This window comes from Schistocerca cancellata, chromosome 9, assembly GCF_023864275.1.
Source record: "Schistocerca cancellata isolate TAMUIC-IGC-003103 chromosome 9, iqSchCanc2.1, whole genome shotgun sequence".
Lineage (NCBI taxonomy): Eukaryota > Metazoa > Arthropoda > Insecta > Orthoptera > Acrididae > Schistocerca > Schistocerca cancellata.
Genome location: NC_064634.1, coordinates 489018300 through 489162478, shown reverse-complemented (window position 1 = coordinate 489162478; position 144179 = coordinate 489018300). Strand labels below are relative to the sequence as shown.

The following is a 144179-nucleotide window of genomic DNA, read 5'->3' as shown; positions in this document are numbered from 1 at the left end:
CTGGTGCTTATAGTTTCCGGCTAGCCGGTGTGCGGCAGGCGGTCGGTTGGTATGTATCAGCCAGGAAATCTTCACGAGGCACTGTGGGCTGAGCCCGCTGGCGGTCTGTGTCGGAGTGTGTGGCAGCTGTTACGGTTGCTACGAGGTTCTTGGTGATTTAATTACCGAAGCCAGACTCCAGTGAGCTATAGCGAGTGTTTGAGTTGGCGAAAATTTGGGCACCATCCAGTGGAGTTTAAATGTATTTTGGTTATTTGAAGTCCAAGTGCACCAGCGGAATTTTCTGCCTTGTGGTCGTTAGCGTTCCGGTTACCTGCCCTGACCGCTGACGTAAAATTCAGGCAGTGTCCTTTCCTCACCGTGTTGTCGCTGTCCAACACGTGTGTGTAGTTTTGACAGCTTATGCGTACTTGGTTGTGGGCGGCTGCGCCTTTTACGTTTTGGCTTTGGAGTTCCTTGTGCAATGGTCGGGTGGAAAGCAAGTCGACTTGTCGGTGGGTCCGTTGACTGTCTCTTGGTTGGGCTGCCGGCGGATCGGATATAGTTGGGCCGACTACATGTCTCACCTAAGCGAACGTTAATATTTCAGGTGGAGACCGATCTCTGGAAACTACTGAGCGCCGCTGGCTGTACTGCCTTTTCTTATTGGTCTTCGATTGTGTATTTTAATGGCTGATAGCTGATGGTTTGAATTTGTATGCTTTTAGTTGGGTTTTAAATAATTGGCTTTCAGCCGTTTTAAAATTGAAAGTCCCTTACTTGTCAAGTATTGCATTGTTTGGGCCTTCAGCCTCATTTAAAATACTTTTTTTTTTTTTTGATAAAGCTTTGAGCCTTCTGCCTTTTGAAAATTTATTGTAGTTGTGTTGCAAACATTAGACACTTTCCAGTCCAGGCAAAATGAGCAAATGTGATTTTTTTTTCTATGAAGTGTGGTCGCTCTATGGTGCCTCTTAGGCAGCATATAAAAGTGACTGTTGATATACTTTCCGGGATTTGTGGTCCAAGAACTTTTCTGCTCCTTACGTTTCGTCCAGGACTGCGCTGGACTTCCTCAGAGGCGCTGCTCCGCTGAGTATTGCCGACTGACTGGTCGGGTGTCTGAGAGCGACTTATATATTGTGAGAAAGGGGGGCGTGGTTCAGGTGACACGTGATGAGCAGTGATAATCCATAGCAAAGATAAGGTTGACTATCGATTACCACCTTGTCAAAGATAAAAATTGTTTGCAATTTTGTAGAGCCACTGTCCATATATCGCTAAGTTTCATAGCCTCCTCTTTCCTATTAATATTATCGTGATGTTTATAAATTTCAATAACTTCTCTATATAGCCGTGGATAGTAATTTAACGTTGTAGATAAAACTTCGGTATCCGAAAACTTTACTTGGTGGTTGCCTGGTTGAAGAGCATGTTCCGCTACAGCTGACTTTTCTATTTTTCCAAGTCGACAAAGACTTTTATGCTCTTTCAGTCGCGTGTTTACGCTTATTTTGGTAGTACCAATGTAAACTTTACCACAGGTACATGGAATTTTATACACACCACATGTCAACAGGGGAGGGCGTTTATCCTTCACAGATCGTAGTACTTGGTTTTTCTTTGTTGGTTTAAAGATCGGTTTTATGTCATGTTTTCTTAAAATCTTACCGATCCGATCTGTTACTTTTTTAATAAAAGGGAGAACTACTGTATTTTTCAGTCGTTGTGGTTCATTCTTATCTTTTGGTTTTCTGTTCCTTGGACGCAAAATTCTATTTATCTCTTTTCTTGAGTAGCCGTTTTTTTCAAAAGTCTGCTTCAGATGTTTCACTTCAGCATCCAAATGTTCAGGTGTACATATCCGTTCCGCTCGATCGACAAGACTTTTTATGACATCCCTTTTTTGTTGAGGATGATGATTAGAATTTTTATGTAAATATCTGCCCGTATGTGTTGCCTTCCAAAAAACTTTATATTCCAAGCTTCTATCGGACCGTCTCATAACTAAGACATCCAAGAAAGATATTCTGCTATCCTTTTCTATTTCCATGGTAAACTGTATTTTTGGGTGAATTTTATTTAGATAATCAAAGAAATCGTCCAAGGCCTTTCTGCCATGGGACCAAACCACAAATGTGTCATCTACATATCGATACCAACGAGATGGTTTGTTATTAGCTTTGTCTAGGGCTGATTGTTCAAATTTCTCCATATAAATTGGCAATCGCAGGGCCTAATGGATTACCCATTGCTACTCCATCAATTGTTGGAATGGCCACATATATAATTACCGTTCGCAGCAAATCGTCGACATTTTTAGCTTATACTAAAATGATGTTCTGGTGGAAACTTGAAATACTTTTAGATTTCATTACCCGTTGATGGACTGGAATTCGAGAGTACGAAAAGGGAGAGAAGGAAACATAGTAGGTGAATATGGATTGGGGCTAAGAAATGAAAGAGGAAGCCGCCTGGTAGAGTTTTGCACAGAGCATAAGTTAAACATAGCTAACACTTGGTTCAAGAATCATGAAAGAAGGTTGTATACATGGAAGAATCCTGGAGATACTAGGAGGTATCAGATAGATTATATAATGGTAAGACAGGTTTAGGAACCAGGTTTTAAATTGTAAGACATTTCCAAGGGCAGATGTGGACTCTCACCACAATCTATTAGTTATGAACTGTAGATTAAAAATGAAGAAACTGCAAAAAGGTGTGAATTTAAGGAGATGAGACCTGGATAAACAGACTAAACCAGAGGTTGTACAGAGTTTCAGGGAGAGCATAAGGGAACAGTTGACAGGAATGGGGGAAAGAAGTACAGTAGAAGAAGAATAGGTAGCTCTGAGGGATGAAGTAGTGAAGGCAGCAGAGGATCAAGAAGGTAAAAAGACGAGGGCTAGTAACAGAAGAAATATTGAATTTAATTGATGAAAGGAGAAAATATAAAAATGCAGTAAATGAAACAGGCAGAAAGGAATACAAACGTCTCAAAAATGAGATCGACAGGAAGTGCGAAATGGCTAAGCAGGAATGACTAGAGGACAAATGTAAGGATGTAGAGGCTTATCTCACTAAGGGTAAGATCGATTCTGCCTACAGGAAAATTAAAGAGACCTTTGGAGAAAAGAGAACCACTTGTATGAATATCAAGAGCTCAGATGGAAACCCAGTTCTGAGCAAAGAAGGGAAAGCAGAAAGGTGGGAGTATATAGAGGGTCTATACAAGGGCGGTGTACTTGAGGAAAATATTTTGGAAATGGAAGAGGAGGTAGAAGAAGATGAAATGGGAGATATGATATTGCGTGAAGAATTTGACAGAGCACTGAAAGACCTGGGTCGAAACAAGGCCCCGGGAGTAGACAACATTCCATTAGAACTACTGACGGCTTTGGGAGAGACAGTCCTGACAAAACTCTACCATCTGGTGAGCAAGATGTATGAGACAGGCGAAATATCCTCAGACTTCAAGAAGAATAAATTAATTCCCATCCCAAAGAAAGCAGGTGTTGACAGATGTTAAAGTTACCGAACTATCAGTTTAATAAGTCACAGCTGCAAAATACTGACACGAATTCTTTACAGACGAATGGAAAAACTGGTAGAAACCGACCTCGGGGAAGATCAATTTGGATTCCGTAGTAATGTTGGAACACGTGAGGCAATACTGACCTTACGACTTTCGAAAAGAAAGATTAAGGAAAGGCAAACCTACGTTTCTAGCATTTGTAGACTTAGAGAAAGCTTTTGACAACGTTGATTGGAATACTCTCTTTCAAATTCTAAAGATGGCAGGGGTAAAATACAGGGAGCGAAAGGCTATTTACAATTTGTACAGAAACCAGATGGCAGTTATAAGACTCGAGGGACATGAAAGGGAAGCAGTGGTTGGGAAGGGAGTGGGACAGGGTCGTAGCCTCTCCCCGATGTTATTCAATCTGTATATGGAGCAAGCAGTAAAGTAAACAAAAGAAAAATTCGGAGTTGGTATTAAAATCCATGGAGAAGAAATAAAAACTTGGAGGTTCGCCGATGACATTGTAATTCTATCAGAGACAGCAAAGGACTTGGAAGTGCAGTTGAACTTAATGGATAGTGTCTTGGAGGGAGGATATAAGATGAACATCAACAAAAGCAAAACGAGGATAATGGAATGTAGTCGAATTAAGTCGGGTGATGCTGAGGGAATTAGATTAGGAAATGAGACACTTAAAGCAGTAAAGGAGTTTTGCTATTTGGTGAGCAAAATAACTGATGATGGTCGAAGTAGTGAGGATATAAATGTAGACTGGCAATGGCAAGGAAAGCGTTTCTGAAGATGAGAAATTAATTAACATCGAGTATAGATTTAAGTGTCAGGAAGTCGTTTCTGAAAGCTTTTGTATGGAGTGTAGCCATGTATGGAAGTGAAACATGGACGATAAATAGTTTGGACAAGAAGAGAATAGAAGCTTTCGAAATGTGGTGCTACAGAAGAATGCTGAAGATTAGATGGGTAGATCACATAACTAATGAGGAGGTATTGAATAGAATTTGGGGAGAAGAGGAGTTTGTGGCACAACTAGACAAAAAGAAGGGACCGGTTAGTAGGACATGTTCTGAGGCATCAAGGGATCACCATTGGAGGGCAGCGTGGAGGGTAAAAATCGTAGAGGGAGACCAAGAGATGAATACACTAAGCAGATTCAGAAGGCTGTAGGTTGCAGTAAGTACTGGGAGATGAAGAAGCTTGCACAGGATAAGGTAGCATGGAGAGCTGCATCAAACCAGTCTCAGGACTGAAGACCACAACAACAACCCTTTGCCGAGATGCAGGGATTGAAAGTTATCGTACCTATTCACGTAAAATAAGCACGCAATATGCGGTCGGAGACGTAAGTGTTGTAACTGAATACATGGTAAGCATTCTGGCGGTCATTTCAAGGCTTTTGAGTTCACAAGACTGTTTATATCAGCATTTTTTCAACCTATAAAAATGTTGTGCTGTCTGTGTCCAATGGGCACTTCATAGCTATACAAATATGCCCAAAGTGGTACCGTAGTGACAGAGAATGAGCTAGAATCAGTCCTTAAAATGGCTTAAGGAACTTAAAAATGACTGCCAAAAGCAATGTAAAATTGGAAAGCCTTCAAATTCAGTAAAATACGTCTTATAACATTTTTACTCTTTTAAGATACAAATCATAAGCTGGGGGGGCTGTTGATGAATTGCAGCTGATGAGTCTTTTAAGGAGTAACGTATTTGTGTTCCGACAGGAGCATTTTTCTGCTGGTGTAAAACAGAATTCTGGCGGAGCCTCTCTGATTTAGGTTCTTGGCGGTTATCTAGAGTCTAGACCATTCAATACAAAATACTTTGATGGTTTCCTCAAAAGCCGCAGCCTGTGCTTCCCCCCCTCTCCTCTGTCCTCACAAATGGACGATAACAAGATGATAAGGCCGAAAAAAAGCTGAGAGAACGCTGTGGACAAAGAAGTGGCTAATGCAAAGAAAGGAATTCGCCTACTCTCTGTTACTTAAGGACGTGAGAGCAGGTGAATGTAATAACTGTCTAAGAATGGATGAAACATGGATTTCGGAGCTGCTGATAATCATAAAACCAACTGAAACTTCTACGTTTTTCTACTAAAACTGCAAAATGTAACTGAACCTTCTTAAACTGCTAAGTGCAATTGAACCTACAGTCTCTTTGCTATTTTAACATTTCAACATTGACCTACAGAATTTTACCTGACAAATACAACTCAGATTTATTCATTTATATATGACCCACAATATACAAACGCAACGCAGCCTGACTGCAATTGATGAACACAAAAGAGTGGCCCTGACTCAGAAGATAACCTAACAATAACCTATACATTTCATAAGTCACACCTCGCAGAAAATCTTCATGACATGAACAACAACTACAGCAAACATACAACCAGCTAAATAAAAAGATTGTAACTACTCTAGGCTCTAACTACTAAAAGGCATATGGTTAGCAAAGTTTTCTCTGCCTCGTGAAGACTGGGTATTGTGTGATGTCCTTAGGTTAGTTGGGTTTAAGTAGTTCTAATTTCCAGGGGACTGATGACCATAGATGTTAAGTCCCATAGTGCTCAGCCATTTTTCTGGTTAGCAAAGGAAAGATTTTGTTGCAGAGCAAACAATGTATTTAGCTGATTTTACCTTAATCGTGTGACACCAATTTCAAAATTATATGATCATCAGTAATTTCAACATCCAAACATAAGCAGATACATCAATCGTCTTTTACAATCCATTTCCAACCAACACTAAATCTCCATGACAGACACACGTCCAAACCGTCCGCTCGAACTAACACTGCCGACCGCCAACACTGCTAACTATTAACATCCTATTAAGAGTCCGACCAGCCATAGAGTCTCTTACAGAGGGCGCACAGCGCTGTCAGTGATATTAATGCAGTCTATAGCGCTGTCAGGAGAGGGGCTGTAAGCTGCGAGGTGAGGCTGTTAGCTACGTTACGGTTTCTAGCCACTGGCAGAAGAGAAGCTCAAATTCAGTGCTGTTGTATCAAAATGATTCCTGCAACGTGATTTATAGTTGCCTGAGGAAATACACCATGGTAAAGCAAAGTAAATAAAACAAAAGATATTCATTTAAAATAATTTTATTTAACGTCTTTTTTTTTCCTTGGAGGTAAATGAAAGGCAGTTTGTTTTCTGCCATACGCGTTTCGCCTCTTTTATTTATGAAGCATCTTCGGTGGCCTGTAATACGTTTCTTTTTATATATATAATAAATGCATTATTTAGTAGTTACAAATATGTTACTATGTTATGTGCTCTCATACACTCCTGGAAATGGAAAAAAGAACACATTGACACCGGTGTGTCAGACCCACCATACTTGCTCCGGACACTGCGAGAGGGCTGTACAAGCAATGATCACACGCACGGCACAGCGGACACACCAGGAACCGCGGTGTTGGCCGTCGAATGGCGCTAGCTGCGCAGCATTTGTGCACCGCCGCCGTCAGTGTCAGCCACTTTGCCGTGGCATACGGAGCTCCATCGCAGCCAAGACCGTAGGATCCTACGCAGTGCCGTAGGGGACCGCACCGCCACTTCCCAGCAAATTAGGGACACTGTTGCTCCTGGGGTATCGGCGAGGACCATTCGCAACCGTCTCCATGAAGCTGGGCTACGGTCCCGCACACCGTTAGGCCGTCTTCCGCTCACGCCCCAACATCGTGCAGCCCGCCTCCAGTGGTGTCGCGACAGGCGTGAATGGAGGGATGAATGGAGACGTGTCGTCTTCAGCGATGAGAGTCGCTTCTGCCTCGGTGCCAATGATGGTCGTATGCGTGTTTGGCGCCGTGCAGGTGAGCGCCACAATCAGGACTGCATACGACCGAGGCACACAGGGCCAACACCCGGCATCATGGTGTGGGGAGCGATCTCCTACACTGGTCGTACACCACTGGTGATCGTCGAGGGGACACTGAATAGTGCACGGTACATCCAAACCGTCATCGAACCCATCGTTCTACCATTCCTAGACCGGCAAGGGAACTTGCTGTTCCAACAGGACAATGCACGTCCGCATGTATCCCGTGCCACCCAACGTGCTCTAGAAGGTGTAAGTCAACTACCCTGGCCAGCAAGATCTCCGGATCTGTCCCCCATTGAGCATGTTTGGGACTGGATGAAGCGTCGTCTCACGCGGTCTGCACGTCCAGCACGAACGCTGGCCCAACTGAGGCGCCAGGTGGAAATGGCATGGCAAGCCGTTCCACAGGACTACATTCAGCATCTCTACGATCGTCTCCATGGGAGAATAGCAGCCTGCATTGCTGCGAAAGGTGGATATACACTGTACTAGTGCCGACATTGTGCATGCTCTGTTGCCTGTGTCTATGTGCCTGTGGTTCTGTCAGTGTGATCATGTGATGTATCTGACCCCAGGAATGTGTCAATAAAGTTTCCCCTTCCTGGGACAATGAATTCACGGTGTTCTTATTTCAATTTCCAGGAGTGTATTTTTCTCTTCTCTTGCAGATTCGAAACAACTTTTATAGCATAAAGTTTCGTGAGGTTAAATTATCGTTTGATATTATTTACGATTTCCAAAGTCGCAACTCTCTCTCTCTCTCTCTCTCTGTGTGTATGTGTGTGTGTGTGTGTGTGTGTGTGTGTGTGTGTAGTCGTAGAGATGTGTTCATTCGGTACCCACACTCCAGATGCTTAATTTCTTATAGCCCCATTTATTACAGCACTTCACCTGCACGTATTGACCTCACAATAAAGTGCAAGTGAAGCGTTGTATTAATTGTGGATGAGAAAACGCCGGAAATCCCACATTTGTAATATAGGGAACGAATGAACACATCTCCTGGACCTCACCTAGCAACCAGCAACACTGAAAATAAGTAACACCAAACGAAAAATTAACCCCTCTATACACTGAAGCGCCGAAGAAGCTGGTATAGTCATGCGTATTCAAATACAGGGTTACATAAACGGCCAGAATACGCCTATATAAGCCAACAAGTGTGTGGCACAGTTGTTGGATCGGTCACTGCTGCTGTAATGGCAGGTTATCAAGATTTGAGTTTCGACGTGGTGGTGTAGTCGGTGCACGAGCGAAGGGACACAACATCTCCGAGGTAGTGATGAAGTGGGGATTTTCCCGTACGACCATTTCACGAGTGTACCATGAATATCAAGTATCCAGTAAAACATCAAATCTCCGACATAGCTGCGGCCGGAAAAAGATCTGTAAGAACAGGACCAACGACGACTGAAGAGAACCGTTCAACGTGACAGAAGTGCAACCCTTCCGCAGATTGGTGCAGATTTCAGTGCTGGGCCACCAAGTGTCAGCATGCGAATCATTCAACGAAACATCACGGATATGGGCTTTCGGAGCCCAAGACTCACTAGTGTACCTTTGATACGACAAAAAGCTTTACGCCTCGCCAGGGCTCGTCAACACCGACACTTGACTGTTGGTGATTGTAAACATGTTTCCTGGTCGGATGAGTTTCAAATCGAATCGAGCGGATGGACGTGTACGGGTATGGAGACAACCTCGTGAATGCATGGACCCTGCATGTCAGCAGGGAACTGTTCAAGCTGCTCGAGGATACGTAATGGTGTGAGACGTGTGTTGTTGGAGTGATATGAGACGGCAGATGCGTCTAGATACGACTCTGACAGGTGACACGCACATAAGCATTCTTTCTGATCACCTGGAAAATTCCACCAGGACAATGCGACACCCCACACGTCCAGAATTGCTTCAACGTAATTCCCGGAACACTATTTTGAGTTTAAACACTTCCACTTGCCACCAAACTCACCATATGTGGAATGCTTTGCAGTGTGCTACCCAGAAGAGATTTCCCTCCCCCCCCCCCCCCTCTCTCGTACTCTGACGGATTTATGGACAGCCGTGCAGTATTCATGGTGACAACTCCTTCCAGCAGTACTTCAGACATTAGTCGAGTCCATGCAGCGTCGTGTTGCGGCACTTCTGCGTGCTCGCGGGGGCCCTGCACGATATTAGGCAGGTGTACCAGTTTCTTTGGCTCTTCAATGTAGCTAATAAGCATGTATGCATTAATGGTGAAAACAGAAAGGATCAGGCTTGTTCTGAATCGTCAGTCCTAGCTTGTGAGAGAAATTACAATGGTAGGGATCATCCCGAGTGTCCCAATACATACTAGGTATTCGTGGGTGTTATAACTTTGATCGTATCAAGATCCCCGCCAAAATCCAGGACACAACAGAATTTGAGGTGCAGTCATGTTTGTGGCATGGAGAAGAACAGCAAGTCACATGAGCAGGACAATCATATTGTCATCGGTCCCCTCCATTTCTCAAAATCGAAGTTAGCTTCACGTTTCTACAGATAACGGTGGTGGTGCCACGTCTTCTCCTGTTGCGGTGGAACAACAGATGTACGCAGAGTTTACTGCTCCCGAATTTACGCCTTTACCCTCACAGCATGGCTCTGAAATTGTTATTGCCAGGTCGGCAGTATTCACAGTGCAACATGAGAGACGTCGCACGCAGGATGGTGAGTAGTGGCATATGTCTGCTCCTCACCCGCCCCTCCCTGAAGTAATTTTGTCTGTTTATGTATCTTGTAGTGCTGAGTCCTGCATTCCTGATGGAGTCCGTGGTGCGAGAGCTCAAGGATAAGGAATTCGTTGAGCCTTCAGGTGCTGCAACGATTCAACAGCAACAATCCGAGGTGCCCCCAAACGTACGTGTTCCCTTGATGTCAACTATTCATGTGACTTCGGAACGACTTACCGTTGTTACTGCCGTGGAGGTGATTGGTGGTCGGAAAGTCCTACCTGTCCATCCAGAAGTTGAGTTGCCTGACCCCCCTCTCGTGTCTCGATCTGAACTCCAAGAATCCCATCCTGCGGGATGGACCTCTGAGGTTCCTTGTTATACAAGAACCTCCCACGTCCCTGACAGCACGTACTGTATTGTCTCGTGCTCGCTATAAACAACGCATCCACCTTGAGCGTGCAGTGGCTCATAAAAAGAAGAAACGTAAAGATTCCAGAGGCGGGTTCGCAAGCCCACCGCGCTCTGACTCGCCACTGGTCTGAGCATTGAATCTTGTTACACACTGATGACATAATTAAGTTGGTCAGCTAATAGATTTTTTTTGTTAAAGTACACAGGCTTATCTGTTTCTTTCTTTAAATGTTAATTGGTTGGAATCGGACCTCCGGCTCGCTTCGCTGCGTCAGTGTATGATTTCTGTGCAGATGTCGTATTGCTAAAAGAAGTTCAAATTACTCGTTTTTCACTCCCTGGCTTTTGAAATGTGTTTAATGTGGCTCCTGAATGTTCCAGAGGGAGTGCCTTCTTTTTTAGAGACCTCACTCCCCTTGAAGACAACGACGTTCTTTATAATGGCGGAGGAATAGGATGTACTTTCCTTCACCTGAATTAAATTCTTCTTTATGCACCGTCCGGTATCGGATGCGCTTTCGACCATTTCCGATTTGTAAGAAAGAGGTGGTTTATTTGATATGGAAAAGTCTGCATAGTGTTTTATTTGGTGGTGATCTTAAATGGTGCTGTAGATCAGTCTCCCAGTTTTAATATTCGTCGGAAATTGCAAGATTTAGTTCGTTCCTTGAAACAGCAAAACATTTGGATCTGTAAATATCCGACTCTTATCAAATTTACTTATCTTACTGCTACTTCTATGAGAAGGCTTGACAGATTTTGTTTATGTGATTGGATGCGTGGCAGGGTATTGTCTATCGATGTTAACCCCGTCAGCTTCACGAACGATTGTGCATTGACTGTTACTTTAAATCACAGGAGACAGCCGACGAAATAGTTTCGATCGCCTAGGATGTTGACTGTGGCACACACTTGGAAGATACTTCCCTAGATGAGGTGATCCGGGAAGCGTGGGACCGTAGTCCCCGTTCAACTACGCGATGCGTGTCAACGTTTGCCGGGGCGCCGGCAATTACCTACTGACCCCACCATTCCAAAATGGAGGCGCATCGCGTAGTTGAACAGACAGTAGGCGAATTTCTTTATTTGCATTAGCCACTTCTTTGTCCACAGCGGTCTCTCAGCTTTGTTTCGGCCTTGCTACGTTCTTATCGTCCATGTGCGAGGGCAGAGGAGAGGTAGGAAATCTCAGAGTGTTATTTAAATTCATCTGCTCCCAGGTTCTTACGTAACAGAGCATAGGTGAATTTCTTTCTTTGCATTAGCCACTTCTTTGTCCACAGCGTTCTCAGCTTTTTTCGGCCTTATTATCTTGTTATCGTCCATATGCGAAGGCAGTGGAGAGGAAGGGAAGCTCAGAGTGCTGTTTTTGAGGAAACCATCCAAGTATTTTATGTTGAATGATCTAGACTGTAGATAACCGCCAAAAACCTAAATCAGAGAGGCTCCGCCAGAATTCTAACATGTTTTACACCAGCAGAAAAGCGCTCCTGTCGGAACACAAATACGTTACTCCCTAAAAGACTCATTAATTGCAATTCATCGACAACCCCCAGCTTATGATTTGTATCTTAAAAGAGTAAAAACGTTATAAGAAGTATTTAACTGAATTTGAAGTCTTTCCAATTTTACATTGTTCTTGGCAGTCATTTTTAAGTTCCTTTATCCATTTTAAAGACCCATTCTAGCTCATTCTCTGTCACGGCAGTACCACTTTGGGCATTTTTGTATAGCTATGAAGTGGCCATTGGACACAGACAGCACGACATTGTTATAGGTTGAAAAAATGCTGATAAAAACATAGTCTCGTGACCTCAAAAGCCTTGAAATGACCGCCAGAACGCTTACCACGTATTCACTACGTCAGTTAAAACGACACGCCTCCTATCGCATATTGCGTGCTTATTTTACGTGAGTAGGTACGATAACTTTCAATCCCTGCATCTCGGCAACGGGTAATGATATCAAAAAAAGTTTCAAGTTACTCCAGAACATCATTTTAGTATCAGGTATAAATTTCGAAGATTTGCTGCGAACGGTAATTATATACGTGGCCATTCCAACAATTGGTACACTGCATACGGAAAAATCATAGTTTTCGGGGTTTACTCAGGAACCACCGACGAACAAATGGTACTTTTATATGCTGCCTAAGAGGCAAGTGTCTGGAGAATGTGTCTAATGGCAGACATTTCATAATACCAATTTATTTTTCAGTACAATACTCGTGTACACTAATACACTTGCGGTCACCCTCAAATAACGTCTGAAAACCATTCAAATAAAAGATCTTCGATTTCGAGTCCAACCAAACTGTCACAGCGTCAAACTCTGCATCATCATTGTCAAATCGTCGTCCTTTGAGATCTCTTTTTCGGATAGGAAAAGAAAAAAGTCTGGTGGAGCCAAATCTGGAGAATATGGTTGATGACGTGCAAAAGAACTCCGCGTGCCAATTTTCCGCGTCTTTTTTTCTTTATCTCTTCTCTCAAACGGCGCACAAGGGTGCAGTAGTATGATGCATTGGTAGTTACGCCCTTTTGCAAGTAATCCACCATAATTACGCCTTCTGCATCCCAGAAGACCGATGCCATCACCTTACCGGCTGATTTTGCGCCTGGAATTTTTTTGGGATAGGGGATGAAGTATATTTCCATTGTTCTGACTGTTGTTTTGTCTCAGGACCAAAATGGTAAACCCACGTTTCGTCCATTGTCACATACCTTGCAAGAAAGCCATCTTCATCCGCTTCAAATTGGCGAACGATATCTTCACAAGACTGCACACGCTCCCGTCTCTCATCTGCATTAAAATCTTTCAGGACCCATCGAAATGAAACTTTCCGCATTCCCAAAATATCCGCAACAATCTCATGAGCACGCCCATGGGAGATTCCAAATGTGGTTTCGATGTGCTGCAACGTTCTTCGACGATCCTACAAAATCGTATGGTGAATTGCAGTCAGTGTTTCATCAGTGGCAACTGTGACATGCCCTCCGCTCCTTTGCGCAACTTCCACTTGAAGTCGGTCATCCAGTTTTTCACTGTTTCATAAGACGGAGCACTGTCCGTAAGTGTGTTCCGCATCTGCAATTTCCTTGGGCATCATTCCCTTCAAGTGAAGATATTCAATCACAGCACGGTTGTTGATTCTCTCGATATTCGTCATTTTGCTTACAATACAGAATGCAACGCATGCTGGCGACAAAACTAACGAAGCTGGAGACGCGAAATTTGACTTGCACATCCACAAAGGGTCACCATAAAAGCAGGTGGTTTGTTTTTGCGAGACAGTGATGATGATGTTCGGTTTGTGGGGCGCTCAACTGCGCGGTCATCATCCCCCGTACGAAGTCCCAATTTTTACACAGTCCAATTTTTTTTTCACAATCCGATATAGCCAGTGCCATGAATGATGATGATTATGATATGATGATTATGATATGATGATTATGATATGATGATTATGATATGATGATTATGATATGATGATGATGATATGATATGATGATGATATGATATGATGATGATATGATATGATGATGATATGATATGATGATGATATGATGATATGATGATGATATGATGATATGATGATGATATGATGATATGATGATGATGATGATATGATGATAACACAAACACCCAGTCCCTGGGCAGAGTAAATCCCCATCCCGTCCGGGACTCGAACTCGGGAACCCATGTTCCAGAGGCAGCAACGCTATCCACTACACCACAAGCTGCGGACATGTGCGAGACAGTATGGTAACTATCTCGGGCTAGAAACTTTTCGACCGCCCCACGTCCAAATGGTCGTTGGACCAAGTGCTACCCAAAACGGTCGACCCCTTATCTCTGTGGCGAATATAATCCGAGATATCAGCGCCTGGAAAATCGTACTTACACGCGCGGTATTTTGAAATATATTGGATAGAAAGGATATACACTGATGAGCCAAAACATTATGACCACCTACTTAAACGTGTGGTGGTCCGCTTGTGGAACGTACTTCAGCAGTGATTCAGCGTACAGTGGCTTTGACACGTTCTTGACAGGCTTCCACAGGTTTGTGGAACGAGATGACTACGCACATGTCACCGACTTCCAGTAATGTATGGCCGGTTGGTTTGTGGGCGCGGAGCTGGCGCCCGATAGCACCCCAATTGGGTTTCGTAGGATTCAGACAAGCAGCTGATTGCAATGGAGCGCAGACGAACTTCGCCCGCAGCTCGGGCCTCCCGCTATCCGGCTAGCTCAGCATGTTGGGCCGGTTATCGGTTACCGTCCAGAGCTCGGACAGCGGCGCGTCTTTGCTGCTTGTTGATGGTAATTGGGCGATAATGGGGCGGTGACCTCTTCGCGCCTCCGGACAGCTAATTTGCGTAAATTTGTCGCGACGTATCGGGGGGCGGGCATCGGCCGTGATGAGTTAATTTGTGTAATTAACCGAATAGCCGCCGGAATGCTGCGAGGGAACCTGGGAGGGGGCGGGGGGGGGGGGGGGGAAGAGGAGAGGGAGTGAAACCAGCCGGCCAGGTAGCGCCGGCAGGCCGACGCGCGGGTTCCCACAGGCTCCTCCAGCTGACGCAGACAGGGCCAGAAACACTGGACTCAAATCCAAATGGACGGCGATTCGAGCACCCCTTCAATCATCCACATTCAGGCTTCCCCCGATTTCCATGAAGCACATGGGATGAATGTTGGGATATGTTCTAGTAACTGCGCCGGTTAATATTTGATTTAATTTCTAAGGACGTGGGCGTATTATCAGAATTTTAATAATCACTGCTGGTTTGAGATCAAACTGTCTACAAGTGATGGCTGAAATTACAGACAGAAAAATTTAACACATAACAAACGCGCCACCATCAAATTATCCAAATGGGATGGAAATCTGTACATGTGGTGGGCATGTACAAACAAACAAATGATCACGATTTCAGGGAAATTGGATGATTTATGCAGGAGAAAGAGCTTCAAGAATTGAGGAAGTCAATAACGCGACCGAGCGAGGTAGCATGGTGGTTAGTACACTGGACTGGCATGCGGCAGGACGACAGTTCAAACCCGCATCTGGCCGTCCTGATTTAGGTTTTCCCTGATTTCCCGAAGTCGCTTCAGGCAAATGCCGGGATGATTCCTTTGAAAGGTCAGGGCCGACTTCCTTCCCCATCCTTCCCCAATCCAATGTAACCAATGACCTCAGGGTTTAGTCCCCCTCCCCCGAATCTGGCAAACAGCCAACCATCAATAACGGGTTGGTCCACCTGTGGCCCTTATGCAAGCAGTTATTCGGCTTGGCATTGATTGATAGAATTGTTCGATGTCCTCCTGAGGGATATCGTACCAAATTATGCCCAATTGGCGCGTTAGATGGGCAGAATCCTGAGATGGTTGGAGGGCCCTGTCCATATTTCTCCAAAAATTCTCTTTGGTGAGAGATCCGGCGACTTAGTAGATCAAGGCAGGGTTAAGCAAGCAGGAAGACAAGCAGTAGAGACTCTCACCATATGCGAATGGGCATTATCTTGCTGAAGTGTAAGCGCAGGAGGACAACAAAATGGGGCTTAGAATATTATCGACGTACCGCTATGCAGTAAGGGCGCAGCGGATGACAACCAAAGGTGTCCTGCTATGAAACGAAATGACCTTCAGAACATCAGTCCTGGTTGTCAGGCTGTATGGCTGGCGACAGTCAAGTTGGTATCCCATCGGTGTCCAGGGCGCCTGCACAGACGTCTATGCTGGTCATCGGCTGTCAGTTCCAAGCTGAAGTTATTACTGGAGATAATTTTACTCGAGTCAATGAGATTTCAGGCCTAAGAAGTATCTGGAGATGTCCCAGACAGCGGTGGGACACAGATCTCACTGCCATCCGCCATACCACACGACAACCGGGATTGATGGTTTAGGGTGTCATTTCATTTCATAGCAGGACACCTTTGGTTGTCAGCCGCGGCACCCTTACAGCATAGCGGTACGTCGACGATATTCTACGCCCCGTTTTGTTGCCCTCCATTTCAATCCATCCTGGGTTAACATTTCAGCAAGATAGTGCCCGCCCACACACCGTGAGAAATTCTACTGTGCTTGTCAGGCCCTACCTTGGTCGGATCTCACGCCAATTGAGAACGCTTGGAGCATTATGACAATGACCCTCCAACCCGCTCGGGATTTTGACGATCTAACGCTCCAATTGGACTGAATATTGACATTCCTGAGAAGGAATGAACTCTATCAGTCAAAGCCGAATAACTGCTTGCATAAGGGCTGGAGGTGAACCAACGCGCTATTGACTTGCTCGGGTTCTGAAGCTCTTTTTCTTGAATAAATCGTCTTGTTTTTGTATGTACATGCGCATCACATCTACCGATTCCCATCCCATTCGGATAATTCCTTCGTGGTGCATCGTATTTTTTTCTTATGGTCGAAGTAGAGAGGATATAAAATGTAGACTGGCAATGGCAAGGAAAGATTTTCTGAAGAAGAGAAATTTGTTAACATCGAGTATAGATTTAAGTGTCAGAAAGTCATTTCTCAAAGTATTTGTATGGAGTGTAGCCTTGTATGGAAGTGAAACATGGACGGTAAATAGTTTGGACAAGAAGAGAATAGAAGCTTTCGAAATGTGGTGCTACAGAAGAATGCTGAAGATTAGATGGGTAGATCACATAACTAATGAGGAAGTATTGAATAGGATTGGGGAGAAGAGAAGTTTGTGGCACAACTTGACCAGAAGAAGGGATCGGTTGGTAGGACATGTTCTGAGGCATGAAGGGATCACCAATTTAGTATTGGAGGGCAGCGTGGAGGGTAAAAATCGTAGGGGGAGACCAAGAGATGAATACACTAAGCAGATTCAGAAGGATGTAGGTTGCAGTAGGTACTGGGAGATGAAGAAACTTGCACAGGATAGAGTAGCATGGAGAGCTGCATCAAACCAGTCTCAGGACTGAAGACCACAACAACAACAACAACAGAGTGTATTTCTCTGCAGAAGGCTCTCACGTGTAAAAGTCACACCTTTTGTTACGCGGCTGGTCGAACTACAGCCGCTCGTCCTCTACAGCGTGCGCCATGACACTGAAGCTGCAATCTGCTGGCAGTCAAAAATACTTTTCCGGCTCGACTGAAGGAAACGAAATGCATTCTAATAACGTTATATGATCCTTCTTGTTGGGACTGTATCCATGCCAGAGCTATGCGCCAGCCCAGGCTCAAATGGATCTAAGCACTATGGGACTTATCAGAGGACATCAGTCCGCTAGACTTAGAAGTACTTAAACCTAAGAACATCACACACATCCATGCCCGAGGCAGGATTCGAACCTGCGACGGTAGTAGCAGCGCGATATCGGACTGATGCGCGAGCCCAGGGCTTATATTAAATTGTATTAATTGAACTCAAGCTTCGAGAAGATATTAGGGAACACAATGATTTCAAAATGTATGGACATTTCGCGAAAGTAGGGGGGAGACGGGGTGGGGAGGGGGAAGAAAAATATGGAAACACCGCGAGAACTGTATGCTTCAACGTAAGTACAGACGATAGTCATGTCCGTAGGTTGCGCTGTTGTATTTGACAACTAACGGCACCTGTTTGATGTCCTCAGTACATCAGCAAGTGTCAGTCGTGGGCAGAACAGCGTTCTGTGTAGTCGTGAGTGCGCTATGTAGGAAATAAGTGACTTCGAACGTGGGCAAATTGTTGGTGCTCCCATGGTGTCTGCTTTCTTAACCGAGAAAGCGGAAGTGTTTGGTGTTTCAAGAGGCGCCGTATACAAGATTTATACCGCATGCAGGGCAAGCGGAAAAACATCATCCCCTAAGTCACAACTCGGACGAAATTGTGCGTAGAGTGTCTGTCGCGGGCGGTCGTTGAAGACATCTGAATAAGAGGACGACACATGCAGAACTGAAAGTAGCACTCGCGAAGTCTGTTAGAACCAAAACAACATGAAGGGTGCTCCTGGGTGTCGAACCCACAAATCCTGGACTATAGAGCAATGGTAGAGTCATTTAACCAGACGAGTCTTGTCCCACACTGTTTACAATTTCTGGCCGCATTTACGCCCCAAGAGTGAGACATGGCGGAAGTTCGTGATGATTTGGGCAGCCATATCGTGGTGTTCGGTGGGCCCCATGGTTACCCTGCAAGGTCGCACTACTGCCAAGGTTATATGACTATTTCGGCCGATCAGTTCCATTCCATGGTACAATGTTCGTCACTCAATGACGATTCTGTGTTCCAAGATGACAGGAGCCCTGTTCACACAGCTCGCTTCATCCAGGGCTGGTTGTGAGCATGAGGATTATTGTCACATCTCTCCTGGGCACCAGTCACCAGATCTCAATATTATTGACCCTATTTGGTCTACTTTGGAGAGAAGGGTGAGTGTCGCTGTTCACCTTCACTATCGTCACCTGAACTTGCCACTATTTTTCAGGAAGAATGGTATAAGATTTCCTTGAAAACCACGCAGGACCTGTGTCGATCCATTCTGAGCCTATTGAAAGCTGTTCTGAATGCCAACGCCTTTTCTGCAACGTATTAGGCATGCTAACGTGTTGTGCCTTTGTTGTTTACACATTTTTGTCCACCCCCTCCCCAGCCTCCCTGTACTTGTGCTCCACTGACTTGTAGAATGGTGATTGGTGCAGTGTATGCCCTTTACTCCGCTTATTTAATGGAGTTTAATTTGGATTATTTCATTCAAAGTGGAGCAGATGTTACGTTGAAGTATGAGTTGTTTATTCCCTCGAAATCCCACAAGTTCCACGGGAGTTAAAATTTTAACACTCTTGCACGTTTGTGCTCTCCAAGTCCCGCGTAGTACAGGCGAATAGGTTCTCAGGGCTTACTAACCATTGGATATAGCACTGTCAGGGGACTCAATTTAGACCCCTTTTTTGACCATTTGCACCTGGGTCGATTTTAGAACTTCAGTGCATCCAGGTTCGGGAAGTTGAGAATGCGGTCTCTCGAACAATCTCCGAGTGCAATTCAAGATCTCCCGATAGACAAAACGCAACATCCTTTGAAATGGCACCACTGATCTCATTACTCACTCTTCCGCAATCCAAGATAGAGCACCGTCGTTAATGACCTCGCTGTAGACGGGATGTTAAGTCCCAAGCCGCCGTCCTTCCTTTAATTAACCCAACTACCATAATTACGAAGTGTACTCATGAAGCTTCAGCTACACAGGTCAACAATGAAAATGTGACAGAGCTGAAAACAGCTATTTCTTCTATACTTTGGACTGTGAAAAACGAATATGGCGTTTAAAACGCTTAGTTAGCTCTTATTTCGGGGTACGACACACAAGTGTGTTCTTAAAATAGGTAAGTGTGGGTCACTTTATTGCGTTCAAATACCAATTTACATCTTATTTAGTTCATTACATATAACTTGTTTCATTTCATTGTATGTTTACACGTTGCTTGTAGTGAAATTAACATGTCCTTTTGTTTTTCAGTTTGAATTCATGAGCAGACTCAGCTCAAACAGCCATAATGTCACGTAAATGTGTAAACAATCCTGACCATTTCTGTTACATCTGTGGAAATGGGACATTTGCTAGCCGGATGTGTCATATTACTTCACCACTTAAGATAACCTCCAACAATACTTTGGTGTGAAGTTACGTGGCAAAGACGAAGAGTAGAAACCTCATGTTCCCTGAAATTCCTGTTTGGCAAAGTTTCTTGCAGGAATCAATAAAACTGGGTGTTTGCCATCTGTATAATTTGGAGGGAGTCCCTTACGCATGTAGATAACTACTATTTCTGCCTGCAATTCACGAACCTGTGTCAAGAAAGAAGAAGTTGATCATCACATACTCCAGCGTCCCGCCCAGTTCCACATGGGAATCATCTCTGTCTGTACCAAATCCAACAGGTATTACAGTTTGGAGGCAGCTGTCATTGAAGCCAAAACGGAGCAATCATCTCATCCAACGCCTTTTACCTCAACATCACAGAATCCTGGTTTCGCAGGTGAAGCAATAAGTGAGCTTCACAGACTAACCCATAGTGATCTAAGTGATTAATTTAAGTCCTAGGTCTATCAGAAAACAAAACTGACCTTCATATTCTAGGCTGAAACAGTGTAGCCTTCTACGAACTACATACTAACAGTCAATATGCAGGACACAGGAGAAAGATTCCATTCAATGTTTCAAAATAAAGAAAAATGTAATTTCTACTGCGACACGAACTGTTTGATGGCGGCTTTGAATGTGGTGCAGTAATCAGAGGACTGAATGCTATTCATAGACCATCAAAGCTTCGTTTAAAAGCTTTGTTGTTACGTAGTGGGAATTGTATGCCTTCAGTTACTGTAGAGCATATGAAGGGAACATATTCCAACATTAAATTACTTCTTGAAGCAATTAAAAACAAGGACCACGACTGGCAGATCTGTACAGATTGCTGTATTGTAGAGCGTGCAGCTGAGATACAGAAAGTACTGCTGGGGTCCCTACATTTTTGTCTGCCTCCACGACAAATTTATCTCATTTGGACCTTGCGGTCGGTACTGTTCCGCTAGCTCGGCGCTTCGAATGGTTCGCCCTTGATGATACACACTCGAGTGACCACTTTCCATGTGTCCTTAGACTGCAGCCCCAACGGTCATATATGCGCCCGCGACGCTGGAAGTTTGCCCAAGCCGATTGGACACTTTTTTCGTCTCTAGCGACATTCGATGACCGTCACTTTCCCAGCGTTGACGATGAGGTCACACACGTTACCGACGTTATTCTTACAGCTGCGGAACGTTCAATACCTCGCACCTCCGAATTGCCCCGGCGCCTCCCAGTTCCTTGATGGAACGAGGCATGCCGTGTCGCAATACGTAAGCGGCGACGTGCTCTTCGCGTTTTCCGCCACCATCCTACTTTGGCCAACTGTATCCGCTATAAGCAGTTCCGTGCGCGATGCCGTCGTGTCATCCGCGATAGCAAGAAGGCCAGCTGGAAATTCTTTATTAGCTCATTTAACACCTTCACTCCTTCCTCGGAAGTTTGGAGTCGGCTTCGACGGTTCCCAGGCGCGCCTAGTTTCTCCCCGGTCTCTGGGCTCACTGTCGCGCATGATACATTAGTGGACCCCGTCGCAATTTCTAACTCATTGGGTCAGCACTTTGCTGAGATTTCGAGCTCTTCAAATTACCCGCCAGCGTTTCTCCCGGAGAAACGTGCAGCGAAAGTGCGACATCTTGCTTTCTCCTCTCAAAATCGCGAAAGCTACAATGCTGTTTTCTCCATGCGGGAACTCCAACATGCACTCTCTTCTTCTCGCTCCTCCGCCCCAGGACCGGATGGTATCCACGTCCAAATGTTGCTGCATTTATCAACACACAGTCTGCGTTACCTACTTCGCCTTTATAATCGAATTTGGACCGACAGTGCTTTTCCCAGACGATGGAGGGAAGCTATCGTCGTTCCTGTTCCGAAACCTGGAAAGGACAAACATCTCCCCTCTAGCTATCGCCCCATTTCTCTCACGAGTAGTGTCTGTAAGGTTTTGGAGCGTTTGGTGAATTACCGTTTAGCTTGGTGGCTGGAGTCCCGCAGTCTTTTAACACCTGCCCAATGCGGATTCCGAAAGCATCGTTCTGCAGTTGACCATCTTGTTGCTCTCTCCACTTACATCGTGAACAATTTTCTCCGGAAACGCCAAACAGTAGCAATATTTTTTGATCTGGAGAGAGCATACGATACCTGTTGGAGGACAGGCATCCTCCGCACACTATTCTCTTGGGGCTTTCGAGGTCGGCTGCCCCTTTTTCTTCGCGAATTTATGGCAGAGCGCATATTTAGGGTGCGGGTGAACACTACTCTCTCCCGTACTTTCTCCAAAGAAAACGGGGTACCCCAGGGCTCCGTGCTGAGTGTTGTACTGTTTGCCATTGCCATAAATCCAATTATGGATTGTCTCCTTCCTGATGTCTCGGGCTCCCTCTTTGTGGACGATTTTGCGATCTACTACAGCTCTCAACGGACCAGCCTTCTTGAACGACGTCTTCAAGGATGTCTCGATCGCCTCCACTCTTGGAGCATCGAAACCGGCTTCCGTTTTTCTCCCAGTAAGACCGTTTGTGTTAATTTTTGGCGACGTAAGGAGTTTCTTCCACCCTCCTTACATCTATGACCTGTCAACCTTCCGTTTTCGGACGTCGCTAAATTCTTGGGTCTTATGTTTGACAGAAAACTGCGCTGGTCCTCGCTGTCTGCGATCGCTCAACACCTTCCGTGTCCTGAATGGTACCTCCTGGGGAGCAGACCGAGTTGTCCTTCTCCGCCTCTATCGCGCCTTAGTGCGCTCTAAATTGGACTATGGAAGCATAGTCTACTCCTCTTCTCGGCCGTCTATTTTTCGGCGTCTCGACTCTATCCACCACCGTGGATTACGTTCAGTGACTGGAGCTTTTTACACCAGCCCTGTGGAAAGCCTTTATGCTGAGACTGCTGAACCTCCGCTGTCCAATCGGCGAGCAGTCCTTCTTAGTCGTTATGCTAGCCGTCTGTCTTCCATGCCTGCTAATCCAGCCCATGACATATTTTTCGACGCCTCCTTTGATGTGGGGTACGCAGGCCGCCCCTCCTCCCTACTACCACCGGGATTCCACTTCCGTCAACTGCTCCGTTCTCTTTCCTTCCGCTTTCCTAAAACCTTTTTGACAACTTGGGGTACAGCACCGCCTTGGCTCCGGCCCCGGATCTGCCTGCTCCGTGACATTTGTCGATTTCCGAAGGATGGTACCCCTTCACTTGCCTATCGTCGGGTATTTGCTGCTCTATGTGCACAAATGAAGGAAGCCACATTTATTTACACCGATGGCTCGAAAACATCGTTAGGTGTAGGGAGTGCCTATATTGTTGGCGACACCCCCAATCAATTTCGGTTTCCCGACCAGTGTTCGGTTTATACTGCGGAGCTTTACGCTGTTCTCCAGGCTGTCCACTACATCCGTTCTCCAGTACGTTATCTGCTCAGATTCTCTCAGCTCTCTGCTCAGTCTCCAAGCTCTTTACCCTGTGCACCCTCTGGTCCACCGGATTCAGGACTGTCTGCGCTTGCTCCACCTGGGGGGCGTCTCGGTGGCGTTCCTCTGGCTCCCGGGACACGTTGGTATCTGTGGCAATGAGGCGGCCGATATAGCAGCCAAGGCTGCAGTCTCTCTTCTTCGGCCAGCTATTCAATCGAGTCCCTTCGCCGATATACGAAGCGTTTTATGTCGTCGTGTTGTTCTTGTATGGCACGCACATTAGTCGACACTTCCCCATAATAAATTGCGGGACGTGAAAGCTCTTCCTTGTGCCTGGACCTCTTCCTCCCGAACGCGTCGTCGGGAGGAGGTAATTTTAACTAGACTCCGGATAGGGCACTGTCTTTTTAGCCATCGACATCTTTTAAGCGGCGATCCTCCCCCACTCTGTCCCCACTGCTCTCAGCTGTGGACGGTAAGACACCTTTTAATTGAGTGTCCCTATTTTAATCCGTTACGCTCCCGTCTACAGCTGTCGCCTGATATATCGTCGATTTTAGCAGATGACACGCGCTCAGCCGATCGCGTTCTCGAGTTTATTGGTGCCAGTGAAATGACGTCAGTCATTTGAAGCGTTTTTTGGGGACAACCAACCCCTTTCTGTAGAGGATTTTTAAGCCTTCCTTCTGTTTTTAGTTTATCCAATTTTATGACTTTCGTTCCCATTGCTGCTGGTTTCCATTTTCGGTTTTTTACTGTTTCTTAAGTCCCGAACCGGGCGCTAATGACCATAGCAGTTTAGCGCCCTAAAACCAAAACAAAAAAAGAAAGTACTGCTGTTTCCTATGTGTGTTTGGACAGCAGCAATAGATCCGCGCACTATAGAAGAAAACAGTCTCCAAGGGAAACACCGCGACCCCGATAGAAGAATGGCCGGCGCAATCCGCTGGCAGATAGAAATAAAATTATTTTCCTGCCTTCACATATCAAACGCGGCCTCGAGATAACTGAGAGACAAATTTCCTCGGCTGACTGAGTCGAAATTGAAAGTAGGAGTCTTCAACTTCGTGTTATTCCTCTGGGGCAATGAGGAACAAGCTTGGGAAGCCATTAAATATGTCGCACATGGCTTCTTTGGTAACAGAAGAGTTGCAAATTATGTTGAGCTGATGAACAATCTGTTGGACAAGTATCATCGCTTAGACTGCAACATGTCACTTAAAATGCACTTTCTCCTCTCGCACTTAGATTTTCTTCCGGAAAACTGCGGTGTAATGGAAGGTGAGTGTGGTGAACGATTCCACCAAGACATATCAACAATGGGACGAAGACATCACGTTCGGTGTAACTGTTCTACGGTTGCAGACTACTGTTGGAGATGTCTCAGAGTAGACAAGCAAAAAAAAAAAGCGCCCTCACCTGTAGAATCATACGTCTTTGATGTATTCTTTTGTATTCATCCATGTTTGTGTTGCTAAGTTAAATGTAGATTCAGTTACAATTCTTTTTCCGCCTTGAGCTTACTGCAATTTAATTAAAGAGAATTAGACCAGATGTGTTTCGCTTTTATTTATAAAACATCTTCCGTGGCTATTCTGCGAACTGGATACATACGTTTGCACATTTTTAGTTGTTTTCGGTTAAAAACAGCGTTTTATTTATAAAGTTGGTGTGGAAGTTACTTACGTTGTTTCCTTACATACAGTATTCTGTTTCTTCCCTCCTTGCTAGCAACTGTTGGAGTCGAACGACTTCGATTCACACATACACTCGGCAGTTTTTGCCATTCTGCAGTACTTCTTGCGCTGCATTATATACACTTCACTGTTGTAAACTGAACTGAAGTTACGTGTGTTTCTCACTCTGTACAATAACAGTGTTTATGCCTGTTCGTTTGTTTTCGTTCACGCTGAGAGTGTTGCCATCCTTGGAAACTATATACAGGGTGAGTCACCTAACATTACCGCTAGATATATTTCGTAAGCCACATCAAATACTGACGAATCGATTCCATAGACCGAACTTGAGGAGAGGGGCTAGTGTAATTGTTTAATACAAACCATAAAAAAATGCACGGAAGTATGTTTTTTAACAAACCTACGTATTTTTTAAATGGAACCCCGTTAGTTTTGTTAGCACATCTGAACATATAAACAAATACGTAATCAGTGCCGTCTGTTGCATTGTAAAATGTTAATTACATCCGGAGATATTGTAACCTAAAGTTGACGCTTGAGTACCACTCCTCCGCTGTTCGATCGTGTGTATCGGAGAGCACCGAATTACGTAGGGATCCATAGGGAACGGTGATGGACCTTAGGTACAGAAGAGACTGGAACAGCACATTACGTCCACATGCTAACACCTTTTTATTGGTCTTTTTCACTGACGCACATGTACATTACCATGAGCGGTGAGGTACACGTATACACGTGGTTTCCGTTTTCAATTACGGAGTGGAATAGTGTGTGTCCCGACATGTCAGGCCAATAGATGTTCAATGTGGTGGCCATCATTTGCTGCACACAATTGCAATCTCTGGCGTAATGAATGCCGTACACGCCGCAGTACATCTGGTGTAACGTCGCCGCAGGCTGCCACAATACGTTGTTTCATATCCTCTGGGGTTGTAGGCACATCACGGTACACATTCTCCTTTAACGTACCCCACAGAAAGAAGTCCAGAGGTGTAAGATCAGGAGAACGGGCTGGCCAATTTATGCGTCCTCCACGTCCTATGAAACGCCCGTCGAACATCCTGTCAAGGGTCAGCCTAGTGTTAATTGCCGAATGTGCAGGTGCACCATCATGCTGATACCACATACGTCGACGCGTTTCCAGTGGGACATTTTCGAGCAACGTTGGCAGATCATTCTGTAGAAACGCGATGTATGTTGCAGCTGTTTGGGCCCCTGCAATGAAGTGAGGACCAATGAGGTGGTCGCCAATGATTCCGCACCATACATTTACAGTCCACAGTCGCTGTCGCTCTACCTGTCTGAACCAGCGAGGATTGTCCACGGACCAGTAATGCACGTTCCGTAGATTCACTGTCCCGTGGTTTGTGAAACCCGCTTCATCGGTAAACAGGTAGAACTGCAACGCATTCTCTGTTAACGCCCATTGACAGAATTGCACTCGATGATTAAAGTCATCACCATGTAATTGCTGATGTAGCGACACATGAAACGGGTGAAAGCGGTGACGATGCAGTATGCGCATGACACTACTTTGACTCAGTCCACCGGCTCTCGCAATGTCCCGCGTACTCATGTGTGGGTTCATGGCAACAGAAGCTAACACACCAACTGCACCCGCTTCTCCTGTGACGGGCCTGTTACGGACCCGTTTGCGTGCTACGACCATACCTGTTGCATACAGTTGGCGGTAGATGTTTTGCAATGTGCGGCACGTTGGATGCTCTCTGTCCGGGTACCGTTCTGCATACACCCTGCAGGCTTCAGCTGCATTTCGTCGACACCCGCCATAGATGAGTATCATCTCCGCCTTTTCAGAGTTCGAATACACCATGGTCACAGTTCCTACAACACTACACTATCACAGACGTCTGGTAAGACGGTGTACTACAGTTGGTCTGCGTGCGGAGACGTATGCAGAATAACAATAGTAGCAAGTGCTACATGCGGACACTGCGACAGCTAGACCAAACCACAACAGTGCACTACAGCCACACTCGTAAACACGGTCGTCATCGTAAACATGTCCCTGCAGATGCTGCTCGCCGACCGTTGCCCGTGTTTGTTACAACACGCAACTGAACGTCGGAGGTTTCAAGCTTCAACTTTAGGATAGGATATCTCCGGGTGTAATTAACATTTTACAATGCAACAAACGGTACTGATTACGTATTTGTTTATATGTTCAGATGTGCTAACAAAACTAACGTGGTTCCATTTTTAAAAAAACATAGGTTTGTGTTAAAAAACGTACTTCCGTGCATTTTTGTATGGTTTGTATTAAACAATTACACCAGCCCCTCTCCTCACGTTCAGTCTGTGGAATCGGTTCGTCAGTATTTGATGTGGTTTACGAAATATATCCAACGGTAACGTTAGGTGACACCCTGTATATATATATATATATATATATATATATATATATATATATATATATATATATATATATATATATATATATATATGTATGAACGGTGATTATAGGACAGAATGTGGAAGGATATGGCAGTGGTAAATAGAGCCTGTGGTTATATGTGTATATTTGCTATATTAGGTGGTCAATCAGTTTAAAGAGTGTGTGGTTTGCCAAGTCAGTTGTATCGTTTATGAGTTGTTTCTTTTCTTTTATGATACTTTGGAAAGTAATAGTTTTCTAGTAAGGTGAGGAGGTGTTTCTTGTTGTTGTTGATCATTATGATTTCCATGTCCGTGTCTCTGGTGGTAATTTTATGTTGGTGTTGGAGTAAGTGTTCTGTAAAAGTTAAATGATTTGTTCTTTACGTCCATGTTCTTATATTGTTCTTTGTATCTGGTATCAAATGTAGAAGCATGGAAGTATAGAACAAGTAATTCAATTTTTGCGCAACGCCAACATGAAATTACCGCCAGAGACACAGACATGGAAATCATAAGGATAAACAACAACAAAAACACCTCCTCACCTTACTAGAAAACTATCACATTCAAAAAACCATCACATAAAAGAAACAACTCATAAATGATAGGACCAACTTGGCAACCCACGCACCGTTTAAACTGATTGACCACCTAATATAACACGAAATATTCAAACATAACCACAAGCTCCATTTACCACTACCATATCCTCCTAGATTCTGTCTTATAATCACCGTTCAGTCCCATCTTCCGACCCCCTCGAAAAAAAATCTTGCATTCCACCTCGCCATCTTTTCTCAGATCTCTACCTAACGTACAAGACATTTACAGTAACTAAAAAAAAAAGAAAAAATAGTTTCAGATGTTGGCAACACTCTCAACGTCAACAAAAACAAACTAACAGACACAAACACCGTTACTGTGCCGAGTGAGAAACACGCATAACTTCAGTTCAGTCTACACAAGTCAAATGTTTACAATGGAGCGCAAGAAATACTGAAAAATTGCAAGAACTGCCAAGTGCATATGTGAACCGAAGTCGTTCGACGCCAACCGCCGCTAGCGAGGAGCGACGAAACACGGTCAGTAACTTCCACACCAACATTATAAGCAAAACGCTGTTTTTAAGCTACAACAACTACAAATGCACAAACGTACCGGTATCTATCCAATTCGCAGAATAGCCACGGAAGATGCTTTATAAATATGAGGGTAATCCCAAAAGTAAGGTCTCCTATTTTTTTATAAGTACATAGACCTGTTTATTTCTACAGTTGTTTACATCAGTTTACAGCTTGAACATTTAGCTATACTTCAACATAATCAGCATTTCGGTCGATGCATTTTTGTAGGCGCTGTGGCAGTTTTTGTATGCCCATGTCACACCAGCTCGCCGCCATGCTGTTCAGAAAGTTATGAACCTCTTCTACATCTACATCTACATCTATACTCCGCAAGCCACCTGACAGTCCGTGGCGGAGGGTACCTTGATTACCTCTATCGGTTATCCATTCTATTACAGTCTCCTATTGTTCGTGGAAAGAAGGATTGTCGGTATGCCTCTGTGTGGACTCTAATCTCTCTGATTTTATCCTCATGGTCTCGTCGCGAGATATACGTAGGAGGGAGCAATATACTGCTTGACTCCTCGGTGAAGGTATGTTCTCGAAACTTCAACAAAAGCCCGTACCGAGCTACTGAGCGTCTCTCCTGCAGAGTCCTCCACTGAAGTTTATCTATCATCTCCGTAACGAATTCACGATTACTAAATGATCCTGTAACGAAGCGCGCTGCTCTCCGTTGGATCTTCTCTATCTCTTCTATCAACCCTATCTGGTACGGATCCCACACTGCTGAGCAGTATTCAAGCAGTGGGCGAACAAGCGTACTGTAACCTACTTCCTTTGTTTTCGGATTGCATTTGCTTAGGATTCTTCCAATGAATCTCACTCAGGCATCTGATTTACCGACGATCAACTTTACAGGATCATTCCATTTTAAATCACTCCTAATGCGTACTCCCAGATAATTTATGGAATTAACTGCTTCCAGTTGCTCAGCTGCTATATTGTAGCTAAATGATAAGGGATCTTTCTTTCTCTGTATTCGCAGCACATTACACTTGTCTACATTGAGATTCAATTGCCGTTCCCTGCACCATGCGTCAATTCGCTGCAGATCCTCCTGCATTTCAGTACAATTTTACATTGTTACAACCTCTCGATATACCACAGCATCATCCGCAAAAAGCCTCAGTGAACTTCCGATGTCATCCACAAGGTCATTTATGTATATTGTCAATAGCAACGGTCCTACGACACTCCCCTGCGGCACACCTGAAATCACTCTTACTTCGGAAGACTTCTCTCCATTGAAAATGACAAACTCTTCAAACCAATCACACAATTTGTCTGATAGTCCATTTGCTCTTACTTTGTTCATTAAACGACTGTGGGGAACTGTATCGAACGCCTTGCGGAAGTCAAGAAACACGACATCTACCTGGGAACCCGTGTCTGTGGCCCTCTGAGTCTCGTGGACGAATAGTGCGAGCTGGGTTTCACACGATCGTCTTTTTCGAAACTCATGCTGATTCCTACAGAGTAGATTTCTAGTCTCCAGAAAAGTCATTATACTCGAACATAATACGTGTTCCAAAATTCTACAACTGGTAGACGTTAGAGATAGAGGTCTATAGTTCTGCACATCTGTTCGACGTCCCTTCTTGAAAACGGGGATGACCTGTGCCCTTTTCCAATCCTTTGGAACGCTACGCTCTCCTAGAGACCTACGGTACACCGCTGCAAGAAGGGGGCAAGTTCCTTCGCGTACTCTGTGTAAAATCGAACTGGTATCCCATCAGGTCCAGCGGCCTTTCCTCTTTTGAGCGATTTTAATTGTTTCTCTATCCCTCTGTCGTCTATTTCGATATCTACCATTTTGTCATCTGTGCGACAATCTAGAGAAGGAACTACAGTGCAGTCTTCCTCTGTGAAACAGCTTTGGAAAAAGACATTTAGTATTTCGGCCTTTAGTCTGTCATCCTGTGTTTCAGTACCATTTTGGTCACAGAGTGTCTGGACATTTTGTTTTGATCCACCTACCGCTTTGACATAAGACCAAAATTTCTTAGGATTTTCTGCCAAGTCAGTACATAGAACTTTATTTTCGAATTCATTGAACGCCTCTCGCATTGCCCTCCTCACACTGCATTTCGCTTCGCGTAATTTTTGTTTGTCTGCAAGGCTTTGGCTATGTTTATGTTTGCTGTGAAGTTCACTTTACTTCCGCAGCAGTTTTCTAACTCGGTTGTTGTACCACGGTGGCCCTTTTCCATCTCTTACGATCTTGCTTGGCACATACTCATCTAACGCATATTGTACGATGGTTTTGAACTTTGTCCACTGATCCTCAACACTATCTGTACTTGAGACAAAACTTTTGTGTTGAGCCGTCAGATTCTCTGTAATCTGCTTTTTGTCACTTTTGCTAAACAGAAAAATCTTCCTACCTTTTTTAATATTTCTATTTACGGCTGAAGTCATCGATGCAGTAACCGCTTTATGATCGCTGATTCCCTGTTCTGCGTTAACTGTTTCAAATAGTTCGGGTCTGTTTGTCACCAGAAGGTCTAATATGTTATCGCCACGAGTCGGTTCTCTGTTTAACTGCTCAAGGTAGTTTTTAGATAAAGCACTTAAAAAAATTTCACTGGATTCTTTGTCCCTGCCACCGTTATGAACGTTTGAGTCTCCCAGTCTACATCCGGCAAATTAAAATCTCCATCCAGAACTATTAAATGGTGGGGAAATCTACTCGAAATATTTTCCAAATTATCCTTCAGGTGCTCAGCCACAACAGCTGCTGAGCCAGGGGGCCTATAGAGACATCCAATTACCATGTCTGAGCCTGCTTTAACCGTGACCTTCACCCAAATTATTTCACATTTCGGATCTCCGTCAATTTCCGTCGATACTATTTCACTTCTTATCGCTATAAACACGCCTCCCCCTTCACTGTCCAGCCTGTCTCTGCGGTATAAATTCCAATCTGAGTTTAGAATTTCCTTACTGTTTACATCTGGTTTCAGCCAACTTTCTGTCCCTAGTAATATGCGGGCATTGTGACCGTTTATTAATTAGAGCAGTTCTGGGACCTTTCTATAGACGCTCCTGCAGTTTACTATTAGCAGATTAATACTGTTATTCACTGTTGCATTTTGCCTACTCCTACCTTGCCGCGTCTCAGGAGGCGTCTTGTCGGGCCTAGGGAGGGAATTCTCTAACCTTCTTCTTTCACCTCGTCGTCGGAACTGAATCGCTGGGACCACAATTAACGCTGACAGGTACTGTGAGACAGTGAAAAAACTCAAACGGGCAATTCAGAACCGGAGAAGAGGAATGTTCAACAAGGGCGTACACATTCTCCATGACAACGCTCGCCCACACGTCGCTCGGCAAACCGTTACTCTCCTACAACAGTTTCAGTGGAACTCAATCACCCATCTAACCTATAGTCCTGACTTGGCGTCCAATGACTGTCACCTTTTCCCTAGGTTATAAGGACATCTGGCCCGAAAGCGATTCAGATTAGACGACGAGGTGAAAGAAGAGGTTCATAGCTTTTTGCACAGCATGGCGGCGAGCTGGTACGCCATGGGCATACGAAAACTGCTACAGAATCTACAAAAATGCATCGACAGAAATTGTGATTATGTCGAAAAAATAGCTAAATTTTCACGCTGTAAACAGGTGTAAACCATTGTAGAAATAAACAGGTCTATGTAGTTATAGAAAGAAATAGGAGACCTTACCTTTTGGGATTACTCTCGTAAAAGCGAAACGTGTCTGGTGTAATTCTCTTTAATTAAATTGCAATAAGCTCGAGAAGGAAAACCAATAATAAGTGATTTTAAAAGCTGCTGCGGGAGATGGCCATGCAAACGAACGTATTAAATCTAGTTTATGTAAGACGCATTTTCATATTAAGAAATTACATTCACTTTGTAATAGTTTCATATAATATTATTAAAGGTGGCGTTTCGCTGGTATTATCCGAGAGTTGAGACGGCCCGTCGCGTTACTTGGTCTGACACCATCTTCCACTGCTGGCGTATTCCCTCGTTAATACTGACTTAATAAGGACAGAAGCTCAAGTAATGAATTGAAGTTCGTGCTAAGGATGGGGCTTGAACCGGAGTCACCTGTTTACTGTGCAGATGCGTTAAACATTTTTTTGCGACGGAGAAATAACAATGTTGGTCACACAGTGGGCTTCAGGCTGGTTAGAGACAGTATGGGCAAGGATCGAATCTCGAGGCCCGACCACGACGCGTCTTCGTCCCCCCCGTCCCTCCCCCCCCCCCCCCCCCCGCCTCTCACTGTGCTGGCCCCTCACATAGCACTGGCCGTTTTTTTTTTTTTTTTTGAAACACTACAACTTACTACTGAAAAACGAGAGAAACGAAATAGAATTAACCCTACATGGCTTCCGGCAGTTAAAAAAGGGAAAAAAAATTCGTTTCCAGTCGTTGCCTGCAAGAATTTCTTGTTTATTTTTTTGTTAATTAAAAAAACTAGACAAATATGGCCAAAAAATGAAATAAACTGTGTAAGTATACACCTGAAATGGGACCATCACGAAAATGCCCTGAGTACCGGTTAGCTACCCATTTTTTTTGTCAGTTTTACCAAGGTAACAGGAATGAAACATTCGAACAGAAGTGGAATTCTACACATCATACAACTACTTTACGATTAAATACGAGATACAGCATATTCGCATAAAAAGGAAAAAGAAAACAGACGATAGCGTGGCATCATTTGCTACGTCCAATACGCTGTAAGCATATACTGGTAAAAGGGACAAGGGTTAGGGTCATACCAGCTCCCCAACAAGTAATGAACATAGTGCCTGACAAGCCACATACTTTTATTCTTCGTTCTGGGAAAGAAGGTTGAACCGGAACGCTGGAGAATATTACCAGAGATTGTCGCTTCCATCGTCCTGGAAAGAAAGGCCACGTGTCGACCGAACCAATACCAATGCCCGTGTTTGCAGGAGACCAACCGATGACATATCAGTTTCATGGTAAAGACTGCGTCGGTCTGTCTCACAAAGGCCAATACGAAAAAGTCGAACGTTGGTGGAGGCAAGGTTACGAACGACCGAGGACAACACTTCCATCGGAAGAATAGGTAAGCTGACATTCAGCCAAACAACTTCCCAATCCGTCTCTGGTGACAAGGACTCCACAGAGCAAACGCTATTAGGAAACGTCCGGTGACGTAATAGTATTGTTACAGAGAAATGCGACTGAGAAAGAACTTATTATTTATCCTACCAACGTCTATTGGGGGAGGGGAGGGGGAAGGAGGGGAGGCGGGTTAAGCTCACAGGTCGGAGACAGGCAGAAAGGAGAGCTGTAAATGACTGGGAGACGTGAACACACTACAAAATAGTGCGTCTAAGACATAAAGCAGAAGCCTGGGCCCCAACATCAGATAGGACCAAACGTCCCATTAGTCAGGGTCTCGCCATAACCCCATAGCACGCGCGAAAAATAGAGTTTTGCCAAATAAACTTGCCCAGTAATCGTTGTAACTTTCGGGACATCATCGCAGGAAGGGGAAAAACTTGTGCAACAAAATGTGCTTTACTCAAGAAATAATTTTCCAAGGTTCTAACCTCGTGTTCGAGGATCGCTCCTTGAATCTTATACCTGACGGACTTCCCATTTAAAGCATTCACCTTCATCGGACAACGATCAATGATAACGCCCAACGATGGAAGGCTGCAGCCCATGGAACCTGAACCGCTTCAAATCCCCGCAAACTGAGTATCCGACTCTTCTCGTCGTTAAACTGTGCTCCTGTAAGACGACAAAATGCATCCAAAACGTCCTTGAGTACCTGTATACCATCATGAGTACGAAGAAGTACCACAACACCTTTCTCCCAATAACGACCAGCCGCCCGATAGAGACCCAGTGGCCCTTGCAGCGCTGCAGGACACTACAGGGGGAGTCGGACAACGATTCAGGTCAATACCAGTAATTAGATAGGTGTACATCCAGTCGGCCGTTGTGGCCGAGCGGTTCTAGGCGCTTCAGTCCAGAACCGCGATGCTGCTACGGTCGCAGGTTCGAATCCTGCCTCGGGTATGGATGTGTGTGTTGTCCTTAGGTTAGTTAGGTTTAAGTAGCTCTAAGTCTAGGGGACTGATGACCTCAGATGTTAAGTCCCACAGTGCTCAGAGCCATTTGGACCACTTAGGTGTACATCCGTCGTTAAAATTAACACCCATCAACACTCGCAACAGAGAATCATGACTAGCTCGCTCAAACTAAAGTCCCTACACAGGTAGTATATCGAGAGGTTGTAACAATGGAAAATTGTACTTAAATGTAGGAGGATCTGCAACGAATTGACGCATGGTGCACGGAATGGCAATTGAATCTCAATGTAGACAAGTGTAATGTGCTGCAAATACATAGAAAGAAAGATCCTTTATCATTTAGCTACAATATAGCAGGTCAGCAACTGGAAGCAGTTAATTCCATAAATTATCTGGGAGTAGGCATTAGGAGTGATTTAAAATGGAATGATCCTGTAAAGTTGATCGTCGGTAAAGCAGATGCCAGACTGAGATTCATTGGAAGAATCCTAAGGAAATGCAGTCCGAAAACAAAGGAAGTAGTTTACAGTACAGTTGTTCGCCCACTGCTTGAATACTGCTGACCGGTGTGGGATCCGTACCAGATAGGGTTGATAGAAGAGATAGAGAAGATCCAACGGAGAGGATGATTTAGTAATCGCGAAAGCGTTGCGGAGATGATAGATAAACTCCAGTGGAAGACTCTGCAAGAGAGACGCTCAGTAGTTCGGTATGGGCTTTTGTTGAAGTTTCGAGAACATACCTTCACCGAGGAGTCAAGCAGTATATTGCTCCCTCCTACGTATATCTCGCGGGGAGACCATGAGGATAAAACCAGAGAGATTAGAGCCCGCACAGAGGCATGCCGACAATCTATCTTTCCACGAAAAATACGAGACTGGAATAGAAGAAAGAACCGATAAAGGTGTGGTGTCACCGCCAGACACCACACTTGCTAGGTGGTAGCCTTTAAATCGGCCGCGGTCCGTTAGTGTACGTCGGACCCGCGTGTCGCCACTATCAGTGGTTGCAGACCGAGTGCCGCCACACGGCAGGTCTAGAGAGACTTCCTAGCACTCGCCCCAGTTGTACAGCCGACTTTGCTAGCGATGGTTCACTAACAAAATACGCTCTCTTTTGCCGAGACGATAGTTTAGCATAGCATTCAGCTACGTCATTTGCTACGACCTAGTAAGGCGCCATTACCAGATACTATTTATGCTGTAAAACATGTACCGTCAAGAGCGATGTTCACCATTTATGGATTAAAGTTAAGTATTCCACAGCTACGTCCTTTTTTTTGCTAGTCTCATTTCCTTGACCTGTTCCAGACCTCACGCCAGCCTGCGTGAGCTAAAACGCGTGCCTTTCGGCTTCCTCTCATAGTGGGTTGGCTCTCTTGCCAATCCACAACAAAAGGTACTCAAAGTACCCTCCGCCACACACCGTCAGGTGGCTTGCGGAGAATGGTTGTAGATGTAGATGTAGATGTAGATGTAGATGTAGATGTAAGGAGCAATGGGAGCAGTTGAGATGAGAGCACGACATTCAGCTACGGGGGTCAGGGTAGTACGACACGGGAGACAACTCTGCGCGACGATGTCAGCAAGCAAAACCGACAAACGGCTATTTGTTCACCGCGCTAAGATTGTATAATCAAAATTGAGTAACGTCATCGATCGGACCTGATCCACAGACGTCCCGATTTTTTGGAAGTTGAAATATTTTTTTCCGTTCTTAAAGGAGGGCGGGATGTGTACGTTATTGTATCTCCTACCAGAGGCCAAAACCGAACATAAAATTCTTTGGAAGGCCGTCAAAACCCAGCGATTTAAGGGAAGGAGAGCGAACTACGTCAGATACCACATCACGGTAAAAATCTGCCAAAAAACTTGTCATAGAGAGCTGGAGTAACAACTTCACCAAGGAGGGAAGTAAAATCAGCAGACGGTATACCGTCTGGTTTCACTCCAGTGTAAATGCCGGGAAATATAACGCATTATATCAGGTTGGTATGACCACTCACTTCCATTTATAGAATGAAGGGTGGTGAGACACGTCCTTTTTTTTTTTTTAGATAGCATTGGAAGCCAAATTAGATGATACGGAGACGCCAACTCATCCTGGTGAATCGGACGTGGCTGGGAAACTAAACAAAGACCATCCAATTGCAGTCTTTTGAGTTGCAGGAGTTCCGCTTTCACGCACCGAACATCCATAACTCTCAAAGGGACATCTCCGTCACTATCATACAGATCACGAAGGACAGCATGGTAAAATTCTCAAGTCTTCCTTCTTTCAGCCGTTTTACCATAAAACGCATGAGTATTGTCCGAAGCTGAGGTTTGGCATTGGCAACCCACCATTCCATAAGTGAGGGATAACGCATTTTTATATCACGTTTCGGGAAACGATTCTATGCGTTTTTCGATGAGTGTGTTGGGTATAAATAATATGTCAGTCTATGTGATTTGTTGGTTAGTCTGAGGCCCATAGTAATTGCATTAACATATATCGTATGTAAGTATCTTAAACTATATTACCTAAACAATTTACCCAGCACGGATTACGAGCATTTTACAGATGAACTGTCGCATTTACTTCCTTACAAGTGAACGAAAAAAAAAGGTATAGTAGTATTATATATTCAGACTTTGCCTCTTGGCATCTTCAGACTATGAACTGGTCTTCGATATTAGCTGACTTGCGCGTCATCTTCAGTGACAATGTCGTAAACGGGACGTTTTCGGAGCTGTAACGATGTTTGGGAACCAGGAGAGAGGAGGAGGATTCGTGGTAAAATCTTAAGTCCTAAACTTTTCACTTGGTGATTATATTGTATCGAGCACAGTGGAAATGTATTCATAACTAAATAACGGATTTTGTTTCATACAGGACATCGACGCAACTTTGTTAATAAGACTGCAGCTCACAGATAAGCTCAACGACATGCATGTGACGTGTAATAAAAAAATTTTTGGGGCGCCTGCGTCCATTGGCTGTCTCGCATCTTGAGTAGATGACATACTATGCAGCCCATCTCATCAAACACTGGCTTTCTCCGAGAGATTATGGACGCCACCCTTGCGTGGGCCCTACTCAGATAGTTTTTCATTACTGGTCGCAGAAAGGCCTGTCTGCTCGGGACGTTGTGAAGGAGATTCACTGGCAGGGGGAAGAAATTTCTCGGCCATTAACGCAAGCGACACACACAAAGCGGGTATCCGTAGGAAGATTTCCCACAGTTACCTGGAGCCAATGAGCTGGTGGTATTCTCGAATGGGCTAGCTGCTGCAAATGTTCAAAGTACAGATGCTTGCGCTTCTCAGAGAGATGACTGCGTTCACTCGAGGCAGTCACAGGAACCGACAAGAAATGGTGGTGACTCGGCTGTTATCAGGTGTGCGCAAATCCAGCCGCCTTTGTGCGTGTCTTGTATGCACGTTATTTCCTGTTTGTGGTTGGTTAATTGTATTTAGGAGTGCGCGCGTTTGGAGAATCGACTCATCGACAGGTGATGCTCGATCTTTGTAGCTCCGTAAGGTCACTTTTTATTGTACAGCGAGAGGTGTCGTGACCTCCAGGGTCGATGACTTCGCATGCAGAAATAGTTTATTTTTGCTCTCTGTCGCCATTCCACAGCATCATTTGAATGGTGAGGGAGTGTACATCTGTATCTATTAAGAGTCTTAGGGTGAGGTCGCATAAGAGTACGCGCCGGGTGAGAGTTTGGAGTGACATTTGCTCTAAACTAGCAACGCTGGCCAACAACGGAAAACTACATCCTGTTGTTGATATTCTTCACGGGTTTGCAGCCACAACGACGGAAACCTTTATACACCAACGGACAGATCACAATTAAAATTATCTAAAAAGCGTTTCAAAGCATCATTTCCATGTGGTCAAACCATAAAAATGTCATCAATATAATAGACACTTTGGTTTAAGAAACGAAGCTTTGAGCGCCATGTCCTCAAAGTCTTCAATAAAACGGTTGGCGCTTTTTAGATCATTTTAATTGTCTACATCCGAGTATTCAATTTACTATGGAAATTGAAAGTGATGGTAAACTTCCATTTCTTGATGTTTTAGTTCAAAGAAAGGACGATGGGAGTTTTGCACATAGTGTGTATCGGAAGCCTACTCATACTGACCGCTATCTTCATGCTACCAGCTGTCATCCACCACACCAACGTAGTGGAGTTTTGCGGACTCTGGTGAAAAGAGCTTATGCCATTTCTGACGAGGAACATTTGAAACAAGAACTTGATCATTTGAAGATTGTTTTTAAACAGAATGGATATACGGAACAACAAATATGCCGTGCTTTTCAGTTTGGTCCGTCACGCGAGCCAATAGAGGATGCTTTTGAAGCAGTTGCTTATTTTCCTTTTGCGGGAAGTATATCATCCAAAATTTCAAGAATTTTAAGAAAATATAATATTAAAAGTGTTTTTGCGCCGGTGGCCAAGACAAGAGCCCTTCTTGGCTCAGTCAAAGATAATTGGGGCTTGAGGAAGCCCGGCGTTTGTGAAATTCCGTATCACTATGGAAAGAAATATATTGGTCAAACTATTCGAACTATTCAGGACCGGTGTGTGGAACATCATCGGCACACTCAGTTGTTCCAGCCTGAGAAGTCAGCAGTGGCGGAACACTACCTTAACGAAGGACACAGGATGATGTATGACAAGACACAATTGATCTCTCCTGCTTCTCGCTATTGGGAATGTGTTCTTAAAGAATCCATTGAAATTAGATTATCAAGTAATATTATTAGCAGAGATAAGGTGCTGTTGCGATTTATCGTTTCTGCCGTCTTCTCCCACCGGCGCGCTGCGTGTCTACTTGCCGCCAGGAGGCGCTGCCCACCATCTCGCGGAAGCGCGATGTTCTGTCCGTGGTGTATAGGGGATTCCGTCGTTGCGGCTGGAATTCAGTGCCGGCGAGGCAGGGCACGAGCATTAACTCACCTGAAGATGGTGACCAGCTGGTCCTCCGAAATATTGTGTCTGGACGACAACATGATCCGGCTGCAAACCCGTGAAGAATATCAGCAGTTATTACGCCGGGAAAATCTACGAAATCACATTCTGTTGTTGGTTCTCGAATCCTCGGTTGCTTCTATAACGACGCCATCACATGCATCACATGTAATACGAGATCTGCCAGATTTATAGGTTGTAGCAGGAAATATAAGTTTTTGTTTCAAATGATGTCATCTTTAAATCTTTAAGATATATGTCGTAAGCAATAAGCACTCTCTCTTGGTAAGCACTAGAAAATAAAATTATTTCCTAAAAGAATCACCTTCTGTGAGGAACAAATCATGGCACGACAAACTACAGTGGCTGCCATATGTGATGTCTTTTTGAACTGTGTGGTGCATCGCTTAAGAGTACGCAGTAAGATAGCGGTAAGGACTACGCGCATACTCTTAACCACCACCCCCTCCCTCTTTGTTTCCCGTGTGTTGCCTACGTACTTTTCTTTGCATCAAAACAACTTTTTTAGTGCGTCCGCGCGCACGCGCGCCCCTGTTTGTGTGTGTGTGTGTGTGTGTGTGTGTGACCGAAAAATGTGAGTTACTTACATTACGGAATTAAATAGAAAATACACTGAAGAGCCTAGGAAACTGGTATAGGTTCAAATGGTTCAAATGGCTCTAAGCGCTATGGGTCTTAACATCTGAGGTCATCAGCCCCCTAGAACTTAGAACTACTTCAACCTAACTAACCTAAGGACATCACACACAACCATGCCCGAGGCAGAAATCGAGCCGGCGACCGGAGCGGAGCAGCGCGGTTCCGGACTGAAGCGCCTAGCGCCACAGCGGCTCGCAAACTGGTATGTTGTTGTTGTTGTTGTGGTCTTTGATGCAGCTCTCCATGCTACCCTATCCTGTGCAAGCTTCTTCATCTCCCAGTACCTACAGCAACCTACATCCTCCTGAATCTGCTTAGTGTATTCATCTCTTGGTCTCCCTCTACGATATTTACCCTCCATGCTGTCCTCCAATACTAAATTTGTGATCCCTTGATGCCTCAGAACATGTCCTACCAACCGGTCCCTTCTTTTTGTCAAGTTGTGCCGCAAACTCCTCATCTCCCCTATTCTACTCAATACCTCCTTATTAGTTATGTGATCTACCCATCTAATCTTCAGCATTCTACTGTAACACCACATTTCGAAAGCTTCTATTCTCTTCTTGTCTAAACTACTTATCGTCCATGTTTCACTTCCATACATGGCAACACTCCATACAAATACTTTCAGAAACGACTTCCTCACACTTAAATCTATACTCGATGTTAACAAATTTCTCTTCTTCAGAAACGCTTTCCTTGCCATTGCCAGTCTACATTTTATATCCTCACTACATCGACCATCATCAGTTATTTTTCTCCACAAATAGCAAAACTCATTTACTACTTTAAGTGTCTCATTTCCTAATCTAATTCCCTCAGCATCAGCCGACTTAATTCGTCTACATTCCATTATCCTCGTTTTGCTTTTGTTGATGTTCAACTTATATCCCCCTTTCAAGACACTGTCCATTCCGTTTAACTGCTCTTCCCAGTCCTTTGCTGTCCCTGACAGAATTACGATGTCATCGGCGAACCTCAAAGTTTTTATTTCTTCTCCATGGATTTTAATACCAACTCCGAATTTTTCTTTTGCTTCCTTTACTGCTTGCTCAACATACAGATTGAATAACATCGGGGAGAGGCTACAACCCTGTCTCACTCCCTTCCCAACCACTGCTTCCCTTTCATGCCCCTCGACTCATATAACTGCCATCTGGTTTCTGTACAAATTGTAAATAGCCTTTCCCTCCTTGTATTTTACCCCTGCCACCTTCAGAATTTGAAAGACAGTATTCCAGTCAACATTGTCAAAAACTTTCTCTAAGTCTACGAATGCTAGAAACGTAGTTTTGCCTTTCCTTAATCTTTCTTCTAAAATAAGTTATGGTCAGTATTGCCTCACGTGTTCCAATATTTTTACGGAATCCAAACTGACCTTCCCCGAGGTCGGCTTCTACCAGTTTTTCCAATCGTCTGTAAAGAATTCGTGTTGGTATTTTGCAGCTGTGACTTATGAAACTGATAGTTCGGTAATTTTCACATCTGTCATCACCTGCTATCTTTGGGATTGGAATTATTATATTCTTCTTGAAGTCTGAGAGAATTTCGCCTGCCTCATACATCTTGCTCACCAGATGGTAGAGTTTTGTCAGGACTGGCTCTCCCAAGGCTGTCAGTAGTTCTAATGGAATGTTGTCTACTTCCGGGGCCTTGTTTCGACTCTGGTCTTTCAGTGGTCTGTCAAACTCTTCACGCAGTATCGTATCTCCCACTTCATCTTCATCTACATCCTCTTCCATTTCCATAATATTGTCCTCAAGTTCATCGCCCTTGTATAGACCCTCTATATACTCCTTCCACCTTTCTGCTTTCCCTTCTTTGCTTAGAACTGGGTTTCCATCTGAGCTCTTGGTATTCATACAAGTGGTTCTCTTTTCTCCAAAGGTCTCTTTAATTTTCCTGTAGGCAGTATCTATCTTACCCCTAGTGGGATAAGCCTCTACATCTTTACATTTGTCCTCTAGCCATCCGTGCTTAGTCATTTTGCACTTCCTGTCGATCTTGTTTTTGAGACGGTGGTATTCGTTTTTGCCTGCTTCATTTACTGCGTTTTTATATTTTCTCCTTTCATCAATTAAATTCAATATTTCTTCTGTTACCCAAGGATTTCTACTAGCCCTCGTCGTTTTACCTACTTGACCCTCTGCTGCCTTCACTACTTCATTCGTCAGATCTATCCATGCTTCTTCTACTGTATTTCTTTCCCCCATTCCTGTCAATTGTTCCCTTATGCTCTCCCTGAAACTCTGTACAACCTCTGGTTTAGTCAGTTTATCCAGGTCCCATCTCCTTAAATTCCCACTTTTTTGCAGTTTCTTCAGTTTTATTCTGCAGTTCATAACCAATAGATTGTGGTCAGAGTCCACATCTGCCCCTGGAAATGTCTTACAATTTAAAACCTGGTTCCTACATCTCTGTCTTACCGTTATATAATCTATCTGCAACCTTCTAGTATATCCAGGGTTCTTTCATGTATACAACCTTCTTTCATGATTCTTAAACCAAGTGTTAACTATGATTAAGTTATACTCTGTGCAAAACTCTACCAGGCGGCTTCCTCTTTCATTTCTTAGCCCCAATCCATATTCACCTACTATGTTTCCTTCTGTCCCTTTTCCTACACTCGAATTCCAGTCACCCATGACTATTAAATTTTCGTCTCCCTTCACTACCTGAATAATTTCTTTTATCTCATCATATATTTCATCAATTTCTTCGTCATCTGCAGAGCTAGTTGGCATATAAACTTGCACTACTGTAGTAGGCATGGGCTTCGTGTCTATCTTGGCCACAATAATAATGCGTTCACTATGCTGTTTGTAGTAGCTTACCCGCACTCCTATTTTTTTTATTCATTATTAAACCTACTCCTGTATTACCCCTATTTGATTTTGTATTTATAACCCTGTATTCACCTGATCAAAAGTCTTGTTCCTCCTGCCACCGAACTTCACTTATTTCCACTGTATCTAACTTTAACCTATCCATTTCCCTTTTTAAATTTTCTAACCTACCTGCCCGATTAAGGGATCTGACTTTCCATGCTCCGATCTGTAGAACGCCAGTTTTCTTTTCCCTGATAATGACGTCCTCTTGAGTAGTCCCCGCCCAGCGATCCGAATGGGGGACTATTTTACCTCCGGAATATTTTACCCAAGAGGACGCCATCATCATTTAATCATACAGTAAAGCTGCATGCCCTCGGAAAAAATTACGGCTGTAGTTTCCCCTTGCTTTCAGCCATTCGCAGTACCAACACAGCAAGGCCGTTTTGGTTAGTGTTACAAGGCCAGATCAATCATCCAGACTGTTGTCCCTGCAAATACTGAAAAGCCTGGTGCCCATCTTCAGGAACCACACATTTGTCTGGCCTCTCAACAGATAGCCCTCCTTTGTGGTTGCACCTATGGTACGGCCATCTGTATCGCTGAGGCACGCAAGCCTCTCCACCAACGGCAAGGTCCATGGTTCATGGGGAGCGGGTGGAGGGGGAGGGACAAACTGGCATGTGTAATCAAATACAGAGATACGTAAACACGTCGAATACGGCGCTACGGCTGGCAACGCCTGCATAAAACGACAAACGTCTGGCGCAGTTGTTAGATCGTTTACTGCTGCTCCACGGCAGGTTATCAAGATTTAACTGAATCTGAACGTGGTGTTGTCGAGCGATGGGGACACACCATCTCCGAGGTAGCGATGAAGTGATCATCTTCCCGTATGATCATTTCCCGAGTGTACCGTGAATATCTGAAATCCGGTAAAACATCAGATTTCCTACATCGCTCCAGACGGAAAAAAGATCCTGCAAGAGCGGGACCAGCGACGACTGAAGAGAATCGTTCAACGTGATAGAAGTGCAACCCTTCCCAAAATTCTGCAGATTTCAATGCTGGGCCATTAACAAGTGTCAGCTTGCGATCCATTCAACGAACCGTCATCGATATGCGCTTTCGGAGCCGAAGGTTCACTTACGTACTCTTGACGACTGCACGACAAAAAGCTTTACGCCTCGCCTGGGTCCTTCAACACCGACATTGGACTGTTGATAACTGGAAACATTTTGCCTGATCGGACGAGTGTCGCTGCTAATTGTACCGGGCGGATGGACGTGTATGGGTATAGAGACAACCTCATGAATCCATGTACCCTGCATGTCAGCAGGGAACTGTTCAAGCTGGTGGAGGCCCTCTAATGGTGTGGGGCGTGTGCAATTGGAGTGATATGGGATCCCTAATGCGCGTAGATAGAACTCTAACAGGTGACACGGACGTAAGCCGGCCGCGGTGGTCTAGCGGTTCCGGCGCTGCAGTCCGGAACCGCGGGACTGCTACGGTCGCAGGTTAGAATCCTGCCTCGGGCATGGGTGTGTGTGATGTCCTTAGGTTAGTTAGGTTTAAGTAGTTCTAAGTTCTAGGAGACTTATGACCTAAGATGTTGAGTCCCATAGTGCTCAGAGCCATTTGAACCATTTGAACACGGACGTAAACATCCTATCTAATTACCTGCATCTACTCATGTCCATTGTGCATTCCGACGGCAATTGTAGCAGGACAATACGACACCCCACTCGTCCAGAATTGCTAAAGAGTGCCTCCAGGAACACTCTTCTGAGTTTAAACACTCCCTAGACATGAACATTATTGAGCATACCTGAGATGCCTTGCAACGTACTGTTCGTACGCTTACGGATTTATGAACAGCCCTCCAGGATTCATGGTGTCAATTCCCTCCAGCACTACTTCAGACATTAGTCGAGTTCATGCCACGTCGTGTTGTGGCACTTCTGCGTGCTCACGGCGGCCCTATACGATATCAGGCAGGTGTACCAGTTTCTTTGGAATGTGAGTTATAGTACAGTTGCATATACTAATAATATTGCAGAGTTTATTTTGTTTAGATTTCGTAATTATAATTTTGTCTTTATTACACCTGGGAGTGATGCCTGGCCCAAAATGGTGTCATCCACGTACAAACACTAGTTTTAAAAGCATGGCGTTTGCAGGAGATCTGATTCTCATTGGTCCAGAGAGAGAAAGGAAGAGGGGAGGGAAGTGTTTAGCGGTTACCTGCAGTACAGTCCACATATTTCCGCCGACGTGCTGGGACCTGTTTGGCTCTTCCTGCTGTACCTGCTCTCGTAATAGTGATGTTTCTGTCAGCAACCGGGTCATTTGCATCGGAGACAATTATGCATACATTGTGGAAGTTTCTTGGTCATTGCTAGTTTGGAGGCACTGTGCTCACGATCATACTCCGAGCATTGGTGGTCGCGGTCGTGGCTGTACTCTACATGTCAATGTTAGAGGGCTGGACCACCCTGCGGGCGGTATACTTTTCTCCGTGGTGGCTCCAGCAGACACTGGTCAGTTCTCTCTCTAGTTGCGTATTTCGCAGTTCTGAGCTTCTTATACACACAGTATCTCTGGTTGGGAGCATCAAAATCTTGCTATGACGTCATTATTTTCAACAACATGCTCATTCTGAAACATAAACTACTACATCACACAATCTACTGATGTAGTGGTGGCTTAGCAGGGGTTTACCTATCGTGGTGTATAATTACTTATACATACAGTACCTCTGGTTGGAAAATGGAAAAGAAAATACATACAGTACCTTTGGTCAGTTATACATACAGTACCTTTGGTTATATAATGTGATGATGATGATGGTTTGTGGGACGCTCAACATCGTGGTCATCAGCACTCTTACAAGTTCCAAATTTTCCCATTTCCAGTCTCGGCACTTCCCGGATGATGATGATGAGATGATGAGGACAACACAAACACCCATTCCCCGGCTGGAGAAAATCCCAGACCTGACCGGGAATCAAACCCAAGACCCTGTGATCTAGAGGCAGTAAAATTAGTCACTAGACCACGAGCTTTGGACTATAGAAAGTGATATAACATCATTCATGTATCATGACGTCATTATTGCTACTAATTTGGGGACACGTTCATTTCACATACATACACTGTGGTGTCACACACACATCCTAGTCATGCAGTGGCAGTTTAGCAATGAGAAATAATTTGGGCACAACCTGATTGTGATTGGCTGAGAGCATAATGATGTCGACATGACATCGAGGGCAGTGGAATGGAACTCACGTGATTGGATACAATTTTGGAAAAAGAACGGAAAATTGTGCACACAAAAAATTGTGGAAAATATCGAAGAACCCATAAAGTGCGAGAATATATGGAAAAATATAAATTTTAAAAAATCTTTAAAATCGTGTTGTCTCTGCTAGTGCCTCAAATGACATGGCTGAAGGTAATTTATTATTTAAAAATGAACACAGAGTAAATCTGACCCACCCAAGTAACCCTGTTACAAAAGATGCAGGTGGCGAGGGGTGCTTCAGTCTCATTGGTTCAGGGGTGAGGGGAAGGGAGGGGGAGGAGGAGAGGGTGTTGGGGTTCTCTCAGATCACCTTCATCAATTATCGGTGGTTACAGACGATTGGCAAGTGACCTTGATTATAAGTCACCCAAGTGTGTAACCTGCCATCAGAAGACTATCAGTGACCTCGAGATGACATTATGTGAGCTTACACTGGCATAGACAAGCTACTTTAGGTACACACATATTGTGTGGAAAGAAGTACTGTAGGGTGTAAGAACCACCTACCACCCATTGGGTTGTGGGTGGGAATAAGAAACTGGTGACATAGAACAGAGAGAGGGGGAGGAGGAGGTGGATAGAGAGAGGGAGTAAAGTAGATGGAAATGAGGGAAAGGTGTAGAAGAAATTAACAGAGAGAGGGGGAGAAGGTAGATGGGCAGAGAGGGAGGAAGGGAATGACAGAGAAAGGTGAGGAGGGCCAGAGAGTGGGAGGAGGAGAAGCTGGATAGAGAGAGGATTAGGAAGACATGGGCTGACAGATGGGGAAGGAAGAGTTGGACAGATAGAGGTGGGAGGAGCAGATGGACAGATAGACAGAGGAGAGGGATAGAGTAGACAAAGAGAGGGGAAGGAGAAAATGGACAAAGAGAAGATGTGTAGGAGATGTACGAAGAGAACATGTGTAGGAGGTGGACAGAGAGTGGAGAGGGTGGCCAATGGACAGGGAGGAGGAGGAAAAATTGGAGAAAGAGAGAGGAGGAAAAAGAGCAGAAGTACAAAGGGAGATGGAAGGAAGAGAATAACAGACAGAGGGGGGTGGAGGAGATGGGTAGAGGTGAGAGAAGGAGATGGATGGGGAGAGAAATTGGAGGAAGAGAATGACAGAGAGAGGGGGATAGAGAGCATGGTTGAGAGGAAGAATAGGAAATAGACAGGAAGATGGAGGAGGAGGTGATTGACAGAAATTGCAGCCATAAGGATATGGACAGAAAGAGGGGAGGTGGAAACTGGCAGAGAGAGGGGGCAGGAGGATAGGAACAGGAAGAGGGGGGACAAGGAGAGGGACAGAGAGAAGAAATGGTGGAGGAGTTGGAGAGAGTGTAGGCAGCAGGAATGAAGAGACCAGGGGGAAGAATCTGATCTACAGAGAGAGAGTGAAGTAGATGGAGGACAGAGAGAGGGGAAGAGATGAAGGCGAACAAAATGTGTATGGAAAAAGATATGCACGGATGGAACGAAGAGATGGAATAATAGAGGAGGAGGAAGAGGAGGAGATGGACGAATAGGAAGAGAAAGAGAGGAAGAGAGGAAGAGGGACAAAAAGAGCAGGACAGGTGACATTATAACAGACTATCATCAAGGAAAAATTGATCAAATGAATTGTGCAAAGCCAGTTCTACACCACAAATCCAATTTTCAATCTTCGTAAATTTCATGTTTGTTTATGAAGTTCAACATCCTAACATAAAGTTATAGGACAACAGCCACCATATTAATTATACATTAAAACAATTAAAGGATTAATTAAAAAAACAGTTTTATAATGTTTCATTTCAAAGAGACCACGAGTAATAACAAATTTCCAGATCTATTTCATGATATATCCAGCAATATTTTATTATTCACTAGTTAACATTTGATTATCTGATTATAGAAACATGTCTAACTTTACTCGAAAGTTTGCCATATGCATCGAAAATGCAATTTTGTAAAACATAAACAACTTTTCTGATTCAAATAATTTGGACACTTTTAATGTAATTATTTAAACTTTTTACCATTAACAAGTATGATTTAAAGACTTTTAAAAACAAGTAGCACACTATGTTTATACTTTTGCACTGTTCATAATTATTTTATGTTAAATGTTTAAATTAATTTGATACCATTGTCCTAGTATGTTTTAGAATAGTTCAAAGTCAGAAACTGATGACACAGTTTTGCAGTGGCTAAGAATCCTGCCATTTAAACATTGCTTTAGAAGCAACAATAAATCTCTTCCAGGGATGATGATGATGATGATGTTTGGTTTGTGGGGCGCTCAACTGCGTGGTTATCAGCGCCCGTACAATTGCCCAACCTGTGCTCAGTCCAATTTCGCCACTTTCCTGGATGATGATGAAATGATGAGGACAACACAAACACCCAGTCATCTCGAGGCAGGCGAAAATCCCTGACCCCGCCGGGAATCGAACCCGGGACCCCGTGCTCAGGAAGCGAGAACGCTACCACGAGACCACGAGCGGCGGACAAATCTCTTCCAAATGTCATACACCTGAATACTGCTGTTTTACACCGTACAGAATGAACTCATACCATGTGTGATGTTTAGTATGGTCATACTGTTCATTTGAAATACCCTGCTACTGAACACAAGCTTTTACTTGTCCCTCAAGCAGAGGATTGAGGGGGGGGGGGGGGAAGCTTGCAGTTGCCTCATAGGACATTGGCTCCTAAGATAAGATAATCCCAGCCTCCTCCTCCCAAAGTGGCCAGCTTACAGCTCATAAAAGAAACAAATGCATAATAGGTTAATGCAACACAGAAGTAACATGGAAGTTTATGTTGAGTCGAGGAGGATCTAGTATCAAGTACAGCCTCTTTGCTAATTTTGCTTTCTAGTATTAATGATAAGTACAACCAACACTGCATATGGATCAACACTACACTCAGAATGGCTACTTATTGTTACCATACAGACTGCAGTTACGTAGCTAATGTTGGCAGCATCCATTAACATTTTGGACGTGGCCCAAAGTCAGCCGACTTCCACCGATGCAGAAGGCCCAAGTAAAAGCATACTTAAATCAAATTGTTTATCGATTGAAGTGTAAGCTTTTCTTTGTAGTTAATATATTGTAATATATCTATGTTGTGGGAACAAACTTCAAACTTCTAGAAATTTATGCAGACACAATTTGTCCTCATTATATAGCACTAATTATAAAAGAAATACTGTAATGCTCTCTCATAAAAACCTGGTGTCAATTTGCTATGGACATGGTTGGATGTAAACTCTATCTCGAGATTCATAGATATTACGTCCCATAGCAGTATAAAATAACTTCTATTCCTCTCTTTGCACTAAGCCTCTGACTGAGTGAACAAAGGTGTCAACTACCAGTGACAACTGGAGACACAATATCATCTACTGTTGAATGAATCATGTTGAAAGGAATTGTTTAATATACTCATACTACTGTACATACACATGTGTGCTTAGAGCATTTTTTATGGTATTGATTGTGTGTTTTAGATATGTAGTTGGTCATATTTTATGAACTATCACATTTGTTACCGAGATGAAGGTATTTATGAATAATTATTGTTTCTCAATGCACTGAAACCATCAAAACAGAACAGGAGTAGTAGAAAAATGTTTCATATGAAAGTTATGCATGGCACAATTATTCTTTAACAAACTGGCTCACTTGTGCCAATGTGAGTAAATGAATTGTCAGTTCTAAAAAGTTTTTATACTATCAATTGTTCAAGTCTACATAAACCTTGTGTTTAGGTGTCATTTTGTACAGACAATACAATGAAGAGAATTTTATATTGATATAGCATTATCTTTCAGATTTAGCACTTATGTACTTCTCTATTAAAATACCTTAGTTTCAGGTCAATAATTGTAAACACTGCTGTTTAATACGCAAAATCACCAGTGATGTCAGATTACACATATTTTCAAGAGTAGAGGAATGATATTGTAATATTATATAAACATATTCCTGCACAATTCCATATTTTTAACCCTTTACTATCCTCACTGATTCTTTAGTGAAACTTTAATTTCTCCAGAACAGTTTGTCAAACAGTAACATACTCTGTGTAGTAAACATTAACTGTTTTGTTAAAATGATTAAGCAGTTCTGAATCATTCTTTACATGTAACAATTACTCAGCAATTTATTAAATAGTTCATGTGTTTCCCATCCTAAACAACTATGTAACTAAACTCATAGAAATTTCAAGTAAGATATTTGTTCAATCATACCCAACATTTCAAGTATTGTATTGCTTTCAGTTGGTGAGTAAACATAAGTTGATGTAAGTTCCCTCACATGTGTTATCCTGAATTCACCTCTAACTTTATACTATGGGAACAGACAAAATGTTTTAGGTATTCAGTACCAATAAAGACAGTAGTTGGGTTTTTTGACTGTGTATATGCATCTTTCATATACTATAGTGAAAAGTAGTAACACTTTTAGCAACAGTCATAAGGTGTCATGAATGCTTTATTTCTATAGCGCCCATACAATAATTTGTAGAGGGAAAGGGGTCAAACTGAGCAGTAGGAAGTATTTTTACCATTTTGGAAAACAAAAGACAACTTGTAAGTAGCCATAATAAAATTCCAGTTCCAACTGAATTAAAACCTGTATAATACTGACTTTTAAATTATTTTTTTTGAAAGAAAAACACATAACTACACTGTATTTTTTTCTTTTCCCTGAGAACTGCGTCGAAGGGGGGACGGGGGTGGGGCTGCAGCCACTCTTGCCCCAAGGTAGGGGTGCCCTTGCCCCCAGGTGTGGGTACCCTTGGTTTATTAGGGCTTAATGACATTATTAGTTTTATATTTGAATAGGCCGCAAGCATCATTCAGTATTACAAGTGGATCAACATACTTTACTGCAAAATGTTTTCATTGGATACATGTTATCAGTGGAAAATTATTCCACATGTTTACTGCAACACCCAAATCAACTCTCACCAAGGCACCACCACTAATTTTAGCAGTAGGAAGATCATTCTTCTATATCTGCACAAATAGAACAGTTGATTAATGACTTGAAAGCTTCATTATCAAATAACAAAAATGCATTTTTACACTCCATTACATTTATTGTACCAATAATTGTACGTACAACATATACATCACAATGTGTAATTTTAACAGTAAAACTGATTAAATGAAGACTCAGTCCAGCAATATCAGTATTACCTCATTACAATTTTTCACAAATACAGTTATTACTTCTATGTGAGATACTGCCTTGCTTCTTCCAGCTGCATTATTAAAATATGAAACATGATAGTGTGAACATTAAAAATGTTTCTGACAAGTACAATCACCTATAGTCTGATGCAGGGAACAACTGCAACATAAAAGAACCTCCAGTTAACTTAAGAGAAAGAAAGAAAAACACGTTAATACTTCATAGGATTAATTAATGTAAGTGTTCATAATTGAACATCATGATAAATATGTTTCAGTCAGTATCTTAGCAACATTGGTTAGGGTCATACAATATATACATGTGTATCACACACACACACACACACACACACACACACACACACACACACACACACTGGTCATACAGACTCGAGAGTCCATTACCGCAGCAATGTATTTTCGCCATCTATTCCTGTCTTGGGCTATTTCCTTCCATTCACCTTCAATACAGGCTGCTCAAATCAGCCTTAACATTGTCCTCCCAACTATGCCTCGGTCTCCCCATAGGACGGTTTCCCTCTAATTGTCATACCAGTACTCTGCACGCTGCCCTGCCCTCATCCATTTGAGCTATGTGACCCACCCATCGCAGCCTACATGATTTAATAATACTCATTATGTCAGGGCTTGAATAGAGTTCGTGAATCTCTTCGTTATGCAGTTTTCGTCACTCTCCGCTAATGACATCCCTTTTTTCTCCAAAAATTTTCCTCTAAATTTTGTTTTCAAATACTTGAAACGGCTTTTCATTTTGCACAGTGCGAGACCAAGTCTCACACCCATTCAGCATAACTGGTAGAATAATACACTCCTGGAAACTGAAATAAGAACACCGTGAATTCATTGTCCCAGGAAGGGGAAACTTTATTGACACATTCCTGGGGTCAGATACATCACATGATCACACTGACAGAACCACAGGCACATAGACACAGGCAACAGAGCATGCACAATGTCGGCACTAGTACAGTGTATATCCACCTTTCGCAGCAATGCAGGCTGCTATTCTCCCATGGAGACGATCGTAGAGATGCTGGATGTAGTCCTGTGGAACGGCTTGCCATGCCATTTCCACCTGGCGTCTCAGTTGGACCAGCGTTCGTGCTGGACGTGCAGACCGCGTGAGACGACGCTTCATCCAGTCCCAAACATGCTCAATGGGGGACAGATCCGGTGATCTTGCTGGCCAGAGTAGTTGACTTACACCTTCTAGAGCACGTTGGGTGGCACGGGATACATGCGGACGTGCATTGTCCTGTTGGAACAGCAAGTTCCCTTGCCGGTCTAGGAATGATAGAACGATGGGTTCGATGACGGTTTGGATGTACCGTGCACTATTCAGTGTCCCCTCGACGATCACCAGTGGTGTACGGCCAGTGTAGGAGATCGCTCCCCACACCATGATGCCGGGTGTTGGCCCTGTGTGCCTCGGTCGTATGCAGTCCTGATTGTGGCGCTCACCTGCACGGCGCCAAACACGCATACGACCATCATTGGCACCAAGGCAGAAGCGACTCTCATCGCTGAAGACGACACGTCTCCATTCGTCCCTCCATTCACGCCTGTCGCGACACCACTGGAGGCGGGCTGCACGATGTTGGGGCGTGAGCGGAAGACGGCCTAACGGTGTGCGGGACCGTAGCCCAGCTTCATGGAGACGGTTGCGAATGGTCCTCGCCGATACCCCAGGAGCAACAGTGTCCCTAATTTGCTGGGAAGTGGCGGTGCGGTCCCCTACGGCACTGCGTAGGATCCTACGGTCTTGGCGTGCATCCGTGCGTCGCTGCGGTCCGGTCCCAGGTCGACGGGCACGTGCACCTTCCGCCGACCACTGGCGACAACATCGATGTACTGTGGAGACCTCACGCCCCACGTGTTGAGCAATTTGGCGGTACGTCCACCCGGCCTCCCGCATGCCCACTATACGCCCTCGCTCAAAGTCCGTCAACTGCACATACGGTTCACGTCCACGCTGTCGCGGCATGCTACCAGTGTTAAAGACTGCGATGGAGCTCCGTATGCCACGGCAAACTGGCTGACACTGACGGCGGCGGTGCACAAATGCTGCGCAGCTAGCGCCATTCGACGGCCAACACTGCGGTTCCTGGTGTGTCCGCTGTGCTGTGCGTGTGATCATTGCTTGTACAGCCCTCTCGCAGTGTCCGGAGCAAGTATGGTGGGTCTGACACACCGGTGTCAATGCGTTCTTTTTTCCATTTCCAGGAGTGTAGTTTTGTATATACTAATCTTTAAATTCCTAGACAATATCCGTGATGAAAGTAATCTATTCACTGAGAAGTAGCCTGCATTTCCCGCCCGTAATCTCTTCTTCAGTTCGGATTCAATCTCATTTCTCGAAGTGATGTCCACGCCTAGATACTTAAATGTGTTCATTTTTACAAACTGCATGTCTCCAACTCTTAACATTTCCTGATCTACTGGTGTTGGCATTCTAGTAGTAACCAGGTATTTAGCTTTGTCTTCACTTATCCTTAGACCTACATCTTCACTAGCCTTGATCAATGCATTCTCATTTGCTGTTACAGATTCTTTCCTATCGCTACTGATGTTTAGATCATCTGCATACCCTAATATCTTAAGATTTCCATTTAACTCCACACCCTCTGAATTATCTGCTGCCATTCGTAAAATATATTCTAGGACTAAATTAAAAAGTAGTGGAGACAGGGCATCTCCCTGCTTAAGTCTGTTCTTTATTACAAATTCTTCTGACTCCAATTTCCCCATGCATACTCTACCTTTTGTATTATTCAAACTCGCTTCTAGAAGTCTAACATACTTCTTTGGTATTCCAAGTTCCAAAAGAATTCTGTACAATTTTGATTGCAAAACTGAATCATATGCTTTTGTAAAATCTATGAAACGATTATGAACTGGTTTATTGTATTCAAATTTCTTTTCCAAATTTTCTTGAACAATGCCATGACTTTCTTTTGCATTGGCTTTTGTTGGCATTAAGAGGACAAACCATTACAGACCTTTGTCCTGACATTCACCAACAGGGTATCAGAAAATGTCCCCTTAAGAAACAGAACAACTTCTAGTCTCTCTCTCTCTCTCTCTCTTTTATATCTGATTTACAGTGCAATTCACTGTGTTGAGGATGACTTCAGGTTATCAATCACAGTAGATTGTCTTTATAGAAGGTTGACAACAGCAACAAGTTGTTGACACCATGGGGATGGCAACAGGAATGTGGGTATGCATGTTCTTCATTATCTTCCAATGGTGATCATGTTGTGTATGCAAGAGATTATACAACACACATTACTTCCATCCCACAATAAACAACAACATGCTCCCAGAAGTGTTCACAGGCTCTTGCATTCATACTACACTGGTGCGAAAACGTTAAGGACAAAAGTTAGTTTTGCACTATGTGTCACTACCAAGTACCATAGCTTGATCAAACATGGACTGTACATAGAAATAACTACAACAATATAGAACAGAAGGTAACTTAAAGAAAAACACAATTAGGAAATACGGAAGCGTCCGATCCCGCCCGTCTGCTTTGACCGATGACGTCACAAATATGGCGGAAACGACCGTACACCACGATTCCAATATGACGCCTATAAAGTCGGTACGTACACATTATGAGGACGAAAATACATCGAAAAACAAACACAAACACTTTCCACAAAAAGCCTAATGACACTAACGGATCAAGCGTGGGAAATGAGGTGTTTTTGGGTGGGGGCAAACTAAATATAAACAAATTTAGACACCCACCCCCATACAAAACCACGAAAAAAACCGACATCACAAAACTCCCAAATACCACTAAACACAATTATCATCTGGAATTGGACACTCCCCTTGACCTATATAGCTCAACAGCAGCTCCCGATCCCATAAATTATGATCAAACACTTCCTTTGGCCTATGTAGCACAAAAACATCTCCCGATACCAATATCAATATACACAGCCACACATTGGGATCGAACACTTCCCTTAACCTGTGCACTGTTAATTTTATCCGTCATATCCATTCCTGAACAAAAACAACAACCGATTAATTTTACTTAAATTACCACACGACGTACAGTGAACAACACTAAATTAACCTTCACACAAAATCGTTAACTCACTGAAACAAATTCCACTACAAACACAGCCGACACTAACAATAATGAGCAAAAGCAAACTGAGCCCATTACACCACATAAACGAAAACCCAGAACATACCACCAGAGAGCACAACAAACCACAACATGACGATATCTACAAACACGCCACACTCACAAACCAAACTCCGTGCCGTCATGACGTCACACATGACAACAGCCTTACGTCACGGGTCAAAGCCGACGCGTGGGATCGGACGCTTCTGTCGACCCCACAATTAAATCATAAGAAATGATGCTTCCATCCAAAGATAATAATTACACTGAAGTCACTGTGATTTATGATAGAGAGTACAAAATGAAGGATGTGGTCACCACAAATGGCAATGCATGCTCTGCAACATGCTCCCATATTGGTCACAAGGTTGATGAGAAGTTCTTGTAGTACGGCTTTCCATTCCTCCACTAGTGCAGTCGACAACAGCTGGGTGATCGCTGGTATATGTGGATGTGCTGCAATACATCTCCACACCACATCCAACGTGTGCTTGATGCAATTTAAATTGAGGGAACAGGCAGGCCTGTCCATACACCAAACATCATTTTGTTCCAAGAGCTCCTGCACCTGCACTGTTCGATGCAGTCACACATGATCATCAATAAAAATGAAGTTGGGGTGAATGTACATTCAAAGATTTGTAGTAAGTATGACCACGCAACATTGTGCCCTCTCCCCCCCCCCCCCCCTCCATATACCATAACACCTGGACCACCAAAACAATCACGTTCAACAAGGTTGTTGGGTGCATTACATGTTCCCACCTCTTCCCATATGCAGCCAGGAAAACTGTTGAACGTGATCATTTTGGTGATCCAGATTATGGTGTGGGGAGGCATTATGTTGCATGGACTTACTGCCTCCAAATCTTTGAACACAGTCACTCACAATTCAACATCATTGTGACACTCTACTCCATCCCAATATTTGTCTTTTCAGGAGTACATTTGGCCCTGGCTTAATTTTTGTGGACGAGTATGCATGACTCCATCGAACAGAATGCGCGACTGCATTAAACAGCACAGGTGTTGGAGATCTCGAAACAAGAGGATATTTGATAAATGGACTGGCCGCCCAATTCCCCTGCCTTAATACCCATCTAGCATGTGTGGGATATGTTGGCAAGATATACTGCAGCACATCCACATGCACCAATGACCATCCTGCAATTATCAAATGTGTGGTGGAGGAATGGACTGCCCTACCACAAGAACTCCCTACCAAACTTCTGGCCAATCTGGGAACACTTTGCAGGGCATGTACTGCTGTCTATGGTCTTCACATACCTTATTAAGAGACATGTCCTGCCTTTTATGATGTCCAGAGTTGCACTTGCAACTCTAAATATACAAGTATCAATTATAACACATGATGACCACTTTTCCAAAAAAATACGTTTAAGCCTGAACTAAGATTAGCCTAATTGCACCTCACAACTGGATAAAGACCTTTCACGATAATTAGAACTTGTGTTTTCACTAACTCACACCATGGGGGAGGGGGGGTTGAAATCATTTACAGCACAGAGAATTGTCACCAATGAAAGAAGCCACTTACAAGGGAAGAAACAGTTCAGTACTGGCATAGCCACTTACAAGGGAAGAAACAGTTCAGTACTGGCATCTTCAAATACTGTTGCTGCCTTTTGTTTAGTCTATTAAATATGGCTAGAGTGTGATACTGCCGCCCCCTCCACACAGAATATTGGCTGTGAGAGACTGGTCTGTAGCATATCCTGAGGTCTTTAAGTTGATATTTGACAATTTGGTTACAAGTCTGTGAATGCAATATGTAAGAAACAGATTAATCAGTAACGTAGACCAATGTTGATTTTTCCTGCCACAAAACATGAAAAAAGATGCTTTAAATATGTTTCCTTGCCTGCCATAGGCTCCAGCTGCAGTTTTATCACCATTTCTGTTCCATGCTCATTTTCAAGATGGGATCTCAACTCCTGCCATTTTGAGCATCCATTTTTATAAAACCAAACGACTAATACATTATTCACATTAATCTTCACCAACTCTGCATGACAGCTTAACTAACGTTCAGGGTACATTGTAAGCATATTCTTACAGAAACTAATACATTATTACCGTTTATACATACTCAGCATTACAGCATGTCATATTATATTCAATCCTTTTCTTACTTGTCCTTCTGCAGGCCCTTGTGTTTTCATGTGTGTGTCTAGAGCAGCCAAAAATTCGTCACAAATGTGATGTCATGCTTCTCTGTCTTGCTGTTGCTGTGGAAGTTATGCCTGTGGACAAAACTCTTCCCACTACACATTTCATCCATAGTTAAACACCGTGAACCAAAACAGTGTTGAGTGTACACAATATGCTGATCATATCAGAAAATAGGATATTTTCATAGGCTGATGGTAACCTCTATCATCATTGGCTGAATTCAATATGAAGCAATTAACTTTGGACAGGAATGCATTTTAGGTCGGTCATATAAGCACTCATTGGACAGAGAAGATTGCTCATTTTCCCAACCTAAAATACATCCATTCCAAAGATATCTGCTCCATATTGTATCAGCCAATAATGACAGAAGTTACCATTAGCCATTGAAAATATTCTATTTTCAAATACAAGTGGACTGTTGTGTACATTGTTTTGGTTCATATGGTTTAAATATGGATCAAATTTGTAGCATTCTGTGATGTTCGTGGGAAGAGTTTTGTCCACAGGCATAACTTTGGAAAGATATGTGCATTTTCCACAGCAACAGCGTGGCAGAAAAAAACGAAGTCACATTTATGACAAATTTATGGCTGCTCTCAACGCACATACATAAAAATACACAGGCTTACAGAAGGACAGGTAAGGAAAGCATTGATAATATGATGTGTTGTAATTTTGTGTGTATACAAATAGCAATAATGTATTATTTTCTTTAAGAATATACTTACCATGGATCCCATTCCTTTGTTAAGCTGCCATGAACATTGTGCGAAGATTAACGTGAATAATACAATAGTTGTTTTGCCATATGAAAATGCTTACCGCATATCCAATTTCTTTATTAAAGTGTCATGCACAGAATGTGGTGCTCACACATGCTCGAAATGGCAGCAATCAAGATCCCATCTGGAACATGTGCACTGAAAAAAAAGTGGTGACAAAACTAGAGTTGGAGTCTGTGGCAGGTAAGGAAATTATCGAATATAATATGATTTGCTGGGATGTTGCGTATGTACATATGGCAATAATATATTAGTGGCAGGTAAGATAACATATTTACAGCACATTTTGTTGTGTTTGTATTGGTTTGCTTTTTTGCGATGGGAAACTTCAATAATAGACTATGCTATAGATCAACCTCTTACTGATATCACATTCACAGACTCAAACCAATTTGCCACCTATTACCCTAACCTAGACCTCAGGGTAAACTACAGATAAGTCTGTCATCTTAACCAATATTCTGTGGGGAAGGGGGCGTGAATGGGGGGAAATGGGGAAGGGGATTGGGGAGGGGGGAGTGGCGAGTGGCGAGCACTATCACACTCTAACCACATTTTATAGACTAAAATAATGTCAGAAACAGTATTTGAAGATGCGAATAGTTAACTGTTCATCTGCTTACATGTGGCTTGTTTAATTGGGGACAGTATTCTGTGTTGTTAATATTTTTCTTCCTTCCCCAACTGTGGGCAAAAGTGAAATGACCATTCCTCTCTCACCACCACCCCCCAAAAAAATCATGATTCAGGAATAACTGTTAGGCTGAAGAACAAAACACAAGGTCTTATTATGATGACAAGTCTTTGCCCAGTGGTGAAGTATAATTAGGATGATCATAGTTCAGAATTAAATGTGTTTACTTCTGTAAGGCAATACAAAATTGTTTTAGTGACAATTAATTTATCATACCTGATATGTGTATATTTACAGTTGCAAGCCGAACTCTGGACCTTACAAAAGGCAGGACATGTCCCTTAATAGGGTGTGGAATTACCACAGACTATAATGCACACTCTGCAATGTGCTCCCAAGTGGGCCACAAGTTGGGTAAGGAGTTCTTGCGGTAGGGCATTCCATTTCTCCACCAGCACAATTGACAACTGCAGGATGGTTGGTTTGCACATGGATGTGCTGCGGTGTGTCTCCCCAACATATCCCACACATTCTAAACTGAAGAGCCAAAGAAACTGGTACACCTGCCTAATATCGTGTAGAACCCCTGCGAGCCACAACATGATGAGGCATGGACTTGACTAATGTCTGAAGTAGTGCTGGAGGGAATTGACACCACGAATCCTGCAGGGTAGTCCATAAATCCACAAGAGTACGAGAGAGTTGAGATCTCTTTTCAATAGCACATTGCAAGGCATCCCAGATATGCTCAATAACCTTCACGTCTGGGGAGTTTGGAGGCCAGCGGAACTGTTTAAACTCAGAAGAGTGTTCCTGGAGCCACTCTGTAGCAATTCTGCACGTGTGGGGTGTCACATTGTGCTGCTGGAATTGCCCAAGTCTGTCAGAATGCACAATGAACATGAATGACTGCAGGTAATCCGACAGGGTGATTACATACACGTCACATGACAGAGTCATATCTAGATGTGTCAGGAGCCCCATATCACTGCACATGCCCCACACCATCACAGGGCCTCTGTCAGCTTGAACAGTCTCCTGGTGACATGCAGGGTCTATGGATTCATAAGGTTGTCTGCATATCTGTGCACACTGTCCACTCAAAAGAATTTGAAACAAGTCTCCTCAGACCAGGCAACATGTTTCCAGTCATCAACAGTCCAATGTCGGTGTTGACGGGACCAGGCAGGGTGTAAAGCTATGTGTCATGCAGTTATCAAGGGTACACGAATGGGCCTTCGGCTCCAAATGCCCATTGTTTCATTGAATGGTTTGCACGCTGACACTTATTGATGGCCCAGCATTGAAATCTGCGGCAATTTGTAGAAGGGTTGCACATTGAATGATTCTCTTCAGTCATCATTGTTCCCATTCTCGCAGGATCTTTTTCTGGATGCAATGAGATTTGATATTTTACCGGATTTCTGATATTCATGGTACAGTCGTGAAATGGTCGTATGATAAATCCCGCACTTCATCATTACCTTGGAGATGCTGTGTCTCATCGCTAATGCGCCAACTGTTACACCACATTCAGACTCACTTAAATCTTGATAACCTGTCATTGTAGCAGTAGTAACCAAACTAACAACTGTGGCAGACACTTGTTGTCTTACAAAGGTGTTGCTGAACGCAGTGCCGTATTCTCCCTGTTTACATGTATCTGTATTTGAACATGCATACCTATACCAGTTTCTTTGGCTGTTCAGTGTATCTGGGAACTGAGACAAGCAAATGGGCAGACCAGCCCATTCAGCAAATGTCTTCTTGTTTTTCTACGCTGGATAAGCATGGAATTAGATCTTTCAATGTGAGAGAATCCGCCAAAGATACGTCAGGAGCGCCAGACAGCACACTCACTATCGACAGAAATCGTCTGCGTTTCCCAAACAACTCACAAATAATTCGCGTAGGAATGTAATTTAGAGCAACTAAACGAAAGACGGAAAACAGATAAAAATGACGATCACAAATAATTGATCATAACGCCCGCTACGAGACTCGCATGATCGATTCACAATCGCACGTTCGATATGTGTCGTTTGGGCCCCGCGACTTCGATAGGCAATCATTCTTGGAAATTACGCGATATTCTTGGAATGATTTGTCATAATTATTGCTATAACAAAACGTTAGATAATGATTTATCGACGGTTAATGCCTTATAGAAGAGTGCTTTGTTAGGAATGAGTTATTTTCTCTATAGTTTACAAATTAAGAACGAAACAAATTTGTATTTATGTTGGGTCTCCAGCGAGAACATATCATCATCTGGACACAATATTTCGGCTGTCCACCTGGCCGCCATCTCCAGGTGAGCAGGGCGTCACACTGGTGAGGTGGGCAGCCAAAATATTGTGTCAAGATGACGATATGTTTCAGCTGGAAACCTGACATGAATGCCCCCAATTATTACGCTGGAAAAGTTCACGGAGCTACATGAAACACACTTGTTTTATGATTTCCAGTATGCCGTTTCATTGTAATGGAGCATTGAAAATTTATCACAAACACATTACTATTATCATTCAATATCAGTAACACATCAACGATACATGCCTGCAACATAGAATATGATAACGAAGACTGGAGTTAAACACCAAGTAAGGAATAATGTCCTCATTTCTAGAGTCAAACGTTGTTGGTTCACACCCATTACATGCATTTTTTTTCATGTTAGCGTTATTAACACATTCGGTTATTTTCTTATGAATGTAATACAAGTATGTTCTGCAAAACTGGGGTGTTATTTACATTCAGTCTGATCTGAGAACGGTGGATGAAATAAATATTTAGCAATTTCCAAGTATGTGGTTAGCCAGGAACCTAAGAGGACAGCTTAAATTGCTGTGACTGAAACGAGCAACAAGAAAATTCATATTATTTCTTCTTACAAATATTTGACTCTCTATTTCCAAATAAATGGCACCTTTAAAATGTGTGGCTAGGCAGGAACCTATCAGGACAGTTTAAATTGTTGTGGGTGAAGTGAGGAGTATTAAAATTCATATTCTCCATTGTCACAAATATTTCGCTGTTTCTTCACACATGTTTTCCAAGGGTGTGGCTGGGCACCACCCTAAGAGTACAGTTTTAATTGCTGTGACTAAAACGAGCAGCAATAAAATTCATATTTGACTCTTTATTTTCGAATATGTGGAAATTTTCGAGTACAGCTTTAAATACTGTGACTAAGAGCTGCGAGTGAATTGAGGAGTAATAAAATTCATATTCTCCCTTCTCACCAAGTCGATAGCTGATCATGCTGCCATCGATATTGCACATGACGTCAAAATGAAGTCATTTTGTGGGAAGCAATGCGAAACGAGCATTATCCCATCAAGGGCACACAGAGAGCATATATTCAAAAATTCCAAAACAAGTTATGTAAAAAACAAAAAACAAAAAAAACGCTATAATGAAACTTCTATATATCCGTGACTTCCTCAGTACAAACTGTAATTAAGCTACATGCATAAAATATCAATTTTGATGGTGAATCTTGTTTTTGTAGGAGCATGAATACTCATTTCGTTTTTCATTGATGCACAATGTTTACGCTGCTGCAGACATCAGTTTTCACCTGATAATTGCTTCATATCCACAGATTTAATTGATTTCACATTACAACATTAACAAACAATAACGAAACAATGAGTGTCTCGGGGAATCGTGACTTTGTGGGGATAAAAGGAGACAGCACACAAAGTTTCACGAGTTGCCAAAGTAGCCCAAGTTGTGACTCTTGCAACTCCAAGACATTTCGTGACGAATATTTCTTTTTTTCCTCGGTCATTTACTGTCACAAATGTTTTCGTAAAAGTCTAAAATTTATTTTATATTCGATTCGCGCCAAACATTTTCATTGGTTTATGGTAACGCCTTTCTTATTGGCTGACTATGCTTTGGAGACTTAGCTCTGGAATGACATGTGTTTATGGTCCAAGAAATAAATGCACATTAATTTTTTTTATTTATTTATTCTACTTATGGGCTGAAGGCCATACAGCGATCTTTCAGTGTTTTGGGATTTTACAAAGTGAGGTTACATTTACCTGAAAATTTCATTATTAATTTTAGAATTAATATATTATTTTGAGGCAGGAGAGTTGGTTTGGAAGTTGGTAACGCTTGATGGCATCTGATTAACTGTTGAATAAATTCGATTTTCTGGTTTTCATATAGAGTACATTCGAAAACAATGTGATTGGTATCCCCTGCTTTTATTACATCACATTCATAATAAAAATTGCCTCGGATGTGTAATTGGTGAAGATGGCTTTGGAGAGATCCATGATTAAAAATCATCTGGGTTATGGAGTTTACAAATTTTTTGTTTGCTTTAACTGTGTAGACCCAGGACTTTGAAGGAATGTTTGGCTGCATTTGAGCATAATATTCCTCTTTAATGCGCAATTAGATTTGATATTCGTTGTTCTGTTGTCGCCTTGTTCTTCTACATAAAGTATTCTTCATGTCTGATGATGGTAATAAGATATTTATAAAAGTACCATGTTAAGCAGTGGTTTTGACAAAGTCATCAACCATTTCATTGTATTTAATGTTGGTGTGTCCTTTGATCCACAAAAATTTAAATCTTCTTCCCCACATATTCGTTTTCTTTGGCAGCTTTCCTTATGTCTATTACCAGTGGATTACATTTTTGAGAATGGCAGGTGTCTGCAAGTCTTGGAGAAAGCTTCTGCGGTCAATTAAAATCAGAACGCGCCTTGTTGTGAGGCTCTGTGAATAACTGCTATGAGTATAGGTATAACTTCTGCTGAAAAGCTAGAAGTTTCACTGGGAATTGATATCAGTTTCTTGTAATTTGCGTCTCGGCATAGGAAAGCGCAATCCACTCTACCCTTAGATGGGGCTTTGTAGCCATCAGTACAAATCAGGAGATATTGCAGTAAATTATCAGCAATACAGGTTTTTTACTAATTGTTCTGTGACATTACTTGTTGTTATTGGAAAGTAGAAGACATCAGCTACTGAGTGAAGTTATTTACTTATACCATATTCTGAAGTAGGATATGTTGGCGTTTTTTGGAGATTAGGTAAAATGACCTTTAGATTGTATGAAGCTTGTACAGAGTTCTGATTTTAGGGCAGTGTTTACTCTCTGTCTGTTCATGCCTTCTTGGAACCATCTGTCAAGTTTGTGTTTCAATGGGTGCTCAATTACAGGAAGTATTTTTAGAAGGAGATATCCATCATTAATTTACATCACAGGGCATTGGGCATTTCTGCAGCTTTAGCTGACGATACATTTGTCAGCGTGGAGAACGTAGCTCCTAGGCAAGTTCTGATGCGGCTGAACTGGAGTTTTCCTAGTTTTCAAACTGACTTCATGTTGCCCCTGCAGAAGAACATCTTTCCACAGTTGATTTTGTATCTTATGAGACTCCAGTGCATTACCAGTAGTACACAATGATCTCTACACCACCATCCTCCTGTGACCAGTCGTGATATATTGAGACAATGTTGGATCTGCTCTGTGAGATACGCTATACATGTTGATTGTAAGAGATGTGACTCCATTACCATTCCTAGAATCTGAATTTGACTCTTGACTGAGAAATTCTGGTTATTTTGTCTCACGTGTGTTAATCCTTGTGGAATCTTTTGCCTGCCAAAGTTAACAATAGTTATATTAACAGCTGAGACTTGAAAACCTTTAGGTGTCACCCAGGCTTCTAACTGGCCGTTCCTGCATTCATTTTACTCCCATTGTTCCTTCAAGGCTGGTATCAGAAGTCTATATTCCTATACCATCAGCATACTGAAGTATTTGTGTAGCTCTTGATAACCTAGTTCTCAAGTCTCCTGTATAAACATTAAAGAGAATAGCGCTCAATATTGATCCCTGTGGAAAGACAAGAGTGGCATACCTTGGGCCTACAGTTTATTTTGTAAACGTAAGAGGACAGTCCTTCTGACGAAAAATTTGCCTATCCCATAAACTAAATTGTAGGGCAATCCCATTTCTAACATTTGTTGTTATAATAAGGGCAATATTATCATGTGCCACTTCAATATTCACCAACATGGATATAACATACTCTGTTTTGCCAAATGCGCTTTGTATGTCAAAACTGAGTTGCGTCAAATTGTCTAACGTAAAGTAATGTTTCTGAAAGCTGTTTTGATGGTCTGACAGAATGTTTCGAGTTACCACTCTAGACAATTGTAAATTTCCAATAGTTTCCCTTTGCAGATTCAGATAAATTCTGTAGAATTCCATAATAAATATTGTCCATTCCTGGTGTAGTATTCTTTGAACAGGTTAGGACGATTGATAATTCTTTCTTTGTAAATGGTGAACATAGAAAATGATGTGATATTTCTTCTGGGGCACTCAGAGGTTCTGGACCTACAGATGGGCGTGCTAAATTATCTGTGAATGTGTCCGTGGGTGATTCATTCATCCTTTTGACGTTGGTAATTCCTTGGTCTCTATGTCGAACAGCCTTAATATGTTTCCATATAACTGTAACATATATTTTTATTAATTAAAATTACTTTCTTACAAAATACTAACCAGCTCTCTCTCTTCTTTTTCTTAAAAATCTATTTTCTTATATTGTAAGTGTTGTGGATTGGCAAGAGAGCCAACCCGGTTTTGAGAGGAAGCCAAAAGGCACGCGTTTTAGCTCACACAGGATGGCGTGAGGTCTGGAACAGGTCAAGGAAATGAGACTAGCACAAAAGGACGTAGCTGTGGAGTACTTAACTTTAATCCATAAATGGTGAACATCGCTCTTGACGGTACATGTTTTACAGCATCAATAGTAACTGGTAATGGCGCCTTGCTAGGTCGAAGCAAATGACGTAGCTGAAGGCTATGCTAGCTATCGTCTCGGCAAGTGAGAGCGTATTTTGTCAGTGAACCATCGCTAGCAAAGTCGGCTGTACAACTGGGGCGAGTGCCAGGAAGTCTCTCTAGACCTGCCATTTGGCGGCGCTCGGTCTGCAATCACTGATAGTGGCGACATGCGAGTCTGACGTATACTAACGGACCGCGGCCGATTTAAAGGCTACCACCTAGCAAGTGTGGTGTCTGGCTGTGACACCACAGTAAGTATTTATCGAGTGACTGATTTGCCTGATATTCTCACTGCAACTGCTCTTAAACATTCTGCATCCCACCAAATAGTTGAATGTTTCATTGGTCTTCCTTATTTTTTTCAATGGAATTTTTTCAGCAGCTGCTTTGTTATGAGTTCATTAAATGTTTTGTAATCATCCTCTACATTGTGACGTATACTTTGCTCAGAAATTTGGTACTGATTCCATGTCATATATTCTTCCCATTGTGCTTCTTTTATTCTCCATTTTCCAGTTATCTCTACTTCATTCTCTATCACAGGAGTTATTCCTAGTTTAATTTCTATTGGGAGGTGATCTGAGCACAATGTATCACTCTGAACTAACCACTGAGCTATGGTAGCTAATTCTGGAGGACATATGGTTAGGTCTACCGCTGCCTGTCATCTATCCAGATTAGATTCCATGGTTGGCGTTCCATCATTAAGTAGTACTAACCTGCCTTCTGCTATCTCTTCCAGACATCTTCCATATCCATTTTTATCTCCACACTCCCACACAACACTATGTATATTAAAATAACCACACACCAGGTATGATAGCTGTCTCTAGGTAAAGATATTTCTTCATGTTCTGTCCTGGAGTCTAATTCTGAGCGGGCAGTAACCGGAAATTAACGAGAAACTGTGCATATGTGAATGAATTCTCACTGCTTCAGCTTAGAGCTTTTCGTCAGGTGATATGTGCATAGATAAAATTGTGTAATAAAATAGCATGCTAAGTGATCGGAAGTTCCAGGTAATCAGTGGAAGCAACATAAGTAAGGAGAGGAAGCTGAACAACGGATTGCCTCAAGGATCAGTTCTCTCACCCTTACTGTTCAACCTGTATCTATCTGATCTACCTGACACTTCGTCCAGAAAATACTGCTCTGCCGATGACCTGGCTCTAGCCGTAAAACACCAGGAAATGAAGACAACAAAAGAGATTCTAGCCAATGACCTGTCTGTATTAGATAATTACTTCAAAATCTGGAGACTCCAACCCAGTGTGAGTAAAACAGAACTGTGTTGCTTCCATCTAAATACCAGTTGGCGAATGTAAAACTGGAAGTAAGTTTCAGAGGCAGAATTCTTCGTCGTAATTGGAACCCAAAATATCTTGGTGTCATCCTGGATCGTACACTATGCTTCAAACAACACTTTCTTAACTTAGTTCAAAAGCTGAGGACTCGAAACAACATCCTCCATAAGCTAAGCGGAAATACCTGGGGATATTCAGCAACCACCCTGAGATCTTCAGCTCTGGGCTTGATGTACTCAAGTGCTGAGTATTGTGCACCTGTTTGGATGAACAGTCATCATACAAGGCATGCAGTTCCAGCCTGAAGCGCCTAGAACCCCTCGGCGACACCGGCCGGCAATTCTGTAATAAAGATTCTTCCAAACAAGAATTGCTACACCTCCCCATCCATCCATTCTGCTCTTCCATATAACATCATATGCTGGGAAACTATACGTGATTAGGCTTAAACCACATTTCTGATAAGCTGTGATATACTTCATTACTGTGTAATTCATGTAGCAAACTTTCATTATTGGATACTACTGCTCATGCATTCCAGCATAAAATTTTAAGCATTATCTTGTTTAATAACGTGTTTGATAGTTTTCTTGATTTCTTGAAATTTTGTATTTTCACCTCCTGTTGATTTTATTTACTTGATTACAGTCAATATAACCCTGAGGATACCATCTGATGATCTATGTTCGTCTGTAGTTTATGTCTTAGAAACGTTTACTTTGTGAGGTGTAGGTGTGTACAGATTTAAAGTTATTGGGTTTATTGGTCGCTGAGAAGGTAAGTGAGCTGGACGATACAGTTGCCGGTGTTACCACTTTGTGGAGAGCTCATGTTTATTTTCATGTTGCGTTGAGGAATATAATGGTTTGCTCTCATCGGCTATTGTTGACTTACGTTCATTTTATGATGCATGCTACCCATTCTATTCAGTGGACGAATTTCTGTAGTGTTATTCGGCACTGTCTTCCAGTTATGTTGTATGGAAGATTCTGATCTATTGAATTGAATGCAGCAGAGGTGTAGCTGCAAGAGTTTACCATTATACTTACTTCATTATAAGATATGTTGTTACAGGTAGCTACTTCTTGTATTCATTTCCTTGCTGTATATTTATGGCATACTCAGTCTGTTGCTAGGTAAGTTTCTTGCCAGTAAATACATACAATGGACAAAGATGGACAAGTCTGTGCCATGTGTTGTCGACCACAACTTTCACATAGTGTCTGTTCCCTGTAGTGATTGCTGATGTCACCATACTGTAGAAATTTGCACCATTGTCTTAGTGCAGGCACGTACAGTTCTACAGGACACCTTGTTCGATAAATATATGAAAGTGCTGGTAAAGCCTGTGCATCAAACGTTAATACACAATCAGTGCCATTTTCCGTCACACGTTTTGAAAGTCTTTGTATCTTTGTAGCTTCAAATTCACTAATAATAATGTTCAGTATCTCCTCTTCACTAATTGAGAGGTCAACGTCCCTGATTACACCTTGTTTGTTAGCCATATGAGTGGAAATGCACCAGTCCCATTTATTTTCTTTGAAAACCTTTTCCCGTACTGACTGCTTTGCTGATTCACTTTTTATAAGTTCTATTCTTACATTGTTTATAGCAGTAGCAGAGACATTAACGATATCAGATTTCATAATCAGTACTCTTGTATAAATTTTTTAACCAACAGCCAATATTTCTGGGGAAACTTTCGAAGGACACTATATATGGACCCAAATCTGTCTTCCTATATCTGTCCTGACGCATTTGTCTTTCTGTCAGAGTTATCTATGATCCGTTCTGCCTGTTCACTCTGTTAGTTTCCTCCCAGTTGATACCTGTTGGTTGCCCAAGCTTTCATGTATTTGTCTCTTGCTGTTTTCCCTGGCTCTTTTATTTGTTGTACTTTTTTTTGCTTCAAAATCCGTCTCCAAGTTGTCTGTCAACTCTTGAAAATTTGACCCATTTAGAGCATTTATTGTAGAATAGGATGTTTTACCTGAGCTGTGTGCAGCAACTGATATCGTTCGCTTCTCTGGCGTCATGTTTCCCACCTCTGCTTGTCCTTCTCGAGACAATACTGTGTCTTGGGTATCCATTTTCATGACCTCTTCCTGTATAACTTGTACAACATTGGCGACAGTCACCAGAGTGTTAAGATTTTCGGACAAATATCGTTGTTCACCCTACTCGTAATCTCCACTGGTTATATCAGATAATACACTACAGCCCTTTAGAGACCAAAATATAATGTTTTTCTTTCTTTTTTTGCCTCGAAATATACATACATTACGAATTTATTGGTCTAAGCGCACAGTGACCAGAGATTTATTGCAACCGACCTTTCTGTCGATATGGGTAGATTACTTGAGTTTACTTACGTTTTCTGCTTGCGTTTTTGTTGTAAACTTCCCACTGTGATTGCGTATTTCAACCATTTTGCATCATAAAATTCCAAAAAACTAGATGTTTAATTGCAGTCGTAAATTTTACAGTAATCAAAGCAAGCGCGTTGTTGAAAACCGTAAAAATGAAGAAATTGTTATAAGTACAAAATGAAGTTAGGCCTAAAATTTCGGCCACCAGTGCTTCAAAACACAAGTTGAAATATCTTACGCAAAATGAACGAAATGTTGGTGTTGCAAATATTGAAAATAGCAGTTTCATTTTAATTAGAAGTTGCAAGTTTTCAGAATTGCTTTTATCTGTTGCTAAACGTAAATGCTATAATAGTGAAACATCCCTTACATTTAGAGAAGGCATAAGTAAGAGAAGAGGCCTGTAGAGCAAAATTGTAATGGAACAAAAATGTGTAAAATTACGAAATGTACAATGAGATCTCCTGTAACACGCACAAAGTATAGTGAAGTAAAGTCCGCAGCGGACGAAAAACGCAGCGGCAACGCTCCAACAGGTCGTGGTGAGCGGGCGCGGACCGCAGGGGGAACGCTTGGTACTCCAGACCGTAGATTAAAGCCCCAGGAGCGGGTTTAGTGGGCGTGGACCGCAGAGGGAACACCTAGAACCGCAGCGGACGGAAAACGGAGCAGCAATGCTCCAACAGGTCGCAGGGAATGGGCGCGGACCACAGAGGAAGCGCCTGCAGCCGTTGGTGGAGGGGGAAGGCCATAGGCATAAATACTGGACCAGGTCCACTCGAGGAGCAGTCTCAGGTCGCACCTGATGAAGGTCTCGAGCTACGTGACCGAAGTGACCGAAATATCGTGCAAGTACGACGCTGATATCCGGCAGAACACCCGACAACCCAAGATGTCAAATAGATATTTGTCAATCTACCGATTTTTTGCTGCATTGGACAGTTCCTTATAGAAGAGAGGCTGTGCATCACACAATGGAGTTGTCACAGTTACATCTGTAGATACAAGCAAGGTGCTACCAATATCTAACAAAACACTGCCAAGGTAGAGGCAATAAGGTAAATGAACACAAATGTTACAAAAACTTTGATGGTTGCAGTGGTGGTATGGAAAGAATGGGATTAGTCTCTGTTTTCAGTAGGACAACTGCTAGACGTGGTGTGCAATACATTCATCTCCTTGCTGATGGTGACTCTAAACGCTTCAATAGCGTTGTGGCTGCTAAACCATATTGTGAACCTGTAATATAAAAAATAGAATTTATAGGACATGTGCTGAAGAGAATGGGTCAAGACTTAAGAGACTCTGCGAGGACACGACAGGAAAAAAAAGCTCTCTGATAGCAAAGCAGTTGGTGACAAGGCAGACTCACAGATCAGAATAGAAAACCTCACACTATCTTATAGTCTAGGGATAAGGAGAAACAGTAATAATGCCAGTGAGATGAGAAAAACAATTTGGGCAACTCTGTTTTACAGAACATCCAGTGATGAGCATCCACAACATGTCCTCCACCCAAACGAAAACACTGCATGGGTATAACAGGTGTCAAGCAAATACACAAAAATATGTACATGTACTCCATATACCAGGAATTATTATGGCAGAACTAAAGCAAATATGTAGCATTTTTTCAGATTTTAAACTCCTGTAAAAATGGTTACAACCCAAATTACGAAATCTAAATGAAAGATTCAGTAATCACAGTTGGGAAAACTTGCTAAAAATTGTTTCTGTTTAACATGTCAGCTTTTTACATTGGTGTGATGGACGCCATAATATATTTTGACGATGGTGTAACAAGAAGAACAATAACTAAGAGCAAACTGGACATCAAAATATGGGCAAAGCGAGAAATGGGCTCTATGAATAATAGACAATGTGTCATTGAAATGGAGAAAGCTGATGAAAGCATGAAAAAGGAGGACAGAGGAACGAAGGAATAGAAAAAGCTAAAGAAGATGGAAAGGACACTCAGAATCAACAGGATTGTGGAGTTCAAATGTTCTGACATGTTATCAATGACAAAAAGACATGCTAATCTTTGGTTTCAGTTTTACACAACTAACGTTTTTACTTATTTAGGTGCCATTATCTCATCCAATATTACAGCTATAAAAACAAATTTTCGCACAAATAATAATGTAATGCTTTTGTACACAATAAATCACATTATTCAACAATGTATTGAATATTTTAAGCTGGAGAAAAAGTCGACCTATAAAAAACGTTTTTTAATTACACAAAACGACAGACTGGTAAATATTCCTAGTTTACTGTTTCAGCAAGTTAATGAATAAAAGAATAAAATTAGTTTTGATATTTTGTTTTGCATGGCGAGGAAACACAGCATTCATAAAATAAAAATTACTCATAATTCAATATGTAAGATAAAAATCAATATTCATTTCAATATGTATTCTGCAGTTTTTATTTTTTTCACATACATTCACAAGATACTAAATACTTGGTTAAAGTTTCATTCCAATATGTATTAAACGTTTTGAGTTATTACATTTCAAAATAGTAGTAAAAACTACAGACCATGACGTCCAGGTCCCCTTCATGCCATAGCAACTACCATGAACATATTAGATGATGTCAAGCCAGAATGCTTAAAAATATGTGTAATGGAACCTGTTAAAAAAAAGGGCAATACAGCATCACCAAATTATTAAGAACCCCATTCATCCCAATAATTTTTAAGAAAATCGAGTACTGTATTCAAATACAGCTTAGCAACATTTCGAACACAATCATTAATCAGTTCTGTACAGAATGGCTTTAGATCTAGCCTCTCTATTGTTAGAGAAGTTGAAAATACACTCCTGGAAATGAAAAAAAGGACACGTTGACACCGGTGTGTCAGACCCACCATACTTGCTCCGGACACTGCGAGAGGGCTGTACAAGCAATGATCACACGCACGGCACAGCAGACACACCAGGAACCGCGGTGTTGGCCGTCGAATGGCGCTAGCTGCGCAGCATTTGTGCACCGCCGCCGTCAGTGTCAGCCAGTTTGCTGTGGCATACGGAGCTCCATCGCAGTCTTTAACACTGGTAGCATGCCGCGACAACGTGGACGTGAACCGTATGTGCAGTTGACGGACTTTGAGCGAGGGCGTATAGTGGGCATGCGGGAGGCCGGTTGGACGTACCGCCGAATTGCTCAACACGTGGGGCGTGAGGTCTTCACAGTACATCGATGTTGTCGCCAGTGGTCGGCGGAAGGTGCACGTGCCCGTCGACCTGGGACCGGACCGCAGCGACGCACGGATGCACGCCAAGACCATAGGATCCTATGCAGCGCCGTAGGGGACCGCACCGCCACTTCCGAGCAAATTAGGGACACTGTTGCTCCTGGGGTATCGGCGAGGACCATTCGCAACCGTCTCCATGAAGCTGGGCTACGGTCCCGCACACCGTTAGGCCGTCTTCCGCTCACGCCCCAACATCGTGCAGCCCGCCTCCAGTGGTGTCGCGACAGGCGTGAATGGAGGGACGAATGGAGACGTGTCGTCTTCAGCGATGAGAGTCGCTTCTGCCTTGGTGCCAATGATGGTCGTATGCGTGTTTGGCGCCGTGCAGGTGAGCGCCACAATCAGGACTGCATACGACCGAGGCACACAGGGCCAACACCCGGCATCATGGTGTGGGGAGCGATCTCCTACACTGGCCGTACACCACTGGTGATCGTCGGAGGACACTGAATAGTGCACGGTACATCCAAACCGTCATCGAACCCATCGTTCTACCATTCCTAGACCGGCTGTTCCAACAGGACAATGCACGTCCGCATGTATCCCGTGCCACCCAACGTGCTCTAGAAGGTGTAAGTCAACTACCCTGGCCAGCAAGATCTCCGGATCTGTCCCCCATTGAGCATGTTTGGGACTGGATGAAGCGTCGTCTCACGCGGTCTGCACGTCCAGCACGAATGCTGGTCCAACTGAGGCGCCAGGTGGAAATGGCATGGCAAGCCGTTCCACAGGACTACATCCAGCATCTCTACGATCGTCTCCATGGGAGAATAGCAGCCTGCATTGCTGCGAAAGGTGGATATACACTGTACTAGTGCCGACATTGTGCATGCTCTGTTGCCTGTGTCTATGTGCCTGTGGTTCTGTCAGTGTGATCATGTGATGTATCTGACCCCAGGAATGTGTCAATAAAGTTTCCCCTTCCTGGGACAATGAATTCACGGTGTTCTTATTTCAATTTCCAGGAGTGTATTATGGCAAAAGTACACATCTGCTTTGAAAATAGGATGGATAATTCTGTAGCACAGACTTTATTCATTAGCTGTGATTACTCTCCTTTTATGTCTTATCTGTTCCTTCAGATGTGCTAGACCAGCAATGCTGATGTTTACTGTTACTATTAATAAAAGCTGTTATGACAGCTGTTAATGAAGAAATGGAGGTTAACGACTACGAGACTTTGGGGAATTAAGTCTACATGCAGGAACCTAATTCTAATCACGACTGACAACTGTATGGGCTTTTTGTAGGAGATGGTAAAAAAAATTGATGCCTAGATGTTTATAACTATGGTGGATCTTTGCTAGTCTGGTGTATGGTGGATCAATTGCAGGAGCATTTCTTGTACCAGTAATAAACATGTAGCATGTATTTGTTTACAATTTGTTAAACTTTAAGCAGGATTCACGCAGGCAACTAATGCGGTGCCAGAGCTTGTGACTTTCTGTAGTGGTATCATGAGCTACCATTCACACACAACGCCACAAATTCTGCGTAGTTCCACATTTACAATTTGGCGTCAGTTGATGTCATACGGATGGGTCCAAATGTTATAGTGCAAGTTATGGCGTTAGAGCTGTGACAAGAGTTAAATACAAGGAAGACAAACCCCAAACGCTAGGCCCAAAAATAGGTTTCCCATGGGGGTAAATCAAGGGCCAGAAACACATTTAAGATGGATTCACACTTGACAGAGCGTCACCGTCACTTCAAAAGATTCTCCTATGTAGTTCAAATGGCGGTATTCAAACATGCCATCAATGGAATGTCATCAACATGTCACGTCACGTTAGTGTCACGTGTAGGTTTCTCAGGAAAATTGTTTCTATGGGTTATTGACGGAGTCACGTGATATTTCTCTGTTGCTGCTGACAAGTATCACCTCCATATTTGTTTTGTTCAGCTCAGCGAATCCGCCCATGTAGACATGAGCTTCTGCTGTGGTGATATTTAACGCCTAAATCTTGAATTTCTCTTCGTAATTTTTGTTTGTATCTTCCTTAACAGGTAAAAAAACTGTTGTTTAGATATTCTGAAATAATTGTAGAACAATGACTCCTCATCTTCCATCTTCTTGTAAAGAGTGTGGAGCTCTCCATAGTCTTGATTTTTTAACATATTTTTTTTCTAACATAGACTCTTTATGCTCACTGTTCCTCTTCCTCGCCATCAAATGCAACAGCATTCACTGCAAGGTGCTTTAAACTAACTTTTGGCATTTTATGACTATTTGCCATGAACTACGAAATAGCGACTCGGGTGAGTATTTTATGAACCAGCTCGAACGTCATGACGTTCTTTCGACGTTGACATGCCATGTAGTGTGAATGCTCAGGAAAGCCTCTGACTGGCAACGCTCAAAAATGTGAGGGTGACGTTCCGACAAGTGTGAATTCATCTTCACAGCAGGAATAACAATCGGAGACGAAAATGCTGTCTGCAATGGCAAACTAAACAACAGCTGCATACACATACCATCTGCAACATTTTAGAATGTCATTGTATACGACTGATATAGGCATTTTGGGCAGCTGCTACATCAAACTTGGAAACTATTTTTTGCATATAACCCACAATTTATACAATGCTTGGTCCCATAAATCACGAAGTTGATACGATTCGCTTTTTTGGTTACATGTATTAAGTTTATTTATTTATTCATTCGCCCGAAAATATTTTAAGATTGTGGGACACATCAGTGGTTACACCCAGGCACATACATACACACACACACACACACACACACACACACACACACACACACACACACATACACTGCTGCAGAAATTCAAGCATAGGCTGCTGTTCTTGTAGTTCCAGAAGCAGTGAAAGTGTACCTGCCGACCACTGTTTTCACTTTCTGCAGTAATAAAATGAAAACAAACTGAAATCGAATATAGTACAGCAGCAATTGCTCCACGACAACTGGGACAGAATACTGCCACCAGGGACCAGTGGTGAAAGGAAAGTAACGCAACACAGTAAAACCAAGTTGAACTTTTTGTGGCATGACAAAAGTTGCCTCTCTGAAGTTGTGCCACTTGAAAATAAGAGTTTACACAAGCACCTGCTTTGCAACTTCAGTATGATACTAACTTTGGCCACACTTTTCTTGCGTGTGTGCACTCGGTTTAGTCGATGCATGTTACTGCAAACTGAGATTGTTCGCAATGTGAAGAGTTTTTGTAATCCTTCCGTAACGTGTCAATGACTTGGTGCGTATTGATTATTTCCGATGAAAAATGAACTGGCACAGCTGAAATTCGGCTTTGGCATGGATTTGAAGTACCTATCGCGGGTACAGTAATGTCTTTGGTGTATGGTTTGGCGTCTGTATCGTTTAACATCTTTGAGTGATGCATGAGTTGCAGACAGCTCTTTGTTATTAGTGTGGTGTGGACGATTTGTTTACAGTTGAGATAGTGCGGATACAATAAAATTTTGTGAAGTTCCTGGATTAATAACTCACCAGAATGGTTAGTACGTTGTCCTTCCACCTGCAGTTGGAACATATTGCCAGAGATATTTTGTACAAAATTGAACCTTTTTGAGTTAACGAGGTAGAAGAATCATTGTGATGATCTCCTTTCGTAGATATCATTTTCTGTATTGCTATTTAATTATCAGTGAGTATTTGCAGATTACTAATTGCAGTTTAGCTCGTGCAGCTGTTTAATACCTGCATGTCTGATAACTCATTTATTGTATAGTGCTAGGAAATTTGTATGACAGTCTCCATGTTGTATTAAGTACCTAAGGCCTGTATATTTGTAAGTGATATGAAAGTGACACTCTATTCACACCTCCATTCTGGATTGTAACGAATTTCTTTTCCACGCCATATTGTATACTTTCTGACTTTCGTACAACGATCGTACCATTATCCAGAATTTTCATGTAAAGCTAATTACTACACATAACAGCACATTCTACACACTTGCATATTTTTAAATGAATTGTCTTTTTGTGGAAAGATTTTTACTGTTACGCTTGCAAACATTTGTTGTACAATTCTTCTTCTTAATTGTATGTTACATGACGATTCCTAAGCCATTGGCGTATTTTGTTACATGTTTATTTCTCACACATGATGAGTGTTATTTAGTTCAGAACTACTATGAAAATTATGTATTTTGTAATCTTTTCAAGATGTGCAAACTCAGACTGAAACAGTTTTTAAGTGACAGTGAAAATAGTCTGATTTGGAGTGTAACACACTGGCTTTTGTACAGGTGTTGTAAGTAGATGGTCTGCCAGAAGTTTTTGTGGTCATCTTACTGATTTATGTTAATTTCTTGTCTTCAAAACAGCTCATGAAGTAACTGCATCGCTATATCTTGAGGCAAGAGGCTACTACTTCGAAGATAAAATATTCGTACCAGTTGGGAATGATATCAATACTATTTTTTTATCATTTGTATATCATGCCTCCCTTACCATCCATACATTATATGTTATAATTGACTACAGCTCACACTTCATGTTCGTCTTTGTCATTTGTGCTCTTCTTGTCAATACCAGCTTTGTTTTTACAAGTGATATCATGGCAATTGCCATGCCTGGCGAAGTTCCTTGGTCCGCAGTAAATCACTTAAGAGTGGGACAGCGTTATCATGGAATATCTGCCCCAACCCACAGATGTCTCCAAGCACAGGAATACAGATGCCGATACGCTGTGTCCACTCTTGCTCTCACAACATCTGCAAAAGAACACAAAGTAGTTCCCAGCACAGTATGCATCCCAAAACCTAACACTTCATACTAAGAGAGCAAGATGCTTGCCTAAGGTCACGACTATTCTTTGTTGGTTAGAAAGGTATTGGGATTAACATATCACTTTCTCCACTGTGTTAGGTTATACATCTCAGAATTTGTTAATTTCATCACATGTACATTCATCATTATCATTACTTAAGTACTGTCATTAAATATATTGGTAAAAGGTCAGGGCTTAGTGACAGTGGTGATGGAATGGGAGGGACAAGAGTGCTGTGTAATCACACTTCTAAATGTTTTCTGCAAATAATAACTGAAGTCACTTCCAAAAGAAATATCAGGGGCCAGGGCATTACAGAAGCATCCGATTCCACCCGTCTGCTTTGACCCATGATGTCACTAATACAGCCGAAACGACCATTGTTAACGTCTCCAATATGGCGCCTATAACGCTATTACATAAACATGACAACAAACATGAAAATGCATATAAAACCAACAGACACATCTATCTCCAAAAATATAATCAAAGTAATGGGACCAGCGCGGAAAATTGGGGTTTTTTGGGTGGGGACAAACTAAACACACACACACACACACACACACACACACACACACACACACACACAATGTTCCCAAATCACACAAAATGAGGACATAAGAACACCACAAAATTCCCAAATTCCGTTAAACTTACAGTATCGACAGGAATCGGTCACTTCCCTTTACCTACATAGCTCAACCACAAATTTCGATACCACAAAATAAAAACCAACTACTACAAAAATTATAATCACACCGCAACTATCAATACCACAAAAGCAACACCTAAAACAACTTAAAATTGGAATCTGATGCTTTCCTTGACCTATATAGGTCAACAGCAGCTCACGATACCAAAACACACATAGCTACAACAACAAATTTGAATCGGTCGCTTCCCATAACATATACAGATCAAATACAGCTGAATATGCCAAAAACATTGAAATCAAGTACTTCCCTTAAGATACATAAATCAACCACAAGTGCCAATACCAAAACATCAACCACCAACACATGTAGTAAATAACACTGACCCAACAACACATAAAAACACCATCGAACAATAGACGCAAGAAAAGGACTACTTACCACTGAAAAGTTCCAGCACTACACACTAATGCCCAACTCGTATATTCTGCTTGCATACGCCGCATTTCACTATCTCCGTCACAAGCCCAAAAAGTTGCAGAACCTTAATGACGGATATGTCATCCCCCATTTCAGCCTGCAGACTTGCATCATTAAACTTAGAAGTCATATCCATATATAACAAACGAAGCCACAAATAGAATTAAATGACTTACCATGCTACAAACAGCAAACCGATAACATCAAACGACACACAAGAAACTTAATTCGTAACTCACTGAAACTAATTTTTGTTCTATAACAGTCACGACCAATAAATGCACACTTCAAGCACCGACACCCAAATTAATCCAGTACACCACATAACACGCAGACCATGCACACACCACCAACCGCAACAAGATGACATCTGCAAACACAACACACTCAAACTAAACTCCGTGTCATCATGACATCACACAACACAACACCTTTACGTCATGGCACAAAACCAACGAGTGGGATCAGACACCTCCATTGACATACAGAAGTGACCGATTCCACCCGTCTGCTTTGACCCATGACGTCACAAATATGGCGGAAATGACCATACCCTATGACTCCAATATGGTACCTATGACGTCATTACATAAACAAGACCACAAACATAAAAACACATTGGAAAACCCCCCCCACACACACACATTGCACAAAAAACCTAATGAAACTAACGGGACAAGTGTGAGAAACTGGGGGTTTTTGGGTGGAGACAAAGTAAATATAAACAAATTTGGGCACACCCCACCATACGAAACCACACAAAATGACGAAAAAAACCGACAACACTAAACTCTCCAAATTCCACTAAACACAATATGCTCTGGAATCGGACACTTCCCTTGACCTGTATAGCTCAACAGCAACTCCCCAATACTGGAACACCCACAGCCACAACCACACATTTGAATCGAACACTTCTCTTGACCTATATATGGCAACAGAAACTACTGATACTAAATCATAAAACCCAAAACTACAACCATGTCCACAATCATCACTGCCTGGGAAAAACACAACAAACCAACAAAATTGGAATCGAACACTTCCCTTGACCTGTTATCCTTATGACATCTCCACATATAGCCATCCCTGGTCCGAGACGCCGGAACTTTAGTAAGCTTCATTTCTTCACGACACACTGGAAACTTCACGACTTCATCCAAATATCTAAATAGTTGAAATTTTATTAGAGACAACACACTGTCCCCCATCACCGCCGACAACCAAAAACTGTTGACCTTGCCAGTCATATCCATACCTACCAAACACATAAACAAAGCAATTTACCAAAATTCACACAGAACGAACAGAAAAAAACTACAATAACGTCGATATAACAATACCAAAATCGTTAACTCACTGAAAAATATTCCGCTGAAAGCACAGTCACTACTGATACCACACACGTGCAATGCTACCATGCAAACAAACTCCATATGCCACGTAACACACTAACCATAAACACACCACCGGAGAGAACCACCGACCGCAACAGTACGCCACCTATAAATACGCCACACATGCAAACTAAACCATAAACATCACCTAACACACAACACATAAACACACCACCAGAGAGCCCCACCGATCACATGAAAACGACACCTACAAACATGCCACTCTCACAAACTAAATTTTGCGTCATCGTGACGTCACACACCACAACAGCCTTATGTCACAGGTCAAAGCCAACGGGTGTGATCGGATACTTTGGTCGACCCAATATCTGGACTGTGGAGGCTATACCTACACCTCTAATGAAATGTAGATGGGGCATTGACGTCTAACATTCCTTCTTTTACATTTTTCACCCAGATGCAGCAAGACTTACAAGATGTTATGCTCAGTATTGACAGTGTTAGTGAGGTCACATTATATGTAGATGTCATGCTTTCTTTCGGATTTTAGGTTTAAGAGGATGTGGGTTATGGAACTCTAAAATTTTTATGGTTTTCCATTATTTTCTATCATGGGTAAGCTACTTACTGTTGTCATATCCCACTAAGATTTCGTGAAGCTGTTAATTTGTGCAAGTAACAATTTGTTCTGTGTCTTGGCCGTGTGCAGTTTCCATTTCAGTTCTGGCAAATTTCAACAGCATCACAGCTCTGACTTTTTACTTTAATGTCAGGAAACTCATAATGACTAAAATGTTCACATCAGCTGCTGGTCAGATAATGGGCATTGTGTCCATCTTTACTGGTGCAATACTTTAAAATTATATTTAAATATGTACAGTGCCTAATGAAACATTTTTTAGCATTATACTTAGCACGTTTAAAGTCTCATGTCTGTAAGTACCGTTTTGACACACAAGCAGTGTCCTTACAGGTCAGCTACTCTTTCGATGTGAAACTCTAACATCTGTTTGACCACAGTTGTTCTGTTAACTTGTTTATGTGATTAGTCGATGTTTTCTGATATGAGATACATACTACCATAATGTGCCTGCAATAGAATGTTCTAAATGTACTCAATACTGTTTAGGCATGGAAATGACATTTGCAAACAAGAGACTTAAAACATGCTGACTATGGTGCCAAAAATGCAACATTTATGGCTTTATAATGTCATATATAAATGAGTAATTAAGAAAACTGTGGTTGCATGATTGACAAATATATTAGACTTGCGGTTGTTTTGCAGCAAGTATGCAGAGCTTCATAAGTTGATCAATTACATTAAATCCCATTGCAAGATGATTGAAGCAGATTTTAACACAAAAGGAAAATGAAGACTCGAGACAATATTATGAAAAGGAGCAGTCAGAAACTAATGTTGTTTGTGTGTGTGGGTGTGGGTGGGGGTGTGTGTTGTGCGCACGTGTGTGCGTGCATGTTGTCTGTTTCTGATTAAGACCTTGTTGGCCAAAAGCTTGCTTTCTCACAGTCTTCTTGTTGTCCCTATCTGCGACTCACCATCTCCGCTGAATTATGAGTAGCAACTATCCTTTTCATAATATTGTTATTTTTAAAAAACTTTTACTGACCCAAATATTTTAGTTGTGCCGCTCAATAGAGCACAATTGAAACCACTTTTCTCTTTGGCTCACCACAGTAAGAAGCAAGAGTACTCTGATGACACTGCTATTAGGATGTTGCAAACAATTTCTAAGCTATTATACAGGGTGTATCAAAATAATCAAGCGATTTAAAAAAATCATTTTACAAAGACTTTTTAGGATTGATATCAGAAATGACAGAGGTCATATGAAGAGTTTTGAAGTGAAAAGCCATATTTTTCAATGTCCACTGTATGATACTGTATTCCTCGAGCATGGGAAAACCATTAATAGTGATGTGTACTGTGAGACACTCTGTAGCCTACACAAATCCATCAAGAACAAATGACCTGAGCTGCTCACGGAGGTGGTGATTCTACATCTACACCTACGTGATTACTCTGATGTTCACAATAAAGTGCCTGGCAGAGGGCTCAAAGAACCACCTTCAAGCTGTCTCTCTACCATTCCGCTCTTGAACAGCATGCGGGAAAAACGAGCACTTAAATTTTCCTGTGCGAGCCCTGATTTCTCTTATTTTATCGTGATGATCATTTCTCCCTATCTAGGTGGGTGCCAACAGAATGTTTTCACAATTGGAGGAGAAAACTGGTGATTGAAATTTCCTGAGTAGATCCCGTCGCAACGAAAAGCGCCTCTGTTTTAATGTTTGCCACTCCAATTCACGTATCACGTCTGTGACGCTATCTCCCCTACTTCGCGATAATAAAAAACGAGCTGCCCTTCTTTTTACTTTTTCGACCTCATCCGTCAGTCCCACTTGATGCGGATTCCACACCACACAGCAATACTCCAGAATAGGGCGGACAAGTGTGGTGTAAGCAGTCTCTTTAGTAGACCTGTTCCACCTTCTAAGTGGCCTGTCAATGAATCGTAGTCTTTGGTTTGCTCTACCCACAATATTATCTATGTGATCGTTTCAATTTAGGTTATTTGTGATTGTAATCCCTGAGTATTTAGTTGAATTAACAGCCTTCAGATTTGTGTGACTTATCGCGTAATCGAAATTTAGCTGATTTCTTTTAGTACCGTGGTGACAAGCACCCAAACGTTTCCAAGCACACAACATGTAATGGCGAAGTTCAAGTGGGAGCAGCTTGAGCATCTGCCATACATGGGATTCGCTGTATGACTTCCATGTATTGGTCTGCTAAAAAAATCATCTCAAAGGGAGGTGCTTCAACTCAGACAATGAATTGAAGGACACAGTGGAGGACTGGCTTCTGTCACAACTGCAGGAATTCTGGAAACTGGGAATCTGTCATCTCCTGAAACAGTGGTATACTGATGATTACTTTTGAATAAAGATTTCAGTTGTACTCACATTTTTGTTTCATACATTTTCTTTTGAATACTCCTGTATAATAGTAGATCTTGCAGAGAAGACTACATGTTGATGTTCAACATATTTTTCCAAAAGAAAATAAATGTGCCAAAACAGATGAAAAGAAAATTATGACATTTCATCAAATCATAAATAAATTTTTGAAAAGCTCTTGGGTTTCCAGTAGGGTCGTAGTGTTGAATAAGTGCAACACTTAAATGAGTCATGCTCTTCATAGTCTAGTCATGTCTCTTGTTTGAAACGTTACAGTTTTCCAACTCTGCAACCCTGCTGGAAACATAAGAGCTTTTCATCAGCATCTACGTATTTGGTGGGAAAGTCTACATTCATACAATACATGCATTTTAAATAACTTGATTCTTTTTTTTAATTTGCAAGCCATAATAGAACTGTAAGTTGTAAATAAGCTGGAAAGAAAGAGACAGGCAGGAAGTCAGACATATGCCTTATAAGAATTTGTCAGTATGTAAGGATAGGGAAATGTACCAAATTAAACTAAACAACAAGCTCAGCATCTTAGAATATTATACAAATATAGACAACATGGTCAGTTATTGGAGATGGGTACTTCTACAAAAAGTAACAGTTGTTGTGGTTGTAAGCAATTAAAAGAAAAGAAAACAATAAATGTAACAAGACAACAGTTACAGAGGGGTGTCTGAAGGTGATAGAATATACTGAACTAAATGAAGCAGTCTGTATATATCTTCTTGAGGATGAGTGTTCTTCATCCTTCTACAACCTGTGCAAATATTCCTATATTATGTATATATGGTTCTCGGGCGAGACGTTGGATGTCATAGTGAAAACTCCACAATATTTCATCAGCGCAACTGGAAGACATCTTCAGGTGTGATGAACACACTGCTAAGGCATGACTAGGGCCCGCTATTTATGCCACTCTTAGGCAGGAAGTGCACATGCGTGGAGGCGCCAAATTCGATGGCCAATAGAGACGATGTCAACCGATAGCTGGAAGGACAGCAACGCCACCTGCAAGATGAAGAACCAAAGACTTCGGTGCACACGTGGAGGTTGCTGCTCTGCACTGCCATCGGCCGCCCCAGTGACCTCTGTCGGAAGCCGCAAGCAAGCGTTGGCGCGTGACTATCCTTCCGTTGTCAACAGAATATTTATGTTGCTGGCGAATCGTCATCCATTGTATGACCAATAGTACTCCTCTCTGCTCGATGCGACTTCAATATGGCCACTGCTGGATCCCAAGCTGTACTGAGCTGAAAGCCCGTGTCTCTGTTTACGAGATTCGTCGAGCTACGTATTTCCACTGCTTCCTTAATAACACTGTCCCAGTACGAACTGGTCGACTCGAGAATTTTGGTGTGTCGATAATGCATAGAATGGCCTGTACTGAGACAATGCTCGGCCACTGCAGACTTCTCTGGTTGCTCCAGATGAGTGTAGTGTCGGTGTTCAGTGCATCTTTCTTCTACAGTGTGACAAGTTTGTCCGATGTACAACATGCCGCAGCTAGAAGGAATCTCATAAACACCGGGTCTTCTTAGGCCAAGGCTGTCCTTAGATGAGCCCGAGAGAGCTCTGAGTTTTGCCGGCGGACGAAAGACACATTTAACTTTATGCCTCTTCAATAATCTTCCTATTTTCGAAGTGACACCACCGATGTATGGCAAGATGACCATTCCCCTTTGTTCTTCGCCTTCTTCCAGTTCCTACGTTGGGTAACCCACTTCGGTCATAAGGCACGGCAAATCTCCCGTTCGGAGTATCCATTTTGTTGGAAAGAGTTACGCAGATGGAGTAGCTCATTGGATAAGCTGTCTGAGTCTGATGTAGCTCGTGCTCTGTGAACCAACGTCCTAAGTATGCCACTTCGTTGAGAAGGATGGTGACAGCTGGTGGCCTGTAACTATAAGTCCGTGTGTGTTGGTTTACGATACACTGCATGACCTAATGTGCCATCTTCTTTTCTCCGTACCAACACATCCAGGAATGAAAGTTCGCCGTTTTTCTCCATCTCCATAGTGAACTTGATATTGGGATGAAACGAGTTAAGATGCTCAAGAAATACATTCAGCGATGCAGTGCCATGAGGCCAGATAACAAAGGTGTCGTCCACATATTGCCAAAAACACGTAGGTTTCAAATCCGACGACTGGAGTGCTCTCTCCTCGAAGTCTTCCATAAAAAGATTAGCCACAATGGGTGACAAGGGACTACCATTGTGACGCCGTCAGTCTGTTCAAAATATTGTCCATTGAATAAAAAATACGTTAAGGTGAGCACATGTTGGAATAAGTCTAAAAGTTCCCCATCCAGCTTCTTGCTAATGAGCAACAATGATTCCTGCAATGGTACTTGAGTAAAAAGTGAGACTACGTCAAAACTTATGAGTATATCTGATGGTGCGAGTCGTAAGTTCTTGAGCCGACGAATAAAGTCTTGTGAGTTACGGATATGATGCTGACACTTTCCTACTAAAGGGCTCAATTGCGCTGCCAGATGTTTCGCAAGATTATACGTTGGTGCCCCAATATTACTCACAATAGGCTGCAGTGGCACATTATCCTTGTGAATTTTGGGCAATCCATATAGTCTGGGAGGTATGGGCGCTTGTGTACGTAGTCTCTTAGCAACCACATCGGAGATCATGCTGTTCTTGAGGAGCTCCAAAGTTTTTCGCTGAATTTTGGCTGTGGGGTCCTTATTTAGTATGCGATATGCAGAGTCATCCAAAAGCTGGTGTATCTTCCTCAGATACATTCTGTTGACAATGGGAGGATAGTCACGCGCCTACACAGACGCGCATCTTTGCTTGCGGCTTCCGACAGGTTGCTGGGGCAGCCGATGGCAGTGCAGAGCAGCAGCGGCAGCCTCCATGTGTGCGCCGAAGTCTTTGGTTCTTCATCTTGCAGGTGGCGTTGCTGTCCTTCCAGCTATCGGTTGATATCATCTCTATTGGCCATCGAATTTGGCGCCTCCACGCATGCGCACTTCCTGCCTAAGACTGGCATAAATAGGGGGCTCTAGTCATGCCTTGGCATTGTGTTCGTCACACCTGAAGATGTTGGCCAGTTGCGCTGATGAAATATTGTGGAGTTTTCACTATTACATCCGACGTCTTGCCCGAGAACCATACATACAACATGTCCGTTGGGAAAGCCTCAAGCAACACATTCCTATATTATGCTCTACCTGTTCATAGGACATTAAATGTCACCCATGAAAAGGTTAGTCTTCTACATGAAGCTTGAACTGTAACTTTTATTTCCAAAGTGAAGAATATGATGTGGTTCAAGTCGGCATCTATATTATTGGTTGTTGTGGACTACAGTCTTTTGCAGGAAATAATCTTTGTGGCTTATCTGAACCATGTCTGCTTTCCTCCCTGTAAAAGCTACAGTCTATTATTGTATGTTTCAGTTTGGATTTAATATGTTCCCGGACATTCCTCGCCCCTTCAACACACAGTTCAGATGTTTCTCTGTGTCCATGTTGCCTGGAAATGAGAGGCATGATGTCGAAAGAGGTGGTAAAAGTAAGTATGCTTCATAAAAAATGTCATAGTATGGGTTCACCCTAGATTAAATATTTGGAAAATGAAACCTGAATAAATGCTTTTTGGACATGAAATTATAACTAGTTACGTAGATTCACATGTTGTAACATTTTTTTCCTAGAGGTCACAATTTGGTACAATCATTAAATATATAACAGCTAGCTGAGCACCTGGCATTGCCTGGGTATGTTTTGATTCCAATTCTATCAGCCCATCTCCTCTTCCCCCTCTCTATGTCTATCTCCTCCTGTCCCGCTTTCTGTCCACCTGCGCCTCCCGCCCACCCTTTCCCCCCTGCCCATCTTCACCTCCACCTGCGCCTCCCGCGCACCCTTTCCCCCCTGCCCATCTTCACCTCTTCCCTTTCTATGTCCATTTCCTCCTCCTCCTCCTCCTCCTCCTCCTCCTTCCCCATATCTGCGTCCATCTCCTTCCCCCTCTCTGTATGTCCACCATGTTATCACCTCCATCCTAATAAGAGGTTGCTAATTCTTAGGTCCACAGTATTTCTTCCAACATAGGGAGTAATATATATACCATGTTTGATTGGGTACATATATAGGACACATTTTGCACGTATTTGTACACGTTTCACCTGTATCTGTATCGATTTTCGTTTTCTAGTTTTGTTTTTACGCTGCTCAATGTTTATGGGCTTTAGGAAAAGTAAAGGGACGAGAGGCAATTCTGACGTTACGGCTAATAATGGAAGCAAGGCTAAAGAAAAATCAAGACACTTTCATAGGATTTGTCGACCTGGAAAAAGCGTTCGACAATATAAAATGGTGCAAGCTGTTCGAGATTCTGAAAAAAGTAGGTGTAAGCTATAGGGAGAGACGGGTCATATACAATATGTACAACAACCAAGAGGGAATAATAAAGAGTGGACGATCAAGAGCGAAGTGCTCGTATTAAGAAGGGTGTAAGACAAGGCTGTAGCGTTTCGCCCCTACTCTTCAACCTGTACATCGAGGAAGCAATGATGGAAATAAAAGAAAGGTTCAGGAGTGGAATTAAAATACAAGGTGAAAGGATATCAATGATAAGATTCGCGGATGACATTGCTATCCTGAGTGAAAGTGAAGAAGAATTAAATGATCTGCTGAACGGAATGAACAGTCTAATGAGTACACAGTATGGTTTGAGAATAAATCGGAGAAAGACGAAGGTAATGAGAAGTAGTAGAAATGAGAACAGCGAGAAACTTAACATCAGGATTGATGGTCACGAAGTCAGTGAAGTTAAGAAATTAAGCTACCTAGGCAGTAAAATAACCAATGACGGATGGAGCAAGGAGGACATCAAAAGCAGACTCGCTATGGCAAAAAAGGCATTTCTGGCCAAGAGAAGTCTACTAATATCAAATAGCGGCCTTAATTTGAGGAAGAAATTTCTGAGGATGTACGTCTGGAGTACAGGATTGTATGGTAGTGAAACATGGACTGTGGGAAAACCGGAACAGAAGAGAATCGAAGCATTTGAGATGTGGTGCTATAGACGAATGTTGGAAATTAGGTGGACTGATAAGGTAAGGAATGAGGAGGTTCTACACAGAATTGGAGAGGAAAGGAATATGTGGAAAACACTGATAAGGAGAAGGGACAGAATGATAGGACATCTGCTAAGACATGAGGGAATGACTTCCATGGTACCAGAGGGAGCTCTAGAGGGCAAAAACTGTAGAGGAAGACAGAGATTGGAATACGTCAAGCAAATAATTGAGGACGTAGGTTGCAAGTGCTACTCTGAGATGAAGAGGTTAGCACAGGAAAGGAATTCGTGGCGGGCCGCAACAAACCAGTCGAGAGAGAGAGAGAGAGAGAGAGAGAGAGAGAGAGAGAGAGAGAGAGTTTATGATGTCTTATTTCATAAACTATATGTCATACAGTGATATAATTTTGCAGGTACGTTCAGTGGTATATGCACATACTGCCTGCAAAGAATGTCACAAATCTAGTTAGCAGTATAGAAATAATAAATTGTCATGTGTTATGCAGCAGTTTTACTGCATGAATAGCAAAAATGTAGTAGGCGATAACTTTTTTCCTTTTATCATTTTGTGTCAGTGAGAAAAAAGTTTCATAATGGTGTGTTGCAAGTAACTGAGTGCTCTCACTTTCAAATCCTGGATGCGTAAAATCAGGAAACTTACGCGTTGTATGGTACACTTCTTTTTCAGCCCTACCCCTTTGATAGATATGTGCTTCTTATCCCTTCTGCCACCCAGCGATTCTATCTAGACCATAGGTGGTATGTGTACCGAGTGTGGTTGAAATTGATCTAGTGGTTTAGGAGAGTTGGAACATCCATACATATATATGTACATCCATTTTTATAATATGTACGGATAAAATGTCAGAGTAATTGCCTGAAATTGACGATGAAATAGTGCATGGGGTGGGGATCCTTCTGTGACAACTCATGATTTTCTCAGTGTAATGATTTACATTAGCTGTTTTGAAATGTGTTCATCTTCAGGTGTTATTACAGTATATACTTCTAGTGCTGATTGTATGATATATTTTATACTTCAAGTGTATATAACTGTGTGAAAATACCTTTAGTCCCAAAACAGTGAAGAGAAAAGGAAATTGTTCCAAGTAATTGTTTTTCCTTTATGTTATGAGGTCACCACAGGGGCAGAGTAATGTTTTGGGCTTGCCTTACAAAAGCTAAGACCTAAAAATATTGTGTTATCAGTGTTCAAAAATTTTTCTTTAATCTTTCATTGAACCTAAGTATTACGTCTGTGTTCTAGAGCATAGCTTCGCTCTCTGCTGACGCAGGGGTACAATTCCTAGCACAACCAAAGATTGTTGTTCTACCCATTAGCTTTGAAATGTGATGTGTTCGAGATGGTGGACACCCCTATTTCATCTGTGTAAGATAGGGTGAACGTGACATCACTCATTACACACACAAATGGGCACAGATAATATGAATAATATAAAATAGCAGAAATAACATGAAACTAATGGGACACGAAAATTAGGGAATCTTAAGTAACGACAAAGTAAATATACACTTATCCTAATAATGCAAAATGCAGAAATCAAGCAAACAGAATTGTCAGCAATCAACAAAACCACAATTAGAAAATATGAAAAAATGTATCAGCAATTTCCCTTGCGGGAAAGTGCTGGTAGATAGGCACATGTTTGTGTGTTTTTTTATAAGGAAATTGTGTTTGTGTGTTTTTTTATTGTGCCTATCTACCAGCGCTTTCCCGTTTGGTAAAATTTCACTTGACCTGTAGGGCTGAAACCAAGTGCACAGAAACACAAAATAAAAATTTGCTTGTATAACCGATATCAGAAAGCTTACCTTACCAATGTACATAAAACAGATGCCACATCACCTACCCACCACAATCCAAAATAATAAACATTAACTAGCAACACTACCCAAAAATTCATAAACAATTGTGTTAACCATAATTTTGATGTACAAGAAAACAGCTAAGCACATAAGACACAATCAATACAATACTACAATAAGAGAATAAAACCATAACAAATGTACCCAATCTAGCAACAGCAATAATACTATGTTATCAGTACAACCTCTTGAATGGCCACCTTAGACCTCTCAAACTAGGAATCCATCCGGATAGAACAATAAGTGTTCTCTCGCCAACAGTGCCACATACAGTGGTTCCTGGTCCAAGATGCTGAAACTTTCGTCAGTGTCATACCTTGTCCACAAATGTAATGCTTTACATACTCAGTAATTAAACCAATAACTGTAGAAATTTCTCAGTGTATCATATCCCAGTGTAGGATGCAGGGACCTGCTGATGAACTTCGTTGTCATATCCATAAGTAACACAAAACAGAACATAAATTTAAATATCTAGCAATAAATAACACACCACACCAACTCCAAATGCAAAAATGAATTTATTGTCAATTATTGCCTACATCCTATAGTTGATAATTGCCTACATCAAAATAACTCACTCACAAACTGCCACAAACTCTTCCGACATTCTTCTCACAAACAACACTCAAGGCTTCTAATGAATTGCTACAGCACTTGCAAACAATTTAGAAACATAAATGTCCAATACCAGTGGTTTGAAAAGTTCTCGGAACAGAATAGAAAAAAAGTACTTACACCAATGAAACTGTTTTTATTTTTCAATGTAGTCTCCTTGTAGACTAATGCACTTGGTCCAACGATGTTCCATTGCCTTGATCCCATCTCGAAAATAAGTTTCCTCCAGGCCTGCAAAATAGTTTGTCAACTCCGGCTATCAATTCTTCGTTTGAAGTGAAACTTCATCCACCAGGAAAAATTTTCAGTTTTGGGAAGAGATGGAAGTATGACGGAGCTGTATCAGGTGAATAATGTGGGTGTGGCAACAATTCATACCTTACTTCGTGTAATTTTGCCATGGCAACGGCACAAGCATGTGGGCGCCCATTGTCTTGACGGAAGATGACTTTCTTCCTTGCTGAACCTGGCCATTTTTCATGTATCTTTTGTTGTAATTTGTCCAGGAGGTTAATATAGTATTCTCCAGTGATTGTTTGCCCAGTGGGGAGATAATCTACTGACAGAATCTCCTTCGTATCCGAGAACACTGATGCCATGACCTTTCCCACTGAAGGAATTGTCTTTACTTTCTTTGGTGATGGAGAATCAACATGTTTCCACTGCTTTGATTGTTGTTTTGTCTCTGGGGTATAGTAGTCCACCCAATAACAAATTCCTCTCCATGCTGCTATCACATTAACACCATTATGTATTAGTATGCTTTGCTGCTCATCACATAGAGGCGGCACCGAGCAATAGACAGGCACAGTTAACATTGGATACTTAACTTTTGAATTCAGTTACTAATTCTGACATTCACTGTATAATTAAAATTCCCTTTTCTCTAAGGTTCTCAATGAATTTTGTTCTGATTTTGAAAGCAGCTTATTCCTGCAAGGGCTGTCCCAAGTCGAATTTTGTTTATTGTAAAGGAGGGAGCTATTTTTTGTTTTATGATTTTAATAGTTTTGATTCATGATTAGTATCTTTTGGTTTCATTGTTACACTTTTTTACCATATAGCTTTTCCCATTCAGTTATGGTTGGTTATATATGTGTATCTCTGTAATTAATATAATAGCTGCTGAAGATGGCAGTCGTGTGCATGAGGTGAGCTTGCTGATGTGATTTGAATGTATGTGTGTTTCTTTGTCTGAGGAAGGCTGTGGCCGAAGCTAATGTGTAAGTGTCTTTTAGTTGTGCCTGCCTGCAACTTAATGATTCATCTTTACGGTAAGTAGAAATCTATGTTTTCCTTACATTGTTAATATCAGTTAGTTATTCATAGGCCCCTGTATCTGTATTGGAAATCTTTGTATTGACTCACATTGTTTGAATAGTTCATTTGGCATGGTGGATAGTTAACCTGGTCGCAGAAATACAAGTGCTAACAGTTGATGTTCAGGGTGTATGGGGAAGAAATTGCCTGTGACGATGAAGCTGACATATTTTATGGCTTCATAGCCAGAATATTATATTTGTAACATAATTTTCATTGTTTCTTCTTTAGTTATTATGCCGCCATCTGCTCTGGATACGCTCACTCGCCTCAACATAGTGTACCCAATGCTGTTTAAACTTACTAATAAGAAGACAAACAGAATAACTCATTCTGGAGTGCTAGAATTTGTGGCCGATGAAGGGAAAGTATATCTTCCATACTGGGTAAGTTTGTGTCTTGTATACTTATGAACAAAAAAAAAGGAAATGTAGCTATTAACTGTACAGTATCCAGCATAATGATATTGCTGTGTTTAATTTTTTTTTCACTGTGTGTGGAGGAAGGGGGAGGCACCATTCTAATGCTTTTAATTGCTTATATCGAGTTTGTCTTACTGGGCTTTCAGTGTGGTGCAGCACACCTGATGGCAAAATAGTAGAGCAATTCTTGTTTGAGAAACTATCACTGGTTAATAGTGCTGCACCAAGTGGCAGTAAACCACTGCATTGGTGGTTCATCTAAGTCCATTCAGAGGACTGGAGCTTATCCTACCAGGAGAATGTTGCATGTAAACACTGCTTTGTTGAGTTATGGATTACGTGATGATGAGGAAGTGTTGAGCACATCTCCAGATCTAACACATACATGGCTCTGGAGAATTCATCGACAGTATATTCCACTTTGCTGCAAGCTCTGAATGCCTTGATAGGTCTAGTTGATCATAGCGGCCTGTGAATCAGTCCCCTAGTAAATGGCAGCTACTGTTAGTCACTTTGTTTTACAACATTTTGTTTGCTGTACAAATGCTTATGGTGATTATTTTGAACTTGCAAATTTAATGGGTATAAGAAATATGATATTCTCGCATCTTTTTATTTGTGATCTGTGTACTATTCAAAAGACTCTGTGCATAATTTGGAATATGCATCATTATATTTATTACACAAACAATTTCTTGGCATTGTGGGATTACTTTTGTAACTATGACTTATTAATCATTATATTACTCTCATACTTCATAAATTTTATTTAAGTAGAAGAGTGAACAGAGTGACATCTACTCACTTGAGTAGATGTTACTCTTGAATGTAGTAGTTCAATTTATGAATTTGAATTCTTACTCAGTTGACTTATATACACTTGGCGACATTTTTGGAATTCTGCTTCCCTACCTGACTGCTTCTAGTGAAGTATTTTGTGTTGTACAATAGTAATAATCTTAGACAATATATAATAGCACACACTTTTGTTTGCATTATTTTATACAGAGTAATTCATTCAAAAATGAAAAATGTCTTGATCGCATATGGTGGATGTATAACTGTTCCTTTTTTTTTTTTTTGTGACTTTTTGAGTAGGGGACATAGCAGTTAATTTTAAGCGATCACTATGAGTAGTTGAGTATTTGACATGTTACTTTTGTATCCCAATTCTTATAAAATTTTTGATCCCAGTGATGCGTTGATTGTTAGTTATGTACTAGGCAATAAAGTCACATAGTTCAGTTGGACTTGTGGATAGCTTATACCAGGCTGCAGAAATATGAATATGAGCAGTTGATGGTCGGCATATAGGGGGAAGATGTGGTCTCTGACTATGAATCAGATAAACTTTATGGCTTCATAAGCAGCCAGAATATCTGTATGGAGTGGTGGTCAAGACCACTGCTTTTTCTCTCAGCTTTTTGAAGAAAAAACCTAAGGGTTCACAAGCTCTGATGACATGCTGCCTCAGAACTACATCTACAGAATGGACTGAAATATCTGAAAAGAGTGTCAAGGGGGCTGCAGTAACAGGATACGTGAGCAGTGCAGTACCTGCTAGTCATAAGAGAGACACTTTGAACACCTTCTGTTGGTCATCGTTCCACATAAGAGGTGTGGAAACGCACTGTGGGGTCAGCTAGGAGTGCACGGACTTCAGCAGCGTGAGGTATAATGTCGTGATAAAAGTGTATCGTATCTTGGTATCAATAATCAACATATTTTTTGCACTGTCATTGGGACTGAGTGCTCTATCAGTTCCAGAGGTGGGCACGTGCTGGGAGCCTGTATCTTGAATCTGCCAAATGTCACTTCAGTTCCAACCTTCTTCTTTTTGAGTTCAGTGCTACCAGTCACTTACATTTATTTTATGTTTCAGTTCTGCTGATAATGTGTTTGTTAAAATTCTGTAGAACTGAATAGTCAATGAAATTGTGGGGAAAATTCTTAAAGGTTACGTTCATGTTTCGATGAAAATGATGCCACCAATGAAGTTACTGTTGTGAAGATAATGCCACCAGTATACATGAAACAGAAGTCTTGGCCCCATTAGCACCTCATTAGTGAACCTTTGGAAAGTCTTGCATCTCATAGAACATGTGGGGATGTTCAAACATCCATATTGTTTTGCGATATCCATTTTATGTATGTCATCTGGGGCTACTGGCATGTGGTTGTCGGCCTGGAAGAGGCCCGGAGTGGAGAAAACCATGCAACCTGAAACAAGCATCCAAAATCTCTTGGTAATGTTCAGGCATCAAGTGAGACGGGGGACACATGCTCAAGGATACTTCAGCTCAATAAAGACAAGGCCAATCAAACATAAGCTCTGGCTTGTAATTTCCAACAGATTTTATTTAACAATTGCATGACAGTAGCAAACTGCTGTTACCCCAGAATAATATACATAATTACCCTAGAATTTGAAACATTACTAAATAGACAAAATGTCTATGGGTGTCAAAGCGCACCCCAAACAATAAATAATTTTAAAACCCTCTTTACATAAACCTTAAGAATCAAACAACAATAAATGGTTTACTGAGAATAACTCCCGCAGAAGCAAGGACACCTCTCAAGACAAAACAGCAGGAACAACTCACAACTTCTCATTTGAATAAGATGTTAAAAACCTACTACAATGAAAGGCATCTTTCAGGTATTACCAGATTTCAGTGACAAGTAATGGCACATCAAAGGTGCGCGGAATCTACAACTCAGATCTAGCCTGAGTGAAAGCTGGATGCCTCAGCATCAACAGGAACAAATAATAAAATACTCAACTTAAATTTGCTGAAGAACTGGAGTGTACTGATGAACACAGTGACTACGCTATCGGTTACAATTCACTGGCTGCCACCAAGGCATCGTCCCCCAGTTGAACCGACCAGCTATGATGACGACGCGCACTGCTGATTGTACCACTGACACACACATTAACTGGTCAGTATTAAGAACAACACAATCCTTAAAACATTAGAAAAATTTCAAACAGGAATACAATTACTCTTTGTAGCCAAACTCTGGCAGTCACTGTGTGCAACAACAGTTTACACTGCCTTTGCACAGAAACCATGATACATAAACATTCATATGAGAACACTGCAGAATGTGTAGAAACCAGAACTCATTCTCAGCCTTATAATCCTAAATAATAATTACATACAAGAAAAACAATGTCATAAATCTCTTAATTTTACAAACGATGCCACTATAGGTGGATTACTCTTAATAGCTAAAGGCAGAAAGAAGTGCCAGAAAATGAAACCTGTGGTTCTTTCAGAGTGCACAAGCTACCACTTAGACATACACGCCTTGCCAGTATATCAAGTGTGTTCAAAACAGGCAAATCCCTGTTCAATAAGTTGTGCATCAGTGGTCACGAAACAGATAACATGGGCGTCCAAACAGTGGGAGAGCCATTAACTGCAAACAGCATGAGATTTAACATACATGTACAGCAGGACTTCGTTGTTGTTGTGGTCTTCAGTCCTGAGACTGGTTTGATGCAGCTCTCCATGCTACTCTATCCTGTGCAAGCTTCTTCATCTCCCAGTACCTACTGCAACCTACATCCTTCTGAATCTGTTTAGTATATTCATCTCTTGGTCTCCCTCTACGATTTTTACCCTCCACTCTGCCCTCCAATACTAAATTGGTGATCCCTCGATGCCTCAGAACATGTCCTACCAACCGATCCCTTCTTCTAGTCAAGTTGTGCCACAAACTTCTCCCCAATCCTATTCAATACCTCCTCGTTAGTTATATGATCTACCCATCTAATCTTCAGCATTCTTCTGTAGCATCACATTTTGAAAGCTTCTATTCTCTTCTTGTCCAAACTAGCTACTGTCCATGTTTCACTTCCATACATGGCTACACTCCATACAAATACTTTCAGAAACGACTTCCTGACACTTAAATCTATACTCGATGTTAACAAATTTCTCTTCTTCAGAAACGCTTTCCTTGCCATTGCCAGTCTACATTTTATATCCTCTCTACTTCGACCATCATCAGTTATTTTGCTCCCCAAACAGCAAAACTCCTTTACTACTTTAAGTGTCTCATTTCCTAATCTAATTCCCTCAGCATCACCCGACTTAATTCGACTACATTCCATTATCCTCGTTTTGCTTTTGTTGATGTTCATCTTATACCTTCCTTTCATGACACTGTCCATTGCGTTCAACTGCTCTTCCCAGTCCTTTGCTGTCTCTGACAGAATTACAATGTCATTGGCAAACTTCAAAGCTTTTATTTCTTCTCCATGGATTTTAATACCTACTCTGAATTTTTCTTTTGTTTCCTTCACTGCTTGCTCAATATACAGATTAAATAACATCGGGGAGAGGCTACAACCCTATCTCACTCCCTTCCCAACCACTGCTTCCCTTTCATGCCCCTCAACTCTTATAACTGCCATCTGGCTTCTGTACAAATTGTAAATAGCATTTTGCTCCCTGTATTTTACCCCTGCCAACTCCAGAATTTGAAAGAAAGTATTCCAGTCAACATTGTCAAAAGCTTTCTCTAAGTCTACAAATGCAAGAAATGTAGGTTTGCCTTTCCTTAATCTAGCTTCTAAGACAATTCGTAGGGTCAGTATTGCCTCACATGTTCCAATATTTCTACGGAATCCAAACTGATCTTCCCTGAGGTCGGCTTCTACCAGTTTTTCCATTCGTCTGTAAAGAATTCACGTTAGTATTTTGCATCCGTGACGTATTAAACTGATAGTTCAGTAATTTTCACATCTGTCAGCACCTGCTTTCTTTGGGATTGGAATTATTATATTCTTCTTGAAGTCTGAGGGTATTTCGCCTGTCTCATACATCTTGCTCACCAGATGGTAGAGTTTTGTCAGGACTGGCTCTCCCAAGGCTGTCAGTAGTTCTAATGGAATGTTGTCTACTCCTGGGTCCTTGTTTCGGCTCAGGTCTTTCATTGCTCTGTCAAACTCTTCACACAGTATCGTATCTCCCATTTCATCTTCATCCTACATACAGGACTTCAAGAACCTGAATAATTCTCATGGACTCCAGACTGTACACTGGAGTGCCAACCAACTGACCAAAACCAGCCAACTCCGCAAGGTGACATGTGCTTAAATAGCCGAAAAGTGACCAAAGAGGAAAGCTGTGGCCATATGATGCAGAGACGATTGCAGAGATCTTACGTCATTACAGAGAAGTGGCTGGTGTCAGTGGCACCACATATGAGCAAGATTGACTTTCAGCTGGCTTCTTACTGACCAAGTGCAATGATGACACTCGTGTGCTTTCTGACAGTCATGCTGTGCTTATGTGAACCATTACGTTGACTTGAAATTTGTGCGAATCAAGATACTGTGGTTGACAGGAGAAAGGAGGAACACTGTTGATTGACCCATAAGGTCACAGACTGGCCTGATCGATGGAAATTCCATTAAGAAGTGCAAGTGTGGAGGCGGCCTTGTGATGAAATGCACAGTCGGATCGCTACACTGAGATAGCTGGCCAGTCACTTTTAATGTTCATTCCAGGTCCAGTATGCGACTATCATGCATGTCTGGTATGAGGTCATTGAAGCACAGAAAATCGTATGCTGTAATTGGGTGGGTGATGGTGGTGACAATAAAATGCCACTTGAAAGCTCTGTGCAGACCAAAGTTCAGAGTTAATGTCATCCAGTTGCAGGTTCATTGAGGAACCATTTGCTGCAACAAGAACAAAGTTGTTGCACGGTGTTTGCTGCCACAAGGGTGCATATGGTAATACTAAGCCTGTCTCAACTAAAGGCTGCAGCTGAGTCCTTTTTGTGAAGTTTCCATTCATATGTTGGAGGCACCAAATGCACTTGGACAATATATAGTTTTATTTGCATGATTGTGTACAGAGTAGTGTTTTCAACTGCCATCCTGGCAAATCATCAGCTTCATCTAAAAACTACCTTGAGCAGTTAAACAGAGAACCGACTCGTGGCGATAACATATTAGACCTTCTGGTGTCAAACAGATCCCAACTATTTGAAACAGTTAACACAGAACAGGGAATCAGCGATCATAAAGCGGTTACTGCATCGATGATTTCAGCCATAAATAGAAATATTAAAATAGGTAGGAAGATTTTTCTGTTTAGCAAAAGTGACAAAAAGCAGATTTCAGAGTACTTGATAGCTCAACACAAAAGTTTTGTCTCAAGTACAGATAGTGTTGAGGATCAGTGGACAAAGTTCAAAACCACCGTACAATATGTGTTAGATGAGTATGTGCCAAGCAAGATCGTAAGAGATGGAAAAGAGCCACCGTGGTACAACAACCGAGTTAGAAAACTGCTGTGGAAGCAAAGGGAACTTCACAGCAAACATAAACATAGCCAAAGCCTTGCAGACAAACAAAAATTATGCGAAGCAAAATGTAGTGTGAGGAGGGCTATGCGAGAGGCATTCAACGAATTCGAAAGTAAAGTTCTATGTACTGACTTGGCAGAAAATCCTAAGAAATTTTGGTCTTATGTCAAAGCGGTAGGTGGATCAAAACAAAATGTCCAGACACTCTGTGACCAAAATGGTACTGAAACAGAGGATGACAGACTAAAGGCCAAAATACTAAATGTCTTTTTCCAAAGCTGTTTCACAGAGGAAGACTGCACTGTAGTTCCTTCTCTAGATTGTCATACAGATGACAAAATGGTAGATATCGAAATAGATGACAGAGGGATAGAGAAACAATTAAAATCGCTCAAAAGAGGAAAGGCCGCTGGACCTGATGGGCTACCAGTTCGATTTTACACAGAGTATGTGAAGGAACTTGCCCCCCTTCTTGCAGCGGTGTATCGAGGGTCTCTAGAAGAGTGTAGCGTTCCAAAGGATTGGAAAAGGGCACAGGTCATCCTCGTTTTCAAGAAGGGACGTCGAACAGATGTGCAGAACTATAGACCTATATCTCTAACGTCGATCAGTTGTAGAATTTTGGAACACGTATGATGTTCGAGTATAATGACTTTTCTGGAGACTAGAAATCTACTCTGTAGGAATCAGTATGGATTTCGAAAAAGATGGCCGTGTGAAACCCAGCTCACGCTATTCATCCACAAGACTCAGAGGACCATAGACACGGGTTCACAGGTAGATGCCGTGTTTCTTGACTTCCGCAAGGTGTTCGATACAGTTCCCCACAGTCGTTTAATGAACAAAGTAAGAGCATATGGACTATCAGACCAATTGTGTGATTGGATTGAAGAGTTCCTAGATGACAGAATGCAGCATGTCATTCTCAATGGAGAGAAGTCTTCCGAAGTAAGAGTGATTTCAGGTGTGCCGCAGGGGAGTGTCGTAAGACCATTGCCATTCACAATATACATAAATGACCTTGTGGATGACATTGGAAATTCACTGAGGCTTTTTGCGGATGATGCTGTGGTATATCGAGAGGTTGTAACAATGGAAAATTGTACTGAAATGCAGGAGGATCTGCAGTGAATTGACACATGGTGCAGGGAATGGCAATTGAATCTCAATGTAGACAAGTGTAATGTGCTGCGAATACATAGAAAGAAAGACCCCTTATCATTTAGCTACAATATAGCAGGTCAGCAACTGGAAGCAGTTAATTCCATAAATTATCTGGGAGTACGCATTAGGAGTGATTTAAAATGGAATGATCATATAAAGTTGATCGTCGGTAAAGCAGATCCCAGACTGAGATTCATTGGAAGAATCCTAAGGAAATGCAATCCGAAAACAAAGGAAGTAGGTTACAGTACACTTGTTCGCCCAGTGCTTGAATACTGCTCAGCAGTGTGGGATCCGTACCAGATGGGGTTGATAGTAGAGATAGAGAAGATCCAACGGAGAGCAGCGCGCTTCGTTACAGGATCATTTAGTAATCAGGAAAGCGTTACGGAGATGATAGATAAACTCCAGTGGTAGACTCTGCAGGAGAGACGCTCAGTAGCTTGGTATGGGCTTTTGTTGAAGTTTCGAGAACATACCTTCACCGAGGAGTCAAGCAGTATATTGCTCCCTCCTACGTATATCTCGTGAAGAGACCATGAGGATAAAATCAGAGATATTAGAGCCCACACAGAGGCATACCAACAATCCTTCTTTCCACCTAGGTTTTTCAAATAGTGTACCAAGCATAAAAATTGATGGGACTTTCTTTTGATACAGTTGATTTATCTGATCTCTTTTTTTTTTTTTTACGTGGTCTTCAGGGCTTTTTGAACTAACAGTGCAATATTCCTTGCTTGATTATCAGTTTCTTTATGCTGTTGCCTAACAGTTATGCTCTTTTACCACTCTCAACCACTGTTATCTGTAAACACTGATTCAGTATATATTTCATCTTAGATTTCTACTGACACCAATGATTTTCATGATTTTTTACTGTAAGAGAATGTTTGAAAATCGTTCCATGCTCTCTATAGTAAACACGTTTGTCATCCACATCTCATTTTACAGTGGTGTTAGACAAGTCATTTTCATACAACAACAAAACATAATTAAAAGTTAACAAAATGCAGAGTCACATTTATTTACTTGTCTTACTAGTTAATTCCAAAATTAACAGTACACTATTTATTCGTCTCATTACGAGACATTGTGAGTGTGCCCATTCCCCCCCCCCCTCCCCCCCCCCCCCCCCCACACACACACACACACACACACCTATCTTCAGAGCTCACATCAGGACTGTGATGATATATCTGACCCTCCATTATATTTTTCGTGTGTCCCCATCTGTCTTTCTGAAAAACTAAGTCAGCACAATGTTTTATTTTTTTAAAACAATGGGAAATCCAGGATTGAATGTAACAATATTGCGAAAATGATAGTTACTACTCACCCTATAGTGGATATGCTGAGTCACAGATAGGCACAACAAAAAGACTCTCACACAATAGGCTTTTGGCCACTCAGGGTCTGTCAAAAATATCATCTGATTTTAAAAAATCGGAACTTTTATGTTATTTGAGGTATGTGCGTGAACAGTGTACAATTGGAAAGACCTAACTCTTGAGTTTTACATCGCTTCCGCTTGGTAGCAGCAGCGTGTGGCCACTTCAGTGCTACTAAAAATTGTGTCGGGACAACAGAAAGCGTTTTGTGTTCTATGTTTTGCGCAGTGCAGGTCAGTAATAATTGTTCAGTGTGACTTTCGTACTAATTATGGTGTGGATCCTCCTACAGCACAAGGCATTAGACTATGGCATGAACAATTCTGAGAAACAGGTTGTTTGTGTGAAGGCAAATCACCAGGCCATCCCTGAGTGTCTGCCACAGATGTTGATGAATCCGCCATAGTTTCACAAGGAGTCCACAGAAATCTGTTTCTCGTGCAACTCAACAGGCCCCCGTATTCGTTTGGCATGTGTTGCATCGATGTTTACGCAAGAAATCATACAAAATTCAGCTGCTGCAAGCTCTTTGTGAAGGTGACAAACAACAATGTGTGGAGTTCTGTAATTTTGTTCTTGGCAAGGTGGAGGATGATAGTTTTCTTCCATGCTTAGTGTTTAGTGGCGAGGCAACATTCCATTTAAATGGAAAGGTGAAGCGTGATAATGTGAGAATATGGGGTACAGAACAACCCCATGAAGTTGTACAACATGAGAGGGAGTCTCCAAAATTTAATGTGTTTTTTGCAGTTTCACAGGAAAAAGTGTACAGTAAATTTTTCTATGCCAAGAACTCTGTGATAGGAAGCACACATCCCGATGTACATGAGAACTTTCGTTTCTCACAGTTGGACACTGATTAGAATGACTTCATTTACCAACAGGATGGGGCACTGCCACACTGGCGTGTGGAAGTGCTGGAATTTTTAAATCAAAGGGTTACTGGTATATGGATGGGTTGCAAAGGACCAAATGATTCAGCCGTACATTACTGGCCTCCAAGGTCACCACACCTGACTGTATGTGATTATTTCTTGTGGGGGTTTATAAAAGACTGTGTTTATGTGGCTTGATTAACAAGCTGTAACTCAAGACATGCTCACTGCAGTGTGGGAATAATCAGAATTCCACACTGACATATGCTGTGTATCTCAAGAGGTGCATATTGAACAGCTATGAAAAGGTATGAGAAATAACAAGGCTGCAGAGCTATAAAATTATTGATGCTCACTCAGTATGTTATACCATGTAAGAGCGGTATTGTGCTTTACAATCCTGTTCCTGTGAGACTTCGTGGTTTGTGGACGTATAAACAAGTGATATGGTGATGCAGTATAGGCATCCAACCTGTTGGGATCCCAAACACTTGAATAGTACTCAAGAATGGGTCACACTACCGTTCTATGGGCAGTCTTCTTTAAGGATGAGATACAATTTCCCAAAATTCTCCAATAAAACGAAGTTGAGGGTTCACCTTCCCCATTGTCACCCTGACGTGCTCATTCCTCCACTTTGCAGTGTTCTATGTAGATATTTAATTGATGTGGATGTGTCAAGCTGTACTAATTCTGTATTCGAATGTTACAGGATTGTTTTATCTACTCATCCACAGTAACTTAAATTTTCGTACATTTACAGCAAGCTGTCATTCATCACACCAACTAGAAATTTTGTCTAAGCCATATTGTATCACTCATCCTTGACATTTCCCCTTACTCCACAGCATTATCAGCAAACAACCGTAAATTACTGCTCACACTGTCCATCAGCCATTTACGTATACATGTAGAATATAAAAGTGGTCATATTACGCTTTTGTGGGCCACTCCTGACTGTTTCTTGGTCTCTGTGAATACTCACCATTCAAGCCACTCACATATCTGGGAATCTAAACCGTATGCACAGACCTCCATCAACAGCCTGCAGTAGGACATGGTGTCAAATTCTTTCTGGAAATCTAGATATATGCAATTTGTATATTGCCCTCCATCGATGATGAGTACCGAGTGAGGTGGCGCAGTGATTAGCACATTGGACTTGCATTTGGGAGGATGACGGTTCAATCCTGCGTCCGGCCATCCTGATTTAGGTTTTCCATGATTTCCCTAAATCACTCCAGGCAAATGCTGGGATGGTTCCTTTGTAAGGGTACGGCCAACTTCCTTCCCCGTCCTTCCCGAACGCGATGAGACCGATGACCTTACTGTTTGGTCTCTTTCCCCCAAAACAACCCATGGTGAGTAGGATATCGTGAAATATGACTGTGAGTATGCCAGGAAAGACAGATGAAAGGAATCATTATATTAAAGTGCATCCAGTGGAGTAGTTTGACTACATATTTAATACTTATTCAGCAACTAGATGTAGAAACATTTGATGAAAGTGTTTAAGTGCAGTGCAACTGCTTATTTATTCATTTCTGAACTTGAATTACTTATTACAGAAATGCGTAACAGTACTACCTACCAATCTTGTACAATAATTTGTCTTAATCCTTCCAAGTTGCTAGATTATTTCCAGCATTGTAGATAGTGAAATCTGATGACATATGAACAGTACCTTTTCTGTGCATATGAGGTGTAACGAGATTTACCAGGTTGTTGAAAGATTCCTAGTTCATCCTTGAAATGTCCCATAGTCATTTGGCTCTGCTGCAGGTTCTCTTCTGATATTGGCATGGTCGTGTATATAATGTGTTCCAAGTCACTGTTTCTCTCTGTGATACTTCCTCTTGTTTTCTTTTTGCAGCACTAGCGACTACAGTCACAACACGTGCTAGTTCCATATCATCGAGCAACGAAATGATCGCTATAGGGGCAGAGTTCTAATTGGCTTAAGCTGGGCATAAATATTTAGCAGGTTATATTGTGTTGTTCTGCATTTCCTATCTACTATGGTGTGTGTGTGAAGGTCCCTTGACACTACACAACGCAAAATTGCATTTGCTCTTAGAGGATGAGATTCCTGAATAATAGTCATCAAAATGTTAAGTATCTTTTACCTTATTTAGTTCTGTTACAGGGTGACAAATTTTGAAGAAATGTTTCATTTCTGCATATTGCAGAGATAAAATATTAGAAAATTTTAATAGAAACTGGAGGAAGGAGAAGTAATTTAGGCAGAAATGGTAAGGAGACATTCACCATATGGTTGAGGTAATGATGTGTCTGTAGAGTAATAATACTGTTTTTGAAAGTTATGTATAAGAAAGGTAGAGCACTTCCACTTAACAGTTGGAAAATATCTATTAGAAAGAAAGTGTGATGCAACTAGTCTGCATCTGGTTAAACTGTAAGGAGTATCGTTAGTGGATACCCCAACAGACTGCAGTTACACATATCTTAATTTCACAACCATACATTGGAGTTTAGCTGCAACATTCCTTAAAGTAGCCTGAACTAAACAGTGGAAAACTCCAGGGCAGAATAATAACAATATAATGAAAAGGGTAGATTACTGCTCACCATATAATGGAGATATTGAGTCGCAGACAGGCACAACAGTAAGACTGCTAAATAGGTAAGAAGTAAGCTTTCAGCCAGAAGGTCTTCTTCGCAGTAGACCACACACACACACACACACACACACACACACACACACACAAACAAACACTAACACAACTCGTACACACATGACCACTGCCTTTGGCCACTGGGGCAAGACTGAGCAATGGCACAAGATGGAAGAAGAAATCTGGATGGTGGGGATAAGGAAGAGGGGGGGGGAGTGGGGGGATAGTAGGGTAGGGGTGGGGACAGTGAAATACTGGTTGTGGGAGCATACAGGAATGTGGTGGGGAGTGTGTAGGGCAGCTAGATGCAGTCAGTAGGTTGGATGATGGAGGGCTGTCGAGGGGGGGGGGGAGTGGAGTGGGAAAAGGGGGCAAGTAAAAAGGCTATCTGTGCATTTATGAAATAGAGGGCTGTGAAGTGTCTGAGTGGGGACAGGGAAGAAGGTAGGTGGGTGAAGGAGAGTGACCAATGAAGACTGATGTCAAGAGGGTTGTGGGAACGTAGGACATATTGCATGTGCACAATTCAGGAAAGCTGGTGTAGGTAAGAAGTTTCCAGATGGCACAGGCTGTGAAGCAGTCATTGAAGTTCAGAATTTTGTATTGAGCAGCTTGCTCAGCAACTGGATGGTTCAGCTGTTTCTTGGTCACAGTTTGATGCTGACCATTCATGAGGACAGACAGCTTGTTGCTTCTCATGTCCTCGTAGAATGCAGCACAAGAGGACAGACAGACATCCCTGTAGAATGCAGCACAGTGGTTGCAGCTTAGCTTGTAGACCACATGACTGCTTTCGCATGTCATCCTGCCTTTGATGGTGTAAGTGATGCTTGTGAGTACACTGGAGTAGGTTGTGATGGGGATAGCTTTTGCATCTAGCTCTATTACAGGGATATGAGCCATGAAACAAGGGTTTGGGTGCAAGGGTAGGGAAAGGAGGGTGAGGATATTGTGTAGATTTAGTGGGCGGTGGAATACCATGATCTATAAGCTAAGCTTCAACCACTATATTGGATTCTTTGTGGGCATGACAACCAACAAGCTGTGTGCCCACATGAATGGCCACTGGCAAATTGGGGCTGGACTACCAGTTGTGGGGCATGTTGCCCCACACAGTGTTCTGAACTTCAGTGACTGCTTCACAGCCCGTGCCATCTGAATCCTCCCTCCCATCGCCAGCTTTTCTGCACAAGTGAGTACCCTCACTGCAATATATCTTATGTTCCTGTAAGCCCCCTTGTCTCAACCTTTGTTAGTCACCGTCCTATCCAACCTATCCTATACACTGTTCCCATTCCAACACTACACAGCCCCCTCTATTCCACCAGTGCACCATGCACCCACAGTCCTTTTACTTCTCTCCCATCATGTATGGTTGCTTGCAATCTGGTCTTGGCAGCCAGAGGCAGTGGTCACATGTTTGTGAGTTGTGTTTGCATGAATGTGTGTGTGTTTTGTCTACTTTGGAAGAGGGTCTTTTGGCCGAAAACTTACTTTGGCAGTTTTTTCGTTGTGCCTGTCTGTGACTCAACAACTCCACTATACAGTTGGTAGCAATCTATCCTTTTAATATTAAAGTATTCTGAACAATGTGTGGGGATGAAGCTGCTGTGGAAACCAACAGTGTATAATTAGGTCCTTCTTAATATTATCAACAGATACAATTCTCAGAATGCTGCAAAACAGACTGAAATTCTTACATAAAGCACTTTATCCTTCTCACCTTACCTATTATTACAAAACCAGTATTATACTACATTGTAATACTTTCATAATTTATGACAAAGATTCAGTATTTAACAACGTAGAGGCTGTCCATGAAGTAAAGCATGATATAGGTAAAAAACTACTGTGTGTCTGAAGAGTGTAAACAGAATTCAGCTTAGCATAGCATTGAATGATGTGGCATTTATATAAGCAAAACTCCAGTGGCGCAAAAATTGTATTAATACTTCTATAGGCATTTGAACCAAGACATTTCTAAGATCTACACACACAAATGCAACTTGGCTTAGTGAACAACATGAACAATTACTTGTTTCATTTTTCTGGTATGAACTCTGTTATTATTAAACGGTGATAGGAAGATAAAAGATCTTGCATACCTCTTTCATTAAGTACAGTAGCTACTTACTGTCCTCTCAAATGCTCATTTAACATTTTTAATCCTGATGCAGTGCACCATGATACAGAATTTAAAAATCTGATTATTGCACTTTCCCTTTCAGATGATGCATAATCTGTTACTGGAAGAGGGAGACTTCTTACAGGTTGAGAGTGTTTCTCTGCCTGTTGCGACATTTTCCAGGTTCCAGCCACTGTCAGAGGACTTCCTCGACATTACAAACCCTAAAGCTGTGCTCGAAAATGGACTCCGAAGTTTCGCTTGTCTTACGACGGGTGATGTCATAGCGATAAAGTACAATCAAAGAATTTATGAACTGTGTGTTCTGGAGACAAAACCAGGTTCAGCTGTCAGCATAATAGAGTGTGACATGAATGTGAGTAAGGCCCTTCAGCTTTAATTTTGTCATAAACGCTGTTTCTCAATGACTCAGTTTTAAACTGTGTTTTGAGTGACACTACAGTTGAAAACTAATGTTTTGCAGGTTGAATTTGCACCTCCTGTCGGGTATAAAGAGCCAGAGACAAACAATAAAACTGACGAAAAGATGGCTGTTGATCCTGCAGAGCTTATGCCCGAACCCAGAGGATTTGTTGCCTTCAGTGGTGAAGGGAACAGGTATGGGGCCTGCTTATAATAGAACCTGTATATTTTATGGATTCATTTCCATGTAACACAGAGATTATCATTAGCACATATATAAAAGTAATACTTCACATAAATTTACCATCAGGTTAGATGGAAAGAAGAAGAAAGATTCCTCCATATCTGAACCTGTTGTTGCGAGGGTGCAGTATCAGCGAGGCATACCTGATTATGACTATCAAATCGGAACCATCAGATTTATACGGACATCACGACCAGCTTCCAAAGAGGTAAGCAGTTGTGCATACTTACTCATATTTCTCATTAAATATTTTATAATGTGGAAGCATGCTTGTGCATTATATTCACTCTTATAGATTAGCAGTCTTGCAGGCATGCAACATCTGTTTTACATTTCTGAATAATCTTATAAAATATGTATTGTAAATACTGTGTTTTAAGGGTCATTACACATCAGGGGGACCAGGAGTCCCCACTTGACCATCTCCAAATGTAATGAAATTTGGTGCCAAGGTTATATATGGTCTTGGATGGTTATATACCAAATTTCAGTCCAGTATCTCCAGTGGTTGAATTCTTAGGATTTTTAAAGAGAGGCTACCCATGTTTGCAATACAAATGCACCATGTTTACTAGGCTTTTTTAGAAGTTCTAGAAAACATTTGGTCATTTGCTTTAATATACATAGACACCTTTTTACGCTGAATTACACCCTGGCAAAAATTAGGGATGCAGCCACACCTAAATATAGATGAAAGCCTCTAAAATATCTAAAAAAAAATTGTTGCTCTATTCTGAAAGCCAAGGTTTGACCGACCACTGCTACTTTTCATATGAACCAAACACACCAAAACTTCAGAGGGTTAACATTTAGTTAACATTGGATGCCTAGAAGAGAAGATATGCATCTGCAAAGTTGGCCAGAATTTTCTACCTGCAAATTTTAGGGTATTTTTGGAGGGCAATATCTCAACTGTGTCTTGTTTAGTCCTTTTTCTCTTTCTGCAGCTGGAAAGATAATACTTTAAGCTTTCAAACCTATATTGTTTAATTTTTGGATCTTGCATATTGATGAGTAAGAATACGTTCCAAAAGTTATTATTTTAGCACTTTGTGAAGATTGAAAAGTAAAATATTTTGCTCATTAAGTCCCATAATTAATTTTTTTATTCCAGTTTATGAATCATTTTCAAACATTAATTTAACATATGCCATAAAAACAAGTAAAATACGCAACACAGCAAATTTACAAAACAAAAATACTAAAGAGTCAGTTCCACTTTTGGTTAAAAAGTTCTACAATTTTGTCAAGGGCAGATTGTGGATAACTGTATTGTCTTCCTTATGATGATGTTGATGGTGCTTCTAAAGTCATGCAAATATGTTGCTCAGGAATCCAGCAGTCATCTTTAGCAGAAGTTGATGAAATTTTTATTCCTAGCAGCTGAACCATCACTAAAGTAATAAATATCCTTAATGTTTTCAATCTTTGTCTTTAAATATGCTATGAACATTATTTTGAACTTATGAACAGCAATAGTAATGTGACATGACTATTCTACTAATGAAATTCTTGTACCACATCTTGAACAACAAATGAATAATTCTTAGCAAAATCCAGCAATATAATTAATTCATTTTCTGCAAGATTTCGTTTTAGCTGCTTAAGGTATAAACTTAGGTGTATTGACACAAAGTGATGGCTTCTTAAATCGTAATTTTCAAAATCAGTGCCTCCATGAAATCTTCAACAGTTCTCTGACATGTCTCTAATGTATGTCTGTCAGTATTGCTTGTATTCCATTGTTTCTTCAGAGTTGTAGTCTTTAAAAGCATCTTCAAGAAAATCTTTTAGTTGCATTTTTCATGGACATTCCTCACAATGTTGCAGCATACAATCTTTTGATTCCAAACTGCATAAAGTTTTTCATCAAATTCTTGCAGCCATTTTGGATGGATGTTGCTGAAGCCACATTAATTTGACATTTCGATGAATTGCACATACACATATTAAATGTTATCCAGAAGCACCAACTGTAGTACACCATTTTGGCCTGAGCTCACAAGACTTTGAAAAACTCAGTTGATTTCCATATTGCTTACAAAAGCAATGAACATTTCTTTCAGGTTGCAAAGTAGCTGGTGTTTCTGCTTGTGAATCTTTCCCCCATTTACTCTTACTGCAACGCAGTCCTCTTTGCCAGGGCATAAAGGAGAAAACTCATGTTCTTCAAAAAAAGTGAGGTGAGGATATTTTGTTTTACTTCAACATTGAGCTTTTTCCCCTTTCGATTTGCATATGTTGCCAAAATCCAATCTTCCATCTTTAGTTTCGTAGCCTTCGTCCCCATTTAGTTGAAACAGCAAATTCTTTGGCTGTTTTTTCAATTGCCCAGCTATGTCCTAAGCTTAATCTTTAAGCTCTTCAATTAAGATGTCCATATCTTTACATTTTTGGCACTTTTCCATTTGTGTTTGAGCAATATCTACTTGGCTCAGACCAGCAGCTGTGGCAGTTACCTTAGTAATGCTGCCCTGGGCTTTCAGAACTTTGTGCTTTATGTATCCCCATTTTGCTGAAGCTTTAATGGTGACTCTCCAAGTGATGATAGTGACATATTTGCAGTAACGCAAGCATCAACAACATCAGTGTCTTCAATGGATGGTGATTGCTTATCCTGGTGGGATGATTCTTTTTGGGCCACTTCATGTCTACATTTGATATAAATTTTCCCACCAGGTTTAAAAACTTCATTAGTTAGTAACTTCAGTGTATCAGACATTGCAATGGTTACTGATAATAAAGCCTTCTTGATTACATGTTGTTTTTTTTTTACCAAAGGGGTTGTAGCAAGTCTTCTGTAGGAATTGAAATTTTGTCATCAACAAGGCATTATGATATGGATAAATTTGGGCATCTTCTGTAAACTCAAGCCCAGACCCATGTCGTAGAAGCTCCTTTTCCACTGGTGACATTTCCTTATCTGATTGTAGTTGACTTTTTCCGTAATAGAATGGTGTTGACTTATGACAATCAGCTCCATCTGATACACCAAAGTAGCAGGGTACAAAGGACTCTTGGTTCATCTACATCTACATCTACATACATACTCCGCAATCCACCATACGGTGTGTGGCGGAGGGTACCTCGTACCACAACTAGCATCTTCTTTCGCTGTTCCACTCCCAAACAGAACGAGGGAAAAATGACTGCCTATATGCCTCTGTACGAGCCCTAATCTCTCTTATCTTATCTTTGTGCTCTTTCCGCAAAATGTAAGTTGGCGGCAGTAAAATTGTACTACGGTCAGCCTCAAATGCTGGTTCTCTAAATTTCCTCAGTAGCGATTCATGAAAAGAACACCTCCTTTTCTCTAGAGACTCCCACCCGAGTTCCTGAAGCATTTCCGTAACACTCGTATGATGATCAAACCTACCAGTAACAAATCTAGCAGCCTGCCTCTGGATTGCTTCTATGTCCTCCCTCAATCCGACCTGATAGGGATCCCAAACACTCAAGCAGTACTCAAGAATAGGTCATATTAGTGTTTTATAAGCGGTCTCCTTTACAGATGAACCACATCTTCCCAAAATTCTACCAATGAACCGAAGACGACTATCCGCCTTCCCCACAACTGCCATTACATCCTTGTCCCACTTCATATCGCTCTGCAATGTTACGCCCAAATATTTAATCGACGTGACTGTGTCAAGCGCTACACTACTAATGGAGTATTCAAACGTCACGGGATTCTTTTTCCTATTCATCTGCATTAATTTACATTTATCTATACTTGGAGTTAACTGCCATTCTGTACACCAATCACAAATCCTGTCCAAGTCATCTTGTATCCTCCTACAGTCACTCAACGACGACACCTTCCCGTGCACCACAGCATCATCAGCAAACAGCTGCACATTGCTATCCACCCTATCCAAAAGATCATTTATGTAGATAGAAAACAACAGCGGACCTACCACACCTGGGGCACTCCATATGATACCCTCACCTCCGATGAACACTCACCGTCAAGGGCAACGTACTGGGTTCTCTTACTTAAGAAGTCCTCGAGCCACTCACATATTTGGGAACCAATCCCATATGCTCGTACCTTAGTTAGGAGTCTGCAGTGGGGCACTGAGTCAAATGCTTTCCGGAAATCAAGGAATATGGCATCTGTCTGATACCCTTCATCCATGGTTTGCAAGATATCATGTGAAAAAAGGGTGAGTTGCATTTCGTAGGAGCGATGCTTTCTAAAGCCGTGCTGATGCATGGACATCAACGTCTCTGTCTCAAGGAAATTCATTATATTCGGACTGAGAATATGTTCAAGAATCCTGCAACAAACCGATGTTAAGGATATTGATCTGTAATTTTGAGGATCCGTCCTTCCACCCTTCTTATATACAGGCGTCCCCTGCACTTTTTTCCAGTCGCTCGGGACTTTATGTTGGGCAAGAGATTCGCAATAAATGCAAGCTAAGTAAGGAGCCAATGCAGCAGAGTACTCTCTGTAAAACTGAATGGGAATCCCATCAGGATCTGGCGATTTATTTATTTTCAACCCATTCAGCTGCTTCACAACCCCAGGGATGTCTATCACTATGTCATCCATACGGGAATCTGTACGAGACTCGAACGGCAGTATGTTTGTACAATCCTCTTGCGTGAAAGATTTCTCAAATGCTAAATTTAAAATTTCAGCTTTCGTTTTGCTGTCTTCCGTTGCCAGGCCAGACTGATCAGTGAGTGGGTGGATGGAAGCCTTCGATCTGCTTACCGATTTTACGTAAGACCAGAATTTCCTTGGGTTTTCTGGAAGATCTTTTGCTAAGGTGTGACGGTGGCAGTGGTTGTATGCTTCGCGCATCACTCTTTTTACAGCAGCATGAATCTCTGCTAACTTTTGCCTGTCCTCATTCTCCCAATCTTTCTTGTACTGCGAGTGCAACTGTCTTTGCTTCCTGAGAATTCTCTGAATTGCACTGTTAAACCACGGTGGGTCTTTTCCGTCCGTAAACCACTTTTTCGGCACATACTTGTCCAATGCATGATTTACAATGTGTTTAAAATTTGCCCATAATTCTTCCACGTCCATTGTACCGGAAGTAAATGAGGTCCCAAGTTCGAGTCTCAGTCGGGCACACAGTTTTAATCTGCCAGGAAGTTTCATATCAGCGCACACTCCGCTGCAGAGTGAAAATCTCATTCTGGAAATATCCCCCAGGCTGTGGCTAAGCCATGTCTCCGCAATATCCTTTCTTTCAGGAGTGCTAGTTCTGCAAGGTTCGCAGGAGAGCTTCTGTAAAGTTTGGAAGGTAGGAGACGAGGTACTGGCAGAAGTAAAGCTGTGAGTCATGCTTCAGTAGCTCAGACGGTAGAGCACTTGCCCGCGAAAGGCAAAGGTCCCGAGTTCGAGTCTCGGTCGGGCACACAGTTTTAATCTGCCAGGAAGTTTCGAAGTCGATTCATTTACTAAGTGGGATGCTAACAACTGCTTATCTGCTCTTTCTAGTAAGAATACTCTCGTAGCCTTCTTGACCAACTTTTTAACTTTTGTAACCATAGTCATAATGACAAACATTCTCTTAACCACAGGCAAAACTTATACTATTAAAGGACACTACAATTACACATTTTTGATGTGCAACTTCAAATTGTATTGATTTTTTGTATTTATCAATAATCCATTTTCCCTACTTTTTATAACTACACTCCTGGAAATGGAAAAAAGAACACATTGACACTGGTGTGTCAGACCCACCATACTTGCTCCGGACACTGCGAGAGGGCTGTACAAGCAATGATCACACGCACGGCACAGCGGACACACCAGGAACCGCGGTGTTGGCCGTCGAATGGCGCTAGCTGCGCAGCATTTGTGCACCGCCGCCGTCAGTGTCAGCCAGTTTGCCGTGGCATACGGAGCTCCATCGCAGTCTTTAACACTGGTAGCATGCCGCGACAGCGTGGACGTGAACCGTATGTGCAGTTGACGGACTTTGAGCGAGGGCGTATAGTGGGCATGCGGGAGGCCGGGTGGACGTACCGCCGAATTGCTCAACACGTGGGGTGTGAGATCTCCACAGTACATCGATGTTGTCGCCAGTGGTCGGCGGAAGGTGCACGTGCCCGTCGACCTGGGACCGGACCGCAGCGACGCACGGATGCACGCCAAGACCGTAGGATCCTACGCAGTGCCGTAGGGGACCGCACCGCCACTTCCCAGCAAATTAGGGACACTGTTGCTCCTGGGGTATCGGCGAGGACCATTCGCAACCGTCTCCATGAAGCTGGGCTACGGTCCCGCACACCGTTAGGCCGTCTTCCGCTCACGCCCCAACATCGTGCAGCCCGCCTCCAGTGGTGTCGCGACAGGCGTGAATGGAGGGACGAATGGAGACGTGTCGTCTTCAGCGATGAGAGTCGCTTCTGCCTTGGTGCCAATGATGGTCGTATGCGTGTTTGGCGCCGTGCAGGTGAGCGCCACAATCAGGACTGCATACGACCGAGGCACACAGGGCCAACACCCGGCATCATGGTGTGGGGAGTGATCTCCTACACTGGCCGTACACCACTGGTGATCGTCGAGGGGACACTGAATAGTGCACGGTACATCCAAACCGTCATCGAACCCATCGTTCTACCATTCCTAGACCGGCAAGGGAACTTGCTGTTCCAACAGGACAATGCACGTCCGCATGTGTCCCGTGCCACCCAACGTGCTCTAGAAGGTGTAAGTCAACTACCCTGGCCAGCAAGATCTCCGGATCTGTCCCCCATTGAGCATGTTTGGGACTGGATGAAGCGTCGTCTCACGCGGTCTGCACGTCCAGCACGAACGCTGGTCCAACTGAGGTGCCAGGTGGAAATGGCATGGCAAGCCATTCCACAGGACTACATCCAGCATCTCTACGATCGTCTCCATGGGAGAATAGCAGCCTGCATTGCTGCGAAAGGTGGATATACACTGTACTAGTGCCGACATTGTGCATGCTCTGTTGCCTGTGTCTATGTGCCTGTGGTTCTGTCAGTGTGATCATGTGATGTATCTGACCCCAGGAATGTGTCAATAAAGTTTCCCCTTCCTGGGACAATGAATTCACGGTGTTCTTATTTCAATTTCCAGGAGTGTATTCTTACTTATCAGTATGCAAGATCCAGAAATAAACAATACAGCTTTGAAAGCTTAAAAGATGCTGTTTTCAGCTGTGGCAAAAAAAAAGGATTGAACAAGACACAGTTGAGATATTGCCCTCCAAAAATACCCTAAAATTTGCATGTAGAAAATTTTGGTCAACTTTGCAAATGCATACCTTTTCATATAGGCATCCAATGTTAATTACTTTTGATCCGCATATAGACTTGTAGGTAGAAATAGCCCTCTGAAATTTTGGTATGATTGCTTCAAATGGACAGTAGCAGTGGTTGTTCGAACCTTGGCTCTCAGAGTAGCACAACAAATTTTTTAGCTGCTTTAGAGTTTTTTATCTATATTTAGGGGTGGCTAAATCCCTAATTTTTGCTATGGTGTGATTCAGCATAAAAAGTTGTCTATGTGTATTAAAGCAGATGATAAAATGTCTGCTAGAACTTTGAAAAAAGCCTAGCAAACTTGGCACATTTGTACCTTTGTATGTGATGCAAAGATGAGTAGCCTCTCTTTAAAAGCCCCTAAAAATTCAACCACTGAAGATACTGGACAGAAATGTGGTATATAACTATCAAAGACTATATAGAACCTTCACACCAAATTTCGTTAGGTTTGGAGAAGGTCGAGTGGGGACACTTTTTAATGTGGAATGACCCTTAAGTAAAAATTAAAATTCTTTAGTGTGACAGATAAATCTGTTAGTTTTTATGGTATTAATTCATAAATAATTGTGTTCCATTCACTGCCATAATGTTTTGCAGTCTGAAGTTCAGGTGATGTGAAGTTTTTGAAACGGACCTAAGCCACCCTGTATGTCTCAGCTGACCTGCTGTTTTTAATGCACTTTTGGGACATTGTAGCACCATAACTGAATTGAAATCATGAAACGTGGTTTATCTATTCTTAAAATTTATCATGAAATATTAAGATCAGAGGATAGACAAAACGTTTTATTGAGCCATATCTGTATTCCTAAAAAGCACCATGTACACACTGTTTTTACACATAATTTGCCAGAGTGTGGTATGTTTTGGAACACTCACACCTAAAAAGGGCTACATTACTATTTGGACGTCACCAAGACGTTTCTTTTTGACACGTTTTTCCCTCGTGGCTCTTACTGACATCGAAGTACACTCTGTAGACAGATGTTGGGCATGATTTTTTTGTCAATGGATAGTAGTTCTTGGCAAAATGTCACCCACTAAATCGGCTTGGCCCAAGAACTGCAGAAGAATTAATCTCTTGATGTACCATCAAACGGAGTGATTTCGGACGGTTTTGTCGTTACTTTGATTGTAACTTTCGTATATATTTTTAGATTAAATTGATTGTTATGGAAGTGGTAGGGTATATGTGTAACGAATAAAATATCCCACAACCAGAAAGTGTATGTGTAGGTATATTTATCTGAGGCAGTTAAATAAAGTGTCCGAACCCACCCCATGGATTGGGGTGATTTCGGACACATGTGGTTTTTAAATCTCTGTCCAAAGTTACAGTATATAGAGGGCGTATTTGGACATTTACTGCTTTTTTAAAAATTCTACATTCTTTTTATTTGATTTTTGGTGACATTTTACACATTTTAAGATAGCCCTTTGTTACGAATAAGTGATATGGAACGATATAATGAATTTTATATATTACAGATAAGTTTTTATTCTGCAAGAATTTAAATTAAAGTTTTTTACAGTTCTTAACTGAAATATTAGAAACAGACTGAAACAAACAAAGTAATTTCACTTAAAGATCAAAATAATTGTCGTTTGAGGAATAAATGCACCCATTCTTCTCCTGGCAATTTATTATGAAATTTCTTCTCTTTTCAGCCAGATTTTTCAAGGTAGCCTTTAACTAAATATCTAATATCCAATGTAATGAAGGGAAATCCCCAATGTACAGCCCTCAACATTTCTTATCTTCTTTATTTAGCACTGGCTGTCCTCCCATTTTTTTCAGATGTGCTTCCTGCACTTTATTTTGTAGGGTTGATTTAGGTATACCATACAAATCACATGCTTTTCTGTATGATAATTTACCACTCTGAATATCACGAACAGCTTTATCTAAAAGTTCGGGGCATAATTACTCCGTACTGTAGCACCTCTCCTGTTCTTATACGTTCTCGGCATTGTCTAAAATAAACCCCACACAGTACACAGTTTTACAAAAACAGTCGTTATTTTATAACTTTGCACGAGAAACTTGAGAAACTTGTAAAGAAATTGTCTCAGTGCTGTTAGCTACTGAGCGCGTCAACAATTAGGGTTACAATAGCTTCCTGCTCGGCGCAACAATAGAAAGTTTCCACTTTACGATGATGCATGGATTTTTAACACTGAGACTGTTCGTCGATTATTCACCAAGGGAAATAATTGACGCAAAATAAAAGTTGTGGAAAGAGATAAATGCAATCTTGCGCTTAAAATAACTGGTGCACGGACGTTAAAATAAGTAACTCTTTGATTCTATGCAGTGGCAAAGAACCAATAAGCCATACTGTCCAAATTTGCCCTGGTGTCCAAAATCACCCCATTTGATGGTACCTCATGCCGGAAAAGAATTCTCTAACAGAACAAGAAATTGGAAGAGGGTGTATTTCTATCTTCCTCCATATTCCATGTCTCCTTATACAGCACAGATGTGCGTTCATGAAGCCCACAACAAACAAATCAACTTCTCTTTCTGAACTGGAATTGTCAACTTTTTCTTCCAGAACTTTGAAAATGTCACAATCATTGAAATGCTCCACATCGAAACTATGTTGAGCATGAGCAGTGGGCCAGGAAAGATACAGATAGCAGACATGTCAAATAGGGGGCTCATCACAGAGTGGCAGTGTGCAAAGCAATGTCGTGGAATACAGATAGTTCAGAATTCAAACACCATGCCTTGGCACAGTGCTGAATGTTCATTGCGGGATGGTGGGCTGGTCCAGTAATAACTACCGTATTTACTCAACTCTAAGTTGCACCTGGAAAATGAGACTGGAAATTTGAGGGGAAAAAGTACCCAAGAAAGAAGTAAAAAGACTAGTGCGATGGTGGAATGAGAACTGTATAGTGCTGGAATGGGAACAGGGAGGCTGGATGGTTGAGGACAATGGCTAACGAAGGGTGAGGCCAGGAGGGGTATGGGAACATAGGATGTACTGCAGGGAAAGTTTCCACCTGCGCAATTCAGAAAAGCTGGTGTTGGTGGGAAGGGTGCATATGGCACAGGCTGTGAAGCAGTCATTGAAGTGAAGGATGTCATGTTTGGCAGCATGCTCAGCAACAGAGTGGTCCACTTGTTTCCAGGCCACACATTATCTGTGGCCATTCATGCAGATAGATAGCTTGTACAACCACCAACAAGCTGTCTGACGCCATGAATGACCACTGACAAACTGTGGCCAAGCAACAAGTGGACCACACGGTTGCTGAGTACGCTGCCAAATGTGACATCCTTCACTTCAATGACTGCTTCACAGCCTGTGGCATATGGATCCTTCCCACCAACACCAGCTTTTCTGAATTGTGGAGGTAGGAACTTCCCCTGCTGTATATCTTACGTTCCCATAACTCTCCTGTCCTCGACCTTCATTAGTCATTGTCCTCACCCATCCAGCTTCTTTGTTGCCTTTCCAGGACTACACAGTTCTGATTCCACAATCGCACCGAGTCTTTTTACTTCTTTTCCGCAACCCCTCCCCCCTTCCCCCATCTCTCCCCTGCCTGCCATCTAACCTCCAAACTAGACATAGCTGCCCTATCCTCTCTCTACCTCATCCCTGCACACTCCCCAGCAGCACTGCACTGTCCGCCACACCTACCTTACTATCCCCCCCCTTCCTCGCCCCAGCCTCCTCCTTGCCCCCACCCAGTCACACCCCATCATGCACTGGTGCTGCTGCTCACAGTGTGGCTGCAGTTGCCTGAGACTGCAGTCGTGTGTGTGTGTGTGTGTGTGTGTGTGTGTGTGTGTGTGTGTGTGTGTGTGTGTGTGTGTGTGTGTTTATTTTTGACGAATGCCTTACTGGTCAAAAGCTTTATTTGTGACAGTCTTTTTGTTGTGTTTTTCTGTGACTTAGCATCTCTGCTATATGGTGAGTAGCAACTATCCTTTTCATAATATTGGAACATTACATCCTGGATTTTCCATTGTTTGATTTTTGTATTTTTACTAGCACCAGTATTTATCTTAGCACCTATAAAGCATACATATGTAATGCTACTTATATTTGATGGAAAAAGTTAGTTGTGGCGGCTCCTAGTGCCATTTTTCAGAACTTCCATTTGCTTTGTACTTGATTCTGAGTTGCAGGCAGTTTTCTGGATCCTGAAAACCAGAAAAAAAGTTTTGCTTAGATTCAGGTGTATACAATAGTCAAAAATTTAGTGAGGAACTGGCATATAGGACAGTGTCTTTGAGAAGGCCATGGTTAATTTCTTCCCTTGCCTGACTTTGTGCTCCATTTTGATGCAAAGAAGTGATATTCTGATTGGCTTATTTACCTAACTGTCTAGTTCGTTAGCTTCATGTTCCATCGATCATTTGCACTATAACTCATAACGACATGGAACAAGTCATTTTGTTTACATGTCACTGCATCTCCAAGTAAGATGATGCAGAATGGGTTTTCTTCATTCAGAGCTAGGCAGTTGGCTGTATTGAATTGTGCCCTATGAGATTATTGATTGGCTGCCATGGACTTGATAACTTTTGGTGATAAATCAGGTTGATTGCAACCAATGTACCACCCAGAACTCAGCAATTGCAATTTGAACTGTGGATTGTGGGTTATGTGTGACATAATCACATTGAAGTATTCAGTGACTCATTGTTCAAAACCAGTAAAGTTGAAAACAGTCTTGAATCGCAAAATGTGTTTCTCTTTATTTGGTGACTGGTTGCAGTCTGTGAGGTCATCATCAGGCGTATCTTTTTAAAAAGAGGAAAAACAAAACAAAACAAACTTGTGAATAAGAACAATAGAATAGCACACAACAGTGTTTTTGATAACATTTACATGACTTGAGAAGCAACTGAAATGGAACATATCTGTCTTCCTAAACTAGTAATCAATACATAAAAAAATTGTAGTTAAGATAGACAGTGTCAAAATATGTGAAAACATAATAAAAGTGCAATAAAATATAATTTACCCATAGTGTAGGGGCACTCTGAGTGTGTTCCAGTGCAAGCATTGGAAGAGGGATGGCCACTAGGTGTTGCTTCCTGTACACACAGTTTACAATTTTATGTTACAAAAACAATAATACTGATATTAACATTCTGCATAAGCATATGTAACTCAAGTTACTAATATGATAAAATATAAATGAAGTGGAAACATTAAAGTGAGATCCATGGCACAATATTAGTTATAATTTCAAAACACCAGCTCTTATAAGGGTATTTACAATATACTCGTTGGAAACAACATACTAACCAATGAAAAAATCGAAAGGCAAAGCCAAGAATGTGAAAAATGTGGCATTGTTGATATCACCCAATGCCAAATGCATTAACGACCAGTGAGGACACTGGTAGTATGCAGCAGGGAACAGGAAATAAAAGAATGTACATCATAAAAATTAACACTGCAGCAGATTGTTATGCAGTGAAAAATAGGCATTAGTTGTGATTTTTTTTTCCATAATTTAATTGGTGCAGTTTTTCTTGTGGTCATAGATCTTTATTTCTTCTGAGAGGTTCAGTGATTGCCTTTTTGTCACAGTCTATACAATTTGTCTGTCATCTGTGTTCATTACAGTATGTTTGTGTTCTATAAGGTGTACTCAAAATGCTGTTTCAGGGAACACGCACAATCCCAGAACGAAACTGCTCTGTAATATACTATGAATTCATAAATACCCTTACTGGAGCCAGTGTTTTAAAATTATAACCCATAGTTTGCCATGGACCTCACTTTAGTGTTCAAGCTCCATTTATACTATAATATATTAGTAACTTAAGTTCAGTTTATTTTGTGCATAATTTTATTTGATGCATCTGTAGTCTAATAGCGTGAACCACTCATGGAATAAAGGTTGTTGTTGTTGTTGCTGTTTCTCCCCCCTCCCAATAAAATACCATTTTCAAATCCACGAATAAAGTTGTGAAGTTGCCAATATTTCACGGAAGTTGGAGATAATTTTGTAATATTTTTATTTAAATAGTTCTTAAATGTTGCAAATAAAGCACAATGAGCATTGTTCATCACTTAGTTACATAGTCTATTGACATCTAAAAAAACATGTCTGTAGTTAAAAATGCACTTTTCTAGTGATGAAACTCAGACAATTAAAATCACTCAACAGAAAAGTGTGTCTGGAGCATATGAGATATTTTTATGATTCTATACAGATCATGTGAATGGACTTACTCCTCTTGTAGCAGCTATCCCTTATAAGTTGCTAGAAGGAAGTAAGTAGAATTATGTAGAATTATGAAACACAGTAGAATTATGAAACAGTAGTAGAATTATGAAACAGAAGAATTATGAAATACATTTTATGCTGTGCTTTTATTACTTTTTTGGGGGAGTGGTCTCTCCTAACTAAGAATCAACTTTGATTCTGCAAATGGCAATCGTGTGAACTTCAGTTTACTTTATTTGCCCATGAGGGCCATGGATCCAATATCCATGTTGATACCGTGTTCTTCGGCTTCCACAGAAGGTATTCACTACAGCTCTGCACTATCATTTAGTGAATGAAAGATGGGCTTACAGAATATTGTACCAGAGTTGTGGCTATATTCAAACTTCCTAGCAGGTAGTACATTTGAGTAGTGATATTTCAAATCGTACTGTGTCCAAAACACCAAATTTTATGGTAGAAGGAAAAACTGATTATTCCTAACCCACAGAATTTTTCACAAATTTTAAAATCTAAAGTAGTTGCGTTTGAGACATACTTCTAGAAATATTTGCACCTGTGTTCTTCAAATTTAAGAAAAATGTGCAGGACTTAATTATACTTTTATCCAGTGCTTTGTGAAATATACAAATAGAAAATGATTAATGTAGTGAATACATAACTAATGATTTAGTTTTGTTACTATTATAGAATAACATCTGTTAACACAAAATTAAAGTTCTCGCGAAAAAATTCTGATGTATAGTGTATTTATAATGTACTTCTTGCAGCCAATTTACTTTGAAAACCATTTTATTACACAATAAATATATTCACATTAATCATTTTGTATTGCATTTACAATTATTTTCTGGTAAAAATTCCGATTTATAGAATCTTCTGTATGGCCATTCTGTTGGTTTCTCTTCAGATTTGGTTCAGTCCTTCGCCTTCTTCCAAGCAACCACAAGCTGACATACAAACTTCTTCACTGTCAGATACAATAAGAACTGCATCAGTGATATTAGCAGAGAAATCCAAATTTCCTATGCTCCAGTCGTCCCCAAAATGTTTAGGTACGAAATTATTCTTGTCAGCCTTGTTTACTTCACTCACTCTACTGTATGGTGAAATTACTGATGGTTCAGCAACAAGGGACAGTGTTTTCCCTTTTTTTTTTAGAATGATGTTGAACATAATGGATGGATCATTACAGCAATAAGTTGACTCCATTTCTATTTTTACTGTGACATTTTCACCTTTGATTGACTTTTGTAACATAATTCATTTTATGCCACTGACACTATCTGTCTTTTTAAAATGTTCAATGAGTGCTTTATAGTTCCTCACACTCTAATTATCATCTAAAACATGAACTGAAGCCACAGATTTATAAAAAAAACTATGGTAATCTTTGGGTATCACTATCTCAGATTTCTTTTGAAATTACTTTCCAAAACTCCAAGGACTCTATCAGCAGGAAGAAATGAATGGACTCTTATGTGAAAAAACAATGCTATGTTCTTAAGCTGCAGAGGAGCTGTTTTAAGTAGAAAGAAAGTCAAAGTGTTTATCATACAGGTATCCTTATTTTGCCCATCTGCAAAAAGCCTCGAGCTATCATGCTGAATAGGGAACTCAAACTTTTCCAGATAATCACAGAGACATGAACCAACCTCTGCAGAATCTCTACCAGCTTGATGTTCTGTGTGGACATAGAAGTGTGGATTTTTATTATTCATATCTGTTACTCAGAGAGTGTGATAGTTTATTTGACATGAATAATATGCTTCATTGATTGATAGTTTTGTAAGCACATGTATATGCTGCTTATCAAAGCGTAGGGTTGTTGAATAATGGAGTTGTTGAATAATCTGTGAGCAGCCGAGATAGTCAGAATTTGTGATTTTTCATTTTGGGCAGCTGTAGCCAGTCTGTGAAACATCTTAAGGCAGTAACTACAGGTATCTGAGGCAGGTCTTCCAAAACCTAAGTTAAATTTTGAGCTGGATGTTTTCAGAAAGTACCACTTTTTTCTTGTAATTCACTTCATACACTTGCATAATACATTTTGAACAACTTATTGATGCTCAATTTTGAAGAAAGGTACAATCGTTGGCTCATCTTCCTAGAATAATGGCAATCCCTACCATTTAGGTTCGAGATGAAACTAATAACCTTTTATCTCTTTTCTGCACACTTCTTTTTCTTTGCTACACACTTCTCTTTCTTTTGACCACCTCTTCCTGCATTTTTTACATCCTAACCACATATAACTGATTTAGCAATAGTATTTCTACAACTGTACCCAAATCCATATACCCTTACAAAAAAATTTTGCATGCATTGGTTCCAAATCTCTATTTACTGGAATGTGATACTTAATTATCATTGCTGCAGGTTTCCTGGTATCACCTCTTGGGTGGCATCTTTTTCATGAAAAAACATGAATCATCACTGAAATGAGTCGATCCTGTTTACTTTTGTTTAGAACTCCAAGTATGTTGTTTTTAGTCTCATAAACCTGAATGTTAACTTAGTACTGTATTACATCACAGAATTTCAATGCTCATTAAAATTTTGCCAGAGTTGGATTAACATTTGTAGAAAGATTTGTAATCCCGGTATCCTCTACTAAATTTTATTTTTGCGTACCTTGCCTCAGATTTAAGCTGCTGGGTATGTTTGGTCTTCTTTTCCCTCTTTGGCTTCCTCTTGAATTATCACAAACACCAATTTCTTCCTCCATAATTGAAGAAACTGCTCCCATACACACAATTCACAAGTTAATTGTCAGTACTGAACATGTAACATTGTTGAGAAAAGCACACTAGTTGTCAGTATGGCAAGCTGAGCAAAGTGACAAAACTGCTTCATGTAGAATTATGATGTGAAATACACACTATAGAGGACTAAACACAATTTGAAGCAACTGCTGGCTTTCAGACATTATTTACAATATTAGTGAATCCAGTTTGTTACATTCTGATTCCACAGCATGGAAGATTGCTATGGAAACTATAAGATTTGAAATTATGCTCTCCATTTCCCCCTTAACCAGATGAAATTGCAAGAAGAAAAAGTAACTTTGGGGGTACAGTACGTGAATGTTATTGTGCTATAACTGGTCATGATATATGCTTGGGGACTTCATACATAATATTGCACACCACGTCAAAGTGACACAGATATGTAACACTATTTTTCAACAATGTCACAAAATCTGTAAACACGATTGGGAAGATCTACCAATCATTCAGTTCCTTGAGACAATGAAAATCCGCTATTTGGCCATGGGGCGATTTGAGCACCACCGTGCGATTGTCCTCAGTCGTGGCAGCAGATGTTCTTTCAGCTTGCTGAAAAAGTGGAAATCATATGGTGTGAGATGTGGACTTCATGATCAGTACTGCCCATTTCTGTGTGGCCTTGGTCAAATTGTTGACACCATTTCATTACACCTGGATGCACAATTGTATTTTGCCCATATACCGCCAGAATTTCATGGTGAATCTGTGTGCAAAGCAGACGTTTTGCCCACAAAAATTGTACTGTCTTGTGTACTTCAGCATTGGATTACATTTCCAGTTACCATACCATTTCAAACACACACATTGATCCACCTGTTATCTGTACCACAGCAAAATTGTGTCTACAGAAAACCTGTAATATGTACTCTTTGAAAATGAACCACTTTTGTTGTATAGTGGTCTTAGCATGGGACGACATGGACATGTATGACTTAGTTTCTGAAGTCTTTAAGTATAAATGATCTGCTGGATAATGTCGGAATCTTGGTGAGGACATTTATTGATAATGCTGTAGCATATAGGATATACACAATGCTAGTAAACTTAATTGAAATGCAGGGAGACCTGCAGAGTGCTGGCACTCGGTGCAGGGACTGACAGTCGACACTCAATGTACGTAAGAGAAATATACTGAACACAAATAGGATAAATATCTAGTGCTGTTCAGGTACAGCATTGGTAATTAATCACTGGAAACTGTAACGACAATAGAATATTTGTGAATGACAGTCCATTGTGACCTAAAATGGAACAAAGGTATGAAACTAGTTGTAGGAGAAGTTGATGCCAGGCCAAGATTCATTTGAAAAATCCTAAGGAAATGTAATTCATCCACTAAAGAAGTGGCTTACAGAACATTTATCCACCCTCTTCTTGAATAGTTCTTTCTGTTTGGGCCATTTAACAGGTATGATTAGTAGTGGACATAGGAAAGACCCAAAGTTAGGTGGCATATTTCATCAGTTCTATTAAGTAAGCAGAAGAGTGTTACGGAGGTGCTCTTCAAACTTAGAGTTGGACAAGATATTACTTCACACCACATGCGTTTCATAAAATGATCACAACAGCAAAATCCGATAAATTGTAGCTCAATCTGAGACCTCATGATTTGTGAATGGAACAGGAAAGGGGGAAAATGATCTTTGTGTAGATGTTTCACATTCTCATAAAGCACAGTACTGTACCTGTATCAAAATGGCAAAGTGAGGGACAGTTGAGCATCGAGTGGGGGAGGTGACATGATGACCTTTCACCATTACATGCAAGCACACTATGGCTCTGCAGCAGTAGCTGTGTTCCATAATTAGCACATCTGTGCATCCCTCATTAATGTATGGTATTGACTTCACTGTCCACAGTCCTAATAGTCTTATAACTTCCCTAAGCAATTTCACACTTAGCTTCAGACATTATGTAAAATAAACATACTGTACAGAGAAACAAAGCACTTAAGAACAAATTACAATAGTTATGTTACAGACTGCAATTGCCGCCTGCACCTGACTGGCAGTTGGCAGCTGAGGTAGCAAATAAATGTGACAACTGTGCACAGGACAGAATGTATGACCAAACTAATGCTCTAATTGGTTGTTGATTTGATTTGATTTGATTTTAACAGGAGAACTAAAACAGCTTAGGTCTAACCCGCCACTGCCCACACCGAAACTAGGTTTATTGTGCGGTATCACTCCCTGTATATCTAGTAAAGCCAACCAGTGCCCTTGAATAGTGCAAGGAGTCCCTCTACCAGTTTTTTGTTAGACACAATTTCTTCAGGTCTAGTTGTCTTGAAGATTCTGTATCTTTTACTCTCCAGTGCCATGCATTCAAAGATTAGGTGTGATGCAGTTTCATCACCCTCAGCACAGATCCTACATTTAGGGTCCTCTTCCATTATACCCATTGTGTGTAGGTGTTTTTTGAAGTTCCTATGGCCGGTCATCAGTCCAGTCATGGGTTTGATCTCTTTCCTGTTCAATCCCAGGATTACAGAGCTTCTTTTAAAACATGGCTTGGGCATCACTACCTTATCATGTTTTTGTTTATGGATCTTGGTCCAATATCCTATGTGCTGTTTCCTAAGCCAGTTCCGTAGTTCTAATTTGATCATAGCCTTGGTGATTGTCAAGGCAGGTTCTGGTCCAATAAATGGAGTTGTTGCCCCCATCCTAGCCAATCTATTGGCTTGTTCATTGCCACAGATCCCTGAGTGGCCAGGGACCCACACTAGGCTTACACTATTGCTTCCCCCTAGCTCCACCAGAGCCCTGTGGCAATCTGCAACAATCTTTGATCTTTTTGCAGAATCTGCCAATGATTTTAGGGCTGCCTGACTGTCTGCATAGATGTAAATGCTATGATCATTGTAGCACCTACTCATATTCTCCTCCACACATGCCCTGATTGCAGTAATTTCGTCTTGGAATACAGAGGCCAGTTTCCCTAGAGAGATGCTGCTCTCCAGTCTTCGCTGAACCCCATACAACCCTGCCCCAACGCCTTGATCTGTTTTCGACCCATCGGTGAACCAAACGATGTCCCCCATACGGTGTCCAACTGTTTTCTCCCACTGCTCCCTACTTCCAATTATTATATTGTAAGGCTTGTCGAAGCAGTTAGGAGTTATTATATAGTCAGTGGGCATGTCCCCAGCCATACCTATATTTACCTCACTTACTATGTTAGTGTGTGATTCTGGATATCCAAATGAGACCCAGTTTTAGCCAGTTTTAAGTCTGTATGCCCCAGCTGCTGCTTCCGTCTTAACCTAAAGGTGAAGTGGAGGCATGTCCAGCATGGCTTCCATTCCAGCGGTTGGTGTGCTGCTAATTCCGCCCGTTATGGCTAAGCAGGTCAATCTCTGCACCTTAACAAGCTCTTTAGCAGCAACCCGTTGTTCTACCTTCTTCCACCACACTACGGCCCCATAGGAAGTCCTAGGTCTAACCACTGTGATGTATATCCAGTGCATACCCCTGGGGCTTAGGCCCCAGTTTTTGCCACAAGCCCTCCTAGTACTCACTAAAGTGCTTTTTGCCTTGGAGCAAATACTTTTAATATGAGGGGTTAAAGTTAGCTTCTCATCCAAGGTTACCCCTAGATATTTCACTGTCCCCTACACAGGTAAAGTTTCATCAAAGAGCTTTAGATTCCAACTTGCATGCTGAATATGTCTCTTCGTAAATGGCACCACAACAGTCTTCTTAGGACTAACTCTCAGATCCTGTTTAATGCACCATTTTTGCACAATGTCCAACCCTCCTTGTGCCATATTCCCGACTGTGTCAGTGAATTTGCCAAGTATTACTGTGACAAGGTCATCTGTGTATCCTTGGCAGAAGCATTGTCTGGAATTTCCACAATAGAGGAGACAAAACTCCTCCTTGTGGGCAGCCTCTAGTGGTCTCAATTACCATCTTTTCATTCATCATGGTAGCCTCTACCGTTCTTCCACTAAGCATGGCTCTGGTCCACCTACATATAGTGGTCCCCAGATCATGCACCTCTGCTGCCCTTACCATGGAATCAAAGGTCGTGTTACTAAAGGCCCCCTCGATATCCAGGAAGATGCAGAGGGCTATTTCTTGGAAGTGAAGTGCTTTTTCCACCTTCCCGATGAGTTGGTGGAGAGCTGTTTCACATGATTTACCTGGTTGGTATGCATGTTGGTTCAGGTGTAGAGGGACCCTACATAGCCTCCTCTCCCCAATGTATATATTAACCAGTTTTTCCAGTGTTTTGAGAATGAAGGAGGACAGACTGATTGGTCTCATGACCTTGGCCTTGGTATGATCAATTCTCCCTGGCTTTGGAATGAAGACAACCTTCACTGCCCTCCAAACATTGGGAATGATTCCTACTGCTAAGCTAACCCTAAATAGCCTGCATAGGATTCTTATAAGCTTTCCTCCTGCCTGTTGCAGGAGAGCTGGAAAAATTACATCTGGGCCAGGTGACGTGAACGGCTGGAATGTTCCCACCGCCCACTGGATTTTGTTGAAGTTCACACACTCCTTGGCCGATTCCCAGTCCTCTCTTCAAGTGTCTGAGAACCGTTGTCTCTCTGGGGTCACATCTGGTCTGTGTTATCTGGCAGAGCATATTGAGGAAAGTGACTTTTGAGGAGCAATTCCAGCGTCTCATGTATTTGTATATTCCCGATCCTCCTTCCTCACCGTACCTCCTGGATTAGTTGGTACTCTTGTGAGAATCTTGTGAAGTCTGGCTTGTGCAGCCATGCCTTCCACTTCCTCACAGAATGCCTCTCAGGATACCTCCTTTGCTTGTCTTATTGCAAGGTTGTAACTGACAAGGGCCTCACGATATTTAGCCCATTGTCCTTCGCGTCTCGCAATATTAAACAGTCTCAGTACTTGTTTTCTTTGCGTTTCCAATTTGTTATTCCACCAAGGAACACTCCTATTTGTGCACTTCCTAGTGACTGCAGTTGTCTTGATATGAGGTCACTATGGCAGAGGTAACAGCCTCTGCTACTTCCTCAAATTCTACTGGCTTCCTTATCGTGGTTTTAATTTCCGATAAGCCTAAGTCAAGGTCCCTCCTATATGTCTCCCAGTCTGTTTTCCTGGGATTTCTATGTTTGTCTGATTCCCATTTCAACCTTGAATTTAATGTACATGTGGTCTGATGAGGATGGCTCCAACACCACCTGCCATTGTTTGACATAGCTATTGATCGTCATGGAACCAAATGTTATGTCAATTACTTCTTCCCTTCTGCTATTCCTGGATGTAGGTTCATTGCCCCTAATCAGGACCACTAAGTTGTTAGCTAAGAGGAATTCGAGAAGGTACTCACCTCTACTGTTCGTGTCCTTGCTGCCCCACACTAGGTTGTGGGCATTGGCATCGCACCCCACCAGCAGTTGGTCACCTTGCCAATGGCAAGTCTCTACCAGTCTCCTCACCTCCAAGGGAGGGGGAGAACTGTCTTCGTAAGGAAGGTATGCTGAGGCCAAGACAATTTCCCTCGTGATACCTTCCTTACATTGCTGCATTTTGATGGTCACTAAGTCCCTAGAGCAGAAATCCATCATTGGCATGAAAGAAATGCCATTTCTAACATAGATGCATGTTCTAGAGTTTCTTAGATTTCTAGCATAGATCAGCTTACCTCCAGTGCCTCCGAGGCCCGATACACCCCCTTTGTATAAATAGGGTTCTCGTATCAGGGCCACGTCCACTTTCTGTCGCCCCAGGCAGCAGCTCAGGGCAGCAGAGGCCCCTTTACTGTGCTGCAGATTAATCTGCAGCATCTCCAGCCATCTTTGAGAACCCTGACAGTGACCTGCGAGAACCCTAAAAACAGTTTCAGGTCCTGCTCCCGCATCGCTTACAGGGACTTCTCACCAACCTCCACCACCAGGGTTCGTCCTTCCGGAGCAACCTTCTGGTTAAACAATCTCCAGTCTTCTGTCGGGACTTTTGGGTTCTGGGCCCCTATTTTCATGAACATAGTCTTGGGAGAGACTTCTTTAAGAATCTTGGGTACCCATAATGATATCTTTGCAGTCTTAAGAAGCTCCACTGCCGTCTTGACCAGCAGCTTCGCATCTTCCCACAGGGATATCACGGGCACCTTGCCCTTGAGCCATTCTATTGTGTGCACTCCCTCACAGACAAAAATGAGTGCACCACGGTCTAGATAGACCCTCCTGAAGTTGGGACCTGGGCCAGCATCCCACCCAATCTTTTCAAAGAGGGCCATCTGTACTAGTTCCTCCTGTTGCGAGGTAATGGCCACCAGAGGATAACCATCCTAAAAACCAAGACTGCAGTACTATAGGTCTTTGTCCCTATTTCTTGCCTCGGTTTTCTCTGGACTCGCTTATCCAGGGAGGAGGTAGTCTTTGATTCCTCCCTTATCTGCTTACTACCTGTCTTTGACGCTGTGGGGGTCTGCGTGTCCCCTTCAACCTGAGACAGTTTTTTCCTGGGGTTCTTGGGTTCTAGTCCCTTTACTTCCCTCCATTTGTGTTTAGGAAGCCATTCTTTTCCTTCCTTCTCCCTCTGTTCCTTGAGTAGCTTCCTCTTTTGGGCCCCAGACAAGCCTTTGATCTTAATCTGGTCTAGCTTCTCGGTTACAGTTCCCACTTCTGGCTCAGGTCTAGACACTGATTCAGTAGTGGAAATGCCTTCCATCTGTTCAGTCCCCGATGTTTGGGTATCTGAGGTCTCAATTTGCCCCTCAGTTTCTTTTTCTGTAATCGTGTCCATGTTGGTCCCATGAGATTTGGGGATTTAGAAGGTCCACACCACGAATACCCCACACGGTGTAAGGCTAATTACTCAGGGAGGTTGCCTGGTATCCCTGAGGCTCCGTTTGTGACACATCTTCCCATGTGCCACGCACCCCTCAGCACGGATCGCATCACACCTTGGGTTGGGTCAGGGAATAGGGTAGGACTAGGAGTGGATAGGGAAGAGGGGACATTGTGGGACACTCTTAGTCTGATCCATCAGCTGAGGCCTTTCTGGCAGTAGTTCCTCTACCTTCGGCATAGCCCTCAGCTTCCCGCGGATACGCAAGCCTCTCCACCCGCACGGACAGTGCTTCGTCAAGGTGGTGTCATCCGGAGAGGAATTGGTTGTTACTATTGCAGATGTCCTGTAAACAATATGTGATCAGTCATTTCATTATTCTTATCCAGGTATAGCAACTTATTTTTGAGCAGTGTTCCGCACATTGACACTGTCATTGTACCAATATTTGTCATTGCAGTGTCAGAACAGCAGTGCATCAGATTTACGAGATTTGCTATGACAGCTCTAAAGCTACAAGATTTGCCTGACATCTGATACCAAAATGAAATATCTCTTGCTTTGAGTCATGACCAAGGTGACATCATCTTTTATTAACTGCAGTAAACAGACAAAGTAAGAGGACAGGGCTCCCTTGTATGCAAGATGTTTGAGCCACAGGTCATGAAAAGTAGTAGTAATTTTCAATTTTTTTTTCTGAAAAGCACAGTGGGGGTGCACAGTATTAATTTAGATAGATACCAATATGGAAAACATATATTAAAACCTAAGCTTTATCTAGACGAGAAGTGGTTTTATATTATCTCCAGAATGATTTGTTGTTATTTTAATTAGTTTCAGAATCTCAGTAAACACACTGCAAAAGAGAACATATATTGATACGAATTGATAGCCCCCATAACATCGCTGAATGGTACCTTGTTGCCTCTGGCACAGAAACCAAATGTGCTTGAATCCACTTTTAATTGATTCATCTGTAAGTTAAATGCACAGAAGTTCATAACAAAAAAGATAACAAAGATTGTTTAAAAGAGGACTGAAAAAGACAAATTATGAACTGCTAGTAATTTATATTAAAAAATTGGAAACATAATGCAGCAGATGCTCCGCTAGGACATATTTCTGTGTCTTTGGAGAGTAAAATTAATGGTAGCTCACTTCTGATGTTGTGCAGCATAATCTGAAGCTAATAATGTGGCACTGTTACTGTTATTTGCTATCAGTGTCTCAATTTCTCCAGGTGAAAAGAATCTTGCTCATTTATGAAGTGTCATTTTTATTTTTAGATTTCCAAAAGGCTTTCGACACTGTTCCTCACAAGTGTCTTCTAACCAAACTGTGTGCCTATGGAATATCGCCTCAGTTGTGCGACTGGACTTGTGATATCCTGTCAGAAAGGTCACAGTTTGTAGTAATAGATGGAAAGTCAACAAGTAAATCAGAAGTAGTATCCAGCATTTCCCAAGGAAGTGTTACAGGCCCTCTATTGTTCCTGATCTATTAACGATATAGGAGACAATCGTAGTAGCCATCTTAGATTGTTTGCAGATGATGCTGTCATTTACCATCTTGTAAAGTCATCAGTTGACCAAAACGAATTGCGAAATGATTTAGATAAGGTATCTGTATGGCGTGAAAAATGGCAGTTGACCCTGAATTGAATAAAGAAAAGTGTGAAGTTATTCACATGAGTACTAAAAGAAATCCACTACATTTTGATTACACAATAAGTCACTCAAATCTGAAGGCTGTAAATTCAACCAAATCCTTAGGAATTACAGTTACAAATAACCTACATTGGAACGATTACATAGATAATGTTGTGGGTAGAGCAACCAAAGACTGCAATTCATTGGCAGAATACTTAGAAGGTGCAACAGGTCTACTAAAGAGACTGCTTATACCACACTTGTCTGCCCTATTCTGGAGTATTGCTGTGCAGTGTGGGATCCACATCAGGTGGGACTAACGGATGACATCCAAAAAGTACAAAGAAGGGCCACTCATTTTGTATTATCACGAAATAGGGGAGGTATTGCCACAGATATGATACATGAATTCGAGCGGCAATCATTAAAACAAAGGCTTTCTCGTTGCGACGGGATCTTCTCATGACATTTCAATCACCAGTTTTCTCCTCTGATTGTGAAAACATTCTGTACATAGGGAGAAATGATCATCATGATAAAATAAGATAAATCAGAGCTCGCACAGAAAAATTTAAGAGCTCGTTTTCCCCACGTGCCGTTCGAGAGTGGAATGGTAGAGAGACAGTTTGAAGGTGGTTCATTGAATCCTCTGCCAGGCATTTATTGTGAATTGCAGAGTAATCATGTAGATGTAGATGTTGTTTGCAATATTGCTTGCCTTCGTGAGGAAAATTTCCTCAGGATTGTGGTGCATATAAAAAAAAGTATTGTCTAATTCATAAGTACTCTTTGTAGTACTCGTTTATGATCTAAATAAGTGACATGTTGCAGATGAGGGTCAGTCCACAGTGTAGTAACAAAGCAATACACAAAACCGATCCATGTAACACAAATATGGCTTTATTCATAAACCTCTGAACAGTATCAGAAGTAAGCCTCTCATGAGTCCACACATAATAAGACAAAGGAATCATATAGAAGTTGTAACATAAGCGGTACATAGAAAAACTGATGTGAGTGGTACAGACTAAAAGAGCATAGTGAGAGTGAGGCAGTGCTGCTCCACGTATATATACGTGCGAGTCGCTGGTAGATGGCGTGGCAGATACCGTGCCATGTGCACGCATCTTACAGGTGGCCTCTAGTGGTGGGCTTGCACTGATAATAGTTGGCGATTGATTTAAGTATACACGCACTGCATTCGGCACACTCATGCTTGCACGCAGGATACAGCACATCTCTCCCTCATGCAAAGAGGGCACCCAGGTGATGAAGGAGATGACAGCAGTCTGATAAGAGACACATCCGGGGTATCGAAAGTGACAGCAGCCAGTGCTGGCAGTGGGGGCGGGATGACATGCTGGGCAGTTACCGGAGCAGGAATGCATAGAGACGTGTGCGTGACCAAGGGCGGCGGTGGGCCCACACGGCGCCCGATGACAGCGGAGGGCTCCCACGGCACCCGATGACAGTGGTGGGAAGGAGGGTGCGTCACCATCTCTGCATTGTTATCGGCAGGCAGGTTCTTGTGCAGAGGACACAGGGCTGGACCTACCAGTGACAATGGCCAAGGCGATGATGGCTAAGGGGTTGGTGTTAGCGGCTCGACTGGATCAGCAGGCTCTGGCAGTGGATTCGAAACAGACCGGCACCTGCTACTGGGAAGCTGGAATCCAAGGGTACCACATGTGAAGAAGCAGCTAGTGGGACTGGGGCACCTCTGTAACAGGTGATGATGGGCTCGAGGCGGATAGTAGAAGGGTGGGCTTCAGCTACAGATCCATATTTGCAAACCTGTAGCTTCTGGTGGAGAGCGGGAGCACACTGATATCAAAGTGGCAGACCCCCAACCGATGGCTGTACTTGCATGACATAGACGGTACCCCAGGCGGCAGACAGCAGTGATTGGTATCCTCTTGGCCTGATGACCGAATCCTCACGCCCACATCGGCAATCCCAGAGTGAAGTGGCTGGATGAACCTGACTGTGACAGGTGCGTTGCAGGCAACTGAAGGTGGAGCAGCATGCGCGGCTGCTGGCTGTGAAGCAATTCAGCCGGGCTCTGCTCCCTTGTAGGTGTGAAGTGATAGGTGCTCAGAAAACAGAGAAGGGCATCATCCGGCAAAGATTTCACAACAAACTTTTTGTATTTGGGACATGAATCTATGCACTAGTTGTTCTGCCTCGCTATTTGATTGAGGGTGGAATGGCGGAGCCATAACATGACAAATGGTATGACAGGAACAAAACAATTGAAAAGTGTGAGAAACGAATTGGGGCCCGTTATCAAAAACTGTGGTACAAGGCAACCCTCAACAGAGAAAACCCTCAAAAGTGTACAAATTTTGACTTCAGCCGACGTCGACACACACCAGAGAATGTAAGGAAACCGGGAAAATGCATATGCAACCAAGAGTCGACAGGATTTCAAGAAGGGACCCACAAAGTCATGAATGTGTTCGCTTGGCTTGCACGGAGTGGGCCGGAGGGGGGGGGGGTGCCCTGGAAGCTGTCTGTTGTTGGCAACACTGCTCACCGTGACAAAATGGACAGTTTCCCTATAAATCCCTGGCCAAAAAAACACATGTCCTAGTTTATAGCTAGGGCACAAAGTTCCTCAGTGGCCGTGGTGGAGAAGATATAGTATCTCGCACCGTAACATACCAAGAATGACTACTCTGGGAGAGAGGTCTTTCGTGAACAAAAGCAAATACTGTCAAAAACAGAGAGGTGATACTGTAAGAAAAAATAGTTGCACAGAAGGTGCAAAGCCCGACCTGGTGGTTGTATGTGGCCAGCCCTGTTGAACAAACCGAACCACCTGGCAGAGTACTGGGTTGGCGGTAACGGCAGCTGCTATGTGCGAGCTTGTAATTGGGAAACCCTCCATGAGGCCTGCTTTTCAGTATTTCCATGGAAGCAAAGTTGGGATCAGGACTCACAGGAAAGCAAGACAAGGTGTCCGCATTGATGCGTTTAGACGTAGCTCGAAAATTGATTTCGTAATTGTAGCAAGACAAGAACAGTGCCTAGTGTTGTTGGCTTATCAGAGAAGGAAGTTTGAGGGTTAAACAAGGAAACAAATGTTTTGTGGTCAGCAGTAAGGTGAAACTTGGAGCCATACAAAAAACATAAATTTTCTGGAGAGCATAGACTATGGGAAGAGCTTTTTTTTTTCCACCTGATAATAACATTGCTGGGCCAAAGTGAGGGATTTAGAGGCAAAAGCAACAGGTCATTCAGAACCGACAGTATATCGCTGTGCTAGGACCCCATTGAGTCTGTACTGTGAGGCATTGGTTGCCAAAACAATGTGCTGATCTGGAGAGCCAAAGCTAAATGGGGTTCCAGCAGAAAGGTACATTCTTGAGTAGCAAGGCATGCAACAGGTGGACCAATGTAGCCACCCTCAGCAGGAATTTGTGGTAGTTTGCTATCTACTCTAGGAAGGCCTGAAGCTATTTTGTGGACAAGGGATGAGGCATGGACATAACAGCAGAGATGCAGTCTGTCAGAGGATGAACCCCATCCCGTGACAATTTGAACACCAAATAAACAATTGAAGGTTGGTAAATATTGATATTTCAGGAGGTTACACTGTAACTCTGTGGACTGTAAGACAGAAAACAAAGTGCTCAAATTTTTTAAGTGATTTGCAATGGAGGGATCTGTGACGACAATATCATCCAAATAATTAATTCAACCTAGGACAGGCATAGTTAGTTCCTCTAAAAATCATTGTAAAATAGCCACACCAAAAGGAAGATGCAAATATTGAGAGAGTCCAAAAGGAGTATTCAAAACCAGAACTTGTCCAGACTCTTCATCTACAGGAACCTACAGATACCCTTCAGACATATTGATTTTAGAAAAGTACTCACAGTCCAATACTTTTGGCAATGCTTCCTCGTGGTGAGGGAGAGGATATGTATCTGTGATCGATGGCGCAATGACAGTAGTACTGAAGTTGCCACAGAGGCAAAGCTTTTCCTATGGCTTCCATTGCATCAATGGGGACAACCATTCACTAGCTATAAAGGGTGAACCATCTCTAGAGACTGAAGTCTGTCCAATTCTACTTTCACTCGATCTTTCAGGACAATGGGAATAGGATATGCATGACAAAACTGAACCCAAGCCATGGATTTCAAAGAAATATGAGCAGAAAAATTCATAACACACCGTATACCTTCCAAAAACAATTCCAAAAACTCCTCACACAGTGTTTGCAACTTAGAATATGTAATGTGATCAGACACAAGGTGAACTGTGTCATTGATAAAAAATCCGAATGCCTGAAATGCATTCATCCCAACTAGTTCACAACACCAGTGTCAGCAACCACCAAAAACATAATGGAACATTCCACTGACTTGTAAGGGGCAGATGCTGTAAATTGTCCCAACAGCACAATGTTCTGTTTGTTATGACTGACCATCTTCCGCATGACCAGTGAGCCTAAACTCACATAGGTTTGAGAATTCAATAATGACACTGCAGCACCTGTGTCAACCTGTAGTCAGTAAACGACGTGGGAGATGTCGCAAGCATTGGAGTTGCACAGTTTACATCGATGTCCATATCTTGAACAACCTGTGGCGAATGACGTACGGAGGCGATGTGGCCTTTCTTCTGGCCAGCATTACTAGTAGCCTAGCACACTCCAAACGTATGTGATGGACAAGCCAAAAACAGAGAACACTGACGCTGTCACTGTGGCGGTTGTGGCTGTTTGGGTTGGCATTGGTCTGCTCAGAGCTTGGCCCGCATTTTTATCACCGCCAGTGTCACTTCCTAGTGGGCACATCGTGTGACACTACTGCCGCATCACCCCATGCTTCAATTTGGTCACCTGCTGCCTGAGAAACTTCAAAAGATATTAGCAAAACTTCTGGTGGGGGGGGGGGGGGGGGGGTTCTTAGTAAATCATTCTGATGCACTTTCTTGTCCAGAGCTAAACAGATAATTCTATTATCATGCACCAGAGAGTCTATGTAATAGTCATTATGGGCATCAGTAACAAATTGACACTTAATGGCTAAGGTTGTGAATTTCAGTTGCCCAGGCCCTGTATGACTGTTTGGTTTCTTGCGGCATCAGTAGATTTCAACTCGTAGTGCTCTGAAATGCATTCATTTGCAATGGTAGGTGGACAATATACTGCACATTATCAAAAGTAAGAGCTGCTGTTTCTTCTAAAGAGGCAAGCTGACATAGTAATTGATACACCTCAGATGAAATCTACAAGAGACTTTCCACAAATGCGAGTCTGTCACACTGAAACACATGAAATGCCGTCTGAGTGTTTTTTTGTACGATTCCCAACCGTCAGTTGAATCATCATATGGAGGAAAAGTGGGTGGATAGACCATTCGAACAGTACCATGTCTGTTAATGGAAGCCGACAAAGTGGTCACTGCCGAAGTAAGCAATTCAGCAAGGGCCAGTCCATAATGACAAAACCTGATGAAACCACATTTAAAGATTGCACATGCAGAAACAGTTCCAAACTCTTCGCCAATCTTGTAGTTACCAAGTAATATATGAAACCAATTCAAGCAACACAAATTTGACTTTAGTCATAAACCACTGAACAGTTACAAAGATAAGCCTCTGGTGACTCCACACGTAACAATACATACAGAAGGTGCAAACATAAGTGACACATTGAGCATCTGATGTGAGCAGTACAAACTAAAAGAAGATAATGAGAGTGAATCAGTTGATTTAAGTACACATGTGCGGTGGCACTACACTTGGTGCATTCACACTCACATGCGCAAGTTGGAGGATACAGAACATGGGAACTCTTATGTTACAAAAAATTGTGTTCTTTTTTTTAGTTATGAACTGTATTGATTCCATGTAAATGTTGTTAATAAAATAAAATTCCTCTTTGTTCTTCTCTTTTAAAATCACTAAAAGAAATAGAATGTGATGTGTTCATCTCAGATTAAATAGTGCGTATATTGAAAGTATTTTCCATCTTTGTAAACTGATGTTAAAATGTTATTCTTGGCAACAGGTACTAGACATTTTGTGAAGCACATATAAAAAGGTGAAACAACTGTAACGTAGATGAATCTGTACTCTGCAAGCCTCATCCCATTGTACTATGTATAATGGTGTTCCAATAAACCCAGTTTTTTTGTGTGTGTGTGTTGTTTGTGTGCCCAGAGTTTTTTTTTTTTTTTAGGTTGGTTGGTCAAATGTCCAAGAGATCTCAAACTAAAAGTGTACAGAACATACAGTGTTAACTAAATGGCTAATTAATGTATTAAAATTACTTCATCCCCCCTCCCTCTTGTATCTTCTTCATGTAACAATTACTATCAATCATTGATTGAGCCATTCATTCATCATGATCTGTGGATCCTATCAAGGAGATCCTTTAAGGGCATGGATTCTTTCACATTGAAAGATGTAATGTTATTTGAATTGCACACCCTTTCTTTATTAATCCTTTTTGTTTTCTGTAGACTTTGATGTCTTAACCATTTGTTGTCCATAAATAATTATTACTCAGTTTCACAAAACAGTAGTACAATAAAGAAATACAGCTAAAAGTGTGGAGGAGTTGCAGCTGTTTTACTAACTTATGAAGTAGTGATTGTTCAAGTTTCAGAATTTCTGACGCTGTTATTTTTCCCTGATGGGATTAGAAATTATTTTTAGGACACTTTTTGCATAAGCAGTCAGTAATAATATTGAAGTTCATCTGTAGTATGATTATTAGGAAAAAAAAATACATTTTACATTCTTCTTAATGATTTTTTATTTTCACATATCTTTTCTTTTCAGAGCAAGGAACTTAGTGAAGAATTTAAACCATTTACTGGAGAGGGGTATTCATTACGAGAAGCGAGAAAGAAGTGATGACCACATTGTGTGCTGCTGTTTCAAAGACTGACCTGCTCACATGTATATTTTATCTATTTATGATTTGGAACTCAGTGTGTGTATGCTGAATGTCTCTTGATGAATATCTATTTATATGTCTGTGATAATTTTCTGTAAATAGCAGAAATAAATGATATTCATTAGTTTTAGACAGCTTATTAAGCTACATGATGTGGTGTATACTAGCAGAATGCTGATGAAAGGTTTCGCAATTATATATTAAAATAAAAGAGGAAAAAATAGGAAATTTTATTTGATATTGTGTCCTCATATATTTTTTGAAAAGGACAAAACTAATGTCTGTTGCTGAGTTACCTGATCCTCTTAGAGTGCACTATAGTTGAAGATTTGGTCACTAAACACTTCTTTATTTTATATGCGTGATTGCAAACTGTGTGTTTTTACAAGTAGTGCTTTGTTATGGGTTAGGAGATATTAGTGAATGTAACACGTTTCACGATTAAAATACCCACAGTATATAATTCAGCAACATTTGGAATATCTTATTATTAAAATACATTACTTGCAATTTATAGAATCAAATTTACTATGCACCTGTCTGTATAAGGTGCATTACAGGTGGCTAATGTTGGACCCACAGTGACAGAAATGCTTATAGATGTGTGTAAATACACTCCTTTAGAATGATGTTAAATTACGATGTACATCCAGAAAGTAAGTTCCGATCATGTACAGACACAGCGTGCGTAGTCAGATAGGTATGGGCATGCACAGGAGTAGAGGGGAAGTGTATGGGAGTAATTCAGTGCAGTTTTAGTCCTGTCTTGGCAGTGGTTACTGCGCAGTGCTAAGATAAAATGCCTGCTCTGATATTGTTTCTCACCAATTGCGAGGTTCGTGCAGTTATCCACTTTTTTGCATGTTCAGACACAATCTCCAGCAGAGATCCATCGCCAGTTGTGACATGTGTGGAGGTCATCAGTCATTCACCCTACAGCTCAGCCTCAACCTCACTCAAAGTGACTTACATTTCTTCCAACTTCTGATGTGCTTTATGGCAGGAAAACATTTCCACAGCAAAACTGAGATGCAGATTGAAGTGGCTTTGTGGCTCTGGACGTTGGCGACAGACTCCAGTGACATGGGAATACAACCGAAGGTGCACCGTTACGATAAATACTTCAACAATGTGGTGACTCTGCTGAGATATAAATTTTCAATTAAAAACAAAGATGATGTAACGTACCAAACGAAAGTGTTGGTATGTTGATAGAGACACTAACAAACGCAAACACACACACACAAAATTCAAGCTTTCACAACCCACGGTTGCTTCATCAGGAAAGAGGGAAGGAGAGGGAAAGACGAAAGGATGTGGGTTTTAAGGGAGAGGGTAAGGAGTCATCCCAGACCCGGGAGCGGAAAGACTTACCTTAGGGGGAAAAGGGACAGGTATACTCTCACACACACACACACACACACACACACACACACACACATCCATCCGCACATATACAGACACAAGCAGACATGTGTGAAGGCAAAGAGTTTGGGCAGAGATGTCAGTCGAGGCAGAAGTACAGAGGCAAAGATGTTGTTGAATGACAGGTGAGGTATGAGCGGCGGCAACTTGAAATTAGCAGAGGTTGAGGCCTGGTGGTTAACGGGAAGAGAGGATATATTGAAGGGCAAGTTCCCATCTTCGGAGTTGTGATAGGTTGGTGTTAGTGGGAAGTATCCAGATAACCCGGACAGTGTAACACTGTGCCAAGATGTGCTGGCCGTGCACCGACATGTTTAGCCACAGGGTGATCCTTATTACCAACAAACACTGTCTGCCTGTGTCCGTTCATGCGAATGGACAGTTTGTTGCTGGTCATTCCCACATAGGAAGCTTCACAGTGTAGGCAGGTCAGTTGGTAAATCACGTGGGTGCTTTCACACGTGGCTCTGCCTTTGATCGTGTACACCTTCCGGGTTACACGACTGGAGTAGGTGGTGGTGGGAGGGTGCATGGGGCAGGTTTTACGACAGGGGCGGTTACAAGGGTAGTAGCCAGAGGGTAGGGAAGGTGGTTTGGGGATTTCATAGGGATGAACCAAGAGGTTATGAAGGTTAGGTGGACGGCGGAAAGACACTCTTGGTGGAGTGGGGAGGATTTCATGAAGGATGTATCTCATTTCAGGGCAGGATTTGAGGAAGTCATATTCCTGCTGGAGAGCCACATTCAGAGTCTGATCCAGTCCCAGATAGTATCCTGTCACAAGTGGGGCATTTGTGGGGTCAGAAAGCGCTGGTAGATAGACACAATAAAAAACACACACACAAATTTCAAGTTTTCGCAACCCAAGGTTGCTTCATCATGAAATAGGGAAGGAGAGGGGAAGACGAAAGGATGTGGCTTTTAAGGAAAAGGTTAAGGAGTCATTCCAATCCTGGGAGCGGAAAGACTTACCTCAGGGGGAAAAAAGGGACAGGTCACCTTTCAGGCGGTACACAGTGTCAATGTAAAGCATCAGTTTGTTTTGCATTACAAACAAAATTATTTTTAAAGCAGAATATTGTGTGCCCCTCTGACAAAGCAGTCTGAAATTAGTGTGATATGTGTTTTATCTGTATTTGTTGTCAAGAAAGAGTACTTAACACAACGACTAAGTAGTTCTGATGCTGCATGACGGTAGCAGTCAGTTAGAGCCAGAGGGTGACACGCGTAAAGCTGAAATACTAAACACCTTTTTCCAAAGCTGTTTCACAGAGGAAGACTGCACTGCAGTTCCTTCTCTAAATCACCGTACGAATGAAAATATGGCTGACATCAAGATAAGTGTCCAAGGAATAGAAAAGCAACTGAAATCACTCAACAGAAGAAAGTCCACTGGAGCTGACAGGATACCAATTTGATTCTACATAGAGTACGCGAAAGAACTTGCCCCCTTCTAACAGACGTGTATCTCAAGTCTCTAGAGGAACAGAAGGTTCCAAATGATTGGAAAAGAGCACAGGTAGTCCCAGTCTTCAAGAAGGGTCGTCGAGCAGATGCACAAAACTATAGACCTATATCTCTGACATCTCTCTGTTGTAGAATTTTAGAACATGTTTCTTGCTCACGTATCGTGACATTTCTGGAAACCCAGAATCTACTCTGTAGGAATCAACATGGATTCCAGAAACAGCGATCGGGTGAGACCCAACTCACTTTATTTGTTCATGTGTTCATGAGACCCAGAAAATATTAGATACAGGTTCCCAGATAGATGCCATTTTCCTTGACTTCCGGAAGGCGTTCGATACAGTTCCGCACTGTTGCCTGATAAACAGAGTAAGAGCCTACGGAATATCAGACCAGCTGCGTGGCTGGATTGAAGAGTATTTAGCAAACAGAACACAGCATGTTGTTCTCAATGGAGAGATGTCTATAGGCGTTAAAGTAACCTCTGGCGTGCCACAGGGGAGTGTTATGGGACCATTGCTTTTTACAATATATATAAATGACGTAGTAGATAGTGTTGGAAGTTCCATGTGGCTTTTCGCGGATGATGCTGTAGTATACAGAGAAGTTGCAGCATTAGAAAATTGCAGCAAAATGCAGGAAGATCTGCAGCGGATAGGCACTTGGTGCAGGGAGTGGCAACTGACCCTTAACATATATATGTAATGTATTGCGAATACATAGAAAGAAGGATCCTTTATTGTATGATTATATGATAGCGGAACAAACACTGGTAGCAGTTACTTCTGTAAAATATCTGGGAACATGCGTACGGAACGCTTTGAAGTGGAATGATCATATAAAATTAATTGTTGGTAAGGCGGGTGCCAGGTTGAGATTCATTTGGAGAATCCTTAGAAAATGTAGTCCATCAACAAAGGAGGCGGCTTACAAAACACTCGTTCGACCTATACTTGAGTATTGCTCATCAGTGTGGGATCTGTACCAGGTCGGATTGACGGAGGAGATAGAGAAGATCCAAAGAAGAGTTGTGCGTTTCGTCACAGGGTTATTTGGTAAGCGTGATAGTGTTACGGAGGTGTTTACCAAACTCAAGTGGCAGACTGCAAGAGAGGCGCTCTGCATTGCGGTGTAGCTTGCTGTCCAGGTTTTGAGAGGGTGCGTTTTCGGATGAGGTATCGAATATATTGCTTCCCCCTACTTATACATCCTAAGGAGATCACGAATGTAAAATTTGAGAGATTCGAGTGCGCACGGAGGGTTTCCAGCAGTCGTTCTTCCCGCGAACCATAAGCGACTGGAACAGGAAAGGGAGGTAATGACAGTGGCATGTAAAATGCCCTCCGCCACATACCGTTGGGTGGTTTGCAGAGTATAAATGTAGATGTAGATGTGATACACGAGTCACTGCTGGAGTTCCGTTTGTTCACCTTGTCCTTATCAACACGTATCAATAAAATGAATAATGCAGTAGACTAGTATGGGACCACATTGTCCGGTGGGCACATGATATTCTGCCTGATTTTTTTTAAAAAGGTGAAAATAAACTGAAGCTTTGCATTGACACTGGGCTTTGCATGAGCCTCGTGGTGAGTGGTATTGTTTAGGGTAATTCCAGCTACACGTTGCATAAACAAAATTGGAAATATCTGTTGAAATACCAGAGAAAGTGTGCCTGATGACTCTTAGCAGAGACCGCTCTTGTATCCAAATTTATAAAGATTTTATAGCATCTCACAAGCCACAGATCAGGCAATATTGGCCACACTT

The 144179-nt window shown here is 42.0% G+C and overlaps 1 protein-coding gene across 2 annotated transcripts; it reads left to right on the top strand.

The window, feature by feature from the left end:
- Window positions 1–76535: 76535 nt before the first annotated feature.
- On the top strand, window positions 76536–139647 carry LOC126100985 (ubiquitin fusion degradation protein 1 homolog). 2 transcript variants are annotated; one of them, XM_049911650.1, is made up of 7 exons: window positions 76536–76673; window positions 86853–86967; window positions 92536–92690; window positions 107351–107623; window positions 107732–107865; window positions 107981–108122; window positions 139400–139647. In XM_049911650.1, exons 1-7 carry the CDS (start codon window positions 76671–76673, stop codon window positions 139472–139474), a joined length of 897 nt encoding a protein of 298 aa, XP_049767607.1. In that variant the 5' UTR covers window positions 76536–76670; the 3' UTR covers window positions 139475–139647. The 2 variants fall into 2 exon arrangements, with proteins under 2 accessions (XP_049767607.1, XP_049767606.1); XM_049911649.1 differs by lacking the exon at window positions 76536–76673 and having other exon boundaries at window positions 86844–86967.
- Window positions 139648–144179: the final 4532 nt, after the last annotated feature.

Bases quoted from the DNA above. Each gene is read 5' to 3' on its own strand.
- LOC126100985 (XM_049911649.1), top strand. From the start codon at position 86,844: ATGTTTCAGTTTGGATTTAATATGTTCCCGGACATTCCTCGCCCCTTC. The intron at 92,691-107,350 runs GTAAGTTTGTGT...TTTCCCTTTCAG, and splicing joins AAGTATATCTTCCATACTGG to ATGATGCATAATCTGTTACT. The intron at 107,624-107,731 runs GTGAGTAAGGCC...AATGTTTTGCAG, and splicing joins TAATAGAGTGTGACATGAAT to GTTGAATTTGCACCTCCTGT.